At 57.2% G+C, this 137209-nt stretch overlaps 5 protein-coding genes across 9 annotated transcripts in view; 3 read left to right on the forward strand and 2 right to left on the reverse strand.

Annotated features, from left to right (window-relative positions):
* The first annotated feature begins 23457 nt into the window (after window positions 1–23457).
* Window positions 23458–85563, forward strand: DLGAP4 (DLG associated protein 4). 5 transcript variants are annotated; one of them, XM_059480706.1, is made up of 12 exons: window positions 23458–24422; window positions 24947–25000; window positions 30888–31105; window positions 34383–34497; window positions 37115–37165; window positions 38207–38453; window positions 76742–77103; window positions 78396–78487; window positions 78916–79322; window positions 81116–81207; window positions 82726–82878; window positions 83941–85563. In XM_059480706.1, the coding sequence occupies exons 1-12, from the start codon at window positions 23472–23474 to the stop codon at window positions 84154–84156; spliced, it is 2958 nt and encodes a 985-aa protein (XP_059336689.1). In that variant the 5' UTR covers window positions 23458–23471; the 3' UTR covers window positions 84157–85563. The 5 variants fall into 5 exon arrangements, with proteins under 5 accessions (XP_059336689.1, XP_059336690.1, XP_059336691.1 ...); XM_059480707.1 differs by lacking the exon at window positions 37115–37165; XM_059480708.1 differs by lacking the exon at window positions 24947–25000.
* A 4170-nt stretch (window positions 85564–89733) lies between these two features.
* TGIF2 (TGFB induced factor homeobox 2) lies at window positions 89734–93872 on the reverse strand. Its single transcript, XM_059480982.1, has 2 exons — window positions 93657–93872; window positions 89734–90267 (listed from the first exon to the last, which is right to left on the reverse strand). The coding sequence occupies exons 1-2, from the start codon at window positions 93855–93857 to the stop codon at window positions 89734–89736; spliced, it is 735 nt and encodes a 244-aa protein (XP_059336965.1). The 5' UTR covers window positions 93858–93872.
* Window positions 93873–99408: 5536 nt separating this feature from the next.
* Window positions 99409–108267, reverse strand: MYL9 (myosin light chain 9). Its single transcript, XM_059480943.1, has 5 exons — window positions 108094–108267; window positions 106841–106915; window positions 101756–101959; window positions 100555–100716; window positions 99409–100058 (listed from the first exon to the last, which is right to left on the reverse strand). The coding sequence occupies exons 3-5, from the start codon at window positions 101937–101939 to the stop codon at window positions 99886–99888; spliced, it is 519 nt and encodes a 172-aa protein (XP_059336926.1). The 5' UTR covers window positions 101940–101959; window positions 106841–106915; window positions 108094–108267; the 3' UTR covers window positions 99409–99885.
* Window positions 108268–111837: 3570 nt separating this feature from the next.
* RAB5IF (RAB5 interacting factor) lies at window positions 111838–117775 on the forward strand. The gene is made up of 4 exons (XM_059480897.1): window positions 111838–112049; window positions 113471–113574; window positions 115334–115463; window positions 116025–117775. The coding sequence occupies exons 1-4, from the start codon at window positions 111921–111923 to the stop codon at window positions 116064–116066; spliced, it is 405 nt and encodes a 134-aa protein (XP_059336880.1). The 5' UTR covers window positions 111838–111920; the 3' UTR covers window positions 116067–117775.
* Window positions 117776–121282: 3507 nt separating this feature from the next.
* The window catches only part of GGT7 (gamma-glutamyltransferase 7), a 21211-nt gene continuing 5284 nt past the window's right edge, over window positions 121283–137209 (forward strand). Inside the window, exons 1-14 of the mRNA XM_059481042.1 lie at window positions 121283–121523; window positions 123684–123773; window positions 124291–124517; window positions 125969–126120; window positions 127316–127430; window positions 127936–128003; window positions 128703–128776; window positions 129213–129406; window positions 131397–131484; window positions 132475–132602; window positions 134914–135002; window positions 135781–135924; window positions 136576–136693; window positions 137193–137209. The exon at window positions 137193–137209 is cut by the window's right edge and continues 121 nt beyond it. Coding sequence (XP_059337025.1) covers window positions 121346–121523; window positions 123684–123773; window positions 124291–124517; window positions 125969–126120; window positions 127316–127430; window positions 127936–128003; window positions 128703–128776; window positions 129213–129406; window positions 131397–131484; window positions 132475–132602; window positions 134914–135002; window positions 135781–135924; window positions 136576–136693; window positions 137193–137209 — 1682 coding nt within the window. The 5' untranslated portion in view covers window positions 121283–121345. The remainder of the gene's footprint in view (window positions 121524–123683; window positions 123774–124290; window positions 124518–125968; window positions 126121–127315; window positions 127431–127935; window positions 128004–128702; window positions 128777–129212; window positions 129407–131396; window positions 131485–132474; window positions 132603–134913; window positions 135003–135780; window positions 135925–136575; window positions 136694–137192) is intronic.

Below are 137209 nucleotides of genomic sequence, written 5' to 3' on the forward strand. Positions count from 1 at the left end.
CCTGGGCAGTGGGGCTGGCACAGGGCCTCTCCAGCCCTGCCTGCTGTCCTGGCTGGGGCACAGCAGTGCCAGCCCTGCAGGCAGGCGTTCATGCCAGGGGTTCATGCCAGGGGTTCATGCCAGCAGAGCCTCAGGACACTGCCCAGTGTTCAATGAGGGGACTCAGCAGAGCTCTGAGCCCCAGCACCAGGGAGGATCCACCTGAGCACAGGAGGTTGCACAGGGAGCTGGGCACGGCTGCAGGGTGCCCACAGAGGAGTGGGCAGTGCCAGGGAGCCCTCCTGCCACCCCAGCTGCACCCTGGGGCTCAGTCACTGTGCCAGGACTGTGCCAAGCACTGGGAGAGGAGAACCCCCCCCAGCTGCCGGGACAGGCTGGGGATGAGGGCTCACATGAATTCGCTGTGATTCCTGGAGCTGTGTGTGTGCTGAGACAGCTGCATCCCTCCTCATCCCACAGCCTGTCCTCCCACTGCACCTCAGCCCTGTCTGCCTCGCCCAGGGCTGCAGGAGAGTCCCTGTGCCTGTTCCCAGGCTGCTGGTGCCCACCAGTGGCTGCCACCAGCCTGCCCTGCCCACCAGGGCTGCATTCCCAGGCTCTGGCAGAGTGTGAGTCTGGGGGCTGGTTGAGGCTCAGGGGTAGCTGTGTCACCTGTGGGCCTGCTGGCACATCTGTGCCATCTGCAGTGGCATGGGAGCTCCTCTGGCTCCAGCTGTTTCCTGATCCCCAAACTGGAGCAGAGGCTGGAGCCACCTGGGCACCCCAGACCTCGGGCATGTGGGCTGCAAACCTGGGGATGGGGGCACTGATGCTCAACCCATGTTCCCAAAGCACTGAGGGGTCTGCAGAGGCTGCTGGTGTCCCCACAAATATTCTAGGACAGGAAGAAACGGCCTCAAATTGTGCCAGGGAAGGTTTAGGTTGGATATTATGGAAAGTTTCTTCATGGAAACGGTGGTCAGGCAGTGGAGGAGTCTGCCCAGGGCAGTGGAGTCACCATTGCTGGGTGTGGATGTGGCACTGGGGACATGGGTTAGTGGTGGGCTTGGAAAAATGGTTGGATTTGATGATCTTACAGAGCTTTCCCAACCCTAGTGCTTTTCTGATTCTGTGACTCCATCCCCTCCCCAGATCACTCTCCTGGAGTGGCAAACTCAGATCTTTTTCAGCTGCAGAACCCTGGGCTTTCCTCAGCCTCCCACCTCTGGCCTCAGCTGTGCTCCAGCCTGAGCTGCAGACACTGAGGGGCTGCACAGCTGCATTCCCCATTTCCTGCCACAGAAGGGACTGAAACTGAGACCTCTGCCATCCTGGGCTGGCAGGACAGAGGCACTGAGGGAGCTGGGGAGCTGCAGGCAGCACTGCACACCTGTCTGGGGGTGCTGCCTGCCTCAGTTTCCCCCTCTGTGGTGAGGGGACAGCTGTTCCCAGCTGTTTGCAGGAGGCACTGCAGGAACTGAGCTGAACAGAGATCACAGAGTGGTTTGGGTGGGGAAGGATCCTAAAACCATCCATGGGCAGGGCACCTTCCACTACCCAGGGTGCCCCAAGCCCTGTCCAACCCAGCCCTGGACAGGGATGCAGGGGCAGCCACAGCTTCTCTGGGAGATTGTGTAAGGGTAAAAGGGTGACTTTAGCACTCCAAGTCCTTGACAGAGGCCCATGGCCACACTGGGAAAGGCTCTTCTTTCCCTGTGTCCCCTCCCAGGTGGGACAGGGCTGTGTGGGAGCAGAGGGGAGCCCAGCACTGCCCTGCAGAGCCCTGCCCAGGTGGGCACAGAGGGGCTGCCCTGGCCCTGCCTGCTGGGGTGGCTGTGCTTTGGGTCAGGGCATGGTAAGAATGGGATCAGGCTGCTAAAAGATGTCCTGTGAGAGAGAAAAGAGAGCCCACAGCTCCCTCAGAAGGGCCTCAGGTCCCTGGAGCCTGTGTGCTGGCAGCCAGGGCACACATCCCTCCTGGCTGGGTTTTGCTTTGGAATCATCAGGGTTTGGGGTTTCATCCCTCTGTCTGGGGAGGATTTTGGAGGTCCAGCATCACCACCCTGGGCAGAGGGCTGTCCTGCCACCCTGCACATGTCACCCTCCCTTTCCCACTGGGGTTCTCCTGAGCTGCACCAGACCAGCAGCTCTTGGGGAAACACAGCAGAGCAAAGCCTCCTGTGCTTCTGGGGAGCAGTGAGGTGTCCCTGGGCACAGGCAGCTGGGCAGAAACCTTCATGGAGCTTTTCCCCTGGGGAAGGTTGGGGCAGGAGGGAGGAATTACCCCAGAATCTGCCTCTGTGTGCTGGGGAACCAGAGCAAAGCACATCCCCCTCTGCCAAGTGCCTGTGTCTGTGTGAGCTGGGGCTCCAGGACAGCCCAAAATCCAGCCAGTGCCATGGCAGGGCTCTGCCAGGGTTCTCCATCTCCAGGAAACCCCCCAAGGGACTGAGACCCAGGGCTGTGTCTCTGCAGAGCTGGGCAGGGACTGGGAGGAGCCCCTGGGCTCTGGTTTTGCCTTCCCGTGCTGCTGTGTTCAAAGACTCAGCAGCTCTGGTTTCAGGCACAGCAGGCAGAGCTCTCCTGGAAACAATTGGACTGGAGCAGTTGAACTCAGCTCCCAGGAAAGCAGCAGGACCTTGGCTGGGCTTTGGGGATCCCACTGGGCTGGGGACCCCTGGGACAGGCAGGGTGAGCCCCAGGAGCTCAGGGGGCTGTGGGACTCCATCCCTAAACCCTCCTGGAGCTGCATCCCTTGGCAGGGGATGTTCCTGCAGCCAGGGCCCTTCCCAAGGGCTGCCTGTGGGACCCCTGGGTGCAGGGCACACCTGGGGAGCACAGGGTGGGATCCTGGCACACAGGGAGCCCCAGGACGGTTTAGGGATGGAGGCAAGGAAGCACAAATGCAGGATTCCAGAGAGGCCAATCCCAGTGAGGGATCAGAGGCAGGCTGCAAATCCTGGGGATGCCTGGCTTGTGTGAAAGGAAGGGGCTGCAGCAGCTGCCTGCTGATGCATTCCTGGGTAAACACGGGGGTGGAGAAGAAAGAGCTCAGCTAAAGGACACAAGAACTGGTGCAGTGTTTGGGGATGTTCAGGCTGAAACCCACGGTTTGATTTTCCAGATCCTCTGGGGAGCTCACCTGCCAAACTGAGCAAGTCAAAATCCATTTTTTTTTAAAGTCAATGTGCTTCCTCTCAATACCTCCCTCCAGGATGCCTCAGCAGCAGTGTCAGGGCTTCCTTCCATTTCAGCTAATTTCATGATACTTACAAAATTCCATCAAAGCTGGAATTGGAAACAGAATGTCTGTCTGTCTGTCTGGACAACAGGGCTCATCTACTTCCTCCCATTCTCATCTAATTTTACTGTCTCTCATATTTCTGCCACGTTCCCTGCTCTGCCCTGCACCCCCCTCCATGGCAGTGCCCCTCCATGCCAGAGCACAGGATCATTCCTGGCACGTGCCCTGCCTGCCCAGCGCTGCCAGGAGCAGCAGGAGGAGCAGAGGAACCCCTGTGACCTGCAGGTTCTGCCTGTCTGGCATCCCCTTGGGCCTCCCTTTGTGTTTATCAGGTGTCTGGAGCAGAGCCCTGCGATGTCTCTCCCTCCCGAGGGTGTTGGAGGATTAATGAGTTGATGTTTGCATAGAGCTTGGAAGGGAGGAGCCAGGTGGGAGGGTGGCAGGAGCAGAACTGGATTCCTGCATCCCATCTCCTTCCTCCCCTCACTGAGGGTGGCAGCCCCTGTGCCCTCCCTGTGCCAGCTCACCTGGGGAACAGGGCTGCTGCAGGTGCAGGGGAGGGGACAGCCTGTGAGGGAAATCACTGATAGGAAAGAGAATCATGGAAAGCTTGGATTGAAAGGGACCTTAACACTCATCTCATTCCACCCCCTGCCATGGGCAGAGACACCTCCCACTGTCCCAGGGTGCTCCAAACCCCATCCAGCCTGGCCTTGGGCACTGCCAGGGATGCAGGGGCAGCCACAGCTGCTCTGGGCACCCTGTGCCAGGGCCCACCACTCTCACAGGGAAGAAATTTTTCCCTATCCCCTATTTCATCTATCCCTGCCCTCTGGCAGTGGGAAGCCATTCCCCTTGTCCTGTCCCTCCAGACTCTTGTCCAAAGTCCTTCTTCAGCTCTCCTGGAGCCCCTTTAGGCCCTGGAAGGGACTCAGGGCCCCCCCTGGATCCTCCTGCCCTCCAGGCTGAACATCCCCAGCTCTCCCAGCCTTTCCTCATGAGTGAGGTTCCATCCTTCTAATCTAATGTTTCACCCACAGGACTTTCTTTTCTTCTTTATTCCAATCTATGCAAAAGGAAAACAAACTCCAGTTGTTTCCCCAATTTCCTTTCAGTTGTCAGTGCCAGCTGCCCCCAGAGCAGCTGGTTCTGGGGAGATGCAGGAGTTCTCCCCCTCCTGGAGCAGAGCTTTCCTGTCTGAGCAGGGCAGGTCCAGCATGCTGGACAGCAGGGCTGGGATTTCCAGCTGGAGAATTCCCAGCAGCCCTGGCCAGCCCTGGCTCCATGTCACTGCACCTCAGCAGGGGCTGGGCTGGGCTGGGCAGTTCGTGTTGGAGCTGCTGATGTTAATTAAGAGGTAACAAGCATGATGGAGATTTATTTTCAGGCTGTGTACTTGCAACTGATTATGCACAACTGGGAAATGGAAAATTGACCTCCTGCTCATTTTCCTGTCCTCTTCACAGCAACAGTTAATTATTGTGGTGGGCAACACTGCCCTGGATAGGCCTGGCAAGGGAGCAGCTCTGCCTCACCTCCCTCCCTCCATCCCATACCCTCATCCAGGCAATCTTCCCCTTCCTTGTCTTCCTCACTCCCAGCCTGAGCAGCCTCAGGGAGAGGGAGGCTGATCGTGGCTGTTGGGATGTTGAAGCCTGGAAAAGCAGGGCTGTGATCAGCCTGGCAGGCAGGCTGGGCAGCTCTGGGCTCAGCTCTGGGCGCTGGGTGTGCAGTGCTGCCTGCCTGGCATCTCCTTCCCCAGCTGGAGCACAGGGCAGCTCCTGGCAGCGTTCAGCAGGCTGCAGCTCTCTCCCTGTCCCCATCCTATGCCTCAGTTTCTCCTCTGTCAGTGAGGGTGATATTTTGGGTGGGAGTGATAATTGAGTGAGGCTGGTGGGGTTTGCATTTGCCAGAGTTCATCCCTGTGCTGCAGCACTCCCTCCAGAACCAGTGGCTCCAGTGGGCACAGGGTGCTCTGGTTTCCCACATCTGTGCAACGTGAGGCAGTCCTTGTCATGTTTTCCTCCATCTGGCTTTGCACACAGCCTCGCTCCCCCTCTCCCTGCCCGGAGCCACTGGCTGCCTGCATGCAGCAAACTGGGCTGTGCTGGGAACTGCCCTGGGCTGGCCCTCTGCACCCCACACTGCTCTCTGCAGGGACACGGATGACGCCAGAGGGGTGCAGCAGCTGCCTGGACAGGCAGGGAAGGGCTCTCCAGCCTGGCTGGCAGTGCCTTCCAGCCCCATCTGTGCCCAGCCTCAGCCAGAGCAGACTGGGGGAGAAGGGGCAGCAGTGGGGGGCAGATTTAACCCTTGAGTTCCAGGTGGCCTGCAAACACAGCCCCACACAGCCCTCAGGTAGTGCCAGAGCCCAGCACAGCAGGCACCTCTAATGCTTTTGTAATCTGCTTTCTTGTCCGTGACTGTTCTCCCAGGAAAGGGAGGGGGAGGCATGATTAATTTTCATTAGCCTGGTAAATAATAAGCTTGTTTCCGCTAGTCTTGCCCTGTAATTAGGGCTCTGGTGCCAGGGCCCTGAGAAGGAAGCTGGGATTTGCTGGTGACTCATGGGAAGCTGGGCCAGTCTGGACATCCTGCCCTGGGCAGGAAAAGGGGAGAGGCTGGGACCCCTCGGAGAGACAGAGCTTCCAGAGGGCACAGGAGCAAGGGACAGGGTCCTCTGAGGGCAGGGGGGAAAGGCCACCTTGGGAGAGGGAAAAACCCACCCAGGGAAAGAGAAAAACCCACCCAAGGAGAGGGAAAACCTATCCAAAAGCAGGCTATTGTTCAAGGGAAAATGGAAGCAAATCTTTTGGCCCAGAGCTTGCCATGAATTTAGGATGAGCTCAGGAGGAGTTCAGTGATGTGGAGTTGAGGAGAGGAAGGAGCACTGGGGCGTTTGCTCTGACTCTGGGGCTGGGTGAGTCAGAGGCAGCAGTGCCCAGGGGTGCAGAGCAGCAGGGAAACCCCTGCACCATGAACAAACCCCTGCAGGTGAGGGCACCTCTGTGTCTGGCAGAGGGGCAGGGAAATAGAGCCTGGCCCACAGGGAGCGGCTGCTGGGGGGACTCTGTTCCCCAGCAGGGGACAAAGCATCCCAAGGAACCACAGTGGGATCCTCTTGCACAGGCAGCAACGTGGAACTTGCTGCCCTGAGATCCCAGAGTCACAGAGCTAAGGGAGTTCAAAGGAGAAATGGAAAAGGCTGGAAGGGGTGTGGATGAGGAGGATGGCCCTGCCTGCAGGGGAGCCTCAGGAACAAGCAATGTCCAGGATGCCACCAGCACAGGGCACCTCCAGGAATGGCTCCATCCCAGCAGCAAGGGGCTTCCCAAGGGCGAGCAGGAGCTGTGCCATGCTCTGCACGTGAGCCCAGCCCCAGAGCCTCCACGGGAGGAAGCTCCTGCCAAGGAATGAGCGCACAGCCCCATCAGGGAGCAGTGTTTTCCCAAGCCAGCAGATGCAGCGAAAACCCTCATTGAAAGAGCTGTTTGCTAAGGAAAAAACAACTGGCACGCTAATTAAAAGCGACTGATTAAAGGACTGAAAGGGAATTACTCATCGTAATCGTTAAAGGCAGCACCTGCAGAGCTCTCCCTGCTCTCAGAACATGAGCATCCTTCGCACTGCCGAGGGGACACGGCAGGGACACAGCAGGGACACGACAGGGACACGACAGGGACAGGCAGCTCTGCGGTGACGGAGCTGGCGCAGCCCCGATGGGCACAGCACGGCCCCTCCTCTGGCAGGCACCAGCACTGCCCTGTGGCCAGCAGCCCGACCCTGTGGCCGTCAGCCTGACCCTGTGGCCACCAACCCGACCCTATGGCCATCAGCCTGACCCTGTGGCCACCAACCTGACTCTGTGGCCACCAACCCAACCCTATGGCCATCAACCTGACCCTGTGGCCAGCAGCCTGACCCTATGGCCACCAACCTGACTCTGTGGCCATCAACCTGACCCTGTGGCCACCAACTCAACCCTATGGCCATCAACCTGACCCTGTGGCCACCAACCCGACCCTGTGGCCATCAGCCTGATGCTGTGGCCACCAGCCCAACCCTGTGACCACCAGTCCAACCCCACGGCCACCAACCCGACCCTGTGGCCACCAGCCCTGTGCCTTCTGCGCACTGCCATGACCTGATGGCCGGCAGGCGGTGACATCGCTGTGACAGCAGCCAGAGCAGAGAGCCCAGCCCAGCCCAGAGCCCGGCCCTGCCCCGCTCAGAGCCTGGCCCTGCCCTGCTCTCCTGGCTCCATCCCTTGTGCCCAAGGTGCTGCTGTGGCCTCAGCGTGGGGCTCGGGCCCAGCTCAGAGCAGGGACCTGCTCCAGGCCCGTGGGTGCTGCAGCCTCTCCCAGGAGTCACACAGGAGCTTCTTTGTCCCTTCTCTGCCAGAGGCTGAGCAGGAACAAAGCTGAGGCTCCTCAGCAGGACTGCATGAGCGTGGGGCTTTGTGGCACCTGTGTGGTGTGTCTGACCGGGTTTAGGAGTTTTTTGCTGAATTTGGTGCGGCCATGTCAGGTTGTGCCCAGCCTCAATGAGAGATGCTGCCCTTTGTCCCTGGCCAGAAGACAGGCAGTGTCAGGGACAGGGAGCAGGACAGATCCCTCAGGTGTTCCTGCACAGGAGAGCAGGGCAGCTCCCAGCAGGGCCAGGACATGGGGCATGGGCTGTGCTCTGTCCCCTGACCCCAGGCGGGAGCAGGACCCAGGGTTCCCTGGTGGGGACAGGCTGGGGACAGGCTGGGTGCCACAGGAGGTGGCTCTGAGCCAGCCCCTCTGGCCTTCTCCTCCCTCTGCAGCTCAGGCTGGCTGTCCCAGCCCGCTGTGCCCTGGCTGTGCTGCTCAGCCCAGGGCTGCAGAAGGAGTCAGCAGTGCCAGGGACAGTCCCTGGCTGGGTGTAGGGGCAGCTGTGGCACTGGAAATAAGCCTTCCTTTGGCTTTGGGGCAGTGTGCCTCCATTCTTTTCCACAGTCACTCAGACTGGATATTAGAGGAAGTTTCTTCACAGCGAGGCACTGGCACAGCTGCCCAGGGCACTGGTGGAGTGCCATCCCTGGAAGTGTTAAAAACTGTGTGGATGTGGCACCTGGGGACATGGGTTAGGGGTGGACCCGGTAGTGCTGGGTTAAGGGCTGCACTTGGGGATCTCAGAGGGATTTCCTGATTTTACTGACTCCCTGATTGTGTGACCATCCTCCCAGACACCCAGCTGCCATAAACTGAGTCCCTTTTCCAATAGGGCACTGTGGGTGCCACACAGGCCCTGCTCCTCTGCCTTCCCTGGCTGAGGCAGGGTCTCCCTTTAGCCAGGATTCTGTACAGATGTGTCCAGCTGTTGAGCCACCGTGCCCTGCACATCCTGGTGGCTGCAGTGCTCAGCACTGGTCTCTCCCACAGAAGGGAGCCTGTTTCCCCTGCAGATCACAGAGCTGCTGGCAGAGCAGCTGCCAGCCTGGGAAAGGCCCTGTGCATTCTTGCACTGTCTTCCTCTGCTGGAGCAGATCTGAGAGCTTTGCAGGTGGGTATGACTCAAAGTGCTGACCTTGCCTGCCGTGACATCTGATGTCCCCTGGCGCCCTCATTCCTCCCTGGAGTTGTTGATTTTAGCATTTGCTGGGTTTAACACTCCAATTATGTGACGCTCCCAGCCAGGATTCAGGAGCACAACTAGGTCAGATCCTTGTCCATGTGTGAGCAGAGTGTGTTATCAGGCTCCCTGGCATCGCTGGGAAGGCACTTAGGGAATTTCTTCTCTCCAAGTCCCTTGTCTGGACCAATTTTATTCTCCACATTGTTATGTCACTCAGGTGCAGGCTCCAGTCCCTCCTGTTTGTTCTTCCTCACTGTTTCCTGTCCTGTGGTCTGTCCCACACGCCATGCCCTCGGGAAGCCTGTCCCAGTCCCTGCAGCCCCAGCCCCAGGTGTGCCCTGCCCTCTCCTGGGAGCTCCTGTCCCTGAGCTGTAGCCCCAGTGCTGAATCCCTGCTCACAATTCCAGGCTGCCCAGCTTACAGACATCCCTGATGGCCCTGGGGAGGGGACATGCCACCCCTGGGTCCCTCAGCAGGAGCACTGTCCTCCCTGCTGGGGCACAGCTCTCTCAGTGCCTGGGGAGAGGCTCAGCTCTGCTCCTTCCAGCTCCTTCCAGCTCCTTCCCCCATTCCTGCCCTGGGATCTCAGGGCTGTTTGCTGCTGTTCCCATGGCAAGGACAGGTAACCCCCACCCTCAGTGCCCTCCCCTGCTCCCAGCCAGGGCTGCTGGCCTGGCCATGCTCCCTTCTCACAGAATCCTCAGCTTGGAAGAGACCTTCAAGGTCACCAAGTCCAGCCATCAACCTGGTCCCACCACAGGCACCCCTAAACCCCATCCCTGTGTGCCACATCCCAGTGGCTGCTGAACACTTCCACACCTCCTCCCTGGGCAGCCCATTCCTGTGCCTGGCCCTCTTTCAGTGAAACTGTTTTGTCTAACACCTAATCTGATCCAGTTGAGTAGAGCAGAGCTTATCTCAGTGTTTATTTAGTAAATTGGTGGCGGCAAATTTAATATAAGACCTTACCAGGAGGGAGGGTGATGTTTCTTTCAAATCAAACAGATTTCAGGCACTCAAAGTCACTCTCTGCAAAGTCTTCTTCCTTTAGGAGATGTCCCCAAGGTCTGGCAGGTCCCCCTGTGTATAAAGGAGTGCTACTGTCAGGTCCCCACTCTGTCCCCAAGGTTCCCCTCAGTTGACATTGATGTGGGGTTTGATCTCTAGGAGTTGTCAGGGTCGATCTTTTGCTCCAGCTTCTCACTGACTTCAACTTCCATCTCCAGCAGGATCAGTGTGTGTTGTGCTTGTGCTCAGGACAGCCTCCTGTCAGGAGAGCAGGGACAGGAGCAGGAACAGCCCACTCCATGTGCTGTAACCTCATTTCCCTGCTGCCCTGCCCCAACAGGACCCTGCTGACGAGGCATCTGCGTGGGAGCCTTGGCCTTGGGGAGGGGAGCACCTTCCTCACAGCTCAGCAGGACTTCCCACCTCCCACCTTTGCTCCATTGTTCCCTCTGCTGTTTTCACACACATATTTTCCTTCCATGCCTCCTCAGAAGGATCTTAATCCTGCCTACCAGTCTCCTGCCCTATGCTCAGCCCTACCTCACCTGTGCTCTCCCCTCTCTCCAAGCAGCCCCTTGTCCTTCCCTGGAGGTGCTGCCCCCAAACATCCTCCATGATGATTCTTTCTGGGATGCCCAAAGGAGCTCAATGCATTTGTTTTACCCAGAGAAATGGTGCAGAGATTACAAGAGCACACAAGTATTTATTTTCCTTACTTCTCTTGCTGGATTTGCACACAATGGCGTTATGGCCAGTTTCAGAAGGGTTGGCAATGTCTGTACCTGATCTTTGAGTCTATAAATGCAAGTGTTGGAGAGGGTTCAGTCTGGGGACAGCAGCAGGAGGGGTGGCAGCAGGAGGGGTGGCAGCAGCAGGAAGGGGTCCTTGCTCAGCCCCTTGCCATTGCTGGGCACCTGCCTGTGGGGCTGTGCCCTGCTCCTCACCCTTTCCCCCCAGCCCCTGTGCCAGGCCTGCTCATGCCCCATCCCTGCTGTGCTCGTGGGGTCCCTCAGGGACTCTCAGCCTTTGCACAGAGCTCTGGGTCCAGCTCTGGGCTGGCTGCCAGGTCCCTGTGCCTGTTCCCTGGAATGGAGGCTTCATCTCCTCTCAGGTTTACCCAAAGCAGCCGTGGGTGGTTTGCTGAGGCTCGTACAAATCTGGAGGAGAACAGGAAGGAGCAGGAGGTGACAGCCCAGCCTGGGAGGGTCCTCTCTTCTCAAAGGGACCATCCCAAGATGCTGCTGTTTGACTGTAACATTCCACAGGATTTTCCCTGGAATTAGATCCTAGCCCACCTGCACCTGCCCAGCTCTGGCCTTGCTGTGCCCTGGCTGTGAACACACCAGGGTGCCCTGGAGTTACAGAGGGGGAAGGATCACCCTGCCCTCCTCATCTGCTCACTGGGCTGAAACCCCACTGCCTTCCTCAGGAGGCCCCAGCAGACTCTGATGCTCCATATTTCATCACCAACCTGCAGCCACCTCTGGGGTGGGACCTGGAGCATCAGATCCATCCCTTCAAGGCCTTCTCCAGCCGCACAGAACCACCCAGGCTGCAGCAGGGCAGGCTGTGGCCTCCTCCCTCAGACCAAGAGGACAACAATCAACAGCTGATGCTCCAGTGAGGCTTGGCTGCAGAGCAGCTGAGACCCCATTCACCAAAATTGTCCTGAAGGGGCATCAGCTCATCAGCAAGGCACCCCTGAGCAGAGCAGGGTCCTGGATGGACCCTTGATGGCTTCCTCTGGCATCCTGTGCCCTCATTGCCTGGAAAACCAGGGCGCAGCTTGGCCCATGCTCCCCCACCCTTCCCTGAGCTTCCAGCCCCTCTCCTGTCCTTCCATCCCCTCTCCTGTCCTCCCATGCAGCAGCTTCCATCCCACCCCTCACACCCAGCCCTGAGCACCCTGCTGTGAGCAGGGCAGGGACAGAGGGACAATGGAGGCAGGGACAGGGGGACAATGGAGGCAGGAGAGGGGGACAGTGGAGGCAGGGACAGGGGGACAATGGCCATGTCTGGGTGGAGGGAGGAGGAAAGGGGCACTGGAGGTGTCTGCCTGGTTGGTAACATCGGGTGGTTGGGCTGCTGACACAATTGCTCATTTGCATTTCCTTGGGCGTTGATGCTGATATTAATTAAAAGCAATTATGGTGCCATTTTCTCTGTGCAAGAGCAGCATGCAAAGGGGAAAACAGTGCTCCACACCAAAATGCTTCTTGCTCCAGAGCTTCAATGACCTTTTTTAGTTGGAGGAACCTGCTGGGTGAGGGGAGGCCTGGCACCCAGGCCCTGCTTCTCCCACCCATTGGATGTGCCAGGGGTGCCAGGATTGGCTGTTCCTGGGGGCTTGAGGCACCCTGAGGGTGCTGGTGACACACACACAGACGTGATGGGTGCTGCCAGCTCTGGGCAGGCACTTCCACCCCAATGGCCACAGGGTGCTGGTGCTGGTGCCTGTGCAGCCAGGAGGGTGCTGGGCCATTCCCAGAAGGTGCTGCTGGCTCCATGGTGGCCATCAGTGGCTCTGGTGGTGCTGCCCTCCATGCCAGCACTGTGGCACTAGAGCAGGGCCCTGTCACACAGAGGGTGACAGAGACAGCTGGGTGCTGGCACTGGGGGCAGCACTGGCTGTGCTGGTGGCTCTGTGTCTGCACCATGGGCACAAACTCAACACAGCTCCCAGTGCTGGAATTCCCTTTCCATGGAGAGTTGTGAGAGGGCCAGGCAGTGCCAGTGCAGTGACTGTGCAGTGCAGTCCCTGGCACCTGGCCCTGCTACAGCCCATCCTGGCACACACAGAGTGGTGGCAGCCACCTCAGGGACACCCCTGAGCCCGGGAATGTCTGCCTCTGGCCTGGGAGGTGTCCCTTGGGCCACAGCAGAGGCCTGGGCTGGGTGAAGCCACCTGTGCCTCACTCAGCCTCAGGCTCTGACCTCACAGCCCAGCAGCAGCAAGAAAGTCAGGAGAGAGGGGATGTTTGCTGCAGGAGGCAGGGGAGCTGTGGGGACACAAGGGAATGCCCTGCCTGGCTGTCCCAGGACACATCCTTTTGCTGTGGCATTTCCCTCCCCAGTGCTGGGCCATAGTGGGAGGATGATGAGGGTTTGTACCCACTTTAGGAGGCCAGACTGCTGCTCTGTCCAGACTTTCCATCCTTCTGTCTGCTGGGATATCCCCCTGAGGGCCTTGGAGTGAACACAGCCCTCTGCTCTCTGCCTGCTCTGTGCCTCCCCATCTTCCTTGGCACAGGTTCTGGGAGGCTGCTGGCCTGTCTGAGAAGGGCACGGTGCCCAGCCAGGCACCCGGGCTGTGTGTGCCCCTCTGGCTGGGTGTGGCAGGGGCACAGCAGTGCCTCAGGAGCCCTGCAGTGCCCATGTCTCCATCCTGGGCACAAAGAGCTGCTGCTTCATCTCCGGCTTTGCTCATCCTCTGCATCACCAGGGGGGAGTCAAGCCCAGCACCTGGATCTGGCCTTCCTAAAAGAATTGCTGAGATTGTCATTGTCCCAGCCTTCCATCTGAGCCCAGAAACTGGGGTTCATCTATTTTCACCCCTCTTTGAGCTCTCACAGACTTTCTCAAAGCCAGATGGCCTCCTCCACTCAAGTGGGAATGAAAAAGCTGTCCTAGCAAGGCTAACTCCTGTTTTGGCTCCCATGGCTTTTCCAAGCCCCCCTTCCCTGCAGCAGGGGCTGCCCAGTTTGCCCCAGCAGCTCCCAGTGCAGGACAGAGAGGCTGTGGGTGCTCACAATCAATGCAAACCCCAACAGCACTGAGCAGATAACTCAGGCTGTGTTCTCTGTGGGGTTTTGGGGGCACTAACAAACCTGGGGGGTTTCCTCAAATTTATTCAGCTGTTTTTTCACAGAGGGAGCATTTCTGCCGTGGTTTGCAGCGTGGTGGGGTGGCAGGGAAGGAGGAAGCAGCAGCTTTAGCTGCAGCACAGTAGCACCCAGTGACCAGATGGGAGAAGCTGAGGGGGAGCTGCCGTGAGCAGCTGGAGGTGACAGTCAGAGCAGGTTCTGCTGTGCTGGGACACTGCAAGGGGAGCACCAGAGGAGCCATCTGCCACCCCAGGCAGGGGGATTGTCCCCAGGATTGTCCCTCCTGCCTCTCTGGGCTCGGCTCAAAGGGGACAGCCCAGAGGTGAGGCACAGAGGGTGACAGGTCCCCCTGCCCAGCTCAGTGGCTCCTGGCATGGTGAGTCCATGATAAACAAACAAGGGAAGGGAAGACAAAGAGCACTTTCCCACAAAGGGGCTGAGCCCCCAGCAAGGAGCATTTTGGATGTTCTCCTCCCCACCTGACTGATGCCAGCTCATCCTCTCAGTCCATGTGACACCAGAGTGACACAGGACCCACTGCCACATCTTTCCCTGTCCTGTGGACACTGCCTCTGCCTCCCCCTCTGCCATTTGCCCTTTGCTGGGCACAGCCGGGGATCAGGCAGAGCAGTTGAGTGTTTGCAGCTTTGGGCTGTGGGATGTTTGTCAGGGAGATGAACTCTGACCACAGGGATCACAGACACCTCTCTGACCCCTGGGAGGACATGGCCCCTTTGCTCTCTGCCCTGCAGGTCTTCATGAGGGACAGCCCTGGAGCCCAGAGGGACACACGGTGCTCAGGATGCTGAGTCTGGCCCAGTGCTGAGCCCAGCAAGCTGAGAGGTACGGGATGGACCCGGGTGGCTTTGGGGATGGACCTGGGGTGGCTTTGGGATGGTCCTGGAGAGGCTTTGGAATGGCCCAAGTGTGGCTTTGGGGTGGCCCCAGGGTGGCTTTGGGATGAACCTGGGGTGGCTTTGGGATGGTCCTGGCATGGCTTTGGGGATGGTCACAGGGTAGATTTGGGGATGGCCCTAGGGTGACTTTGGGGGTGGCCCCAAAGTGGCTGTGGAATGGCCCCAGAGTGGCTTTGGGGATGATCCTGGCGTGGCTTTGGGATGGCCCCAGGTTGGTTTTGAGGATTAGCCCCAGAGTGGCTCTGGGGTGGCCCCAGAGTGGCTTTGGAATGGCCCAAGTGTGGCTTTGGGGATGGCTTCAAAGTGGCCTTGGGGACAGCCCTGGGGTGCCTTTGGGATGGCCCCGGGGTGGCTTTGGGGATGATCCTGGGGTGCCTTTGGGATGGCCCTGGGGTGCCTTTGGGATGGCCCCAGGTGCCTTTGGCACTCCCAAGGGCCCGGGGGGCCCAGCCCCAGCTCTGTGCGTGCCCAAGGGCAGTGGAGCTCCTGCAGGGGCAGCCTGGGGCAGGGAAGCTGGAGGGTGATTCAATGACAGCCCTCCCTCCGTCTGCTGGCGGATCCTGCGCCACGCCCCACAAAATAAAGTTCTGAAATGTGCTGCCCATTGCCATGGTAACGGCACGCCTCCGCCTGACCCACTTTGAGACAAAGGAAATGTTCCGAGCTCCGAGCGCTGCGCACGGCCCAGCCCGGCCCCGCAGGGAGGGCACAGGGAGCTGCTGCCTCTTCCTCCTGCTCCTCTGCACCCCGGGACCCTCAGGCTACAAGAGCTGCTTTGTGGGAGGCACTGAGCAAAGCCGGTGCCAAGAGCATCTCCAGGCTGCATCCCAAACGCAGGCAGGGCCCCGCCTGGCTTCCTGTGCAGATTTAGGGAGCGGGAACCTCTTCCCTGGAGCACAGGAGGGCCCTTGCTCAGCTGGTGGTACAGCAGTGACAGCCACAGCCTTTCAGAGCATCCTGTAACAACTCTGCCACACACATTGAGGGCAAGGAGATGGAGAATCATGGAGTGAGCTGAGCTGGAAGGGACCCACAAGGATCATCGATCCAACTGTGACCCTGCACAGCCACCCCAACAGTCCCAGCCTGTGCCTGGCAGCGCTGGCCAAACACTCCTTGGGGAGCGGCCTGGGGCCGTGCCCATTCCCTGGGGAGCCTGGACAGTGCCAGCACCCTCTGGATGAGGAACCTTTCCCTGATCTCCAGCCTGAGCCTGCCCTGGCCCAGCTCCAGCCATTCCCTGTCCTGTCCCTGGTCACACAGAGCAGAGCTCAGCACCTTCCCCCAGTGGAGACTCCCATGAAGTTTGACCTCAGTCTCCTCCTCTCCAGGCTGAAGTTCCTCCTCCTCAGCGTGGTCTTCGTGCCCTGGGAGGGGCACTGGGGCCATGGCCCTGGGGATGCTGTTGGCTCTGGCAGCACAGAGGGCTCAGATGGGGCCTGGGCAGGCTGCCAGCACGGGAGGCCAAGCAGAGTCTCTGCCTTGCCTGGGCCCAAGTTCTCAGTGCAAGGTTGGACACCTCCACCCTGGGAGCCAGCACAGAGGCAGCTCAAGGGCAGCCCTGGACAGGGCTTTGCATTGAGGGCTCTGCATCCCACACTCGCTCCATGGGGGCTGTGCAGACACTCCCTCACCCCCTCCAGACCCCTTGAGCACCACTGGCCAGAACAGGTCAGCTTTGGGCCAGGATGTTCTCATTAGCTGCTCTTCCAGCCAAGCTGGAACATGCCCCATGTGGTCAGCAGCCTGTGCCCCGAGTGCTCTGCAAGGCAGCAGAGGCTGCACGTGGGGTTCAAAGGCAACAATCCAGCTCCTGCCCTGGTCCTTCCCCTCCAGCCACCTCATCAGCTGTCCTGCTCCCTTCCTGAAAATTCCCTTTCTTATCTGTCTCATTTGTCTCATTTGACCTACTTAATGCTTTGCATTTCCTGATTCAGAGCAAATCCCGTCTCACGGAGAACTTTGAGAAACTTCTATTTAGGGACAGACAAATAGGTTGCAGAATTTCTGGGGTTTTGTTCCCTGGAGAGTTGCTTATATTACCAGTGACATCTGCATGGAAATAAGTTCTCTGTCTCTCTCAGGAGTTCATCTGCTCCTCCAGCTTAGACAACACCTGAAGTCAAAAAATCTTTGGCATATCACAGCCTTTGACTTTCACAGCATTTGGTTTTGCTGGTAGATTAAAAAAAGCAAACAAACAACCAAAAAAAAAAAAAAGAGGTAGCAATTAGAGTTTTTAAGATAAATTACTCTTTGTCATTTTGGGATGGTGCCAGTCACATCATATCCTCTCATCACCCCAGCTGGCACCAGTGGGCAGAGACAACCTTGGCCTGAAGAACAAGCAGGAGACCACTGTTCAGCTGTCATGGGGCCTCAGGAGCTGTGTGTAGACGCCACATTCAAAGGGCACCAGCCATGTATTCCCACATGAGGAGGGATGCGGGGAAATCCTTCCCCAGGGAGGCAGCTGAGGGATCAGACAGCCAAGCCCAGGCTGGCAGGGTGAGGATGGGCAGGGTGAGCCCTGGACACCCTCAGGCACTGGGCAGCCCCACTGAGGACTCCCTGTCCCCTAAGCAGGACCCCAAAAGGTGGCACACTTGGCTCGCTGGAAGCCACTGTCCCCTCCATTGCTGTGCTTGGCCCCCTGGTGGCACTGTCACCGTGGGTGGCACTAACTCCTCTCAGGAGCCCCTGCCTCCATCAGGACGGGCAGTGCTCTCTGCTGCCCATCCCTGGGCACGGCTCTGCCCAGCATCCCGGCAGCGGCGTGGCGGGAGGGGGCTCTGTTGTGTAAGGAATTTTTCCAGCTATTTTTATCGGCCACGATCAGATTGTGAACTCTGAATCATCATTAATGCAGGGCTCTGGCAGGCAGCGGCCCCAGCAGCACACCCAGAGCTCCTGCTAATTCAGGGAACGCTGGGCTCGGCGTGGGCAGGCCCACGTCACCTGCAGCACAGCTCGCAGATCCTTGCAGCAGGAGAGGGAGGCATTTTCCCCCTGCAGGTGGCAAATCACCTCCCCGGATTGCATCCCTGTTTACCGTGCTGCTGGCTCCAGGTACAAAAGGCAGCCCTGTGTGTGCAGCCAGCCTGGATGGCTGGGCTGGGATGTGCAGCCCTGGGGGAGCTGATGGGCAGAGGGCAGGACAGGCTGACCCCAAAGGTGCCCTCAGCCCCATCAGCCCGGGCTGGCCTCCTCCTGGAGGTGTGTGCTCTGGGCAGACCCTTTCACAGGCTGCTGCATCTCCTGAGCATCACCCCAGTGGCTCCCAGCCCTTTCTGACCAGCCCTGCCTCAGCAGTACATGGAATCAGGGAATCAGAGAATTCTGGAATGGTTTGGGTAGGAAGGGACCTTGAAGCCATCCAGTCCCACCCCCTGCCATGGCAGGGACACCTCCCACTGTCCCAGGCTGCTCCAAGCCCCATCCAGCCTGGCCTTGGGCATTCCAGGGATCCAGGGGCAGCCCCAGCTGCTCTGGGCACCTGTGCCAGGGCCTCAGTTCCACCTGGAGAGCTCTGTAAGTGCCCTTTTCTGGTCCAAGGCATCACCCAGCCATGGCTGCATCAGCAGAGCAGGGTGGCCAGGGAGGGGACAGGGAGTCCTTGTGTGGCCTGTGTGTGCCAAGGGCAGGGGCAGAGGCAGCAGGGAGGCAGCACAGAGCTGCCCTGGAGAGTGAAATGAGCCCCCAGGCCAGCACTCCCTGGTTCTGCGGCAGCCCTGTAACACCCAGGGCACCCCAGTCACAGGTACACCCCCCCACAGCCCGTACACCTGGGCAGCCACCATGTGTCACACACAACACTGTCACACACAGCACTGTGTCACACACAGCACTGTCACACATGGCACTGTCACACATGGCACTGTCACACATGGCACTGTCACACACACCCCTGTGTCACACACAGCAGCGTCACACACAGCACTGTGTCACACACAGCATTGTCACACACAGCACTGTCACACACAGCACTGTCACACACAGCACTGTGTCACACACAGCATTGTCACACACCGCACAGTGTCACACACAGCACTGTCACACACAGCACTGTCACACATGGCACTCACACACGGCACTGTCACACACCCCTGTGTCACACACAGCAGTGTCACACACAGCACTGTCACAACAGCACTGTGCCACACACAGCAGTGTCACACACACCCCGCAGCCACACAGAGCTGGATGTGCCCCCATGGAACCAGTGAGGTTGGAAAAGGCCTCCATGGAGCCTGACCATTGACCCAGCACTGCCACCTTCACCACCACACCGTGTCCCCAAGTGCCACAGCCACACCCCTGTGGAACACTTCTGGCTACAACATGCACATAGAAGGAGCAGAAATGTGGGTGAGTGTGGTGTGCTCTCAGAGCTCCCTGGGGTCTGGCAGCCTTGGTGAGAAGGACTGAGCCCTGCCCAGGGCCTCTGCCATGGTTTGGGCTGGCAAACGCCAGCCAGCTGCAAAGAGAGATCCTGGGGCAGAGGGGAGCAGAGAGCAGTGGGGTGAGGCTGTGAGAGGGCAGGGAGTCTGCCCCATTCTCTGCCTTCTCTGTGCCCTCAGGTAAGCTGGTCTAAGGTGGATTTGCAACACTGAGGACAATAGAAATAGAGCAGCATCCCCTGAAAGCCATGTCCACCCCAGGAGCTGAGGAGAGGGCATGGTGGGCAGTGGCATTGCCCAATTCCCCCATGGTGCAGGGCCCCAGCTGATCACAGAAGCTGATCACAGCCTGTGGTGCCTGGAGACCCACCCCTGGTAGTGTCCAGGGCAGGTTGGTTGGGGCTTGGAGCAACCTTCCAGCTCTAGTGCAAAGTGTCCCTGCCCATGGCAGGGGGTGGCACTGGATGGACTTTAAGGTCCCTCCACCCCAAACCACTCAGGAATTCTGTTCTGTGGTTCCAGGCCCTGCTTGGTGTCTGGAGCTGCTGGAGGTGCTGGGGTTGGGTGCAGCCCACCCAAATGTGCAGGCTGTGAACCAGGCCCAAGCAGCTGCCTCTGGCTGGGCTCTGGTGCACACAAAAGTGCCATAAATCAGCTCAAGTCAGGTCAGTGCCTCCCCTCTGAGCATCAGCAAAGCCACTGGGAAGAGCAAGGGCAGTCCTGAGGAAACAGACTGAGGGGAACAGAGGTAATGGGGTGAAACCAGTCCCTTCCATGGGCTCAGGGGTCCTGTCCTGGCCCTGGCAGCCCCTGCTGGGACCCTCTGCTGGACAGATCTTCTCCTGCAGTGACCCTGGTGTCCCCTCTGCAGTGCAGGGCTGACCACCCCTGCTGGGGTGCCTGCCTCAGGGCAGGGTGACACAGCAGGGACACTGGAGACAGCCCCTGACAGTCTGTAAGCTGCAGGATCTTGGATTTGGGAGATGTAGTTTCAAGCTTTTTCCATTCTTCCAAATCTAAAAGATGGTGGGGAAGATCTTGCTGGACTTTTCCCTTCCCTGTCTCAACAAAGTGCCAAGGATTGCAGAGAGTGATTGAAATGTAGGAAAACAGTTTAATCCACCTTAGAGGGAGGCCAGCTGCCAGAGGAGGCAGCAAAGACACCATGGTGGGCACTGGGACGTGCCCCCAGCAGGGATGCACTTCACATCTCCCCTGCTGCCAAGGGAAGGGATCCTGGGGCAAGCAGGACAGGCTGCAGGATCACACCTGGAACAGGCAGGACAGGCTGCAGGATCACACCTGGAGCAGGCCAGGCTGCAGGATCACACCTGGAACAGGCAGGATAGGCTGCAGGATCACACCTGGAGCAGGCAGGGCAGGACAGGCTGCAGGGCAGGCAGGACAGGCTGCAGGATCACACCTGGGGCAGCCCCACAGCAGAAGGGAGCACTGAACTCTGCCAGACAGCAGTGAGTGCCCACCCCTGGCAGGGGTAAACAAGTCTGGGAGAGAGGGAGCTCCCTGCCCTCCCCTGCTCCCACCTTCCCACCCTTTCTGCTCCTGCCCCTCCAAAACCTTCTCTCCTTTCCCACTCATCCCCAGCCCCTCAGGGTTTCCTCCCTGCTCCTCTGCCTCTCCAGCACCTGGAGCCAGCCTGGCCCTGGCCCTTCTGCTCCTCCTGTGCACAGCAGACCTTCACTGCATGCATTGATCTGCATTGCTTTGTTCCATTTCATGTCCCCACTTCCTTTGATTCCTAAGGCAGTTTGGGTTTATCTGGAGCCCAGTGAACACAAGGCAGTCATGGGCTGCCTTAGGAGGAGATTCCTGCTTCAAATATCACCTGCTCTCAGAAGGCAAAGATCTATTTACTGTCAATACCCAGAGCCATCCCTTTGTAATCAAATCAGGTGTGGAGTCTCCTCAGGGTTCCTGTGGTGGTTCCTGTGAGCCTGGTTCCACAGCATCCCTCGGAGCAGGAGGGCCCTGGGCACAAGGGAAGGATTTCACTGGGATTTACTGGGGGAAAGAGGGGAGGGAGAGTGGCTGTGGCAGGCAGAGCCGGGCCTGGCTGGGGTTCAGGGAGGATTTGAGCTTCTGCCTCCTGCAGGGCTTCTCTCCAAGGTGTGCAGGTGGAGCTTGGCCATCCAAAGCCATCTGGAATTCAGATCAATAGCTCAGCCTGGAGCCTGTCCTACACCCCATCCTTCCCTTCTGCCTGGAGGGTTCCTCTGGGAACATCACCTGGGGCTCTCTGTGGGCACTGTGGGTGCCAGCTGGCACAGCCTGAGCCTCCCTGCTGGCACCCCCCAGCCAGCACCACCCCACATCCACCAGCCCAGTGGGTCCCATGGGCAGGAGACTCCAGGGAGCTGATGCTGCCGGAGAGCACAGCAGGAATTAGGATTGCACCCACAGGGGAATTAGGATCACACCCCCAGGGGAATTAGGATTGCACCCACAGGGGAATTAGGATCACACCCCCAGGGGAATTAGGATTGCACCCACAGGGTCCAGAAGCAGCTGGGCCCCAGTCAAGGCTAAGGTTGCATTTGGTGTTTGGGCAGACAGTTCAAGTTTGGTGTCAACTCTTCGCAGCTCAGGCCATGTCCCCATCCCCAAAATGCCAGGGCACTGTCTCTGTTGGGGAGAGGGGCCAATCTTCACTCCCAGAGCAGCACAGCCCAGCAGGGGCAGGGCACAGCTTGGAGCAGGAGGAAAGGAGCAGCCATGGGGCAGGGCCCAGGTCAGGAGCAGCCCCATGGCCCTGATGCCCAGGGAGCAGCGCTGGGAAGTTGCCAGGGGTGCAGGAGCAGTGGGCAGTGCCCAGGGCTCTGAGGTCAGCCTGGGCAGGACCCTCAGAGCAGGCTCAGGGGAGGGGGCTGGGGTCTCCATTGGAGCAGGGTGGGAAGCACAGGCTGTTCTCACTGCAGCTTTACAAAGCCCAGCTTGGCTCTGCCAACCCACTGGGAGTGACAGAGTTAAATGGAGACTGCAAAGCCCATCAAGCCGTGGAATAAATTCCACTTCTTTTTCTTTTTGTGCTTCCAAACAATTATTTAAAGCTCTGGCTGCTTTTCATTATTAATGCATTTTTCCCTGAGTGAGGAAGACAAGCCTGTGAATTCCTGCCACCCTGCAGTGGTCACTCCACTCCTTTGCTGGCCTCGCTGCACATGGGGGACAAGTTCCTGGAGACTGGAGACCCATTCATGGCTGAAAGGGAGAAGGCAGGAGCACAGACTGCCATCTGTGCTCCTCACAGGGACATACCCTCTGCATGCGTTAAAAGTCACTCTCTCTTTTTTAAGCAACACTCAAACTAAATCAAAAAGGAACTAAGAAACTAAACTAAAATGTAACAGGAAATAAGAGTTCATTTATACACTCTGTGATTTTAAGTTGGTTTTGAGTATGGAAAATCAACTTATTGATTGACAGCTCAATGCATATAAATGTTCATTGATTTTTCTTTTAAGCAAACCCAAATGGTTTGTCATTTTTCCCTGCATGACACAGTAAAGATGAGGATCCCTCTGAACCAAGCAGGATGGGGCAAGACCACTGGGGAGATGTTCAGTGAGGATCCCTCAGGGGATCCCTGTGTCCCAGCTGCCATTCCACCACCCACAGGGATTCTGTACCTGCTGAAAGGAAGGGACCAACCCCAGCCCCTCACTGTGGCAGAGGGGACAGAGGGGCTGGCTGGGAGAGTGGCACAGGTGACACAGCTCCCCAGGAGTGGAGCAGCCCAGCAGGAATAATTGTCTGAGCAGCCAACAGATTCTCAGGTCAGGCTCTGAGTGCTCAGAAACACCTCAGCTCTTATGGAGCTACTGACACACTGTGCTCCAGGGCAGAACCTGCCAGGAAGGCAGCACTGGCTGCAGAGGAGGTGTTTGCCATGGTGTCACATCAGCACAGCTGTGGGAGCTGTGCCAGCCCTGGGATCCATCCCCTGGGATCGCCTGGGAACACCAGGCACCCTGCAAAGCTGGGCTGCTGGGCTCCACACTGGCTGGGCTCAGCAGGACCTGCTGGGCTCTGACAGCAGGCTTTCCTCCCAGCTGAGCAGATGGACAGAACAGGGATCTGCTGGCAGTGCCTCTGTCACGCTGTCCAAACCCACATGCAGCAGCAGTGCAGCAGCAGCAGTGCTGTTGAGCAGCCTGTGGCTGGGCACTGAGGCACACGAGCTCTGCAGCTGCAGTGGGAATGTGAATCCTGCCCCTCCTCTGCTGGGCCTGCTCTCTCCAGCCCCTGGCCTCACATCCCTTCTCCTCCCCTCCTGCCTCTCCATCCTCTTCTCTCCCTTGTCCCTTAACCATGGTGGCATTTGCTTTCAGAGGGGGACAGAGATGTGCCCCCAGTGAGGAGTGGGCCGCCAGAGGGGTTCACAGTGCTCTCTCAACATCTGCTCTCTTCCTCCAGCTGCAGGGAGGTCTGCGAGGGCTCTGCCACACCGTCCCTGAGCCATGGTCTAGGAAGCACCGGGACCATGAAGGGCTTAGGAGACAACAGAAGTCGCCATCTCTCCGAAAACCTGGACTCCCCTCAAGACTCTCTTTATGCCCCCCAGGACAGGAACCCTTATCTCCTCAGCCCCACCGACTCCTTCACCATGGATCCCCGATTCCCAGCCCAGAACACCGTCCACGGCGACTGTCTCCTGCCACTCAACAACCAGATCTCCAACAGCAGCACCTTCCCCCGCATCCATTACAACTCCCACTTCGAGGTCCCGGATGAAAACCCTTTTCCGAGCCATGCCCAAGCCACAAAGATCAACCGCCTGCCTGCCAACCTCCTCGACCAGTTTGAAAAGCAGCTGCCCATCCACAGGGACGGCTTCAGCACGCTGCAGTTCCAGCGCAGCGACGCCAAGCACCGCAGCGAGAGCCCGGGCCGCATCCGGCACCTGGTGCACTCCGTGCAGAAGCTCTTCGCCAAGTCCCAGTCCCTGGAAGGCCCCGCCAAGGGCAACGTGAACGGGAAGAAGGGGGCAGATGACACCAAGCAAAACCGGAGGAGCAAGAGCAAGGACCGGGCCAAGACCTCCGAGCCCAAGCGCAGGACCAGGTCAAACATCTCGGGCTGGTGGAGCTCCGATGACAACCTGGACAGCGACACCTGCAGCTATCGCAACCCCATGGGGCTGATGACGCTGGGCCGGCAGCCTGACCACAGCCAGCCAAAGTACTTCATGCACGCCTACAACACCATCAGCGAGCACATGCTGAAATCCTCCAAGAGCAATAATGACCTCAAGGTCACCCCTTGCACCAATATCCCCATCAACAACGACTCCAACTACATCAAGCGGGGCTCCTGGTCCACGCTGACGCTCAGCCATGCCCGGGAGGTGTGCCAGAAGGCCTCCGCCACCATCGACAAAGCCTTGCTCAAATCCAAGTCCTGCCACCAGGACCTGGCCTACCACTACCTGCAGGTGGGTGACACGGGGGAATCCGGGGTGCTCCGTGCAGGGAGAGCACGGGAGCTCAGGGACATCCTCTCGGTGGGCACCCGTGTGACCTTATCCAACATCTCCACATGTTTCAGCTGCCACCTCAGGTCACACTGCCAGGAGAGGGCTGGGGCGGGCCCTGGGAACAGACCCCTACTCCTCCTGCAGGGACACTGATGCTAATGGGGTCCATCTCCCACAGCTGTCCCAGCATGTCCCTGTGAAGGGGTCATGCCAGCCCACCCACTCTGCCGGGTGTGACCCCATTCCCTGCAGGCCTCCCACCTGTCCCCACTGCCTGCCCAGGCCCTGCAGGTGCTAGGGGCACTCCTGGGCAGGTGGGGACATAGCTGCCCCATGTGGCTGTTTCCCCTGAGTGCCCACATGGCCGGGAACGCTGAGGAGCCACATCTCACCGGGCACAGCCCCCAGGCCCCACGGAGCCCCCTGTGCCCGAAGGTCAGCAGCCCTGACTAACGCTCCCCCCTTATCTCCGCGCATCCCAGGACGCGCCGGCGTGCCCGGCCAGCCCTGCCCTGCCCAGCTTCCCCGGAGCACTGGTAGGAGCCCAACGGGCAGGGTGGGCACAGGGCAGTGCCAGCCCCGCTTGCATGGCCTGCATGGCTGATGCTGCTTTGAAAACCTGGCACCTGCAGCTCCAGCTCTGCAGCAGCTCCGAAAGCGGCGCTGGAGCGGCGTGAACCTGGTTGTGCCCTAGAGAGGAATGAAGGCAAATAAGCCAGGCCTGGGTGGGGGAAGAAGGGGACCAGCCTGTGCATGTAAATCTCTAGCATCCTTTTAATGCAGAGGTGCCAGGGGCTTCCCTGGCTGTGCCCAGCCAGGTTAGAGGCTTTAAAAACTGATGAATTATTGAAGCACACTCAGCTTCCAATACCTCGCTGGCCATGGCTGGAAATCAAATTTCCAAGGGACTGAACTGACTGCATCAGGAACACCAGCAGGGAAAATTATCTTGGCCTGGTTTCTTTTTCTTTCCCCTGCTCCTTCCCGTTAAGCATTTGAGGTTCAAGAGCTGCAGACAAGCAGCTGTTCCCTCAGGCTGCGGCACCGAGCCCAGCAGGCCGCGCCACAGCCCTGGGCTCCGGGTGCAGGGCTGCCCCGCTCCTTCCCCCCGTGTAATGCCTCCGTTTCTCGACAGCCTGCCGCAGGGCTGTGGGCACAGCTGGGCGGCACGGGCCTGGCCAGCAGCTGGGCAGCGCCACCGCTCGGCTGGGAGGACACGGCCGCCCCGCAGGGCTGGGACCCGCGGCCCCTCAGCCCCGCGCCGACCGACGCAGGCAGCGCCCAGGTAGGGATCTGCTCGGAGCAGGAGCTTCTGCCCAGCTCCTCCTGCTCTGATCCTCCTGGCACCGCTGCCCAGGGGCTCAGCCTGCGCCACCGGACTCGGAGCGGGCAGGGAGCGGCCAACAGCCATGAGTGGCGTGGCAGGAGGGACGCAGGGGACACCAGGGTGTGACAACATCCCCAGTGCTGGGGCAGGCCCTGTGCTCCGTTCACCTCTGGTTCATCACCAGAGCAGGACCTCGGGCACCCAGTCCCAAAACCATGATGTCTGGTGTCCCCACAAGCTGACAGGGCACAGGTGCTTGGGCTCACCTTGTCCCCAGGTGTCCAATGCCAGCCCCAAAGATCAGGACACAGGGCTCTGGGACCTCACGGGAGGATGGGGCCGTTGTATCCCAGCCCCTCCTTGGCACAGGAGAGGCTATGGAGAGGTCACCTCTGGAGCCTGTGTGTGTGGGGAATGTCCTTTTGCAAGACCACATGTCCCCTGTCACACCTGGGGACAGGGTGAGGAACAGCAAGGATCTGCTTTCCCAGTGCCTGGGTGACACAGGGCCCTGCCCTGCTGCAGAGGGCACTGCTGCCAGGCAGAAATGCCCACTGGGTGCCAGAGGTGCAGGGACACAAGGGAGGGCAGGAATGGGATGGGGACAAACAGGGCAGCTCAGCCCCCAAGGGAATTCACCTCTCCTGCCCCATTTGAAAGGTCCTTTGGGGGTATTTTGGGGATTCATCAGCAACTGTTGGGGGTCCATGTGATGTTTCCAGGCCCTGGAAACATCCATAGCCAGATGTTGTAGCTGGTGATTGCCCAGCCCCAGGTCCAGCCCTGTCCCATCAGGGTAGGGAACTCTTGGATCAGTCCCTAGGATGACACAGTTCCATCCTCAGAGCACAGTCCCCAAGGAGGGAGGCTGTGCTCCACATCCCCAGTCCCCCTGTCCCCATGAGTCCCTTGGGCAGCTGAGAGTACAAGGAAAGAGGCTGAGGAGCTCCTTGGAGTGGGAGATGGCCCAGGCAGGAGTGAGCAGGACCTGTGGATCCACAGACAGCACTGAAGTGAGGCACTGTGGTGGCTCAGAGGGGACAGTCCCCATTGACCTGATGCATCATCCAGACCAGCCTCCCCAACCCCACCTACAGCCAGACCACCCCAGAGCTTCCTTAACCCTCAGGAGCCCTGAAAATAATTCATCATCCAGAGGGGGTGGCCTGAGCAGTGCCAGTGCTGAGTGCCTCACGCCAGCCCCACCGAGCTGCTGTGGAGCAGGAGCACAGCCCAGGCCCTTCCCGAGGGTGCCCTGCCAGAGGGACAGCCTGGCTGCAGCTTGCTTCTCGAGGGCATGGCTGAGCCTGTGGGACAGCATGAGGGACAGGGAGCAGCGCTGTGCCCGCAGCAGTGCAGCCTGTGCATGGCCCTGCAGCGCTCAGCAGGGCTTCTGTGCTGCATGTCCGTGTGTGCATGGCAGAGCTGGCACGTGTGTGATGGAAACCCTATTTGCTCCTGCAGTCTCTCCCCCTGCCCTGCCCCGAGAGGAGGGAGCGCTGCAGCTCCTGCCAGAGCCCAGCTGGGCAGCTCCCCTTCCCCTTCCCCCTGCCCCTGCTCTGTCAGGGCTCCAGGGACTGGGGGTGCCCCAGGGGAACCTCCCCCGTGGCCCTTCCCTCATGGCAGGAGAGCAGCACAGGCAGACGGTGCTGCTGAATGGGGACTGTGCAGCACCCGGTGACAGTGCAGGGTGGTGGCAGCACCAGTGACAGTGCAGGGTGGTGGCAGCACCAGTGACAGTGCAGGGTGGTGGCACACTCGGTGACAGTGCAGCGTGGTGACACACCTGGTGACAGTGCCGTGGTGGCAGCAGAGCCCAGCCCCAGGGGTGGACACGTGCCTGGATCCCACACCCCTGCACCACATGGACCACAACTGAGCCCAAGGAAGGACCCACATCCTGCAGCCCCATAAAGTCTCTGCACCTGGGCATCCTCTTGCTCCCCCTCCTTCCACAGCAGCCAAAGCACAACGGGCAGAGCCAAGGCTGCACCTGGCAGAGCAGCAGGAAGGGCAGCAGGACCCCACCAGCTGTGAGGAGCTGCTCTGTGCCCGGCCTGGGTGCCCTCACCCCACTTGGGCATGACACAGTCTGTGCCCAGAGCCCCGGGTGTCACCCGCCAGGAGCTCTGCTGCCACCGAGGGGCTGCACTGGCCACTGGCAGGTCTGTCCTTGATCACAGCAGCCACTCTGGCTGTCACCCCATGGCAGAGCTGCACACTGCAGGACAGGCTCCTCACATCCTCCTGCACAGAAGCACCCAGAGGACCCCAAACAGCACCCAAAGGACCCCAAACAGCACCCAAAGGACCTGCACTGCTTTGGCAGGGCCCCGAGGGCACCTGCTTGTCCCTGCAGGTGTGACACTCAGGAATCACTTGTTCCGCTCTCTGTCCCACGGGAGCTGTGGCACCTGTGGACATGCTCCAAAGTGGGGCAGTGGATTCAGGGCTGCCCTCCCAAGCACCTTCCTTCCTTTGAGTGCTGAGCTGGGATGCAGAGCACCTTGAGAGCAGCTCTGTGCCCTGCTGCCTTGCCAAGGCACAGAGCAGAGGAGAGGCAGGGAAAGCAGGATTAAGGCAGCTTGGTGAGGGCCAGGCACTGTTGAAATGCCCCAGGGAGGCTGTTCCTGGGAGAGGGAAGGTCCCAGTGGGACAGGCAGTGCTGGGGCTGCACCAGCAGAGAGAGAGGCACTGGAACTGCCTTTGTGCCCAGGGAGCCCGAGGCCAGGGGGCAAATGCAGCAGCCATGGCAGAACTGAGCAGCCCCAGCCTGTGCCCTCGAGCAGTGGCAGCAGAGCAGCTGTGGGACCCTGAGATCTGAGAGCCCCCACTGTCCTGGGCTCACTGCACCACACCATCCAGCACTGGCCCTGCCCAGGCTGGATGCCCTTACCAGCCCTGCCTGCCCTCACCAGCCCTTCCTGCCCCTCACCAGCCCTTCCTGCCCTCATCAGCCTTGCCTGCCCTCTCCAGCCCTTCCTGCCCCTCACCAGCCCTTCCTGCCCTCATCAGCCTTGCCTGCCCTCTCCAGCCCTTCCTGCCCTCACCAGCCCCGTGCTGGCCCAAACCCCAGAGGCAGGAGGTGCAGCTCAGCCTGAGGAGAAGGCAGGCAGTAAAATGCAGTCTGCAGTCAGAGCTGACACCAAGGTGATCAATATAAAAGTGATTCTCAGGGTCCTTGTCTCCTCTGTAAAGGGTCAGAGCCAGGCATCCCAGTGACCTGTGGGATCCTCCCAGTGACCTGTGGGATCCTCCCAGAGGCAGGACTCAGCTGGAGCCAGTGGGTCCTTCCTGGCCTCAAGGCCACCAGTACAGACAGAGGCAGCACTCCCACCCAGCAGGGAAAGGGTTCTCAGCTCCTGCATTTACCAGGACCTGAGATTTGACAGCCACAGCCCCTGTGCTGGACAGTGGTGTGGGCTTGGCCTGGGAGCCATGGCCACCATAAAGATGGCAGGAGCAGAGTGGAAAGAGCTGGGAGATTCCACTCCAGCAGCAGTGAGCTCAGGGAGGCCTGGCCAGTGTGTGTGCCTCACGTGGGAGACTGGCTGCACTCGGGTCCCAGCTGGATCCCACACACCTGGATCAACCCTGCCTCTGTTCCACGCCCCCAGGAACGTGGGTGCTGGGCCATGGATGCACTCCAGGCAGGGGCCTGTCCCCAGAGCAGCCCCAGGGGTGGTTTGGGGTCTGTTCCAGAGTGGGCACATGGAGAAGGCTGGCAGGACATGGGCTGAGTCCCTTTGGGCAGGAACAAGCCCTCAGCTGTGAGCTGTGCACTGAGCCTGCACCGGGACACAGCCTGCAGACCTGAGCCTCACCTGGAGGTGCTCCAACCCAGCAGCATCAGACACAGCCTCAGACTGGCTCTGGCTGCCAGGGAAGCCCTGCTGGGAGCAGGGATGGGAACAGGCACTGCAGGGCTGGCTCCTCACAGCTGCAGCACAGCCCTGCATCCCAGAGCACTGTGAGCTGTGGCTGCTCAGCCCCACAGCTCCCTGGGCAGCAGGGCACATCCAGCAGCTCCATCCAGCAGAGCCAAGCTGGAATCTCTTGTCAGCACAGGCTGTGCTCAGCACAAGGGCGGGCACTGCTCCCCTTGGCATCCCAGCTGCTGCCCCAGTCTGGGCTGCCCTGGCACTGGGGTGGCATGGGCATGGCTGCAGCCTCACCTCTGGCCTGGCTGCTCCTTGTCCTCGAGGGCAGGACAAAGGCCAGCAGCAATCCAAGTGAGCCACAAAGCCAAGGCTTGCTCCTGAAACCTGGGCTGACCCATTTCTCTCGTGACTTGTCCCACACCACGTGTGGCTCGTCATGCTCAGTCCTGGGCACCTGGCTCTGCTTCTGGTGCCCCCCACGGGATGGGCAGAGGGGTGGTGGCTGCTGTGGCTGCTCAGTGCTTCAGGCCTCCCGTGGCACCAACAGCTCACTCCTGGCTAGTGAGGGAACAAGAGACTGTGTCTGCCTTAAATTAATTGTGGAGTTGTCACCTTGCTGGGGTTAGAGTGCTTTTCATGCCCAAGGTGCCTCTCATCTCTCAGCAGAGAGGCCAGCACAAGGTCTGTGTGCCCAAGCTGCTCTAGAGGGACTTGTGAGAGCCTGACTTGGTTTCAGAAAGTAATTTCAGCCACTCAGAGCCACATTCAACTCAAAACCTTAAAGAGCCCATGAAGGCCTGGGCTCTGAGCCCCAAGCCCTGCTCCACAGCAGCACTTTTATGTTCAGTGACATGGTCTGTGTGATGAGCAGCCAGGTCCAGCCCTGTCCCAGTGCCCCACACAGCCCAGTGAGACCGTCCCCTCTCCCCCTATGACGCCTGGCATTGCGCAGCTTGTCCTGGCTGTGTGAGCATGTCTGGGATGGAGGTGTCCGGCGGCAGGGAATGGCTGTGATGTGCTGAAACAGAGGCCACCAAAGCAAGGGCTGCCTGGCATGAACTGCTAAGGGAGGGTTGTGAAGGATTTGTGTTGTTTATTCCCACTACACCACAGCAGAAGCACAACCATGTCCCCAGCTCCCCACGATCCTGCTGGTCCCAGGATGGTGGGCTGTGCCCTCCCTCACACCTGCTGATGCTGCCCTTCCTCCTGCAGGTGCCCCACGGGGAGTGGAACAGCACGCTGTCCCGGGACAAGGACAGCGAGATCCCGTGCCGGCGCATGCGCAGCGGGAGCTACATCAAAGCCATGGGGGATGATGACAGCGAGGACTCAGAAACCAGCCCCAAACCATCCCCGAAAACTGCAGCTCGGAGGCAGAGTTACCTCAAGGCCACCCAACAGTCCCTGAGTGAGCAGAGCACCACACAAAGGTAATGCTGGGGCTCCTCTGGGAGCTCTGCACAGGCCCTCAGGGCCAGCCCTGGAGCAGCCCTTGGGTTGCAGCACCCCACAGAGTGAGGCACCAGAGCCCAGCAGGGCTCCTGCACCCCACAGAGTGAGGCACCAGAGCCCAGCAGGGCTCCTGCACCCCAGCCCTAACAGAGACATGAGGAGACAGCAGGACAGGAGAAGATGTGGCACCCCATCCTGGTGATTCCCAGTAGCCCTGGTTAGGAGCTGCTTTAGGTACCTGTCCCTGTCTCCTCAGCCATGGGAGGAGCACTCCTCTGATGGAGCTGTGGGGATTTCCTCTCCAAGCATCCTCTGCTCTGCAGGAATGCAGAGATCCCAACCCCAGGAGGCCCCTTGGCCATGGAAGCTTCTCACCTGGCATGGCTGAAGACACAGCCTGCTGGGACTGTGCCTGGAGCTGCTCTGCTCCACAGGTGTGCAGGTGTTCCAGCTGTTCCACCTCTGGAACAGAAAGGTGGCACACTGGGCTGGAGGATATCCTGAAGGGCTGAGAGGTTTTTGAAGGAGGGAGACCCACAGTGGTTTGAGCCAAAGCCAGGGAAGCAGAGCAGGAGCTTTGCTGGGCCAGAGGCTGGTCCTGCAGGAGGGGCTCTGTGTGAGCTGGGCAGGGATGCTGTGCAGTGTCCTCAGCACCTGCTCCACATCCCGGGACAAGGCACCTGGGGGCTCTCAGTGCTCCGGGTGCTGCAGCTGGGGCAGCTGGGGCTGCTACAGAGGAGCTGCTGGGGATGAACTGCTGAGGCTCAGCAGGCAGAGGGAAGTGGGGTGCAGGCAGTGCGGGGGCACCCCACAGAGCATTCACATCAGGACCAGGTGCTGCTTTCTGCTGGGAGACAGTGGCAAAATCAGTTTTGGGGAGCCCTGGAAATGCCTGTTCTGATCCATCCCTGTTCCAAGCCCTCATGTTCGCCTCAGGGGAGCAGGGTGGGGTCCTGGAGTCGCTGGTGGAAAATTCCCACCTAGAGAGGCTGGGGCTCCTTGTGCCCATGCAGCCTGTCCCTCGGGATGTGGCTGCCCTGAGCGCTGGGCTCAGCCAGGGCCGGGCCAGGCTGGGGAAGCTCTGGGAGTGCGGCACATCGGGACAGAGGGATCGGCTGCGAGGGCTCCGAGCACGGCTCGGCCCTACAGGAGCTCTGCAGGGCAGGACCCGGCAGAGCCTGGCCGGGAATGGAGCCGGGAACAGAGCCGGAGCTGGAGCTGGGGATAGAGCCGGGACTGGAGCTGGAGCCGGAACCGGGGATAGAGCCGGGGCTGAGACCAGGGATAGAGCCGGGGCTGAGACCAGGGATAGAGCCGGGACTAGAGCCGGAACCGGGGATAGAGCCGGGGCTGAGACCAGGGACAGAGCCGGGGCTGAGCTGGAACCGGGGATAGAGCCGGGACTAGAGCCGGAGCCAGGAATAGAGCCGGGACGGAGCCGGGAGTAGAACTGGGGATGGGGATGGAGCTGGGGCCCGGCCGGAGCCGGGAATAGAACCGGGGATGGAGCCAGAACCAGGAATAAAAGCGGGGATGAGGCCAGAGCCAAGCATAGAACCTTGGATGGGGCCGAGGCCTGGCCGGAGCCGGGAATAGAACCGGGGATGGGGATGGGGATGGGGATGGGGATGGGGATGGGGATGGGGATGGGGATGGGGATGGGGATGGGGATGGGGATGGGGATGGGGATGGGGATGGGGATGGGGATGGGGATGGGGCCGGGGCCCGGCCGGAGCCGGAGCCGGAGCGGAGCGCGGCCGCCCCCTGGTGCCCGGCCCTCGCCGCCCAGCGCATCCCCGAGCCCCGGCAGCCGAGGGATCCCGGGCTGGGGCTGGGCCGGGGGGGCCGCAGGGCCAGCCAGAGCCAGGGTAAGGCACAGGGCCGTCCCTCTGCGAGGGTCTCCGCCCCTCCAAGGGCTTCTGTGACTCGGTTTCCCTGCGGGCAGGCAGGGGAAGGCCGGAGGGGTGGCACGGAGGGGAAGGCCGGAGGGACCTTGCCCATGCCAGGACGCGGCTGGCTCACAGCCTGAGCTCACAGATAAAAACCTCAGCATGAGGGAAACACGGCAGTCAGCAGAGAGCCCAGGGTTGGGGGTGTTGCATGGCCCGTGGTCCCCAAGACACCCCAAGGGGTGTCTCCTCCATCTCCCCTGGCAGAGGGGACAATGCCCCGCTCCCATCCCACCCCGGGATGGACACCTCAGAGTCCCTGTGGGATGCCCACAGGCTGCACAGGGCCTGCCGTGCCCCCAGCTCTGCTGTCCCCAGGCAGGTGACAATGGGAGCTCTGTACCCACGGCCCTGGCAGACGTGGGGGAGGCGGCCATGAGGGCCTGTGTTGGGATCACAGCCCATTCCAGAGGGAGAGGCCCCACAGCTGCCCTAGGCCACTGCGGCTGGCAATGTCCCCCTCTGTGTGCACCCAGCCTGTGCCCAGGACTCCTTCACACATAGTCTTGTGGTGGAACAGAGCCCCAGGGGAGCCCCATCCTTCCCCATCCCTCCCTGCCCCTATGTGCCTGGGTCTCAGCTGAGGTCTGGCTGGGTCAGGTTCAGTGAGAGCCCTGCTCTCCTCCTGTGCACAGCCTGCTGCTCTGCCCCAGGACGTAGTGGCAGTTTCTCCTAGCAAAATTGTACTGGAAATAATGATCCCCTGCTCGTGCAGCATTGTCATTCCAGCAAGGTTCCCACTGGACTTCTTCCAGATAATCTATACAAATGTAAATATATGTATCTTGCAGTTATTTCCAATTGCAAAGTCCACAAAATACAAATTAAAAGTCATTGCTCACCTTGCCTCTCCCCCCTTTTCCAGCAATCCAGGCAGTGCTGTGGCTGGAGGCTGTCACAGATCCCACATGCTCCCTAGGGCTCTGCTGGACTAAGTTGGCATCTGCAGTGCTTTCCTGGGGCAGCAGGACCTGAAATCTTGTCCCTGTCCTTCCACTGCATCCCACAACCCTTTCCCTGTGTGCCATGCCCAGCCAGGGGCCAGCAGGGTGAGGAAGAGCTGCCTTCTCCACAGCCGAGCAGTGGGCACGGTGCCCAGCATCACCTCAGTGCTGCCATGCGTGCCTGTGCCCGTGCCTGGCAGAGGGCCTGTAGGCAGGGGGGTCTGGCCATGGTCAGGGGGGTCTGGCTGTGGGCTGGGGGGTCTGGCCATGGACAGGGGGTCTGGCTGTGGGCAGGGGGTCCAGCTCTGCCCCAACGCTGCCCCTGCCATGGGGACACCCTGACACCCTCTCTCTGCCAGCAGGAGCCTGGACCGCCTGGACTCTGTCGAGATCCTGCTACCTCCGAAGTTCCCCACCTGGGAGGAAGAATACAACCAGATCTCTGACAGTGCCAACGAGTCCAGTTGCATCAACCAGGTGAGGTGCCGGAGTGCTGACCCACGGTGCTGGCACAGGCAGTGAGGGAGGAGGCCAGCTCAGGGGGGAAGGAGCATCTTCTTCCCTCTTCAAAGCAAGGCACTGGCTGTGCTCCAGGAGCTGCACAGGCTGTTCCCTGGCAGCTTTACCACTGTCATGCCAGCTCTTTAATCAGGATTCCTATTAGACCTCCTTCCTGCAGCTTTGCCTCCTCTCACACTGCTGGTGTAGCCAAAACCCCTCTGCCACAGATATGGTAACCCAGAGCATGCCCCACCGTGCTGGGGGAAGCTCATGGCTGATCTAGGTGCAGGGTCTCACTGTGTCACCTCCAGAACCATTTACAAGGCTGCTCAACCATGCTGCAAGCCCCTCATGCCCACTGGGTTGGTCCAGAGCCAGGGCCAAACTCACCTGGTGATGTCCAGCCTGGGATCCCCCAGGGTCACCAGGGACAGTCATCCTGCTCAGCTCAGGATCTCACCCCTTGTGCAGCAGACTGGACCCAGGAACAAGGAGCCCACAGCTGGGGAGGCTGTCCTGCCAGCCAGCTGGGCATGTCTCTTTTGGATATTCCTGGGCACCATGGCAAAGCCAAGGATGCCTGTGAGATGCTGGCAGAGGGTGGCAAACCCCTTGCCACAAGGTGAGCTCATGCCCCAACCACAACATTTGGGATGCAGTTGATGCAAAGTGGGTCTGACTTCCCACACTATGGTTGTGGGGTTGCTCTGGAGCTCCCTGGGGCTGGGATTGCTCTGGAACTGCCTCCCAGGCCAGAGATAACTGGTGCCAGGATGAGCAGAGGTCCCGTGTGCTCATCTCAGCCCTTGCACTGCAGGGCACAATTGCCCCACAGCTTTGCCCAGTGAGCCCTGTCACCCCAGGCCTCTGTCCCACCTGTTCCTGTGTGTCTGCATGGGCAGCACCCCCACACTGCTGTGTGTGTGTGCAGGGGGCCAGAGCAGCAGGGTGGGCATCAGGAGCCCTGGGGGAGGGGGACAAGGGCATGTCCTGCCTGTGTTCCCATCCAGGCGTGGGGGGCACTGAGCCCCTTGGCTGGAGTCTGCTGCTGTCCCAGAGCAGTCAGAGCCTTGGAGGGGAGCTGGGGGAGCAGGGGCATTGCTGGACATTCCTGTTGCCTGTGGCCAGTCCTGACCCTTGTGCAGCAGCAGCAGCAGCAGCAGCCTGTTCTGGGTGTCTCGGTGCACAGCGGGGTCAGCACCGCCGTGTCCTCGTCCTTTGCGTGTCAGTCCGTGCTGAATCCCTGCAGGAGACCATGGCTCTGTGCTCTGTCCATGTCCAGAGCTGCTTCCAGGAGCTGAGTGCAGCAGCCCCACAGGGACATCAGGAGGGGCTTGGAGCTGAAGGGTCTGAGCAGCCGTGATGTGCCAGGAGCTGCACAGGCAGCCAGCCCAGAGCCAGGCTGGTGGCACTGGGGTTGCTGGGGACACCCCAAATGCCACAGCGCCCGCCAACACAGGGGGCTGCTGCCAACACAGGCATTCTGCCACTGTCCCCTGAAAACCAGAGAGCTCAGCTGCAGCTGGTCAGGATTGAGAGGCCTCCCACAAACTGCGTGTCTGTTGATCCAGAATGGAGCTGGTTCATGGTCAGTGTGTGCTGGTCTCACCCATCCCAGTGCCAGAGGAGTTCCTGCCCTGCCCTCACTCAGTGTGACCTCCACCACCTTCCTTGTGTGTCCAGCCAGACCCCAGTGTCTCACCACATGGAAACACCCCTGACAGACAAGTCCCCTCTGCTCGGTCCCACTCAGCTCCACCTCTGGCAGTCCAGAGATCACCAGCTGCATGTCTCAGCACCTCCTGTCACACCAAGGGGGACAGAGCTGGTGACTCCAACACTGCCAAGCCCCACCATGAGCTGTGCCCTGTGCAAGAGGGCCAGGCCCTTTCCCAGAGCCAAGCCTCTTCCCTCAGGCACACTTTGAACCTAGATTCTCCCCGAGAGGGTCATCTAGGGCAGGTGGTGCCAGGCAGAGCCCCGAGAGTGGAGACGAGGAGGAGGAGGAGGCAGCCGTGCCCCCGGGCAGCGCAGTGTCTGTCAGGGCTCTGTATGCTCAGTGTGTGCCGTGGCTTTGCTCTGCTGGGGAGGCAGAACAGCTTCTGTGTGGCTTCTTCTGGCACAGGGGGACAGCAGTGAGGTGGCCAGGCCAGCCCTGCAGGCTGCAGGACAGCTCCCCCCACACGGAGTACTCGGGCTGCCCACGGCTCTGTGGGCTCTGGGGTGTGGCCAGTGCTGGGGGCTACCCAGAGGTGCCCAGTGCCACCTCATGCAGCTGCCCCTGTGTGCAGAGGGCTGTCCCAGCACGGTGTCCCCAGTGTCCCCTGTGGGTGCACACAGCAGGCTGAATGCTCAGCAGCTTCTCCCGTGGTTGAGGTGTCCTGTGGAGCTTTGCCATGTCTGTGCCACTGTCTGAGGGGCGTGTGGCCTTGCTTGGCATCTTCTGAGCTCTGCAGTTTGTACTGAAGTGTCAGCAGCAGTGGCCCCAGGGGACAGCCCCCTGCTTCCCTTGTGCTCAGTCCCTGTGCAGTCACTGTCTGTGTGAGGGGCTCCCTGTTCTTGGCCTTTAACCTTCTCCAACTCTTTCTTCCAGATCTTTGGACCCCCCTCACTTATCCCTCAGATATTTACCCATGGAGAGCAGGTATTGTCCCACTGGTGTTTCTCTCATCCTTCCTCATGGAGCTTTCTGGGGCCAGCCTGGACACCCGTGGCAGGGTGTGAGGTGGGCTCTGGGGTCAGCCCATGCCCAGGCCAGTGGCAGGAGAAGGAAAAGAGGAGGAGAAGGAGACAGCACTCCTTAGCCAGGCACTGCAAGGCAGCTGGAGAGCTTGAGTCCTGGGCCCAGCAGGGGCTTAGGGACCCTCAGTTTTAAGGGGAAAGCAGATGAACTTCTTAAGCCAAACTTCATGGAGCTCAGATGCCAGTGCTGGGCAGAAACAATGTCCTTGTGTGCCAGGAGAAAGAAAGGGCCAGGAGAGATGGATGTGGGCAACAGGGCCAGTCTCAGCATCTCTCACCCGTATTTCAGACCAGACTGCTCTGGGCTGGGTCTGGTTTGACCTGGCTGAGCCTCTCCCAAGACCGAGATTCCCCAGCAGCTGCCAGGGGACAGCAAGGCAGGGCTGTGGGCAGGAGGGAGAAGGGGAGAGCAGTGGGAGAGCCAAGCCCTCTCCTGGCCCTCACCAGGGATGGGGCTGGGGTGGATACCGAGACCCACCCTAGGCAAGTGTGGGGGCTGTTCCCCAGCCCACAGCTCTCCCCTGCTGTCTCCCCACGTTCCCTTCTGAGGAGCAAACATGCCCTGGTGGGCTACACTGAGGCTGAGGTATCCCAGCTGTGCTGGGACAGGGCCCTGGTAGTTTGCACAGGGATTTTGGCCACAGATGCTCTCAGCAGCAGGACTGGGGGTGTTTCAGGCACTGTGCTGGTAAGTGTCCCCTGCTCCACAAGCTGGGACCCTCTCCCCTCCAGGGAGGGGCCCTCTTCCCTCTCTCAGCAGAGAGCCCAGCAGCACTGACCACTGACCGCTGACCACTGGACCTGCCGTGAGCGGGACCTGCAGGAGCGGCCGGAGGGCGAGGAGCAGGACGGACGGACGGACGGACGGGAGGGGAGGGCAAGGGAAGGGAAAGGAAGGGCGGCCGCAGGCAGGGGCTGACCGGGCTGCCGTGTCCCCGTGCAGGCACCCGAGCCGGAGCTGGGGGAGCAGTACGAGCCCGTCTGCGACTCCACCTACAGCGAGGCCGAGTCGGCGGCCGCGGAGGTGCTGGACCTGCCCCTGCCCAGCTATTTCCGATCCCGGAGCCACAGCTACCTCCGCGCCATCCAGGCGGGCTGCTCCCAGGAGGACGACACGGGCTCCGTGCGCTCCATCTCCCCGCCGCCCACGGGCAGCCTCAGCGGCAGCAGGACCCTGCCCACCAACAGCAGTGAGTGCCGCGCCGTGCGGGGACAGGGACACGGCTGGCACTGCCTGGGGCATGCGAGGCGCTGGGCTCGGCTGCCTGCATCCCCAGCCGTGGCTGAGCGTGACTTTTGGGGCGTGTTGGGGCTTGCTGAGGATGGGCAGCAGCTGGATGTGGGTGCTGGAATGGCAGACGGGCTCTGGGTGCTGTGTCAAAGGAGGTGTGACCAGCAGGTCAAGGGAGGAGATTCCTCCTGCTCTACTCTGCTCTCATGAGACCCCTCCTGCAGAGCTGACTCCAGCTCTGGGGTCCTCAACACAAGAAAGATGTGGAGCAACTCCAGAGGATACCATGGAGATGATGCTCCATGGGCTGGAGCCCCTCTGACACCATGGAGATGATGCTCTCCATGGGCTGGAGCCCCTCTGATACCATGGAGATGATGCTCTCCATGGGCTGGAGCCCCTCTGACACCATGGAGATGATGCTCTATGGGCTGGAGCCCCTCTGACACCATGGAGATGATGCTCCAAGGGCTGGAGCCCCTCTGATACCATGGAGATGATGCTCCAAGGGCTGGAGCCCCTCTGCTCTGGAGATAGGCTGAGAGAGTTTGGAATGTTCAGCCTGGAAAAGAGAAGGCCCCAGGAAGATCTTAGAGGTTAGGGAGGTGCTTGCACAGGGTGCCCAGAGCAGCTGTGGCTGCCCCATCCCCAGAAGGGTCTGAGGCTGGACAGGGCTTGGATCACCCTGGTCTAGTGGAAGGTGTTCCTGCCCAGGACAGGGGTGGGACTGGATGAGCTTTAAGCTCCTTTCAACCCCAACCATTCTGTGACTCTGTGATGACACACAGAGAGAAACCAACATCCCTGGCTGTGGAGTACAAACAGATCTTGCACTGAGTTTTAAGGCACCAACAAGCCCCAGAGCCCAGCATCCCTGTGCTGAGCCATGGCAGCATTTCCATGAGGCTCCAAGTCACTTGATTTGCTTTACTTTGCATCAATTTCTCCAAGGCAGCCTGTGCCCTTCCCAGCTCTGGCCAGCCCCAGTGCTCCAGATGGGGCTCAGGTGTAGCACAAGGTGTGAGGAGCTGAGGTCCCATCCTGGGGATAATTTTGGGAACTGGTTAGCAAAGGTGATGCCTTGGTGTTCCTCAACATGGTGGTGCCTGTTCATGGTGCAAGGCAGATGGCAGAACAAGCTGGAGGAATGCAGAACCTCCCGAGGGCTGTCTGTGGAGGCAGCACATCCCATCCCATCCCATCCCATCCCATCCCATCCCATCCCATCCCATCCCATCCCATCCCATCCCATCCCATCCCATCCATCCCATCCCATCCCATCCCATCCCATCCCATCCCATCCCATCCCATCCCATCCCATCCCATGGGTCCCCAGCAGGATGGGGCCTCTCAGCACCAGCCCTGGCACCAAGGGGAGTTCAGAGCAGCCTCAGCTCATCTACTGTGGGCAAAGCTGACACAGCCCTGGAATGGGATGGGATGGGATGGGATGGGATGGGATGGGATGGGATGGGATGGGATGGGATGGGATGGGATGGGATGGGATGGGCTGTCAGTGGCAGACAGCACATCCCAGCTCTGGGTAGAGTGGGCAATGGGGAGGAGGCACTGCAGCCTTCCTGCCTGGCTGCAGGCCTTCCTCCCCAGGGACATGGGCATGGAACATCTCCCTTCAGTGGTGTGAGCTGCAGAGCCATCCCAGTCAAGGTCCCCAGGACGAGGCAGGAACTGGAGGACATCCCTGGGAGGGATGGGCTGTTTGCTCAGCCCTGTCCCTCCTTCCTGCCACCCTCTTTGCTCTGCTGTGTCCCACTGCTCTCACCTGGCTGCCCCTGTCCCCCAGCCCTGTCCTTGCTCTCAGTGCTGCCACAGGTCCAGGCTAGCACTGGGCAGCAGCAGCAGGCACAGCACAGAGGGGGCTTCCAGAATGCCTGGGTGCCACCTCTTTCTGACATGACCCAGCACAGTTCTGCTGCTTCCCAGAGCATCCCCCAGCCCTTCACATTGGCTGCTGAGCCTTGGGGAGAGAAAGGGTTTTGGTGGAGGATTGAGGAGCAGAGAGGAGCATCTGTGGTTGTGCATGCACAGGATGTGGGAGGCAGGAGACACATCTGGACAGCACTCACACCTCTAATCAGCCATCTGGGCTCAGTTCCCTTGCAAATCATGGAATTATTTTGATTGGAAAAGCCCTTTAGGATCATTGAGTCCAACTGTTAACCCTGCACTGCCAAGGCCACCACAAACCCATGTCCCCAAGTGCCACATCCACAAGATTTTTGAACGCTTCCATAGATGTGTTCCATCACTGCCCTGGGCAGCTGTGCCAGTGCCTGAGCACCCTTTCCATGAAGAGCTTTCCCTAATACCCAACCTAAACCTCCCCTGGTGCATCTTGAGGGCGTTTCCTTTCGTCCTGCCACTTGTTACTTGGGAGAGGAGCCTGATCCCCACATGGCTGCACCCTCCTCTCAGGGAGTTGTAGAGAGTGAGGTCCCCCCTGAGCCTCCTTTATTGCAGGGTGAGCCCCTCAGCTTCCTCAGCTGCTCCTGGGGGTCCAGCCCCTTCCCCAGCTCAGTTTCCTTCCCTGGATACATTCCAGCCCCTCAGTGTCTTTTTCTTGTCACCGGGACCCAAATGGACACAGCACATGAGGTGTCTCAGCAGTGCCCAGCACGGGGACAGTCACAGGGGACAGCCACCCCATGGCTGGTACAGGCCAGGTGTCATTGGCCTCTTGCCCACCTGGGCACGCCTGGCTCGTGTTCAGCTGCTGCCAGCCAGTACCCCCAGGGCCTTTCCTGTGCACCCCTGAGGCTCTGAGTGGCTGGTGGTGTAGGAGAGGGGCCTCCCAACAGCAGGTGGCAGCTTGGTGGCATCAGCCTGGGCACACGGGGAGGGGTAGTGGATGCACTGTCACCTGCAGCTGTAATGGTCACTCGTGGCCTCTGCTCCACGCAGGGCTCTGGGATGACACCATTAAGAGCCCTGAGCCAGACACATCCCAGGGACACCTTCCTTCATCCAGCATCTGTGCAGCAGCCCAGAGCAATGGGCACCACCCCGCTTTTGTCTGTGCAGGGACACATCCTAAAGCGGCCCCAGCAGCAGTTCTGGGGCCAACACAGGCTCCTTGTTCCTTAAGGGTCCTGTGGGGGCTGGATGCTGAAGCAGGGGGATTTGGGCACCGTCTGAGGCAGGAGGAGGGGCAGCAAGCTGCACGGGGGTGTGCAGGGAGCACGGGGGAGAGCTGACAGCTGTCACACCCCTGCCACGCCGGTTCCTCCCACTAATGCCTGTGTCACCGGCACATTACAAGGCAATTAGCTCCCGTTTGACAGCCAGCGAGACAGATGATGAGCTGCCCTTAATCAGCCTTAAACAAAGCTTTGTGCCTCGCACAGCCGGAGACTCAAAAGCCCCAGTGGAACCCATTCCTCTAATTGCCAGGCGTGCAGTGACAGCCGCGCCCCTCCCAGCACCACAAAGGGCTCCCCAGCCCCGGCTCCTGCTTATTAGAGGCAGCTCTGGGAATTACTTGTTTAATAGACTGCTTGCAATGCAGAGCAGAGTATTTGATGTCCAGGGGAAACAGGAAAGCAGAGGTGAACAAGGAAATACAGCAGGGAAAGCTCACACCAAGCCAGTCCTCCTTGTGCTATCTGGTAACACCACCCTTGCTCAGAGCATCCTGCCCTGGCATTCAGCAGCCTGCTCCCAAAAAGCTCAGGTGTCCAGCTCCTTATCCTGTGTCCAGATCTCCTGCAGGGAGGCCAGGGCTGCACACACCTTGTGCCCTCCATGTACCAGAACTTTTCCAAGCCCAGGCTGGGCAGGAGAGCACTGCCTGGGAGAGATACTCCCAAAGGTCAGGACAGAACAACTGCCCTCTGTCTCCCACCTGCTTCCTGTCTTCTTTTTATTGCTTTTGTTTCCCTGTTTGTGACTAAATTAGAGAGCTGGCTTCAGGGCCCATGGTTGTGCTGGGGGAAGGCACACAGTCCCCTGGCACTGATGCTCGTGCAGGGGCTGCAGGGCTGTGCTTAGGAGGAAGGACAAAGTGCCTGCCCCCTCCAAGGGCTGGCTCACTGTGGGATGAGTTTCCACGGCTCCTGGAAAGTCGTGTATCTTCCTCCTCCTCCTCCTCCTCCTCCTCCTCCTCCTCCTCGGTGTGCCGTGATCCCGGGCTCTGTGTGGGCAGGCAGTTTCTGTTGCACTCCTCTTGGCTGTCATGGCCTTCTCTGCTGTGTGGGGAAGCAGCACGGTGGGAAGGCACAGGGAGCTCACACCAGGCCAGGAGCCATGGCTGGGCTGGGGCTGAAGCACCACTGCTGCCCCTCACTAATCCCACTGGCCTGAGCTGACCCCACACAGCCTTTGGGAGGGACTGCTATCATTCCCTTCAGATTTTCTCCTTCTTTTTGACCTAGATTTCACGTTCCAGAAATAGCTTTCTCTGACATACAAGCAGGAAAGGGATTAGAGAGAGAGCGTGTGTGTGTGTATGTGTGTGTGCCAGGGAAAGATTTCTGTTGCATGCTCCATCAGTGTTTGCAGAGGAAAAAAGGGCACGCACACACGTTCTGGGATGTATTCCTGTGTCTGTAGGACAAAAAGAAATTCATGACAGCTGTTTCTGTCCACGTTTCCCAATTCATTTTTCACCTCTGATCTGTCCCTTGTTATGATGGAAACTCCAGCACCACCCTGTGCCCAGCCAAAGCTCCCTTTCCCCCGGAAGCCGTGCCCCGGCCACAGCCCTGCTCTCGGCTCCACCCCCGAGCCCAAACCATCCCTGCCTTTTATGTGTCCTCTTGGTGCTGCCAGGTTTCAGCACTCCCACGGGCAGCACCAAGGGCTGTGAGCTCGCTGCCTGCTGCAGGCACATGGCTGGCACCCAGAACCAGCTGCAGTGGGTTTGAGCCCACAGAAATGCCCAGGTCCCTGGGAAGGGGCGGCTGCAGCCACGCTGTGGGTGCTGTGCTGGCACAGACAGGAGGTGAGCACGGCTCCAAGGTCCTGGCCCAGCCTGCCTTCTCCCAGCAGGGATCATCTACAAAGGAGTAGAAACAAAGGCAGCTGCCAGCATTTCCCTTTGCTGACATGGTCAGAAAGACAAGTCCTTCTTGTTGCTTGCTTTTATCAGCTTTGATAGCAGGAAAGGGAGTTGGTGCTGTCCTCGTGGGAGAGGAGAAGCCAGAGCACCAAAGGGTGCCTCAGCTCGCTCAGAGCTCTGGGAGGGCAGCACCAGGAGTCCGTGCACAGTGCTGTGCTCTGCCCGTGAGCAGAGCTGGCTGGAGGGCAGTGTGTCAGGCACACAGACTCCTGAGGTCTCTCCTCAGGCCAAGGGGCCTGGTGGCATCCCCACGTGCTGGCCGTCCTTGTGACCCAGGTGAGCACAGAGCTACCCTGACACCGGTCAGTCACAGGTGCCCCTTTGTGTCCCCTCTGTTGGTGATGCTCAGCCCCTCTGTGGCTCCCCAGAGCCACAGGGCTTGTTCCATCTCTGGGGAAGTCCTCACAGCAGCTAAGGACAGCCTTAGCTGAGACAGACACACATGTGCCAGGAGAGCAGGGCTGGGTGGGGTTGAGCGAGGCTCTGCAAACAGCCTGGAGCATTTTCAGGATGTCAGACAGTGCAGGCAAATGAGGGTTTCTTTGTGTTTGGGTTGGGTTTGGGTTGCTTTTCTTCTCCTTCATGCCTTCCCATTATCTTTTCCATCTCCTGAGCCATGACCTGGCTATTTCTGAGGGTTCAGGAAGAGACTGGCAGTTCAGAGCTACCTGGGAGACCCTGAACTGAAAACACGTTTCCTTTTTTCTTTGGTAGGCAGCAGAGTGGGGAGGCCCTAGGCTGAGGGTCCCAAAGCTCAGGGCTGACTCTGTGACCAAATTCTCCCTCAGCCCCATTGTGCTGCTGCTTCCAAGAGCGGTACCAGCAAATCCGCAGCGATTCAGTTGCTGAACGCCGAGGGCGGCGGCGGCTCGGTCCAGCCTGTGGAGCCGGCAGCGCTTGAGCTCAGCGCTTTCCCACGGCGCTTTGATCGCTCCTTGCTCCACACCAGCCCTTCTCGGAGTGCTGGGAGCCCAGCGAGCCATCAATAAATCCCAGCACCGAGGAGTGATGGTGGCAGCGAGGGGCCGGGGCAGGACACGTCCTGCTGGCAGGGGCTCGCACGGCCCGGCCCTGCCCAGGGCCCAGCACCGCCAGTGCCCGCACCCACTGCCCATCTCGGTCACACAGAGCGACTACGGCCTCGCAGAGCTGTCCCGGGCCAGGGACAGCTTGTCCCTTGTGTGTCAGCGCAGGATGTGAGGGATAGAGCTGGATGCTCCTGCAGCACCCAGCGTGGCTGTGCCCGGGGCGCAGACCCGCGTGGCTCTGCCCAGCAGGTTCTTGCCGCAAGCCGCACGCTCTGCCAGCCCTGCTGCCCTCCACACCTGTATCCTCCATCAGCCCTGCTCTGGCAGCCCCAGGGGAGGCTCAAAGCACAGTCCCAACACACCGCCCACACCCGCTGAGTCTCCGATCCCTCTCCCCACGCCCAGCAGGGCAGAACTCCACCAGCAAATCTAGGACCAGGGGAAAACACCCACAAAGGAAACCTCCTCGTCCCACTTGTTCATTTTCCATGTGTTTCCCTCTGCACCGGAGGGTTCCTCTCGGCGATGATGCAGGAGGTGCGTGGGGCAGCGCTGCGCCCCTGCCCCGCCGCCCACGGGGGTCCCACCGCGCCCGCTCCGCGGCTGGAGCGGTGAAAGCGGGAGCGTTCCTTCAGCCAAACCCGCGTTCGCGCGTGGGTGGGACCGCGGCCGCGATGGGGAGATGTCACCGAGACAAGGAGACAAAGCTCCCGCGTGGGGTGGGAGCGGCGCCCGCTTTGTTCGGCAGCGCTCGGCTCCCCTCGCGACAGCGGCGCTGAGGCAGCGGCCGCCGCCGCCCGTGTCCCCTCTCGGTGCTGCCGGGGGTCCGGCCGCGTGTCCGGCGGGGCGGAGGGACCCGCGCGGCCGTGGGCGCACGGCGGGGCGGGCGCGGGGCGGTGCCGTGCCCGGCGCGGGGCGGTCCCGGGGCGGTCCCGGGGCGGGGCGGCCGTTTAATGCGCGGCCCCGCCCGGGCGCGCGGCCGGAGCGGCGGGCGGGCGCGGTGAGTGCGGCGGCGGCTCCGCGCGTCTCCTCCCTTCTCCAGCGGCGGCCGCACGAGCAGCCGGAGCGGCCCCGGACCGCGAGCGGCCCCGCCGGCGGCTCGTCCTCCTCTTCCTCCCCTCCGCGGGACCCAGGCCGGGCCGAGCGCCCTCGCCCCGCGCCCCCCCGTCTCTCCGGTCCCCTCCGCCCCTCTTTGTGTCTCTCATGGCTTTGTGTCTGGAGCTCCTCAGGCAATGTGAGTGACCGCGCGAGCGGGGGGCCGAGCCGGGCCCTGCATGGCTGCGGGCGGGAGTGCCGCCCCCTCCCTCCCTCCTTCCCTCGCTGCTGCCGCTGCTCCGCCGCTTGCCGGGCCCGCCGCCCCTTCCGCTTCCCACGCGCGTCCCGGGCCTCCGTGGGAGCGCCGGGGCCGCCCCGCTGGGCTCCGGGCCGGGCTCCGGGGACCGCTCCGTCCTCCTCCTCCTCCCCCGCATGCCGCCTGCGCCGCGGGAGCCGGGCCGGGCGGGGGTGGGCGCTGCCCGCTGCCAGCCCCGCTGGAGCCGTCCCCGGGGCCGCGCGGGGTCAGGCCGGTGCCCGGCCCGGGGCTTCGGGCCCTCACGGAGGCTCCGGGGACCGCGGGGAGGGAAGCGGCGCTTCACGAAATGGGTTCCCCGCCGGGGGACACGGGCCCTTTCTTTAGAGAGGCGTTCGGATTCTTCCTCGCCTGGAGAAGAAAAGGGAATTGTCTGGGCGAGGCACGGAGCTGAAGGCTGACATTTCGCAGCGCAGCGAGCTGGCACCTCCCGCCCAGAGCTGGCTCTGAAAAGTCTCTTTTTTTAGCCTGGGAGAACAGGTCCTGGCTGAAGGTACCTGGTGTGGCAGCCCAGGCTCGCCCTGTGCAGGCTGAACCCCTGGGGATTTAACTGCAGGTGCAGCCCGGCTTTAGTGTGCCTTGCAGGACGGTGAGGATGTTGTGGTTGGTTGTGAGCAGTCTGTAGATGTAGCCCTTAAGTTGTACTCCAGTGCTGATTAAGAGGCTCAAAAAGGAGGATTGTTTGCAGGATGCTGTTGGTAGTGTTAATATCACTTATTCTACAAAGACCTTGACCCCAGGGTGGGCAGGAAATGTCGTTGAGATGAGAATGGAATTAGGAGCTCTGAATCCTAGGCTGTAGCTTGTCACTTGGGAGAGGAAAAGAAGAAAAGGGAGGAAAAAAAAAAAAACCCACAGCATGTGGCATTGAATCCTAAAATAAATTCCAATCATGTGGGATGATAACAAGCCAGATTGCCAAGTCGTGTAAGTTGGCAGACTTGATTCCAGAGGGTCCAAATTACTTTGCTGGTAATTGCTCTTCCAACAGGCATTTGGTGCTATGAAGTTACATGTGCTTGAAGGCATGGAGAAAACTGAAACTATTGATCAAATTCAGTCTCTTTGGCTTTCAGATAAGTATTGATGTGTGTCTGCACCCAGATACTTGGAGGAGGGTTATCTGCAGAATTTTTTGTTGGCAGGTGTGGAAAACCTAAAACTTCATCTTTAAGGTGCAAACGCCAAACTGCCACATGCTAATTTTGCATCTAGCTTGCTACTTCATCCCACTTCTGTCATGGCAGTGTAACTTTGGGGTGCAGCTGAGGACCCCAGGCTCTGGGGAAGTGCTGGAGTGTAACTGCTGTGCACTGTGCCAGCCTGGAAAGGACAAGGAGACCCTGGGTAGCAAAGGTGATAAGGGAAGTGTGGGCTGTCTGTCTGTACGGTCCAGTGGGATCAGCAAAGCACAGTGTGCTGGGAGCCCCACAGGTCCTGTGTGGAGATGTAGCTGTGTCCCAGCACACGTTGTCAGCTTGTTTTGCTCACAGCTCTGTGTGTCAGTGGTTGGGTGCTTGATCTGTGTGTGCAGTTTGGGTTTGTGGACACTTCTGGCTACTCAGCTCAAGGTTATTCTGCTGCCCCAGCTGATGCACGGGAGACCTGCTGCTCTGTGAGCGCGTTCCTGGCCGTGCATGCTGCCAGAGCAAGAGAAATGTGAAAGCTTTCATGGGTAACTAATGACAGCCAGGCATTTAAAACAGCTGTGTGTCAGTTCTTGTCTCCTGTATGGATTTTCCTGTTGTTTGAGCCCAGACTGGGATGGTCTGGAGTGAGCTGGTCACTGGATTGTGTGAAAGTCACGGTGACACTTTTAATTTTTCTCATAACCCACTTTGTGCACACCTGCAGAGCCAGGGTACAGCAGGGCCTGGTTGTGCCTCTTCAGCTGATACTCTTGCTCTGTGCAACCTGCACAACAGCCTCAAATATTTTTTAATGGATTGAGGAGGCATAATTGGATTCAGAGCAGTGCAAGTTACAGGGACATATGTGAGTTGGAAGGATTAAGACTGTGCAGGCGGGTGGCCTTGTTCAAGAAAAATCCCCTGTAATTTCTGCAGTGAAAAGTTGTCAGTGTGTTTTCTATCAGAGCAGATTTAAAAGGGAGGGGAGCAGTGCTAAGTATGATTGCTGTTTGCTGTGAAAGGCGATTAGAGTTCAGGCCTTGGATAAAGTTCTGTGAGGGCTGGAATTGGGAATTTGGGTCTCTCCAGAAGCTCATGGAAAAATGAGTTTCTTTCCCTTCTCCCCTGGTCTCCCACCTGGTCAGAAGAAGTGGGGTGCAGAATGACACCAGGATTTAGCATAAGCTGCCTTTAAACAGGCAATAGTTAAACTATTTGCAGATGGGCCAGTTTAGGAGAGGAAAAAATATTCAGAAATTCTGTCCACTTCAATTTGTCTTGCAGAATTAATTAATTGCTGGCCCTTTGGTGCAGATCGGTGCATTAAGTATCAACCTTCTGTCCCCTGGAGAAGCAAGAGGAAACAACTTCTGCTCTGCTAGGGTCTGCCTGGTGAATGCAAAAGGCACCATTGCAAAAGTATTTGTGATTTTCACTGAAAACAGCCAGGTAAGTGCTCAGATCTGTCTGCCCACACAAGTCTGGTCTCTAATTAAATGGGCAGCATTAGGTAGGCCAGTCCCAGTGTTGCCATAGCTCAGTGAGGCTGCTGGTCTGCTGTCACAGAAGGTGACAAGCATTGCTGGGGGAGTTAATGGTCCCCCAGAACTGGAGACTGCTGCATTTCTGTAGAGGACAGGGCTGTGGGTTATGCACTGCCAGTCCTCTTCCCAAATTTCTGTACATCTACATCTCTCCTCCTTCGTTCCTCCTTAGCCTTGCAGTGTGAATTGCCAGTAAAGGCACCTGCTGGCACACAGGCAGGGTGCTTGATGCCTGCACACGTGCTGCAGCATACCCTGAGCAGACAGTGCATGCAGAACTGGGTTATCCCCTCTGCTCTGCAGGGTCTAGGGGGCTGAAGTTTCTCAGTTTCTCTGGGAACACCAAGAACATGAAACCAGTCTCTAAGGAGACTCACCCGAGCCAGGCTGTAGCTTGGTGCATCAGACATCAGTACTTGAAAAGGAATGTGCCTAAGTTTTAAACCTTAGCACTAGTATTTACATCAAGGGTGTGTTGACAGTCAGCCTTGTGTATCCCATTTAGTGCTCTTCATTAAGACATCCGGGTTTCACTGCAGTGAAAATCTTTTCACTGTGGTGGCATCTTTTCTGAACCTAGTTCCAAGAGATCAAAGCTTAAGCTGCTGTTTTGTCTCTCCAGTTTGAAGTTTGACCAAGAAACTTGAGTGGTGAATGTTTCAAAGGTAAATTCTTACCTGTGGTGCTGGTCTGTCAGAGCTGGAATTAAAGTAGAGATCAGAAGTTGCTTATGCCTTTCTGCTGATGCACTGTCATAGTGCAAGGTGATGTTTGATGAAAGCTGAAAGCTATTTAAGAGTTCATAAAAGGGAATTTTTATTACAAGTTCTTTTCATAAGATTAGTCAAACTTCTAAGTATTATTTGTCTTGTTTTGTTTCTATTCTGGGAGTGGTTAAGATCTACCTGAACAGGGCCCAGCCAGGCATCTGCTATGTGCAGGAGGGATCTGCAAGCCTAAACTTCATACCCAGAGTGGGCATATCTAGAGCTGCGTTGAATTAGAAGTTAATTCAGAGGTTAAAGTGTGAATGCTGCATCCCTCTTAGGCCTTACACATAAGTCAGGTACCTGTCTCTGAGGCCAGAGAAGGTGTCCCAAAGCTGCTGTAGGGCTGTCCCTGAAGGGAGTGCCTGGGCCCTGCTGCAGGCCCTCGTTAGGAGCCGTGTCCGTGCTTGGCTGCCAGCCTGGTCCATGCTGCCCTGTGGAGAACAATGTGTGCAGGACAGCTCATGGGCCCTGCCAGGGCTCTCAGGGCACTGCAGTGGCTGCTTTGTTGGGAGCCCTCCTTTCCCTTGTTTGAACCCTGAGGCTTTTCAGTCCCTCAGCGTGCCCCAAACATGGGGTTACAGCACTTCTGTGCAGGAGCTCTTGCAGGCTTTGGTGCGCTTCGTTGAGCAGCTGCCAGTGCTGCCAGTCCGAGCTGCCCCTCCAGCAGCAGGCCCAGACTGGGAATTCTGGCCTCTGAGCACAGCAAGCTCCATGGCAGTGCAGGACTGCTGTGATGCCCGGCCTTGTACTGCCTGGGCTGGTGCTTTCCTGGGGAGAAGGTGGCTTTGGGGAGATGGATACTGGTGGAATGGAGCTGGAAAACTTCTCCCAGTGCCTGAAACAGTGTTTAGTCTCATTCCTTGGAAGTACAAGTGCTTAGAAGGACAGTGCTTGCACTTCTGAGCTCCTGGTTCTGGACAAAGCAGCTACTTTATTTCCAAAGTATTGGGTTTCAGTGATGCTTAGGTTTGCAGCGTGCCAAGCACCAGGCCTTGAGCAGGGAATCCTGGATGCTGGGAAGCAGAGCCCTGCTCACCAGCAGCCTTGTTGCCTTGGCCACGGTGCTGCTGCTGTTGGCCTTTGTTCTTGGCACAGGTTCAGTGTCAGCGCTGCTGTCACCCTGCAATCTCCTCGCTGCTGCTCGACCAGCAGCGTGGTGCCACACATTAACTTTTATCGCTGCTCCTTTGAGGGCCCTGCTGGAGATGAGTGCTGCAGAGCACCCAGGTGCTGAGGGGACGCTGCCAGAGCAGCCCTCCGGGCCCTGCTCCCTCCCAGGAGCTGTTCTCACACGAGTCAAGCGCTGAACCAGGCTGGCTGGGGGATCAGGGCTTTGGGGAGGGCAGCCAGAAGGCCTGCTGGAGCTGTGGCTGCTGTCACCGTGCCCTGGTGGCTGTTGCTCGCTGTCCCAGCCATGTGAGGCTTTGCACAGCTCTGACAGTCACACGTTCCCTCTGACACACCGTGGCCCTGTGTGTGCCCAGCCAGGAGGGATCCCTGTCTTTTGGGTGTTCATCTGTGGGATGCTTTAATTCCTCTTTGTAGTGCATCGGGACTGATGAAATATGCAGGTTAAGAGAAGGGAGAACATCTTCAGTGATGTCCTCAGGGCAGCGACCAGCCTGGGCTCCCAGGCAGCCAGCAACAGGATGAGAGGACAGTATCCTTAAGCTGCTTAGGTTGGACATTAGGAGGAATTTCCTCACAGAAAGGGTGGTCAGGCAGGGAAGGACTGGCTGTTGCACTGGGTGCTCTGGGCCGGTGACAAAGTGAGGACAGGTCACAGAGGTGTTTTCCAGCCCGAGTGACTCAGTGACAGCAGGAGCCGCCTGGGCCCCGGGAGCCGGAGCTGGGAGATACCCAGTGCCTGCTGGCGAGACGGGCCCAGGGCGGATTTCGCACGGGGGCGGTGTGCTGCTCCGGGGGCCGCACCGAGAGCGGCCGGGGAGGGGTCCCGGGGCCGGGGGATCCCGCTCGTCCCCGGGCGCTGCCCTGCCCCGGCCGCCGCCGGGCGCGCTTTGCGGCCGCCGCGCTTTGCAGCAGGGCCGTAGGGCGAGCTGAGCGCCGGCCGGGCCGCGCCGCTGCTGAGGCGCTGCCCGCGGGGCCGGGTGAGCTCCGAGTGCCGCTCCGAGAGCGCTCTGTGCTGTGTCAGTGCGCAGGGACACGGCCCCAGGCTGTTACCCCGCTGTCCAGGGAAGGGAATGGGGCAGCCGGGAGAGGAAGGGCTCAGGGCTCGGTTTAGTTGACAGGATGATGTTCGGTCACAGGTTGGACTCAGTCTCAGGGGTCTTTTCCAGTCTCAGTGATTGTGTACCGGTGTGCTGTCCAAGGGGATGGAGGCGCTGTCCTTTCCCTCGGACAGCAATGCCCGGCTGGCACCGTGTGCAGTGCCCACTGTGGCACAGCAAAGCAGAGCCCAGGCTCAGGAGCCTGCCTGAATGGAGCAGAAGCAGGCCAGCCATCGCTGCTGGTGGCAGCAGTAACTTTGAAGCACTGTTTGCCTGCTCCTGGCAGTGCTATTTGTGCGCTTACCTTTGATTTATATTTTTTCTGAACGGCTCTGAATATCTTGGGTGTTGGGGGAGGCAGCTCTAAAAATAACTTTAGAGGCTGGTTATTTCCAAAGCCATTTTTTCTGCCTCTGCCTGTTTCTTTCCCTTCTTTAGCTGATGGCTTTTTCTACTGCTGCAAGGCCTGGTTCACAGAGAAAATCATGTTTTCTGCTCTGTGCTAGTTCTTGCTCTGTTAGCAAACATGCCCTGGGTGTGGGTGATGGTGTGTGCAGGCAGCAGGTGCATGTGATTGCAGATCTGGGTGAAGGAGCTGGTAAAGCAGGAACACGGGGTCCAGAATGTACTAAAACATGAACGCAAACCTTTTGAAGGGTTTCCGCCATTTGGAAATTGGAGTCACTCAGGTGCAGCTCTGCAGAAGCTGTGTGCCAAAAGCTGTGCTGGAACCAGCTGTGTTCAGAGGTGACAGTGGCTTGAGGAAGTCCCATTGTCCCATTTCTCAGGTGTGTGCCACAGGATGGCTCATTTTTAATGGTGAATCCCAGCAAGAGCTCCTGTCACTGTTAGTGCCTTACCACAGGTTCTGCTGCTGCATGTGAAATAACCTCACCTGACAGATGCAGGGGTACAAGGTTATGTACAAAGACTCACTTGAATGGATTAGGACCAAAAAATGCTTCTGCAGAAATTGTTGAGGGCACCTGTTAAATCTAATTTATCCTAATTCTTACGGTGCTTTTCAGCATCTTTTTTTTTTCTAAGTGACTCCGTTTTGGGCAGCTGTGCCTCTTATCACAGAGCAGCTGCCAAGCAGATTGCTGCCCTGCCTCCTCATGCCATGAGGGTGCCAGGACCAGGGACCTGTGTGCTCTGCCTGCCCTGGCAGCATTGCATGCTTCCCTTTCCCATGGAATTGCAGGAGAGGAGCACAACAGGGCTGCTCCCAGGAGCTGTGGGAGGCAGCGTTTCACGTTCAGGTTTACCTTCCAGTGTGTGCAGAGTTGCTGTGCTCCAGTGGCTTTGTTGGCTGCTCTCCTTGCTCCGGGTGCCCTGACTTTGTGTTGTTCCTCACACCTTCAAACTGCCTTTCTTGGGAACTTTGTGCTCAGCTTGTCCCCTCCTGCTGCAGCTTTTAGGCTTGGTTGAAAAAAGAAAAATCTGGTGAGTGTAGGGCATGTTGCTGGTGTTTAATGGGCTGCATGCATGGCCACAGTGGATGTGCCTCAGGCTGAGAGCCTGACTGTGGAACACTCCAAGCAGCTGCTCTCCGTGGGGAATTCCTAGAGCTGTGTGTTGGTTCTGGCCACTCTGGAGCAGTGGAGCAGCTGCCTGATCTGTGGGACTGCAGCGAGTGCTTCCTGACCAACCTGTGCTGTAGGATGGGAAGCACCGATCAGCTGGAGTCAGACTTGGCAGTCGTGGTGCTGCTGGCTCTGCCTGAGATGGCTCCTGTGTGTCTCTCATTTGGAGCTTGAAAATAAATCAGAATAGATATTTAGAGGGCCCAGATCTTGTTCATGTCATCCATTCCAAACCTGGAGTGTGCTTCATCCCTGAGGGTGGAGCCTTGGCTGGCTGAGTCACTGTGCATTGGCGGCCTGGGCTGGGATTCTTTTGTGTGTGCCCCCGCACACGTGTGTGTGCTAATTGTGGGAGCTGAAAGCACCTCAGCTTGGGTGCTCTGCTCGAGCTCAAGGGCTGAGCAGGCTCCAGTGGAGAGGAGAACTCAACAGAGGGGAGATGAAAAGTGATCTCTTGGATCCAGGCGTTCGGTGGACCTGGGGATGCAGCTAGTGGTACCCTAGTTTCCTGGTTTAGAAGGGATTTTACATATAGATATGATTTGGGGTTCACCTAGCAAGCTAAAAGCAAGCTTTTGATTGTTACAGCCATGTCTTTTTTATAAGCTTCTCTTATTTCTGCTCATTACTATGGTTCCAGCCACAAAAGAGCTTTCTTGTTCTAATTGGCCTCCTCCTGTTTCAATTCAGTTGTGTTGCTGTGTCACCATGGAGACAGTTGTGATGTCACGAGATGTGGCATCACTGAGAAGTGGCTGGGAGGCAGTGGCTCATGTTCTCCCTCACCCCATCCATCCCAGTAATCAATAGCTGGAGCAGAAAGCAGAACAGCTCAATAGACTTCAGGGAAGATATGGAGCTTTGAAATGAGCCTGAATTACAGCTGTGATTTCAAGGCTGTTACCAGAGTGGTGATGGCAGAAAAGACCTCATGCACTCTCCTTCTCAAAACGGGCTCCATCTCCTCGTGTGTTGTTGAGCTCGCTTAAGTTAATGCCAGGAAGCCCCAAATGTCCAGCAGTTGCTGTGCTGTGGGCCCTGCTGTCAAATGCTTGTGGTGCCCCAAACCCAGCCCCCCACTGGGTCACATCCTGGCCATGGTGCTGCTGGGCTGGGGACAGGTACACCGAGCTGTGTCAGCTCTGACAGCAGTCAGAAAAGCTGGTGTTCCACCAGGGTGTGACTTGGAAGAGCTTTTTTGGGGCCTCGTGCCTTTGCAGCACTCCTGAGGCAGCTGTGTCCTCTGTGGAAAGCACCCATGGGGTGAGCTGGGTGATGAGAGCAGGAGAGCCAGCACAGTCTGTGTGAGCTCAGCAGAGGCAGGGGTTAGCAGAGAACTGGGATTACTTCATGGCTTAATTCTACTCTGCAAAACCAGGGCAACTTCCTGTTTCCTGAAATACCCTGATTTGTCACCAAAACACTGTGAGGCTGTGTTCTGCCCTGTACAGTCTTTGCTGTGCATTTGTCTTCAGTTTTATCTTGTTTGAACTGTTTTGTAAGGAGTCTGGTTGAGAGCATGGCACAGTGTACTCGATCCTCTGCCTTGAGCTGTAATAGCCTACTCAAATATTAACTAGCTTCCTCCTGATTAATGGGAGGCAGGCTGGTGTCAGTGCTGGCCTGGCAAGCAGGGAGCTGATGCTTTCCAGTTATCTCTTGGTTTTGTTAGAGAGCTTTGTCATACAAAGAAGCACAACACACAGCAGCTTGTTACCTGTAACTGTTCTGTTTGTAATATCTGATATTGGGGGATGGACAAGCAGATTTCCCCTGTTTGTGGGGTGTCTCTGGGTGAGATTGGGGTGCTGTGTGCTGGTCCCACTGCTCAGCAGGGACCTGTGCATGGCACCTGCACAGTTTGGCTGGGGCTGCTCCAGGTTGTCATCTCTCAGGGTTGACACTTCCTTGGCAAGTCTATCAGCTCCCTTAGGCTTGGCTTGCTTTAAGCAACCTTGTATTCAGGCAAAAAGGACAAAACTTAGTGTAATGTGGAAGCTCAAACATGTTGACTTCTTCAGTGTGAGAGAAATTTTTGGCTGTTTTCCTGAAAAGATCAGAACTGTTTTCCAGCAGCTCTGCTGACAGACTCATCTTTTTTTTTCCTAATTTTTCTTCTGAGTTGCTGGGTCTTCAGGATGAAAGGCTACAGCAGCTCTTAGCATGAAGACAAAGGGTTTTTTTTTACCTTGTCTGTTCCCCTGGAACATTTGATATGTGTCCTGTTTAGGGGAAAAATGACTGAAATGCCAGTTGCATTTGAATAATATTAATTTATACTGCTGCTGTTTTTAGAGTAGCTGTTGTCTGGCTAAAGATGCTAAAATCTGCTTTTTAACCAGCACTGCTTAAAAAAACAGAGAGCAGGAGATGTTTTCATTCTCTCCTGACACTGGTCACATCTGTCCTGGTGGCTGCAAGGCCATTCCAAGGCTGCTTGACTCTGCCTTCCAGCACTCAGGTTCCTGTAGAGGAGAAAACAACTGCCTGAAGGTCTGGGATTGACATTGTTTATGGCTGCAATGGGCAGACAGAGGCTGTTCAGAAAAGGAGTTAAAAACTCACCTACAAACTGTGCATGCTTTGTAGCTTTAGCTATATTGTGGCATATTTAATATTTTCAGTGTGTGTAGTGAACTACAGCCACGGGAAGGGTGATGAAGTTTCCCTTAATGCAGCAAAACAAGAACTTCCCAAGTATTTGGAGATTTCCATGAAAGGCTATGAGTAGGTTGCTTCCTGGAAGAGTAGGTTGCTTCTGTCCTTACTCATGGGCTTGTTTAAACAGTTAACTCATCAAATTCCTGTATTACATGAGCAAGTCACTGTGAAATGGTTTGTTCTCTCAGAATAGGACTGTGTGGAGTTCCTCATCCCCCAGGTTTGAGCCCTAGAGGATTTGCTGTTATCTGCTTTTCCTTGCAGGGCTGCACAGAGCCCCCTGGGCTGCAGTGCAAGTGTTTTACCTTGCAAATGCATTGAGTGATGTCCCTGTGCCAAGCCCCTTCCCTCAGGACCTGCAGGTTCCTCAAACCCCTCAGCTGAGCTCAGTTGGCCTCTGAAAAAGGAAAAGAAGGAAAACCTGAGGTGCCAACTAAGGCAGGCTGAGTGCTTGAGGACAGGAACAGAATCATAAAACCTAATATTCTGTAAATTAATGTGGTGTTCTGCTGAGTTCTCTGAACTTCAGACCACTGTTCAAACCACTTTTAAAATATGTCTTTGTAGAAGAGGGTCACCTGCAGGGTGGTAAACAGTGTCCAGACTTAAAAGGGAAGAGTGAGTGGACACTGACAGTGTTTACAGAATAGCTGCAAAAATATCCAAGATAAAGGGAAATGGTGTTCCTGCCTGAAAGATAAATTAGTGAAAATTGCTACAAGTTTCCCTGGGCATCTTCCCAGCACTGAAGTTTCCTTCATTCCTGCAGCAGGAGCTGGTTCAGGGTTGTGATACTGAGTGCTTGTTCAGATTGCAAGTCAAGAGATTGCTTGTCTCCAGGTCCTGGCTTGTAGCAGGCATCAAATTGTTGTGTGTGATCTCTGATAAAGGCTGTGAAACCAGAGCTGCCTGATCCTGTTGCAGCCATGGCCTTGTGTACTCATATACTGGTGCTGGCTCCTGCAAGCATCACCCAGAGATGGAGGCTAACAAATATGGGTTTGTGCTCAAAGCAAACAGAAGCAGAGGCTGCAGAGCTGGCAGATGAGTAGAAAAGTGAAGTTACTGAATGTGTGGAAGCCTCAGGTTCCCATGTGGACAAGCTGCCACACAGAGCAGAGTTTTTCCCTTGGTGTATTTTTGCCTCTTGGTAACTGGTCTGTGAGTGGTAAAAGTAAAGAGAGTCCTTTCTGCTGCTCTGGGGAGAAATGCATTTGCTTTTTCATTGTCTGTGCTTCTCTAAGCCCTCAGCAGAAGAAAGATAGCTCAGTGAGCCAAGGTACCTGAGCCTGAGCTCTGTGTACTGGTGTGGGGTGAGCCCAGAGTGGGCAAGGGTGGCACTTGGCTGCTTTTCAGCCTTAAAGATCTCCTTGTCCAGCCAGTGACAAACTTCAGGCTGTGAATCACTTGTGTGTCAGTAATATTTGCATATTTTAGGCAGACTTGCTGCACTGTGTTGTGCAACACTGTGAGAAACTTTGGAGCTCGGAGGGAAGCACAGCTGGCAGTGCTGTCAGACACCTCTGTGCTCCTGGTGCTGAAAGCTGAGCTGACAGTTTAACTCTCTTTGGGCTGACTGGTGCTTAATCCTCTTGGCAGGATTGCCAGGAACTTGGGAAGCTGGGAAGCCTGCACACCTGGCCACAGGGACAGGGCAGCCTGGCTAGTGGAAGGTGTGTGGGATGGATGACCTGCAAGGTTCCTTCCAGCCAGATCTTCTGGGATTCTGAGTAAACTCCAGAAGCCATAACCCCATGCCCAGGTTTTCCAAGTCCTTTGAGGTTTTTCTGGAGAGGGGATGTATTCAGGGGGAGGCTGGTCTGTGCTGGTTTGGGGATACCTGTGTGTGCACACCTGAGCTCAGCTGTTCTGCACGTTCTCTCTGTGCACTGGGCTCCAGGTTTCCAGCAGATTTCTTTATTTGAAGGGGAGGTGGCTGCTGTTCAATTGGCCTCCTGTGCTGAGGTTCTCTGAGCCATCCATCTGATGTACCACAGCTGATTCCTGCCAGAGCTGGCCCTGCTCTTGGACCGTGGTACTTTTGGCTGCCTGGATTTGGAGCTGGCCTTGTGTAACACATTGAGGTCCAGTGCACAGGCTTGGAAGGCTGCCAGTGGAGTTCTCTTGCTGGGAAGCACTGACTGCAGTTCTGAACTCTTGGTTGCTGTTTTCCTCCATCTCTAAGTGGGGAAGGTCAGAGTTTTCAAGTAGCTACAGTCAGAATTGTGGGAAGGAAATAGTCCAGCGGAGAGCTGCTGAAGGGGGAACTCTGCATGTTCTGCAGTGGAGCTTGTGCATATGGGGACTCTGGTCTCTGCACACAGTTTCTGCATGTTCAGTAACTAAAAACTGAAGGTAGAACTCCTTTTTCCTCTTCAGGTGAGATTTATTAATAAAACTTAGCTGGCTTTATGGTGAACTCTCACTGATAGGACAAGCAGCTGAATTTCCTTAGTAAGGAGTTTCTGATTGGGAGGTCTGATTTGTCTAGTATTGATAAAGCACAGTACTTAACACTTCTGAACTGCTGCCTGATATCCTGTTAGGCACCAAGGCATGAAAATCTGGGCCCATGTTCTCATATGGGAAATGACTCTTCAAGTGCTGTGGTTCCAGCTCTGCAGCTGCTTTACAGGGTCTGCTGGTGCTGTGGTTGTTTCTGGTCTTGAGGGGCAGCAGGTGCTTGTTGCTCACCTTGGTGGGCTGCACAGAGATCCCCACAGTACTTACTGGCTGGAAGGGGAACAGGAATGGGGCATCTTAATGGAGGAAAGCCTACACTTAGTAGTGGTTTGGGAATTTTTGTGGTGTGCTCTCTCTCCAGAGTTTCAGGTTGAGCCTTCTTGTTTGCTCAGTTTGTCTTCTTGTTCCCTGGTACCCTCAGGGAGCCAGCAGGTCAACATCCCTCATGCAAGGGGATGCCAGTGGGACATGGCAGGACAAAGTCTGGCTGAAGCCTGCCACAGCCAGACTGAGAGCTTCCACACTGCAGGAGCAATTATTGTTCCTTGGCATTGCTCTTTGCACTTTATGGCTCTTACACCTAACAGTAACTGAGGATTGTCTGACCCTTGCAGAGAACATACGGTGTATGGGGAAATCTAAATAACTGGAGGCTTTTGAAACTCCTGGCATCTGGTGTGCAAGAACCAAAGCCTAAAGCACAGTGCTTCATTTTGGCAGGGGCTGCTGAATCAAACCATAAAGCTGTTCCCTGCTTAGATTCCTGAGAGCATTATTCTTCTGATAACAGCCTGGATGAGGAAGTGCAGGATCATTTGCTCACAAGAGCCCCTCTCTAGCTTGAGGAAGTGCTGTTGTGCCTGCCTCTGTGTTCAGAGTGCTCCCTGTATTGAGGAGACGGGGCACAGGTGTCCTGGGGTGCAGCTGAAGGAAGAAAAGGCAGCCTGCTAAGGCAAGGCTTCCAGCCATCATGTGAATTTATGCCCTGTTAAAATTTCCCCTAAATCATGTTTGTGCTACAAAATCACAGCAGAAGTGAGCAAAGAGAAAGCTCAGACTGAAGTCTGTAAGACAATTGCAGAGTGCTGTTAGTTTAGAAGGGGATACTCAGTGTCCCAGTCCATTCTTGGCCACTCCCTGAAATGCTGTGTGCATATCTGTGCCTGCAGAACTGGTGTGCACTGGGGCTCCTGTGGGAGATTGACCAGCTTGGCCAAAACTCCCAGCAGAGTTGTATTGAGATGTTTCCTTCAGCCCTGTCATAGCACTGAACTGTGTCCCTGAGTTCTGAACAGGGAGCTCTTCTGAGACACTCCAGCTGAACAGTCCTGGGGGAGACTCTGTTCTGCCAGGCACATGTGCTGCCAGACAGCAGCCTGAGAGGCTGTGCTGGGTTTGGGATGTCATCCTGGCTTCCAGGACAGCTGGTGCTTAACCTAGTACTGATATTTGTATTGTAAATTGGGGCGTGCTTGGTTGGGTTCCAGACCTAGAGAAACCAGAAGTTACCTGGATCCTCTGTCCCTCACAGTGGGATGTTAACAGAGCTCAGACCTGAGCCCCCATGGCCCCACAGTGGGGTGGGGCTGTGTGTCCCTGTGGCACCTGGGTGTGGGCAGGGGCTGCTCAGCACTGAGGGAGTCAGGTGCAGGTGGGAGCAGAAGGGCCCTGGCTCTGCTGTGCCACCTCTGCTGCTGTCCCTGTGGCTGTGACACTGTGCCAGTGCAGAGTGTAAGCACAGTTTTATGTTCTGTATTGTGCCACCCTAATCCTGGGCTATTTTTTCCATTTTTCCTTTGAGCTCAGCAGTTCTGGCTGCTGCCCTCTGTCCACGGATGCCATCACAGGAATGATGGCTGTGTTACCTTGTGCAGAACACCTGTGTTGGTGCTGGAGCCCTGCCAGCACTGCCTGCCTGCTGGGAGCTGCCAGGGCAGAGACATCCTCCTGCAGCCAGGGCAGACCCATCCTCCTGCAGCCATGACGCTGTGCTGGCACCAGCTGCGGTGGCCTGCTGTGGCTGAGGTGACTCACTGCTGTCACACCCTGTCCCCACGGATAAGGCATTCCTGCTACAGGGAGAAGGAGGCCCAGCTTCCACCAGGCTCTAGAGCAGCTGAGTCAGATGTCTTGCCAATTAATGTAATTAGCAATTAGCTGAGGAAATACCTCCTGTAACTGTCTCCTCAATTGTGTCTGTAAGTGGCCAGAGTAGGAGGGGACGGTCCTGTGGTACCCAAGGGAGGTGGCACCCCACAGATTCTCCCAGGCATGTTGCTGCAAAGCTGCTGACATTGCAGTCCATGGAAATTTCCTGGTGGAGATGATGCAAACTGCTGTGAGCTTGCAGTGAAATAACCCTGCAAGTGCTCTGCTGCTCCCTCCAAGCCTACTCACATCCATGTTCCCACAATTAGATAACTGGCCACGCATCTGTTTACAAAGCAATATCCAAAATAATGTGTTGCTGTTCTGTTTCCTCAGCTGGGCTCTGTGTCGTGGTTACAGCTAAAGACTAGTATTGAATCTCTTGCTAAAAGGGGGTTGTTAGGTTTTTTTTCCTGTGGCTGCTTTAATGCAGAGCTGTCTTCCCCATCTCAAGCCTTGGGCTCGTACGTATGAAGCCTGTCTGCTGTCATCTCACAGGCATCCTGTGTCTGCTGCATGTCTGGGACAGGAATAGAAACCCCTCTGAGGACAGGATTCATTGGGGTGATGGTGCTGCTGGGGCACCAGCCACAGCATCTGGAGAATGGCCACTGTGGGAAGGGCTGGCAGAGCTGCTGTGCCTCCCTGAAAGGCCACAAGAGGCTAATCCCAGAGCAGCTGGCACCTGCAGTGGGTTTGGGATGCTCCTGGAGCAGGTGGAGCCCCACCCAGCAGCAGGGAGGGGGCCCTGTGGGGCAGTGGCTGCTTTGGGCCCCACACGTTTCTGGGGTGCACCAGCCCCCTCTGACTGGGGTTCAGGATCTGCCAGCTCTTCACCAGTTCTGTGCCATTGGAAACAAGAGAAGTCAGATGTGAAAATTAGTGCTCTTATTTATTGGTGTCCCACTTCTTTGCCTGTTGTGGTGTGCTGTAATGTCCCATTTTGGCCTTCCAGGTCACTTCCCCAGGTGTGCCTATACCTCTCTCCCTTCCCCCTTGCCCCCTTGCTGAGTGAGTCCTGTCAATCAGGCTTAACATTCCAGCAAGGCGTCGTGTGGTTGGTCAAGTTCAAAGGATGCCCCTCAGGCCCAGGGGTCATTGGCCTTTCTGGGTGTCATCTTCCCCTGAGACCCTGCCCCTGTCACCTGGTTGGTGGCTCACCTGTACCTCCCCTCCCCCTGTCCCTGAGCTTAAAAAGGTGATCAGAGCATGCAGTCATGGATTCTGTTGGAGCAGTTGCTCACGTTCAGACCTCTGTAACCATGGAATAAACCTCTGGACATTAAACCCTCCAGCAGAATCCATCTCCTTTTTCTCTTCACCATCGCCTGAAGCTAGTCCTCCTGAGGTAAACGGAGTTCCTAACAAGCCTGGACTTGTTCAGTGCCCAGCTGCAATCTCCAGCAAGCCAAGGTATCTCTGGGTGATACACCGCAGTTGCTGCCTTTGGCCCAGCAGCAAGGGTCAGACTGGCCCAGGCACAATCCAACTGGTAATATTGGGAGCCTTTTTCCAATATTTGCCTCCTTCAGTTTACCCTTAATTTATCTCCAAAAGCATTTGTGGCTGGTTTTGGCCTTGGAAAGGCTGTTGGATAAAGGACTTTTTTTCACTTGCTATCACATAGTGACAGAGCTGAGAGCAGACTTGTTTAGGTGTATTGAGGAGGACAGTTATTCCTGCAGATGAGCTCCAGGTCTCCAGTAAGCTGGGCTGCAGTGGGAGTTTAAGCCCTCTCTCTTTCCAGCACTGGACTTCTCCCTGCTGGATCAGCCTCCTGCTGACGGCAAGTTCACAGTGCTGGTGCTGCCTGGCTGCCAGAGCCCTACAAAGGAATTGTCTGCTGGAGTCATCCTGTTCCACTGACCTTCATCTTCAGTCAGGATCTGCTGTGTCTGTCTCGAGCCTTCTGACAGGGCCCAGATCCAAGAAACTTGACTGGGCAGCTCTTCCTCCGAGACTGGGCCTCTGCTGCATAAACAACCCCGATGTTTCCTTGAAAGTGCTTTCCAGGAAAATGTAGCAGCAGGGGATACACTGGGTTTGTTTCCCAATGTGGTGTCCCAGACATTAGAAGTGACCCCAAGTCCCTGTACAGGTGACACTGGGGCCACTGTGTGTGCTGAGGGTCCTGCCTGGATGTGCTCTGTGCTCCCCCCTGCAGTGACAAGGACAGAGCAGTGTCCTTCTGTCCTTCCATGTGCCCCCACAGTGGCACCATGTTCTGGAGCATTTTGCCATAGTCTGATAGAGGATTCCTCCTGGCAAACAAACCCCTTGAGCAGGCAGTTTGTGACCTGCTCCTTGGTGCCACCCTCGTATCCCACAAGCTCAGAGCTGCTCTGGGGCTCTGCTGGTGCTCACTCTTGGGTTATTTTTGGCTGGTGACTCTTGTTTCACGAGGCCACTTCAGGTGAAAGCACTTGCTGGACTGCCCCCAAGTAGCTGACACAGTCAGTCTGTCCTGGGAGGCCACAGGAGCTGTTCTCAGCAATGCCTTGGAGCTGAGCACAGCAGAGGCTGGGCTGGTGGCTGCCCTGGAAAGCCCTGCATCCCAAGATTGGCATCTCACTGTTCCTAGGAATGTCATCCTCCAGCTGGTCTGGGGGTTGGACAACTGGCATGACAAGGAGTGGCTGCTTGAATGCAGTAATGCATTCCAAGTCTAAAATTGTTCCCAGGCCAAGTGTGGGGAGATGGCCAAGTGGAGGAATAACTGCAGCCTTGGGCAATCTTTGCAGTTTGGCTGGGATTTTCAGAGAAGTGTAGAGATGGGATTTTTCCTGGAGAACTGATGGCACCATCTTTTCCTTGGTGTGTCAGCTCTTGGTAATCAGATATTAGAAATCTTGAGCTGGTTCTTTCCAAAACCATGTTGGCCTTGGTTGGGTGAGGAGGTGTCTGCAAGGAGCAGTTTGATTTGTTGCTCCATCTGCCCTTGCAGGAGGAACTTGCCCTGTGTGCTTTGGAGCAGGAGCTGCCTGGGACCTGGCTGGGAGCAGGGGAAGGGATGGGCATGGACATGGTTAGAACATCACCAGCCTGCTGAACCTCTCTGTGCCTTCAAAGGCTGGCACACAGCTCTTGGGCAGGGTTGTACCTCTGCAGACCTGTAACCAGACCCCCATAAATTCCTATCTGGAATGTCCCTTACTGATGTTTTCTGTTAAACTGAGTCCAGTAGATCCCACATTTTTGCTGTGCTTCCTGGTTAGGTCACTTCAGACCTGACAGAGGGTTTGTTTGGAGCAGGGGCTTTGCACTCCTGAGAACCCCAGTGCTCCTTGTGGTGCCTGCTGTGGGTGCTGGTGCCTCAGAGCACCTGAACGTGCTGGGAGGGAGAGCTGAAGGAGAGCAGGAGGAGGGAGCATTGTGGATAGGCTTCTTTCAAGGCTGCCCTTGGTCTGTTCAGAGCTCCTTGGACTGTGGAATAGCTGGGCTGGTGTGTTTTCCAGCAGGCTCTGGGAGACCAAGGGAGCACAGTTTTGTGGGAAGGTCCCATTCCTGTGCTTGAGCAAGGAGTGGCTTCTTCCAAAGACACCTCTGGTGTTAGCTGTCTCTTTCAGGAGCACCTTCAAAACATGATCTGTCTGGATCATTCTCATCACCTTCCTTAAGCCACTCTAAATCACTTGTTACCTATCCTGCCATTCACCCTCTACCATCCAGTGCTGAGCACTGATCAGGAAAAGCCAAAATGCCTCTCTTCACCTGCTGGTTGGTACTTGGTGCTTAAGGGTGTAGGGGGGAAGGAGAAAAGCTTGCTGGGAGGAAGCTTTGTGGAATATCCTGCAGAACACCCTGAGATTTCTGAATTTGGTGTGGATGTTTTTTATTTTGTAGCTGGAGTTACACAACTGCTAAGTTGAAAGGAGTGGAGGGAGAGAAGATCACTCATTTGGAAACAGGAATAAATATAAGCAAGGTGGGAAATGAAGCCAAGAAGGCTTTTGGCACAAAGCTGCCAAGGCAGTAGAATGGTCTGTTCCCCAGTGAGCAGGTTCCTGAAAGCAGCAGGGAGTGCTCTGGTGATGTTTAGTGCTGTTGCTGGAGGCTGGGCTTTACTGATAACCCTCCTTGGAAGGCCAGGGAGTCATTGTCACATCCTGAATTCCAGACAGGGGACAGGAGGGAGTAGGTCCCAGTGCCATGGGAACAGCATGACTAACCAGTGCCTTCAGCTGTGTGGCCTAGAGCTGAGTCTGTTCCCTGGCTGTGCTGAGCAGAGCTGGGCTCTGGCCTCTCCCTTGTGTCCCTTTCCTGCAGAGTCTCAGATCCTCAGCATTCCTTCATGGCAGGTTCTGCAGGCTGGAGGGGCTGGGCTGTGGGCAAACAGGTCCTGCACCCCTGAATCCACACCTGCTACCCATACTTGTGGCTAAGTGGTGGTCTGGGCTCTGAACTTGCAAGCTTCTGGGGACTCTTGAGGCCTGTGAACCAGGAGTGTGGTGCTTTGGAGCCTGCAGGGAAAGCAGAGCAAGCTGTGAACATGAGGACCTGGTGGTGGCTGGGAGCTCTGTAGGTCACAGGTACTGGAGCCCCAGACAAGGCTCTGCATGCAGGCCTGGGGTCTGTTGTGCTCTCTGATTTCAGAGCTGGGGGTGCACAGTGGCTCTCTGGTCAGTCCTGCTCAATGCCTGAAATGAGGTGTTCAGAAAGTGCTGGCTTTGCTCCGGATACCACTCCCTTGGGGCACCCATTGTTCAGGGACTGCTTGTGATACTTGGAATTCTCAGGTACTCAGAGCTGTGCACTCTTGGCCTCTGGGAGAGCGGTGGCACTGGGGACACCTGGCTCTGCTCCTCTGTGTGCCTCTGTCACCAGGGAGGGCAGCTCTGTGCTCTGCAGGCTCCTTGGTTGGTTCAGGTGGGAGCCCTGGGCAATCCAGGCAATGAGCACAGCTTTCCAAAGCTTCCTAGCACCTACCCAAAGGGAATAAAAGGTTGGAATATTTGCTTAATTGCCTGCTCTGAGTCTGAGGACTTCCCTTCCTCTCCAGATCAGACCAGACTGTGCTGCAACAGCTGAACCACTGTCAAATTTAATGCTAATGAAGAGGGAGCAGCCTGCTACAGTCTTTTCTGTGCTTGTTCATGTGATTTTTTTTTAATCTTATGGATAATGCCCTGTTAAACAATGAAATAGAATATGGAGTAGCTTTCTCTAACATGCAAAGCTTGTCCTGTGCCTCAGCCAACAGAAGTTTCCCAGCAATTTTGACTTTGATTCTTCACTATTAGCATAATGTTGCCACATCTTGGTTTGTACATACTTAAGGGAGGAAATAGCTTCAACTGGATCTGGCTATTAAAGCCTCTTGAAGATTGTAGCTTTGAAGATGGAAATCTTGCGTGCTGGCTGCCTGACAGCCACTGTCCAAATGGAAAGAGTGTTGACTAAAGGCTGGAATTTTTCACTGTGAGATGAGTCCAGCCTGATGCCTTCCCATGTCCCAGGTGCAGAGTTTGCTCAGTGCTGTCTCCCCAGCTGCTGACACGTGTGCTTTCCCTGGCCCCATAGCTACAGGGTGGGGTTTGTTTTCAGCTTGCAAAGAATCTCTCGTCATCTGGGTGTGGGGAGGGAGGGTTTTTATAATGTCCTGGGAAAACCACCTCTGCTGCTCCTCTGGTAGCATCACTAAATGCTTGTCCTTGCCTAAAACAGTGGAATATCTTCCCGTGAGCAAGGGAGAGCAGCAGATTTCCTGCATCAGGTAAAATTTGGGATACAGTAACTGAAAACTGATAAAAATCCCGATGCTGAGCAAAGTGATGGAGAAATTAATTCTTACCTTGAGGGAGGTTTTGTTGGCAGTGATGGGGGCAGTTTCAGGATTTTAGGTGGGCTGCAGGATTGTTGGTTGTTTGTGTTCTTGAGGATGCAGCAATTCCCTGGGAGCCCCATTTGTGCTGGGGAGCTCAGTGATTGCTGCCATCAGCACAGGCCTGCTCCTGTTATCACACTCTGTGCTGACAAGCTGCTGGCTGCCATCAGTGTTTTCAGCACCCTCTTGGCCAGCTCTTCTGTGAACAGTGTTTAGTGGCACACTTCAGATGATGGTGACCCCTCCACCCTGCTTCCACGACTGTCCATGGGTGGGGATGTGCCAATAATGCCTCGGCAGCTGGGCAGTGTTTGCAAAACCTTCCATGGACCCCTCTGTGGGTTTGGTTGTCCCACAGCTTTGGGGGTGACTCTGCTGCAGGGGAGCAGCTCCTGGAGCTGTCACAAACTCCTGGGGTTGGTTCCTGGTGGGCTGGGGGAGGTGCCTGGGCTGAGAGGAGGCGCTGGGGAGTCTCAGTGCTGTTCAGCCATGCTGGGCTGGCACTCTCACCCTTCTGAGATGGCAGCACTTGGGATATTGCACCTGCTGTTGTGCTCAAGGTGCATCTCTGTGCCTGTGCATGGAGAGCTTGAGATGTCTCCTGTGACACGTGAGCAGATGCTTGGGAGTGACTGGGTTTGGGCTTCAGCAATCAGCATAACCTAAAATAGCTTGTTTCAACTGCTGAGCTCTGACACAGATAAGAAGGGATTCGGTTTGCCATGGTTTCCAGCCATTTCTGGCCATATGGATTTTGACTGGCTGTGACTTTGAGGAGGTGTGTTGAGATTCCCTGGACTTCTGCAGTGGCAGGGAAGTGAGTTAAAAGCATCCACATATGCCATCCTCCAAGTGATGTGGCAGTGCTTGAAGTGAAGAGATGTTGAAGGGAGAGGATATTTCATGCAGTGCATCATGAGCTGGTGGAACTTACTTCTGCAGGAGATTCTAGAAACTGCTAGCTTAGAGAAAAACTAACAAGGACTCCCTAATTGCACTAAACATGGATGATTAATGCTGATACCCTCAGTGCACTAGGAGTGGCTGCAGCGCTGGGTGCATGGAGGATTTGCCATCATTCCTTACGTGTCTCCTCCCAAAACATCCCCTCCTCCCTGCAGCTTGCTGCTTTGCAGAGCAGCTGGAAACCATCCCACGTGGAGGAGGGATAGGGGAGCAGCCTGTGACCTGGTGACACTGGCTAATTCCTGTCTGGTTCACATTTCTGCCCTAATTCCATGTCTGTGCTGGGTAAGCCTGGGCAAACCTTGCCGAAAGGGCAGCATTAAACAGGGAGAGGGACACAGGGGCTGCTCACTGCTGTGGGACAGGAATCCTGTGGCACCCAGTTCCCTTCTCTGCCTGCTTCCATGGTCTGGCATGTCCTAGAGACACTCAAGCCTGCAGAGCCCAAAGCAGCCCAGACCCAAAGCTCAGAGTGCAGCTGGCAGAGCAGACCCTGCTGCTCCAGAGTGACAGAATCAACATTTTGGGACTGCCACTCAATGTTTAAAAGTGTTTAACAGCAAGGAGGGATGGAGCCTGCCTGCAGTAAGTGCCACTCCTGGGAAATACTCTCTGGAATGCAATCTCTACATATCTCCAGCTTTGTTTGCCCTCTCCTGTTGTGCTGGCAGGTCCCTCTTGTCTCTGAGCTGCTGCTGTTAGAGCTGCCCTGGGCACTGTGTGCTTGTGCTGCTGCCCTGCCCACCTGTGTGTGTGCTTGAGTGCAGTGGACACCTCCTTGTGCTGCTGCTGAGCTTTATTTGCCACATCTGGATGAGATGCTTCAGTGCACCAGCAGAAAGGATTGCTCTTGTTGTGGCAGCACCTTGCAGCACAGCTTGTCTCACTGGCTGAGGAGCTTGTGGCACATGGTCAGTAAGCTGTGCTCCATGGAGGTCTGAAGTGGTCCTGGTATGTCCTGGGAGTGCTGGGTGCTGAGCTGCTGGGCAGGCTCTGTGAGGGGCTGTGTGCCCCAGTCTGTGCAGTCCTGCATTCTCTTACCTGCAGGAAGGTCCCTGTGCCCTGTTCAGTGCCAGGGGCTGATGGAAGTGCCTGTTCTCTCTGGAAATGCTCTGTGGCATGGATGGTTCAGAGCTGAGCCTGTGCAGATGTCTAGGCAGGGTGTCTGCAGGGCTTCCTTGCCCTCTGCAGAGGCAGGAAAAGCAGCAGGGTGGGTTCTCTCTGTTCCCCCATGTTCCACTTGTGTGCACAGAAAGGTTCCAACCCCTCCATCCTGGCGTCCCCACTGCTGCAGCCAGGGAGCTGCTCCCTCCCCTGTGCTGCCAGGGCTCAGGGCAGGGGCAGAGCCCCCTGGAGCTGGGAGTGAGGAGGAGGAGGAGTCTGTAGCAGATGTGGGTGAGGCAGCAAGTCCTGGGTCTCACAACTTGGTGCTCCTTAATACTGTGGGACCCCATTTCTGCATCCTGTGCACAAAGACCAGCAGGGAGGAATGGTGTGGCCTTAAAGCCCAGCTGGGCTCCTGTTTCTGGGGCTTTGTACTCCTACAAAACCTGCCATGAGATCAGAATTCCCCTGGCCCTGCCCCAGGGCCTCTGCCCACCCTGCCTTGCTGCAGGGTGCCCGTGTGCAGGAAGGGGAAGGGCTGTGCCTGGGCACCAGGACTGAGCTCCAGGCCTGCCTGGTGGGCTCCCAGCTCCTCTGGCAGCCCTGGCTGTGCTGGAGGAGTCACTGGTGACTCCCTTGTGCCCACCTGGCAGGACAGTGCAGGGTCCTGGCTGGGTACACAGCAGGAGTGTGGTGCTGGTCAGAGATGCCAGGGCTCCCACTGGCTGTGCTGCTTCACCCCTTCATTGTGAAAAGCCTCAGCCCTCATTAGTGAGGGTTTTGAGGGGATCAGCCCATCCTGAGGTCCAGCACAGAGCAGAGGAGCTGAACTGATGGAGCATCCCTTCAGCCCAGCCCCTCTGTGGGAGAAGTGTGTGCCAGCACTAAAGGGGCACTGAGCTGGCAAGGCAGCCACCCCTGGGGATCAGGGTTAGGGATCCCTGGGGATCAGGGACCCCTCCCTGGGGATCAGGCACCCCCACCCAGAGATGCAGGCTGCTCCTCCTGGCTCATGGCTTTTCTCCTCCCAGCTGGTGACTCCTTGAGGCAATGGTTGGGCCTTGCTGGTTGTTGATGGGTTCACCCCGAGGCAGGGAGAGGCAGGGAATGCTCCTTTGGGTGCTGCCCTGGGCTGGCTGGGCTGCAGACCTGTCTGAGCCCTCAGGACAGAGGGGACACTTGCTGGATGTGTGGTTGGAGCAGGGTGGAGCTGCTCACCATGGCTTCAGCTCACTCCAAACCCCCTGACATGGTCTTGGGGAGGGTGGGGAGCAATGCCAGTGTCTCCTGTGGCACACACAGCAGCCCCAGTGTCAGCTGCTGCAGCTGGCTGTGGGAGTGCCTGTGCCTGGTGTCCCTGCAGCATCTGCTGTGTCCCTGCTGACTCTGCAGCAGGCCCTGCTGCCCAGATCTGCCAGGAGCCAGCACTGTGACGTACCCTATTTTTAACCCCAGCATTCTTGGGGTGTGTCTTCTGTTGCTTCATGCTTCTTTTAAATTGGTGACCTTCTACAAGTGGCTTCTTTTGTAAAAAAGCAACCTGCTTTGCCTTCCCAGTGAGATAGTTCTCAGTGTATCAGTGCTTATTATCATTTCTGTGCTCAGGAATTCCAAATTGGAGCATCTCCGTGATGCTTAATCATTGAAAAATCCAAAGTCCCTCATGTAAAGAGTTCACAGCCCTCAGCCTTTCCTTCTCTGGTGAAAGTTCCCTCCAAAAGCACAGGGATGGGTCTGTGGTTGGATCTGTGATTGGAGCTGTGATTGGAGCTGGCTGCTGAGGCTCATGCAGCCCTGAGTGCCCCTGTGGCTGCCCCAGCACCCCTGGGCATGCTGTGGGTGGCTCTGAGGGGAGGAGGGCTGCAGCTCTCACTGAGGGCATCTCCGGCACGGCTGACCAGAGAGCACAAATGGCTGTACTGAGCATTTTGTGGTGCATTTCCGCATGAGAGCTCTACTGTTGGTCTACAGACGCAGCTGATGTTCAGAGAGAACTTTGCTTCTGACTGCAACATTTGAGAGCTGCTCCCTTGAGTTTGAAGTCCTTTCTGTGCAGATGTGTCCAGTTCTTTCATTGCAGTGATGCACAGGAACGTGCTGTACCCGGAGTGGTCAAGTGCAGGGCAGTTCCTTTTTCCTGACACAAGTACCAGAAGGACACATGGATGATAAAATACTGTCCTGCAGCAGAGCCTTTGGGGTGTGCAGGGGGACCTGAGCAGGAGCAGGGGGTAACAAACCTCTCCCAGCCATGGCTGTCTGCTCCTGCAGCAGCACTGGGGGTGTCACCCAGGGCAGCAGGGACCTTGGCACAGGGGTGACTGTGCTAGCCTCTGCCTGCTCAGGGGGGGCTTGCACGAGGCCCTTTGCTTAAAGCTAAGAACTTATTTCTCTGTGTGACAAATGCCAGATTGCTGAAAGGCAGTGTGCCAGGCTGGTGCCAGCTGTGCCAGGGGAGCTGCAGTGTGAGGTACTAGCTGTGCCAGGGCAGCTGCAGTGTGGGGTACCAGGGCAGCTGCAGTGTGGGGTGCCAGCTGTGCCAAGGAGCTGCAGTGCGGGGTACCAGCTGTGCAGGGTACCAGCTGTGCCAGGCAGCTGCAGTGAGGGGTACCAGCTGTGCAGGGTACCAGCTGTGCCAGGCAGCTGCAGTGAGGGGTACCAGCTGTGCAGGGTACCAGCTGTGCCAGGGAGCTGCAGCGAGGGGCTTGGGTGGAGGCTGCTCCCAGAGGAGCCCCTGTGGGAGCAGGGGTACTCAGCAATGGCTTTTACTCTTGCTTTTCCCACCAGTGAATTGATGCTGTTCAGGGGGAAATAGCCACTTCTCATGGGCCAGGCAAAGTGTCAGGGGTGTTGTTCTGAGTGAGGGCTGCTCATCTTCTGTAGCTGCTGGGAACAGCTGCAGTGGTTGGAGTGACACTCGTGCCTTGGAGGGGCAGGGTGTGACCCCAGCCTGCTGCCCCTCTGTCCCTGCTGCATCCTCCTGCCCTCTGCTGTGCTCCCTGGCCCTGCTGGGCTTCTGCTCCCTCTGCAGTCCCTGTGGGGTCAGGGTGTCCCGTGGCAGAGCCCAGGGCCTGGCTCTGTCCTGGGAACAGGAGGATTCCATGGTGGGAGAGGAGACCAGCCTGCAGAGGTGCCCTTGTCCCAGCTGCCATTCCAGCCATGCTGGGGCTGGGACCTGAGGATGGGGAGTGTTGAGTTTCTTCTCTGACCTCCTTCAGAAGTATTCAAAGTGTCTGGGCTGGGTTTATGCAGGGCTCTCCCAACAGGTGAGAGGGCTCTTCCCTGGTGCTGCTGCCTGGGAGGAGCTCCTGGGGAATTCTCTGTCCATTTTCTGTCCTCTGACTCACAAGCACAGCCTGGCTTGTGTGTGAGCTCTGTGACAAGCAGAAGCAGCTGGTGAAGTGTTCATAGTGCTCCTTGGGATCATCTGAGAGTTACAGGGCTCTGCTGGGCTGGTCACTCTGCAGGGCTCCATGGCACCACCACGGAGGTGGCACGTGGTGGCACATGCTCTGGGAGCTGCTTGTGCCAGGGTGCTGCTGCTGCTGCTGGGGTCACCCTGCAGCTGGGAGTGAGGGCCCAGAGCCCTTCCCTGGCTGCCACAGCCCACTCGTGTGTGTCTCTTACTCAGTGTAGTATCCAGGGGAGATTTGTAGTTTTTCAAAGATCACTGCTAGTGAGATTCACAAAGGGAAAGCACTGAGGTAGGAGGTATTTATAGCATTTCCATAAACTGCCTCTCTGAACAAATGCAGTCACTTGACTTTGTTTTCTGGGAGTTGTTTTGTTCACTATAAAACTTCTTTTAAATCTCCTCCAGCTCTCTAAAGACATTCATTCTGTCAGAGCAGGAGGTGGCACTTCACAGGTATTTCCCATGGAAATACATGGGAGCCATGTGACTTTTCACATGGGCAGATAGTGATAGAACAAGCAGAAATTGCTTTAAAGAGGTGAGATTTAGATTAAATATTAGGGGGGAAATGATCCTTGTGAGGGTGGTGAGGCCCTGGCACAGCGTGCCCAGAGCAGCTGTGGCTGCTCCATCCCTGGCAGTGCCCAAGGCCAGGCTGGACAGGGCTTGGAGCAGCCTGGGCAATGGAAGGTGTCCCTGCCATGGCAGGGGTAGGAAAAAGATGAGCTTTAAGGTCCCTCCAACCCAGGCCTCTATGATTTCTGACTTGGATGATTTTCCTCTTGACTAACAAAATGTGGTTAGGATTCTCAGCAGTGCCTCTAACTGGTGCAGGTATCTTGACCCTCAGTGTACAGAAGAACAATCAGTTCTGAAGTGATTCTTGTGACCCATAAAATCAATGTGTCCATGTTGTCTTGGGTATGAATTGTCACTGGGGCTCATTTTCACTTGGGCTCTCTACAAAGAAAACATCCTACGGTTCATTACAGCTCCAACCTTGAAGTCTTCCTGAAGCTGATGAAAATCAGAGGTCAGGTCACTTGGAATGCAGCTGTTCCAGTTCCCTTTGCTGTTGGAAAGTGCCTCCCAAAGCAGCTCCTTCCAGCCAGGACACCCTGAGGCAAAGGCCAGCCCAAAGCCCTGCAGCTGGGATCTCCAAGGGAATAATGCTACTGATGCCATTTGCTGCAAGATTATTCTATGCCTGTTTTATTTAAAAGGCAAATGAGCTTGCCTTGTAGGAGAGATTATTTCAGTGTTCTGCTTTCTGTGTGAGGAAATGAGGTCGTTCCTGCAGCCCTTCCCAAGGGGAAAGGGGGATGCATGGAGCAGGGCAGGGACAGCAGCCAGCCCTGATGGTTGAGGGCAGGGGAGCTCACCTCCTCAGCTGACTCTGGCTGGGCCCTTTGAGGTGATTTAACAAAAATAAGGATGGTTTGAGAAGGTCTTTGAAGTTCCTGGAAGGATTGGAAATGTCAGCAGGTTGTATTGAATCAGCAATAGCAGCAGAGCACTGGCACTTGAGGCCAGACACACTTGAGGGCAATGGTGGTGCTTAAATCTGAGCCCAAATCCCTTGGCTGTGATCCTGGTGGTGCTGCCAGGTACTGAGCAGGTACAGCCTGGTGGGGGAACTGGGGCTGGAGTTCACATCCTCTTGTGACTCTACTTTTAGTCTTCCAAGAAGCAAACACCTCTGGAAGGAGAGGGACAGGAGCCCAGCGTGCCCAGCTGGGTTTGAGGGTGCAGAGGACTCTCCAGTGTGAGGCTCTGCAAGCAGCTCCCCTGCCCAGGGCTGCATCTGTGGGCATTGCCCAGGCCCCTGAGGGCAGGTGCAGGGTGCTCATTTGGAAACATGCTGCTTTCTAAAAATAATTACAGGGGAAAGATTATAAACAAACATCCTCCTCCCCAAAATCAATCATCCACAGCATGCTGTGAATTCCAACTGCTTGCTGAAATAAGCCTCAGAAGATCCTGTGAGCAGGAAGAGCCTAATGCTGCAAAACTGGAAGCTTAAGCATGACTTCCATGTTCTCCTGTTGTTCCACACCTTTTTGGAGCAGGGATGATGTTCCCAAGCAAACTGAGCTGATGGCCCTGCTCCAGTGCCCACAGGAATTGTAGTTCTACATTGCAGCACAAGCTGTGACCTCAGCAAATCCAGAGCAGATCATGGCTGCTGAGCTGTAGCCCTTTGGAGGGGCAAGTCAGCAACTGGAATGTTCCTGACTGGTGGGATTGGCCTCAGAGCCAGGAGGGAATTCTGCCTGCTTCTCCTGTGGAAGCACTGGGATGTTCTTGTCTTCCTCAGGGTTTGTGTTCTCCCACAGATGCAGGAAGCACTGACCCTTGGTTCAGTGTTGTGCAGACTCTTCTGGAGGGGCTTGCTCTGACTTTGGGTTTTGAAGTCCATTCTAAGGTGTGGTTTCTGAGATTGCTGGGCACTCAGAAGTCCTGTTTTATATTTGCAGAGGGCTTCAGTGGGGTTAATTTGCAATTGCACTAACTAATGCATCCCCAGGTGTTCAAAGCTCCTGATCCTTTTGTGTTTGTCATTCGCGATATTTCTTAGAGCCTTAGACTTACTTTATTAGCTCAGGCAGTGAACCCTTTGAGCACAGATACATGAACAGGGCTGTGTTTTGTTGCTCCTGGGCCTTTCCCTTCCAGCAAAGCCTGTGCTGCCCTTCAGCCAAGGCAGGTGGCACAAAGGGATCCCAGGAACATGCCAAGGTTCCTGTGGTTTCCCCCTTTAGCAAAGCAGCACAAACAGTGTCTGTGCTGTCTCTTGGTAGGTGGACAATGACTTTGGGTCTGGCTTCCTGGCCTTGGACCCCACTGATCTGCCCCAGAAGCTCTGTGCTGCTGTGCCCTGTCCTTGTTCTGCCTGGCCAGGCTGTTCTGTGGCAAACAGCCACCAGTGTCCTGTCCCCAGCCCTGGCAGTGCCCACTGGGGAGCTGGGCTGGGCTCACGGTGGCTGTGCCAGCCGAGCCACCAAGGGCTGGCCAAGCAGGACGGTGGCACAGGGGCTGTGGGTAGCAGGGCACCCTGGGCACTGTCCCTGGAGAAGAACAGGGGCCATGTGGAGGGATTGAAGTGAAGGAATAAGTGACATGCTTTCAGCTCTGCCAGGTGGGGTGGCTCTGGCAGTGGCTGCTGTAGCCCTGGTGCAGTGACAGAGGAACCTTTTGAGTTGTTTTGGGATGTAGGCACAGCTGATCCAGGGGTGCCTCTGCCATGGCTCTGCTCAGGCTGCTCCTACACTGCTCCATTGAGATGGGCACTGTGAGTCAGGCCCTGAGACTGGGCCAGGGAATTGCTGCTGGAGGTGATGCTCCACATCAGGCAGGGGGACTGTGCTCTCCCCTCACTGTGTGAGGCAGAGGGTGATGTGTCCTGCCATCAGGACACTGCTCACTTTTGCTGGACTTGGTGGAGTAGCTTGAGGGAACTGGGATGCATTGGGTGCTCTCTGAGCTCCTGTGCAGATGCAGGCTGGAGGCAGCAGGGTTGGCAGCCCTGCACAGGCCTCTCACTTCTCCTCTGCCAGCAGCGCCATTATGGTGCTGCTCAGCATCTCTGGGCACAGAAACCCTGCTGGAAACACAGATCTCCTCCTCTGTAATTCCTCCCTTTTAGGTCCTTCTTTGAAGTGGAGCTTTAGCTCTTAATATGGTAAATAGTGGGATGTGTGAGTCCACAGAGTGTCAGTGTGGCTCCTGGGGCAGCTCTGACTGCCCCACAGGGAATGTGGCTCCCAGGGATGCTCAAAACTGCCTCTGGCTCTGCTGGCAGTGGTGTGGAGTGGGGAGTGACTGCAGAGCTCTGGGACTAAGGAGGCTGCTGGCAAGGGCTGGGATGTGTTATGGGGTGCAGGGAAAAGCAGTTTGGGATTGCACAGGACTTAATGGCAGGAGGGATGAGTCTAGTGGTAGGATAAGGATTGGAGGTAGGATAAGAAAGGGAGTCTGGTGACTTGGGGAGGACTGAGTGCAGGGGTAGGAGGGGAAAGGGGGTCAGGTGTGTGTTTGGCCATGCCCTGCCCTGCCCAGTGCAGCCTGTCCTGCATGCACAGCACCTGCAGTGGGACTGTGGCCTCTGGGGCCTGTATATCCTGGGCAGACTGAGAACCTAAACATGGCTGCTGCAGCATCCACATGGATTTTACTTGTATTTTACATGTATTTTCACTGGTGGGCTTCCATCCTGGCTAGCCAGACACAGGAGCAGGCTGGGGCTGTGGCTGCTGTCTGGGTTTGTGCAGCCAGCCATGTATCTATCCCTACAGGTGGGATATGTGTGTTCTGTATCTGCTGGGCACACGTCCCCAGCCTTGCTGCCACTTGGATCTGGGGCCATGGAGTAGCAGCCTCGCCACTCTTGGGCTGTTGCATCCAGATAATGCCTTTTCTTCTGGCATGGAGCATTTGGGCTTGTCAGGGGCTTCAAATGTGTGTTCCTGCCATCAACATCTAACAAATTTTATGGATTCTTTCCATTTTTATAGGAAAAACCATCACCCTGATCCAGACATTGAAACTCGTCAACTGATGGGACAAAGAGCTGAGACACTTGGCTGTACTAGGACACTAAAACATAGGGTTTAGCCAAAGAATATTTCCCTACTGTGGAGCCTTACACCTGCCAAGCCCTGTAGCATTCTTGGGAGGCTTTTCTATCCCTCTTCTCCATTTCCACACATCATGGTATTCCTTTTGACTTCTTTTGCAAGCTAGCTCTGGCTCTGCCTTGGCTTCCCCTATGCTTTGGTGTGGGTCCCCAGCGTGAGCTGCTGCCTGTGGGCTGGTTCTGCACCTCTGCCTCCAGCTGCTGCTCGGAGGCTCCTCTTGGATGTCGTGACTGACCTGCTTTTTCTCTCTCTTCCACTGTATCTCTTTCCCTCCAACCTGTCTCCTGCCTTCTCTGTTGTCCCCCTCCGTCCCTGCAGGTTCATCATGCCTAGTGGCATATAAAAAGACTCCACCTCCAGTCCCACCTCGGACCACGTCCAAGCCCTTCATCTCTGTCACTGTGCAGAGCAGCACTGAGTCAGCCCAGGACACCTACCTGGACAGCCAGGACCACAAGAGTGAGGTCACCAGCCAGTCGGGGCTCAGCAATTCCTCAGACAGCTTGGACAGCACCAGGACACCCAGCGTCACCAGGGGCAGCGTCGTGACTGCAGCCAGAGACACTCCAGAGTTACCTCAGAAAAATGCAACTTTGAAAAGTGACAAAGGGACTCTGACTAACGAAGAGCCTAAAGTGGAGAATATCCCCAAAAGAAAGCTATCATCTATAGGAATACAAGTATGGAATAGTTTGTTCTCCTTTGTCCCAAGGAATGTCCTTGCCCCATCCATTTAGCATGTGCCTTTGCTGTGACTGGGTGTGCATCTGAGCTCACTTAGAATAGCAAGGGACACTCCCTGCCTTGCCTGTGTTCCCAGGGTGAGAGACAGTAGCACTTTCCCTTAACAGCCCAGAAAGGACTAAGCTCTTTTAGTACAAATTTGAAATGTTTTCTAGAGCAGAGGGGCTGTGTTAACTGGGTGAGTCCCTCTGAAGAGGCCTTTTGCTGCTGGTCTGCCTGTGCCCTGTACTCTGTGTTGCTTCCAGTCATTCTGCTTCTTGTCCATCTGGTTGTAGGGACAGTTCTCCCCTGAGAGGTGGGCCCTTCTGCTTGGTGTCCATGTGGGAAGGGCTGCTGCAGTGCCAAATGGTCCCAGGGCTGCAGGAGGGTGCAATTCCTTGCTACCCCGTGTTCCCAGGAGGTTGATGTTTCCCTTGCTGGAAGCATTTAACTGTGGAAATAGATGGGAAAGAGCTGTGGATAAAGCAGTGAAATGAGAGCCCAGTGAGTAGTGTAAATTATTGCTTTAGTCAGCAGAATGCATCCTCTGGGCCTGTGCTCCCCTCTGGGACAGGTTTCTCAGTCACAGGTGGCTGTGAGCTCTGGTTCTCTCCCAGGTGCTGATTACCAGCAGAGGGGAACTTGGGCAGCTCCAAGTGCAGAATCTGAGCTTTGAGCTGTCCTGTGTGTGCTGAACAAGTTCTCCATCAGCTTTACAGCAAGGCCAGCTCAGTACAGGTGACAGGGAAGGGCTCTCAGCAAGGCTGCTGGAACAGAGCACCTGAAGGGCAGTGAGGGGAGGGAAACCCACTGGAGAGGCTGACTGCCTTCCACTGCTTTTCCTTTTCTGAGCTGGTTCTTAAGTCACCTGGATTTCTTTCCTAAAACCTTCTAACCCTCTTATCCAGAGCCATGGAGGGTGTCAATCCCTGGGAGAGAGGCTTTGCTGTCAGTCTCAATCACCTTGCTGTGCTCCCTTGGATGCCATGGTCCCTGACTGTGTGGAGTGGCACAGGGACACTGCCCCAGCCATGCAGAGCCCTGGGCTCCTGGCATAGCAGCCTGGCAGGATACAGCCCTGTGTCTGCTCCTGAGGTGGGAGCAGAGCTGGGCAGGTGCCTCATGCCCGTCCTTAGCCAGCCCTCCCATGTGGTGTCAGCATGCTCTGTGTGTGCACACTCCTGCTCTATTAACGTGGATTGCAGCCACAAGTTCTTCTGTCTTTGTCTGTATTTTTTTGTTCAATAAGGTTGACTGCCTTCAGCCAGTGGCAAAAGAGGAGCCTCCTCCACCAGCCACCAAATTCCAGTCCATCGGGGTACAGGTAGAGGACGAGTGGCGGTAAGTGAGACACACACAACTTGTGCGGTTTCCTTTTCTTTTAAATTGTGCCTCCCCCACTTGTGCTTAGACCTTCTGCCCTGCTTTGTGCCAGTGAGTGATGTTGAATGGGGCCCACGGAGAGCTCTTCCTCCACAGTGCACACCCGCTGCAAAAAGCATTTGTTCTCTAACAGCCAAATCAATGGGAGCTTGAAATTAAATCAAAAATTAAAAAATTCCAAGCTGTAATTATAGTCATGCGTCAGGCTCTCATCTGAAGGGCCGGCTGCAGTAAGCAGGCAACCTTGTAATTGTGTGTGAGTGTGTGGTGTGTCTGTGTGTGAGGAGGGGCAGGGGGGCTCTGCTGTGCCCATGGATTTTGGTGTCAGTGTGGAAGGCCAGCCAGGCTGAGCCCTGCTATTGAACGATGGCTTTTGATCCCTGCAGGAACAGCCACTCCCGCAGCATGTCCTCCAAACAGGACACAGACTCTGACACGCAGGAGCCCAATAACTCCAGCTGTAAATCATCTGAGAGAAGCCTCGCTGAGTGCCCCCAGCACAACTCCGTTGGTGTTGATGCCTCCACCAGGCAACCAGCCAAGCCCTCACAGATTAAGAGAAACCTCTCCTATGGAGAAAACAACGACCCGGCCCTGGAGCCTTCCTCTCTCCCTCCTCCTGACCCCTGGCTCGAGAGCTCCTCCACGTCGCCGTCGGAGCCGGCGCAGGCGGGGCCCTGCCGGCGGGACGGCTTCTGGTTCCTGAAGCTGCTGCAGGCAGAGACCGAGCGCCTGGAGGGCTGGTGCCGCCAGATGGACCAGGAGACCAAAGAGAACAATCTCTCTGAGGAAGGTGGGTGGGGGCACCCGCCCGGCAGCTCCTCCCTCAAGGAGGGGCTGGATTTGGGTATTGGGTCGGTTAAATTGTGGCTGCCCCATCCCTGGAAGTGTCCGAGGCCAGGTTGAACAGGGCTTGGAGCAGCCTGGTCTAGTGAAAGGTGTCCTTGCCCATGGAATGAGATGAGCTCGAAGGTCCCTTCCCTTCCAAACCATTCTGAAATTGCTGACAGCCCCCAGAGCCAAAGCATGAAGATGAGAATGAGATGAGGAATGCTTTTTCCTTGGAAAGGGTAATGTAGCTTCCTGTAGCAAATGGAGTACAACGTAATGCTGTGATGCAGCATGAAAGATGTACAGGGCATGGTGTGGCTTCTGACCACTCAAAACTGCTAAAAGCTTAAATGGATTTAATCTTAAAAAAGGTCAAATGGAAAAAGCTTTCAAGGAGACTGTGGGATATCTCCCTGCCTCACCCATTACTGTCAAACAGGTAGGGGGGAGACCTTAGCTGGCAGTGGGGCAGAAGGAACACAACTTTGGAGCCTGTTTGCTCAGTTCACTTGATGAACTGGTCGTTAAAGCAAAGAACAGCTTTCCTCACATGGGAAAGCCTCTGAATTTCTGCTGGGTACACCAAAAGCATGGGACAGGGAGCAAGAGGCCCGTTGATTTTATGGGGTTCAGTCCCAGCTAGGCTTGTTCCTCTATTTTCAAACGCCTTGGCAAAACCCCTGGGCTTTTTGCAGTGGGAATCATGCCTCTGGTGCATGCAGAGTGACAGGAGTGGGTGTCAAGGCTGCAAAAGGCAGGATCTTTGTGTGGAGCTTGGTTCTGATGTTTTTAAAACCTGAGAAAGGTGAAGCAAAGGTGAGGCTCAGTTTTAGCTCACTGTCACTGCTGAGCTAATCCCTAATCTGATTCCCTGAGGTGCTGCCTGGCAGGGAATCTCCCTGCCTTGGGGCTGGTCTGGCTTGACCTGTGGCAAGGAAAGGCAGTGAGACCTGCATGGCACTGTTCTGTGTGCCAGGAGCAGCTGCATGGCACTGTTCTGTGTGCCAGGAGCAGTTGCATGGCACTGTTATGTATGCCAGGAGCAGGCTGCTGGTTGTGTCACCACAGCCTTGGTGGGTTGGAGAGCCCAGGGTGTGCTCACCCAGGCAGGATCTGCTGGGCAGGCTCAGGGGCAGCAGCAGAGCAGGACTCAGTGGTCCCTGTTGGTGATGCAGCTTGCAGGCACGTGGGGCTCTGAACCTGCCTCTGGGAGGGAAAAGCCCACACTGTGTTTCCTCTCATGAGCAGAGGAACATGTCTATGCCCAGAGGCTGCTTGGAAAACCCATTAAGAGCAGCATAAAGTCCTGGGTGTTAAAAGCCCTGGCCTGTGTGTTAATCCCTGCTGGTACAGGGAGGCTGGAGAGTGGTCCCTGTGTCACCTTTGTCACCTTTCCCCTGGACAGGGCTGGGAGAGCAGCCTGGGATCTAAGCAGGTGCCAGCAGACTTGGCTGAGGTGGTGCTGGTGGTTCTCTGAAGGGCTGAGGGCAGTTTGAGGAGCTCCTGCCAGCTTGGATATTGTAATGTCCTCAGCCAGGTCTGTGTTTGGCCTGCCAGAAAGAGCAATGGCAGACAAATGTAGTTGCAAAACATCTTGTGAGAGCAGTTGGTGCCTTGAGGATATCTGAAATTCCTTTTCTGATGACTCCAGTGTTTGCTCCAGAAATGCTGGGGCTCATTGCTACAATTAACAGTCTGTTCAATTCAGGTCTTTTTATTTACTTTCTTTTTTTTTCTTTTTTTTGTCCCTCACAGTCTTAGGAAAAGTCCTGAGTGCAGTGGGCAGTGCACAGTTACTAATGTCACAGAAGTTCCAGCAATTCCACGGCCTCTGTGAGCAAAACTTGGTGAGTATGGATCTCTTTTTCCTGGTTTCTGAGAGGATGCCTCTCTCTGAACAGCACTACAAGGACTTGGTCAGTGTTAATAGGCTGCAGTCCCTGTGGAAACAAAGCCACAGCCTGCAGTGCCAGCTGGGGAAGGCTGGGTTAGCACAGAGGTGTTGCAGACATCTTTTGTGAAAAATCCTTTAAGATTTTTCCTTGTGAGAAGCTGCAGTTTTAGCAACCAAATGTAAACAATGGTTATCTGCTGCTGTGGAATGCAACAGGTGGATCCGTGATTGGTCTCGTGTGGATGTTTGGATTTACTGACCACTCATAGCAGAGCTGCTCTTGCTCTCTGTCTGAGACACAGATCTTTGTTATTCATTCTTTTTTATTCTTAGCTTAGCTAGCCTTCTGAGAACTTTTTCTTTCTATTCTTTTTAGTATAGTCATAATGTAATATATATATCATAAAATAACAAATCAAGCCTCTGATCATGGAATCAACATTTTCGTCTCTCTCTCATCCTGAAAACCCTTGTGACCACGGTCACACAGAGGTGCCTCCTGCTTCTGAAGGGCTTTTTGAGGAAAACCCCTGAGGCTGGGCTGGATAGGGGGGACTGTTTGAAAGGTCTGCTCTTGACCACACATGCTCCCTTTGCGTGTGTGGCTGGTGCCACTGTCCCCAGGCCACTGGAATTGATCTCTGAAAGGGAATGCAGGGCTTTGCCCTTGCTCAAAGCTGACCTGGCTAATGGGCATTGATGGAATCTGTGGTTTAGTTTTCCCCTCGAGCTTTATGGTAATAGGGATTTTGCAAACTTCCTCGGGGGTGAATTCCTCTTTACATGTAAAATAATCTTGGAGAGACTTGAGCAGGAGGGGGTAAAGTGCTGATCCCAGCTGAGCAGCAGCACCAGCAGAGCTTTGTATGAGCTGCTTGGATCTGATCCCATGCTTTCCAGGGTCTGTGGTGGTGGTTCAGCTGTCTGGGAACTGGGAAAATCCTATTCTTGGAAGAAACTTAAGCTCCTTAAAATTTTTCAACCCAGCCTGAGAAGTACTGATGCTTTCAGGTTGTTTTGGGCAGAAATGTAGCAAAGTAATTTTGCTCATGAAAGCTCAGTTTGGCTCCTTGGAGTGCTGCACATCCAAGCATCGGAGCTGGGTATCCATTTCCATTATTTCCCCCCTGAGATGGGGGTCTCAGTGTTGTCACTCTGATTGCCATGCTGGGCACCTCCTGTTGGAGGTTCCTGCTGAGGGGTTAGTGCCAGCACTGGGTGTCAGGTTCAGGATTACTCTGCTGTAAGGAGGAGTGCTTACAAGGAGTCAGGACTTGCTTCCTGAGCTTGGCAGAAGTTATTTGCGCTGTAAATGATGGCTTTGTGTGTCCATGGTCAGGGCTGGTGTCTCCTGTGGCTCCTCACTGAGTTTGGTTGCAGGCAGACATAGAAGAGGTGAAGGTGCTATTCATGCTGTTCTGCTGGGTGTGTTCGTTCTGAAATGGGGTTTTTAATGCTTCTCCCCTTGTAGAACCCTAATGCCAATCCCAGACCCACAGCCCAGGACTTGGCTGGATTTTGGGATCTCCTCCAGCTGTCCATTGAAGACATCAGCATGAAGTTTGACGAGCTGTACCACCTCAAAGCTAATAGCTGGCAATTGGCAGAGACACCGGAGAGAAAGGTGAGTGAGGGGCACTGGGGAGTGGCCACAGCACCTTGTTCTACACATTTGGGGTACCTGAGGTCTGCTTTTGTCTGCAAACAGATGCTCCCAAGGGCTTTTGCCATCCTGCACTTGTCTTCTCACAGCCTCATAAGGCACCAAGGCCATTCATTCCTCTTGAGTAATAGTGGGAACAGTTTTGTGCAAGGGGAAAAGGTGGTGAGAGAGCCCAGAGTGGTGGACAGTGGTGCAGGGGCCTCAACTATTCCTAGCACTGTGTAGATGGATTTAACTATCTTTGTGCCCAAGTAATGTGAAAAGCAAGTTGAACCTTTGAAAAATGCAGGAGAGGTGGGGTCCTGGCTCTGCCAGTAAGGGTAGGGAGGACTGTGACTCAGGGCACAGTGGCTTATTAAAATTTTGCAGTTCCACGTGAAGTTATGTCTTCTTGCTGCCTGTGCTGAGCTCTGAGCTGCAGCTGAACCAGACAATCTCTGAACTCCAGGCCACTCCAGAGGAACCCTGTACCATGGAAGCTGCATGGAGGGGAGGGTTAGGCTGGATAACAGGAAAAGATTCTCCCCCAGAGGGTGCTGGCACTGCCCAGGCTCCCTGGGGAATGGGCACAGCCCCAGGTTGCCAGAGCTCCAGGAGGGTTGGGACACTGCTCTCAGGCACAGGGTGTCCTGCAGGTGTCCGTGCAGGGGTTGGACTTGATGATCCTGGTTTTGGATCATCAGCCCCTGGGTTGTGGACTTCCATCCCAGGAAATGTCCAAGGCCAGGTTGGACACGGTCTAGAGGAGGGTGTCCCTGCCATGGCAGGGGGTGGCACTGGGTGATCTTCCAACCCAGACCATTCTGTGATTCCATGATTGTTGTGGGTGCCTTCCCATGCAGGACATTCTGTGATTCTGTGAAATGCAAAATGGCTCCTTGTAGAAACGGGGCAGTTGATCTGAGGGGTGTCTGGCTGCAGAGCTGCTCTGCCCAGCGCCATCCCCATCCCCCGGGGCTGAGCCGGCGCCCAGCCACGCACGTTTGTATCAGGTGTGGGTTTTTCCTTCCTGTCTCCCTAAAGGAAGAGAAAAAGCCACCGCCTCCAGTGCCAAAGAAGCCAGCCAAGTCCAAATCACAGCTGGGCCGGGACAAAGGCTCCGACTCGGACAAGCAGCGGCAGGAGGCGCGGAAGCGGCTGATGGCGGCCAAGCGCGCGGCCTCCGTGCGGCAGAACTCGGCCACCGAGAGCGCCGACAGCATCGAGATCTACGTCCCCGAGGCCCAGACCCGCCTCTGAGCCCAGCCACGGCCAGCCCGTGGCTTTTATAAGTCATTAAATGGGAAAAAAAGGTTCTCTTGAAACCTGTGTGATTTATTCAGTCTAGAGACAATGAGCCATCCTTGAAAAGGGCTCTTGAGTTGGCTTTTTTCTCTCTCAGCTTTAAGTAATGAAGATTTTAACAAAAAAAAATACAAACAAAAAAAAATTAAAAAAAAAAGAAAAAATGCCCCTCGTTTTCTCCCCAGCTGTGGTGTTGCTGAATGGACTGGACAGACTCCTGGGAACTCCAGCCCCTCGACTTGGAACTTCAGTCTTTTTACTTGTTCTATCTCATGAGAATTACTAGCTTGTTTACAAGAAGAGGACAAGAAAACACGAAGCCTCGAGCACTTGCCATGCTGTGTTCTTCCTCCTCCTCAGATCTGTTCTGCCCTTCTCATCCTTTATTTTTCCCTCCTCCTGCTCCCGTTCCCCACCCTTTGCATGGTTTCGGTTCCCGTGTCCGGACCCCCCTGTCCCCGCAGAGAGCACCTGTGGTGTGTCATCCCTGCTGCCCTCTCCAGCCAGCAGCCCGCTGGGCTTTGTGTTCCTGGGATGGGGGTGCTGGGCTGGGGGAGGACGGGCACAGGGGGCCCCATCTTCAGCTTGTTGGAGGGAGAGGACGCCGGGGCTGTGGAATGTGGGGTTGAAATGCAGCCCAGAGCAAAATGTGCAATAAACCTGGCGCAGGGGACCCCGAGAGCCGGAACCCGCTCCGGAGCGGAGCTGAAGGAGCACAGAGCACGAGCACAGCACTATGGTTTTCCTCCTCTTCCCCTTCCCACACCGCTGTCCTTGGCTGGCTGGTGGAGAGAGGAGCTGCTGCAGCGGGGGCTGTGGGGTCAGCGTGTCCAGGAGGAGACAGGAGGGTGTACATATGCACATATACACTTAGTAGTACCTGTATAGTAATTCCTACACACGGATCCTGCCCATGCCACCGCGGGGGTGGGCAGATGTATAGCATATATTTTTACATGTACTATATCTAGATGTGTGTCCAAGTGTGTGTAAAAATATATACCCTGTGTGTAAGCAGATGACTATTTTTTCCTTATCTCCCTGCTCTCTGGGTAGAGGAAGGATTGCTAAATATTTTTTAGCCCATTTTTTCTTCCCCTTTGTAGGTCTCCTTTCTGGTCTGGCTCCTCGGAGCCAGAGCTGCCACCCCCTGATTCTTTGCCACCCTCTCACACAGAAGGTTTTTGTCCCATCCTGAGGGATCTTGCTGGGGATTTTTTTTTTTTTTCCTCTTCACACGTTTGAACAAGTTGGGAGATTGTGTGCTACTGTCATGGGGGTGGAGGTGGAATCCCAGTGGTTTCAGTGAGAGTTTTGGTGATCCAGAAGGCAAAAAATAAATAAAAGTGAAATCCTGAACGATGCCTGCTGCCCATTGTGTGCTGTCTGGGGCTGTCCATGAACGCTGCTCTGAGGTCTCTGCCCTCAGCCATAGAATTCCCAAAGCTTGGCTGTGCTGGGATTCAGATTGGGCTGGAGGTGGGGGTCAGGCTCTGCTCTCAGGGGACAAGTGCAAGCAGCCTCAGGTTGCTCTGGGGGGGGGTTACATTGGATACTGGGGGAAAGTCCTTCATGGAAAATGTGGTCAGGGCTGCCCAGGGCAGGGGGACAGTCCCCAGCCCTGGAGGTGTTGGAAGGGTCTGTGCAGGTGGCACCTGGTGGTGCGTGGCCATGGCAGGGTTTGGCAGCAGCTGGGACTCCTCTTGGAGGCCTTTCTCAAACCTAAAGATTCTGTGGGAGCAGAGACTTTGTTGGGTTGCACTGTTGGGTTTTGGGGAGGATGCAGCTTTAGGAATCCCTGGCAGAGAAACAGGGAGCACCAAGTAGATGTAGGAGTTAATTTATTTATTTTATCATTTACTTTTCTCTGCTGCTGCTCATGGAGTGGTCAAGCTCTTCTTGCTGCCCTGGGCTGGGCTTGCTCATAATATTTATATTCTTATATAACATGGATTTGTATATATGCATAACATGCATTTGTATATATGCAATATATGTGCATATATTTTAACATGTAAGTGAATTTATAAAGATGAAAAAAATAATTTTAATATGGTTTTGTATCTTATAATTAATACAATATTTTAAATTCCCCTACATGTATTAAAATACATATACAAATACAGAGGTAGAGTTACATGCTTCTATATGCATATATATATAAATATGTGTAACACGTGCACAAAAACGTGTTATACGTATTTAGACACACCTTTTTTAAATCTGGGAATTATTTGTTGCAGATATTTAACACCCCTTTTGTAAATAATTTCATGCCCACTCCTTGAATCCACCTGTTTCGAGCCCAAAGGACAAGGGCAGCCAATCACGGGGCTGCCTGAGATCACGTGGGGATGGTGGTGTCACGAGATGGCTGCCTGCCAATCACAGCGCGGCGTGACGTTAACAAAATGGCTGCGCCCTGCCATAAGATGGCGGGTGAAACAAAATGGCCGCCCCCAGTGGATACAAGGGGAGAGGCCGTGTGTCACAGTACTTCCGGGCCTTATCAACCAATCACAGCACAGTACCTGCTGCGGCGGCGAATGACCGTGAGGCTGCTGGGAGAGGGCGGGGCTTGAGGGAGCGGTGGGCGTGGCCTCCTTATGTTCTGTGCTGTGCTCGGGCAGGAGGGCGCCGTGCCTGGCTGAGTCCCTGTCCCGTGTCCCCGTCCCGTGACTGTGTCCGTGTCCCTGTCCGGGGTCCCTGTCCCGTGTCCGTGTCCCCTGTCCGTGTCCGTGTCCCGTCTCGGCCCCGCGCTCCGGCGCGCCTGTAGCCGCTCCCCGCTCTTCCCGCGTCTTCCCCGGGCCCAGCCCGTACCGCGCGGGGCCCAATCCCCGGGAACCACCGGGAATGCCCCGCGGCACCGGCTCGGCCCGGCCCCGGCCCGGAGCGGGACCGCGCCTGTCCCGGGGCCACCTCAGGACGGCTCCCGGCTCCGTCCATGCGCGGGGGTCGCGCTGCCTCCGGCACAACCGCGGGGCTGGGGACCCTCGGCAGGCACAGCGGTCCCGGGACCCTTGGGGGTGCTCGGGGGTGCACAGCGGTGCCGGATCCTCGGGGATGCACAGGGGCCCCCGGACCCTCAGGGGTGCTCAGCGATCCCCGCTGCCTGCGCCGTTGTGGGCACAGCCCCGCCCCAGCCAGGGAGAGCACTGCGAGGGAGGGTTCCGGGGTCTCACCCACTCGTGTGGGGTTTTAGGCGGGGTTGGCAGTGGCGGAGTAGTTTGGGAAGTAGGAAAGGCTGGGAGAGCTGGGAGTGTTCAGCCTGGAGAAGGGAACACTCTGGGGGCAAGGGATGGGAATGGCTTCACATTGTCAGAGATCAAGGATATTGGGAAGAAATTCCTTGCTGTGAGGGTGGGCAGGCCCTGGCACAGGTTACCCAGAGAAGCTGTGGCTGCCCCATCCCTGGAGGGATCAAAGGCCAGGCTGGACAGGGCTTGGAGCACCCTGGGTAGTGGAACGTGTCCCTGCCCATGGCAGGGGGCTGTGCCTAAATGGTCTTCACGGTCTTTCCGGCCCAAACCATCCTGGGAAGTACGCAGGCCCTGCTCTGGCTCCAGCCCCCCACTCCCCATGGGAATGTGCCCCATCCCACATTCCCACATCCCTCACCCCAAGCACAAAGCCCATGGACAGTGGGGGACACCTGGGTGCTCTTCCAGGGTGGCCCAGGGGTTCCTCCCGGGAGTGGAGAACCAAGTGAGGCACCCACAAAGGACACATCTCATTCTGACACACAGCTCATATTTAAAAATAACAACCAAAACTAAAAAACTTTTATTTGACAATAGAAAAACAAACAAAAAGATATTTACAGTAGTTTGTTATAACTCCTGCCCTCCCAACTCTCTGGTCCCTCCCAGGGCAGCAGCACCAGCCCCTGGCACAGGCACAGGAAACCACTGGGGTTTGACTGGGGCAAGAGCAGGAGGCCAAAGAGCCTCTCCCTCCCCCAGGGCAAGGGACAGAGCTGCAGCGGGTGACAAGGTGAGAGTCCCAAAACTGAGGACTTTCCCTGGGAAGGAGACAAAGGGAAACAAAGGCTGGGTATAGAAATGGAGGTGGGAGTGAGAGGCACACGATGGGCACCCCCAGAACTGCACAGGGCACCTGCCCAAGGTGATACTTTTGGCAAACCTTCCCACAGCAGCCCCTCCCTAGCACCTTCCTCTGAAGAAATGATGGGTGGGAACACACCAGTCCCCCAAATCAGTCCTTTTCCCTTCCAGCCCCTTCCTCCCCCTCGGTGCTCTCCCCCTGCCCTGCAGAGCTCCCAATCCTGCGGCTTTACCCCCTCCAGTGATCCATCACCTCATCTGGCTCGGGAATTACCGAGGGGATCGGCGCTGCCCGGGCCGGGTACAGTCACTGAACAACCCAGCTCCCCCAGGGCCCGGGACAGCGCGGGGGACAGCAGCGACACCCGGCCAGGAGCTGCCCAAGAACTGCCCCGGAGCCCAGGAGCTGCCCCGGTCCCCGCAGGCCCGGCCGTCCCAGCTGACCCCAGTTTGTCACTAGAGGTCCCCAGCACCGCACAGCCGCGCTGCGAGGGGAGGGGACAGGGAGCGACATCTCCGGCCTCCGCCCGCCCCTGCCTGCAGCCCCGCGCTGCACTTGCAGGACGCACGTGGCCGTGCCCGCACCACGCCTCTTTCCAAAGGTTTTATGGAAGAAAAAATAGAATAAAATAAAATAAAAAAGGAAATGAAATCGGGTACAAAATTCACAGTCTCAGCTCTGCCCGGGCTTGCGCTCACGGCTCCGGGCACAGCGTGCACACATTCGGCATGAACGCGAGGGGAGCGCGGGGAAGGTGTGGAAATGCTTACAGATTAAAAAAAAATTTTAAAAAAGTAATAATCATGTAATAAATCACAATTAAAGGGAAAATGTTTCAACAAAAAACTTGCTAAACAGCATCATAGAGATTTCTACTGGCAGCATCCAGAACAACCTAAAAAGGAAGAGGAGAGTCCTATTTTTTCCATTATAAAATGCCACAGACTCCATGTTTCCAGTTCATCTGTCCTTTGCCCTTCCCTGGGCGAGGCAGGCCCCCTGGCCAGCACCAGGAAACAGAAAAGCCCCCAAAAACAAAAGGGGGGCCGGGGGGGAAGGGTGGCAGGGAGAAAGGATCGGAGATTTGGGAGACAAAGCTCTTCAGCCACAGTCCTTACACTGGCATTAAAAACCCAGGTTCTCTCTGTCTCCCTGACAAACGGCGCTGGCTGGACCCTTGTTGGCAGGAGAGGAGGAGGTCAGCAGGTTTTCCAGGGGAGCTCAGTGCCCGGCAGGGACAGGGCACGGCCAGCGCCGGGCTCGGGCACACACCGGGCACCGCGCTCGGCAGCCGGGGCATCTCCGGGGAGGATGGCGGGGTGGGACCGGCCTTCCTCTGCCGCCCCGGCTGCCGAGAGTCACCGGAGCCCCCGGGAGCAGGAGCCGCTCCTGGACGGGCCGTGGGGACGAGGCAGAGGCGGGAGGGTCGGAGCCCCGGACAGGGCACCCTGCGGGACCCGGCCCGGGTTATTTGGGGGCTCCGGGAGGCTCGGCGTGCGGAGCCAGGGGCAGCTGCGCCCCCTGCCGCTGCCGCTCCAGCTCGGCCGCCTTCTGCAGGGCCACCTCCACCAGCAGCTGGAAGCTGCTGAAGTCGTCCCCGAAGAGCTCGGGGGGCGTCGGGGGCGGCGTGTTGAAGAGTCCGGGTGTGGGGCTGCCCGCCTCGGCCCGCGCCAGCAGGGTCAGGGTGCTGCTGCTGCCGGGGCCCGCCCTGGCCTCGGGCCCGGGCGGCTTCTCCCACTCGGGGCTGTGGGCGCTCACCACGGCCAGCGCCCGCGCCGGCTGGCACAGCACCCGCGGGCACACCGACATGGACAGGACCTTGGAGGCGCCCGCGGGCGGCACCACGAGCAGCCCCGGGCCGGCGGCAGCGCCCCGCGGCACGGCCGCGTCCCCGGCCTTGCCCCCGCGGCGGGAGATGGTGAACTGGTTGGGGTCCTTGCCGTCCTTGCGCAGCATGTCGGGGAGCAGCCGCCGCCGCGCGTTGATGAACCAGTTACAGATCTGCGAGGAGAGAGGGCGGCGGGGTCAGCCAGGCCTGCAGAGCAGCAGCAGCGGCCCCCCCAGAGCAGCAGCGGCCCCCCCAGAGCAGCAGCAGCAGCAGCTCCCTCACAGCAGCAGCGGCCCCCCCCAGAGCAGCAGCAGCGGCTCCCGCACAGCCGGACTCCCCCAGGCCCCCTCAGCCCTGCACCCCTTCCCGAGCGGCTCCGGAGAGGCACAGCCGGCGCTGGCACCCACGGAAACCCCAGCACCGGCTGCTTCCTGCCCGGCACCGCCCGCCTGGGGCAGCCCCTTCCTCCCCGGCCCTGGCCCGGCTGCCCCGGCCCTGCCAGCCCCGCTCGGGGCCGTGCCCGCTCTCCATGGCAGCCGGGAACGGGCCCAGCCCGCGCTGCCCCGGCCGAGTCCCCCGGCACAGCAGCCGTGCCCGAGCCCCGGGGCTGGGCGGGCTCGGCAGTATCGCCCTAAGGCAGGAGGGGCTCGGTGCCGTGCCAGAGACCCCGGCTGCAGGTACAGCACAGCCCCAGCCAGAGCCCATGGCATTGCACAGAGCCAGCCCAGAGCCCACCCTGCAGGTCCCCAGCCTGGGGACAGGTTTTCCTTCTCCAGGTGCCCCATCCTGGAGCTCAGCCCTGTTTCCACACTGCTGCCAACCCGAACAGGAGCACTGAGGCTGCCAGAGCAGATGGATGGCAGGAGAGCAGCACAGATGGAAAACCCTAGAAGCCATCAGGTGATGGAGCTGCAGCCCCTCAGCCCCTGACAGGGACAGCAGACACCTTCCCGTGCCTCTGCCCACAAGCAGGGTCACAACTCATGCTAAAGGCTCTCCCAAACTGCACAGCATGAAGGCTGCACGTCTGGCAGCCCTTTGCCATTATTGAGCCTTGGCCATGAATTGTTTCAGCATCTTTATATAAAATGCTGCATTTAAATAACTGCCTTCTTCCTAGAAAACAATTAGATTAAATCAAGGGGGGAAAAAAGTCTGATCTTTCCTAAATCAACAGCTATGGAAAATATTTCCCCCAAGGAGAGAGAACTTGCCACAACTTCAACCACAGCAAGACCTCAGGTGTCGTTTTTTTTCTTTATGACAATATTTGGCATTAAAACTCTCAAACACACCAGTCTTACTCCCTCTTCTGTTCCAAACCCCCTCCCTTGCAGGCCTTAGCTGGGTCCCTTTGACACAATCCTGGCCAATCCACCACTGTGATCCCCAGCTAAAGAAGTGGACTCCCAAGAAAAAGCCCAACTCCTCAGTGCTGAGAATCCCCAAAATCCAGCCTGTCCCCACCACCATGCTGCTTCCAGCATTCACTTCCCATTGGGGAACAGGGCACGGAAATGGGGACACACAGCCACTGTGACAGCAGGCACTGTCACAGAGCTGGGACATGCTCTGGCTCTGAAGCAGCTCATTGGGTTCAGTCCCTCCCTTTTCCTCCCACCAGCACGCCCTGCTCTGTCCCTTTGGGCAGTATCAGTCCCCTGATGCCACAGCAGGGCACAGGCTGGGAAAGCTGCTGCTGTCCGGGAAGCCTCAGTGGGAGCAGGTGCCACTTTGCTAGTGCTGGAATTCCTGCAAGGGAGGCACAGGGCTTCCTGCTCCTCCTGATCCCTGGCTGCTGTGCACAGCTCCAGCTCCCCAGGCCACTGGAGCAGCCAGGGGGGCACAAAGAAACAACTGGGGGGGTTGGCCAGTGGCTGTGGCAGAGCCCTGGGCCAGAGGGGCCAGATCAGCATCACGGACTGAACCCCACAGCCAGACCATGGGGTGTCCCACGCCTCCCCCCAGCAGGCAGAGGGAACCCCAGGGGTTGCTGCTGCAGCCCCTCAGGCTGGCACTGGGGATGCCATGGGGCTGGGACCCCTGCATAGCGGGTACAGGGGGCACACGCTGGCTCTGGGGTCACCTGGGCCAAACAGCAGCTTGCACCCAGCAGGGCCACACCTCAACAGAGCCCACCCGTGTGCCAGCCCCTGCTGGGTCCCAGGGGCTCCGGGCACTGAGAGCCAGGCACCCCCGAGCCCTGGGGGGGGTGTGCCAGGCACTGCCAGTGCCCCCAAGCCCTGGGGGGGTGTGCCAGGCACTGCCAGGCCAACCCGGGCCAGCACCAGCCCAGCTGCCATGGGCCAGGCCTGTCCCTGACTGAGCCCCAAGCCCAGCCAGGGGCTCCAGGCTGTCCCCGAGCAGCTGCTGGACACGGCTCTGGGGCACAGCCAGCACCCACAGAAACACACAAAAGGGAAAGGGCAGGCTTGCCCTGCTGCCCAGGGACCGGGCAGGCAGACAGCCCTGCCCACACTCGCTGTCTGGGCTGGGACAGCTGGCCAGGACTGTGCTGAGCCACAGGGAGAGGAGCCAGAGGTACAGAGGAAGCTCCAGCAGAGGAGCAAACCCACCGGCCCTGCCTGCTGCCTGCACCCACTGCAGCCCAGAGAGCAGAGAGCACCCCACACCCTGTCAGGCTGGGAGAGGGGCACGGGCCCAGGGCACAGGGCCAGCAGCTGGGCAGGCCCCCCCAGACACCCCAAACACAGCAGGGACCACAGCAGAGTGGGAAGGACAAGCACTGCTCACCCCCACTGCTGCCCAGGGCTCCTGCCTGGGCACCCCCCCTGTGCCACATGGAGAACACCAGCCCACAGCTGGGAGCAGGACAGGGGGACTCCTGGACAGGGCTCCCCTTAATGCAGCTGGTGTAACTGGGACTGGCCTGCCAGCCCAGGGCACTCCAAGTGCAGCCCAGCCTCTCCCTTCTGGCTAAAATCACAGAATATCCTCAGCTGGAAGGGATCCACAGAGATCATCAAGTCCAACTCCTGGCCTTGCCCACCCCAGGGCTGTCCTCTGCACCCTCTGTGTGCAGGGGGTGCTCATCCTGCTGGGGGTGTCCAGGGGAACAGGATAAAGAGGCAGCCCCCAAAACCCTCCCACCTGTGCAGCTCTGACTGACAGCATCCAGCCTGTCCCCACTCCAGCCCCTCCACCTTCCAGCTCCAGCACAGCTGCTCCCAGGGCTCACTGTCCCAGGAAACACCCTCCCTTCACACAGGTGCCTTTCCTTCCCAAACATCCCTTCCCTGGCTTCCTTTCTGCCCTTCCCTGGCGAACGATCCCAGCCTGCCCAGACCTTTGGGATCCTCGGTGGGGTTCTGCTGTCCCACACCGCATGGCAGTGTCCCCATGGCAGTGTCCCCAGCGTGGCAGTGTCCCCACGGCAGTGTCCCCAGCATGGCAGTGTCCCCATGGCAGTGTCCCCATGGCAATGTCCCCAGCATGGCAGCGTCCCCAGTATGGCAGTGTCCCCAGCATGGCAGTGTCCCCACGGCAGTGTCCCCATGGCAGTGTCCCCAGCGGTGTCCCCGCGGGCGGGGCCGGCTCGTACCTGCAGCACGGAGAGGCTGGTCTGCCCCGAGAGGCTGAGCTTCTCCTGCTCCGAGGGGTAGGCGTTGAAGCGGTGCTCGTACAGCCAGTCCCGCAGGATCTTCACCGACTCCTTGGGGAGGTTGCCCCTTCTCTTCCTCTTGCACTGCGAGGGGTCAGGGGATGTGGCGCCGTCCTCGTCCCCCGGGTCACTGTCCGACATGGTGGAGCTGCCCGCGGGGCCGCCCTGGCTGGAGCCTGGCGAGGGAACCGGAGGGAGCTCCAGGCGGTGTCCGGCCGGGGGAGGGGAAGGGGCCTCCCACCGACCTCCCCCCGCCTCCAGCGGGGGTCTCACCCCCTCCGGGCCCGCCCGAGGGGGAATCCCGGGGCAGAGACCCCCGGGGGGGGGACACAAACGACGGGCACCGGCGGGACAACGGGGGCACCGAGCAGAGCCCCGGGGGTGCGGGGGATCGCAGCGCCCGCAGGGGCTCGGGGGCACTCGGGCTTCGGGGGGCACCGCAACGGGGGGGGGGGGGGGGGGGGGGAATCAAGCGTGGGGTAGGGTGGAGGAGGGGAAGTTAAAAACAAAAACAATCTCAGCAGGAGAAAGAGGCCGGAGCTGGAGAGTGGGAGAGGAACCACGCGGGGTCATTGTGCGGCGGGGATGGAGGCGGGGGCGGCTGTCACGGGCCGGGGCTCGGCGGAGCGGGGCTCTGGGGCCGGGCCCCGCCGCCCCTCCGGCCGCAACAGGCGGCGAGGGGCCGGGGCCGCCCACACAAAGCGGGGCAGCGGCGGCCGAACCCCCCGGGCGGCGGGGGCACAGAGCGGCCGGAGAGCGGCCGGAGAGCCGGAGAGCGGCCCCCGCGCTCCGCCGCCGGCCCCGAGCCGTCCCCGGGCGGGCAAACTCCGCCGTGACTCCGGCGGGGCCGGGCGGGACCCGCGGCCGCAGCTCCCGCAAACTTCGGGAAGCGCCGGCGCGGCCCGTCCCGCTCCGTCCCGCACAAAGGCTCCCCCCGCGCCCCCCGGGATCCATCTTTGCGCTCACCCCCGGGCCGCCGCCGCCGCCTGGGCGCTCGCATGAGCCGCGCCGGGGTCTCGGTGCCGGGGCCGGTGCGGGGCCGTCCCGCGGCGGCGGACGGGCAGCCGGGCGCGGCGGAAAGTTTTGGGTGGGCGGCGGTGACAGATGCCGAGACAGAGTTCCCTTTGTTCCCGAGGAGGCAGGAACTCGCCGGGCCCCCCGCCCCCGGCCCCGGCCCGCCCGCCCCCGGCTGTCACCGGGCACCGGGGCCCCCCGGCCCCGCCGAGCCCCCCCGCCCCGCCGAGCCCCGGCCCGTACCTGGCGCCGGCGCAGCCCTGGGCTCGGCCCCGCTGCCGGACACGGCCCCCGGCGGAGGGGGCAGGGACAGAGCGAGCCCCGGAGCCCCCGCGGCCGCCCGGCCCCGCGGAGCTGCACCCGCACGGGGGCCCAGCCACGCACGGCACCCACGTGGGGACAGCCAGCCCTGGGGACACCCAGCAGGGACACCCCCTTTGGAGCCCCCACCCTGGGACACCCCCTTTGGAACTCCCACCCTGGGACACCCACGCAGGGGTGCCCCACAAGGCTCGCACAAGTTCCTTCCCCTGGCTGAATGCTGCAGCTGGGCCCCAGGGGTTACCGGTGTCTGTGGGCAGGGGACAGGGACAAGGACAGGAGCTGCAGGGGCAGGTGTGGGTGACAACCCTGGGGACCTCAGAGCACCTTGAAGTTCCACTAGTGCCTCGTTTTGTCTTTACCAGATGGGAAATCAGAAGCCCAGCACATCACTGCTCCTGAGCCAGAGGAAGGTGTCTCCAAGCAAAGGTGGTGACTGAGAAGGAACCAGGTGGAGCCCTTGCTGGGCCATGGCCATCAGGCTGGCCAGGGTCTCTGGAAGCCTTTCTGCTCTCCCTGTGCCTCTCCCTGACCACAGCACAGCCCAAGGTCACCTTTGGGGTTTTGGAGACCAAATTGCTCCGTTTATGTGCTGCTGGTCCAGGGTGTGAGGAGCATGAGACTCCCCCAGCCCAGCTGTGTGCCCTGTGTGCTGTGGGGCTGGGTAGCATTGTCACCCTCTGCCAGGAGCTCCGTGGAGCCCAAGGGGATGGGTCCATCAGGGGTCCCCTGGAGCAGCGCCTTCATCAGTGGGAAGAAGAGAGAGGAGCTGCTCTGAGCGGTGGTGCCACATCCCAGTGCCCATGATGGACAAAGTGCCACCATGGGAGCCCTGCCCTGCAGCCAGCCCAGAGCCCCTGTCCTGGGGGGCATCTCCTGGGGATGTCCCTTTGGGGATGTCCCTCCCCTGTCTTGGGCACCGCCAGGGCCTGTGTGCTGCTGGGGCACAGCCCCCAAACCTCAGCGGGTCCTGCCCCACCTCTCCCCACCAGCCCTGGGCATAAGGGATAAAATGGCAAAAGAAAAAGGAGAACTCCTTAAATCACTTATTTTGTTGCTTCTAAACCTTCCATGACCCGGTCCCTGAGCTCAGCACCCCCCCGGGCTGGGCCGTGAGCCACCCCCGGGTCCCTCCACCTGTCTGTGCTCCCTGTGGAACAACTTTGGAAAAATCCCATCGGGTGCCTGATGGGAGGAGCCCGAATCCCTGGGCAAGCCCAGCCTGGCATCCCGGAGAGCCCCCGGCTGATGGGGACTGAGGAGCCTCGGGGATGAGGGGCCAGGGAAGGGGCTGAGGAGCATCTCCCTGCCCTTCCCACTCCGAGCTTGTCGTGCTGAGCCTGCCCGGGCCCATTGACATGATAATACTGCTAAACTTCAGCAATTTGAGCAACAATCGACCAACGAGAGCCTGAGGGGGAATGCTGGAAACCCAGAGGGATTCTGGGAGCCCCAGGGTAATGCTGGAAATCCCGGGGAAGCTGGAGCTCCCAGGGGAAGCTGGAACTCCCAGGGGAAGCTGGAACTCCCAGGGGAAGCTGGAATTCCCAGGGGGATGTTTGGCACCCCAGGGGGATGCTGGAATCCCCAGCCAGCCTCACAGGTATGGACACTTCCCGGACCGGACTCTCTCCATCCTCTGCCCACTCTCTGATCTTCAATCTGCATTTTCAGCAAGGCAAATTGGATTTGTGGTTGGCTGTGCTGGCTGTTTGCTGCCACCCTGCCCCTGGGGCCACTGCTCCAGCAGCAGGCCCTGCTCCCTGCTCAGGGCCACTGGACCTGCTGCAGGCTGGAATCCCCCAGCAGGAAAAACAACCCCTGGTCCTGGGAGCTGGGATGCAGCTGGAGCCCCTGTCCTGGGCACTGCAGCCCCTGCATCTCCTCTGCCCCTTCCCTTGGGAAGCTCTGCTCTGGTTCCTTCCTGGAGGCCGTAGGGCAGGACAGACCCTCTCAGCAGGCACTGCTGTACCCTCTCCCTCTCTGAGGTTCCTCTGATTCACATCTCTGGACATGGCACAAGGAGTGTGGGGACACCAGGAGCTCACAGCACTGCTGAGAGCACTGAGAAAAGCAAACACGGGGGTCAGGGGGTCCTGGGCTGCCCTGGGAGTGCCACAGAGCAGGCCCAGAGCTGGGCTGCCCAGGACGGGACACAGGGACAGACTGGACAGAGTCCAGCACAGGGCCATGAAGCTGATGGAGGGACTGCAGCGTCTCTGCCATGAGGAGAGGCTGAGAGAGCTGGCACTGCCCAGCCTGGAGCAGAGCAGGCTCAGGGCATCTCATCCCTGGGCATGAAAAGCCAGGGGGAGGCTGCAGAGGGGACGGGGCCAGGGACAGCCCCGGGGGCCTCGGGCACAGAGTGACCCAAAGGAGGGGCCCTCTGAGCTCAGGAGACGCTGCTGAACTGGGAACAGCTCTGCAGCTCTGCTAGACTGGCCAAAAGGTTCCCCTAACTTGGTGTCCCCCTGCCCCAAGTGAACATTTCTGAAATTAATGTCTTTATTTTGCTGCTATTTGATACCTTTGGAACGAGTCAGGTCAGGTCCTGCTGCTGCCTCTGCTGTTTCTGATGCAGCCCAAGGACAGGGGACTTCCTGGGCTGCCAGTGCCCATGGCCGGGTCACATCCAGTTTGTCACCAGCAGCACCCCCAAGTCCTTGTCCCAGGGCTGCTCCCCACACAGCCATTCCCAGCCTGTGCTCTGCTGGGGCTGACCCAGGTGCAGGACCTTGCCCTTGGCCTGGCTGAGCTCCATGAGGTTCACGTGAGCCCAGACAGTTTTGGAGTTTCACAGATTGATCAAATCCCAGAATGGTTTGGGTTGGAGGGGATGTTAAAGCCCATTTCATTCCTCCCCCTGCCATGGGCAGGGACACCTTCCCTATCCCACCCAGGCTGCTCCAAGCCCTGCCCAGCCTGGCCTTGGACACTTCCAGAGGTGGGGCAGCCACAGCTGCTCTGGGAAACCTGTGCCAGTGGAGTAAGTTTATTTACTCTTCCCATAAATACCTCAGTGTCCAATAACAAATTTGTTCTGCTTTGCTGCCTCAGGGTTGAAGTCCCACGGTGCCACCACAGCCCCAGCAGCGGAGAGGCAGCTCAGACCCAGCAATTTTGGCAGCTGCTTGGGGCAGCAGCTCTGACAGCCCCGGGCTGAGCTGTGGCACTCCCAGCTGGAGCAGCAGTGAGTCCCTGAGTCCATCCCTCTCTGGCACTGCCAGGACCTGGGCTCACCATGCCACATGCAGCTGCCCTGGGAGCCCCTCTGCCCCCAGCTCCAGCACCAGCTCCTCTGCCCCAGAGAGATGATGTTCACTCTGCTGGGTGTCACAGTGAAGGTTTTATAAAGCATCCAGGCCTCCAGAAGCCCTCAGGCCTGGGAATTCTCTCTGGCTGTGGGAGAACTGTAGTTTTTCCCTGGCACAGCAGTGAATTAAGGAACAAGCTTGGTACCCATGAGGCTGGAGGTGCTGGTTTGGGGCTGTTGCTGCAGAGCACAAGCCCTGACCCTGGGGAACTCCCTGGAGATCACAGGTCACCCTTTCACATCTGACAATTTACTTCCTTTTTCCTGGTGTTGGTAGTGCCTGCAAAATAGGAGCACTGAGACCAAGGAGAAGCTTCTCATCCATGGATCATCTCCCAGGTGAGAGAGTATCAGGGGCCTGGAGTGTCTCTGGTGCCTCTGAGCCCAGCAGATGCCCATGGAGCTCCCACAGACCCTACCCAAGCCTTCCCAGCACTGGTGGCATCTCTGCCATGCACTATGCCCTCACCAGGTTTGTAGGTCTGTCCCCCCATAATTTTAAATAAAGAATTGCTGAAAACTCGTGCCTCCCTCCAGGGCAGCCTTCAAGCAGCATTTTAAGACCACAGCTTCACAAGGTGGGAGCGCCCCATGCTCCCACAGCCCTGTCAGGGAGGTGACAAATAACCAAACCAACGGGACAAATAACCAAACCAAGGGGACAAATAACCAAACCAAGGGGACAAAGCTCCTCCCCATTTCTTTTCCTGTCTCTTGCTCCCCCACCCATGCAGGGTGACACAGAAGGGGGCCAAGCCCCTGGGACCCTGGGCCAGCTGATGTGGGCAGCGTGGCTGGCACTGCCCATCCTGACACAGGGGCTGAGCAGAACGACCTTCAGCCCACCAGCTAAGGCAGAAAATTATGTTCAAGCTGATTTTGCATAATTTGAGAGCAATTTGGCTTCAAAGCCAGGCTGCCCCATTGCCAGGGGCCCTGGGTGACAAGGGCAGCAGGCTGAGGAGCTGCAGTGCCCAAAGCCACCATCCCAAAGCCCCGGGCACAGCACGGGGGGCACGGGGCAGCACACACAGCACACGTCTGTCACACCCATCAGCCTTTATACACCCTCCAGCTTCCTGAATCCCCCAGACCTCAGGCTCTAAAGCCATAAAGCAGCCGGGGAGGAGGGACAAAGTGGGGGTTCTTTCCTGAGGGGGGAGTGTGGAAGGAGAGGGAGAGAGGCTTTTCCTCTGTGCTGTGGCCCTGAATGGGGCTCGCTCAGGCTGGCCCCAGACATATCCCTGCAGGGCAGCAGGGGATGCTCACCCCAGCCCCGGGACCAGTGGCACGGTGGCTCTGAGGCTGGGGTGCCCAGTGTGTGGCAGAGGTGATGGGAGGGGAAGGCTGGATGGGCACACGGCAGCACGGTGATGGGAGTGCGCCCCTCCAAGCGTGTCCTGGTGCAGGGTGATGGTCCTGGGAGGTGTTTCCGTGGTGGAATCTGCTGTGGGGCAGCAGGGGGGCCAGGGGGCGGGGGATGTGCAGGGCATGGGTACAAGGGGTCAGTGGCCGCGGGCTCTAATCGTCCTTGTCCTTGGCGCCGTGCTTCAGGATGCGAGTGAACTCCACGTAGTTGAAGTTGCCCTGCTTGTCGATGGGCGCCTCCCGGTACATCTCATCCACCTCCTCGTCGGTGAACCTGTCCCCCATGGTGGTCAGCAGCTCACGCAGGTGGTCCTCGTGGATGGAGCCTGCAAGGAGGGCGGGGGGTAGTGTTAGCAGGGGCACCAAGAGGGCTGGGCACAGCTCTGCAGCTGCTTGGGGACTGTCCCTGCAGTGCTGTGGCTCTGGAGCTGCCTGGGGACTGTCCCTGCAGTGTGTGGCTCTGGAGCTGCTTGGGGACTGTGGGACTGTCCCTGCAGTGCTGTGGCTCTGCAGCTGCTTGGGGACTGTCCCTGCAGTGTGTGGCTCTGGAGCTGCCTGGGGACTGTCCCTGCAGTGCTGTGGCTCTGGAGCTGCCTGGGGACTGTCCCTGCAGTGTGTGGCTCTGGAGCTGCCTGGGGACTGTCCCTGCAGTGTGTGGCTCTGGAGCTGCCTGGGGACTGTCCCTGCAGTGCTGTGGCTCTGGAGCTGCTTGGGGACTGTGGGACTGTCCCTGCAGTGTGTGGCTCTGGAGCTGCCTGGGGACTGTCCCCGTGGTTCTGTGACCCAGCCCCATGCTGCCTGGGCACAGGGGCCGGGCTCTACCTGAGGCCTCCTCGTCGAAGCAGGCGAAGGCGTTGCGGATCACGTCCTCGGGGTCGGTGCCATTCAGCTTCTCACCGAACATGGTGAGGAACATGGTGAAGTTGATGGGCCCCGGCGCCTCGCTCATCATCCCCTCCAGGTATTCGTCAGTGGGGTTCTTCCCTGAGGACACAGGCAGGGCTGGATGCAGGGCCCTGCTCCCCAGCTCCCATGCAAACAGCTGAAATGGCTTTCATCCACTGCAGATTGATCTGCTGGTTCCTGTTCCCCCACCCCACGAACAGGGGAAGGGAGATTCTGCCCAGTGCTGCCCCCTCAGCACCTCTCCTGGTGCTTTCATCTACACCTGGGAACAAGCTCTGCCTTGGGGGAAGTGCAGTAATAATTTGGGGTTACTGGGATGAAACCCGTGGCTATTCCCATCCCCTGGCAGCTCCGAGGAGAGGGGCAGCAGTGTCCTCACACCAGCCCCGTGCTGCTGATGTCCCCAGCACTGCTCCCACCGTGGGTGCAGCGGGGAGGGTTCAGCTGCTCTGCTGAGGTCCTGCCCCCAGCGCTGGCCCCTCTCTGCTCCCAGAGCTCCCTGGAGGAGGGAGATCCCTCCCGTGGTCAGGCAGGACCCCCAGAACAGGTTTGGCTGCCAGGTCAATCATTGACAGACCTCCCAAAGCGCACTGGGGGTACCACGGGGGTGGGAGGAGGGAGCCATGGTCTGCAGCAAAGGAGAATGGCTCGGGGCAGGGAGTGGGTACAGAGCTGCAAGTCCCAACCAGCCCAGGTGTCACACCAGCACGGGGACCTGCCTTTGTCACCCAGCTGAGAGCAACGGGAGGGCTTTGTTCCACATGGGACAGCCCCAGTGACATGCTGGGGTGAGACTACTCAAACACTCCATGGCTGCAGCTGGTCATTGCTCCCAGGGCAGAGCTTCTCCAGCTCCAAGGGTCCCTTCCCTTCTGGTGAGTGCACCTGTGAGCAGCACCCAGAGCTGCTGCCCTCAGACACCTCACAAACACCCCTTGTGTCAGCTGGTGGGGCAGAGAAATCCCACCCTGGGCTCTGAGGCATCCCAGCACAGGCAGTGTGGGCACGAGGTCACCCTGGGTGTGGGCACGAGGTCACCCTGCAGCTCTCCCTGCTCCTGAGCTGGTGCCAGGGGCAGAGGGACCTGCGGGAGCATGGGGCACAGTGTTGTCCTCACCCATGGAAGCCAGCATGTCGTGCAGATCCTCCTTGTCAATGAAGCCATCTCTGTTCTGGTCGATCATGTTGAAAGCCTCCTTGAACTCCTGGATCTGGGACTGGTCAAACATGGCGAAGACGTTGGAGGTGGCGCGCTGGGGGCGCTTCTTGGTGGTCTTGGCCTTGGCACGTTTGCTGGACATCTTGGTGGCTGGGGGAGTACCTGGGGGCAGGAGCATCAGGAGGGCTGGGGACAGGCTGAGCCAGGGGGCCAGAGCAGGGACACACCATCCCAGGCACCTCCAGTGCTGTGCCTCAGTTTCCCCAGCTGTCACAGACTTGGGCAACACAGGGAGATGAGACAGACACAGGGTCAGACGTGGGGATGGACAGGAATTGAGCTCTGATGAGTCACAGAGCAGGCAGAGCTCACTGCAGTTCCCCAGGACCATCCTCCAGGGCTGAGCCCCCAAACCCCCTCACTGCCTGTCCTCTCTCCATATCTGGGCACAGGAGAGACACCTGGCCCAGCGCCCGCCTGAGTGCCAGTCCTGGGGCCATGGGCATGGAGGTTTCAGCACTTCAGTCACCGTGGCCATGCCTCTCCACCTGCCCCTGCTCTGACAGCCTCTCCAGGCCCAGCACATTATCTGCTCCAGGCACATTCCTCACACACCACTGCTTCCCATGTCCCTCCCTCCGTCCATCCATCCATCCATCCATCCATCCATCCATCCATCCATCCATCCATCCATCCATCCATCCATCTATCCATCCATCATCCATCCATCATCCATCCATCATTCATCCATCCATCCATCCATCATTCATCCATCCATCCATCCATCCATCCATCCATCCATCCATCCATCATCCATCCATCATCCATCCATCATCCATCCATCCCTCCCACCTCTTGCTGCTGCCCTCCCTGTCCTGTGGGACACTGTGGGACAGGCTGGGATGGTCCTGTGGGACACTGTGGGACAGTCCTGTGGGACACTGGGACAGGCTGGGACAGTCCTGTGGGACACTGTGGGATGGTCCTGTGGGACACTTTGGGACAGTCCTGTGGGACACTGGGACAGTCCTGTGGGACAGACTGGCCCGAGGCCAGCCCAGGGAAGGGACAGTGCTCTGAGCCCTCGTGTTTGTGCTGCAGCCATTCCTCCCTCACACACATTCCTGCCTCTCCTCCTGGCCAGCGTCTGGCTTGGGCAGCAGCTGCTGGGGCCATAGCAAATGAATGGATCATGAAGGGGTTCCACGGTGGAAGAGCAGAGAATCACTCCTGTGCTCCATGTGCCCCATGCCTGGTGGGCAGCAGGACCTGGGCTCCCCATCAGTGCCCAGGGATGGAGCAGTTCAGGAGCCACATCCTCTCTCATGGGGACACAGCCCAGGGAGTGCAGCAGGGCTGTCCCTGCTGGGCTGGACACCCTGAGAGGGCTGCCCTGGGATCTGGTCTGGGAGCTGCTCTGGGAGCTGCTTCCCAGCTGGGTCCTTAGTGCTGACCCAGAGGGACCATGGGGACCTGGGGAACATCCCCTGGTGCTGGCATGGACCAGAGCAGAGCAAACAACTCCAGAGAGCCTCCCCCTGCCCTCCCCACACCACACCCACTCTCCAGGTCTCTCCTTCCCCTCCTGCTGTCACTCCCTCAAGGGGTAGCAGGGGTAAGGGCTGGGGCAGGGGACCACCAGCCAGGTCCTCAGCCTGCTGTGGTCTCCAGGTTCCCACAGCTGGGCTGTGCTGGAAGGACGTTCCAAGGGCATCAGGCAGCGCCAAATCACAGCCCAACACACCATGGTGACCAGCAAGCTCAGAGGGGGCTGGGCACTCTTCCCACATCCTGACAAGGCTCCCATCCCACTGTGGGTGCACCCACAGAACCCAGGCAGGGCCCTTCATCTGCAGGGAACATGCCTGATGTCCCCAGGAGCCCTCCCTCATCCCCCCTATGCCCCCCATTCCAGGATGGAATCCACACCTCCCTCAGCCCCTCCCTTGTGCTGACCACACACCTGACAGCAGCCACCAAACCCCCCCACATCCATGAACTCTCCCTCCTTCCCCAGTGCCCAGCAGGGAAGAAATGTTTGTCACCAGCCAGCCAAGGGGGCAGCAGGACTGGGAGCCCACCCTGGGTGAGCAGAGACCTCATCCCTCCAGCCCCACAGAGCTCTTTGCAGGAGGCCAGCCCCTCTCTGTGTGCCCTGCCAGGCACCACCAAGCACCAGGGACACCCCCAGGTGGCACCAGGGACACCCCCAGGTGGAAAGGGCCGGTGACATCCCACGGCAGCAGCATGAGAAGCTCAGCTCAACACCACAACACCACCAGGCAGAGTCAGAGCCAGAAATAAAAGCTCTGCTGCTGGCCCATGGCACTGGGCTCAGCTTTCAAAACACATCCAATTATTAGCAGAATTATTAGCAGAAGACTATAGAAATAAGCAGGAGTTTTTCTCTCACCACATGAATTAACATAATCCAAATATTTACCCTGCCCTGACTGTGACCAGCAGCAGCACAGCTTGGCACCATCTCCACAGAGACAGTGCTCTTCAGCAGGATGAAGTACAACTTTGACAGCACGTGGATCTGCAGTTTGATCCAAAATGTGCCTGGAAAGATGCTCAGTCCCAAGGTCCAGCTCAGTCATTCTATCTGTGCTGTTTGACAGCTGGCTGGGACTTGAGAAGAGATTTTTGGGTCAGTGTGGGGAGAGGTTCCTGTGCATGGATTCTGTGCAGGGATCTGCAGCCAGAGCTGATTCAGCTGGAGCAGTCCCTGCTCTGCACAAGGGCTTGATGGCCACACTCCCCTGGTAGCCACTCTTTGTGGGAATCCCAAAAACTCAGGAGCTCCAGGAGCACTGCAGGGAATGCTGGGCCATGATGCCCTGCAAGCTGGGCTGGCCTCAGCTCAGACTAATGGTGCAGCCCCCACAGCTTCAACGTCCCCTCAGCAGGAGGGACACACAGGGACACAGGTCCTGCTCCCACCCCAGCACTGCCCCAGCCCAGAACTGTGGATCCTGGGCAGCAGAGCAAGGAGGTCAGTGCTGGGTGACAGCCACACACTGATCTGGTCCCCAGCTCACCCTGTCACAGCTGCCCTTGTTCCCTTGTCCCTCTGCCACTGCTCCTGCCAAAACAATTTCCCAGCCTCCTGCAGTGGAGGCAAAATGATCTCCTGCCAGGCTTGTGTCTCCCCACATGAGAGCCAGGCCCAAGGGACCATGGGCTGACCTAAAGAGCTCATAAATTAGTAAATAGTTTAGTTTGAAAGAGGAAAGGACCCACAGTTATCAGAAATATAAACTGCCATGTGTTTCCTCCTTGGTAAAAACCAAGCAAGCAACCCCATTCTGGTGCTGCTTCCTGGCTGTGCTGGGGAGGGTGGGACAAGCCAAGGGGACACCAGAGGCAGTGCCACCAGGGCAGGCAGCCTGTCCCAGCCCCATCCTTCCCTCCTGCCTGCTCCCAGCCTCCCCTGCAGCTCCTGCCGTGCTGCCTGTCCCGGCCGGAGCTCAGGCTGGGCTGAGGGCGCTGTGACAGCCCGGGGGGCACAAAGGAGGAGCAGCAGGCAGGGGACAGGGCAGAGGTGGCAGCAGCCTGTGCCCAGTCCCGGGGGTGTTCACATGGATCCTGAAGCTGTGATCTCCCAGGATATGCTGCTAAGGGTTTCCCAGGGGGGCTGCTCAGAAGCTGCTGCAGCAGGAGCCACTCAGGATGCGCTGAGGGGGCTGCAGTGGGACTGCCCTGCTGTCTCTGTCACAGCCGGCAGGGACATCTGCTCCAGGGCCATCTGCTCCAGCAGCTCCTCCCCAGGATCCTGGCACCATGTGCCCAAAGCTGGGTGCTTTGGTTCAGGGAGGCAAAGAGCGATTCCAGCAGCCTGGGCTGTCCCTAGGGTCACTCCTGCAGGGCAGGAGACTGTGCTCCTCAGGGGAGACTGTGCTCAAACCTCTGCCAGGGCCACTCCCCAAGGAGAGCTGTGAGTACCAGCGAGCCTTGAGCAGCCACGTTCACCATGGGCAAGCGCTGGCCCCAGCACGGGCAGCCCCCGGCAGCCTGGGGTGGCACAGGGCTGGCAGGGTGAGCCGGTGCCCTGTGCGTGCCCCTGGCACAGGAGGGGGAACATCGGGGTGAGCTGGTGCCCTGTGCGTGCCCCTGGCACAGGAGTGGGAACATCCTGAACATCCTTCCACCCTAAAGCTTTGCCAGCCGCAGGCACCTCTCGCAGCCTCGGGGCTGCTCACCGGGGGAGGGAGCAGGGAGCAGCTCATCTTCCCTGCTTTTTCTGATATTAAACCAGCCCTTTCCTCCAGCACAGCCCTGCACAGGATGCCTGTGGGATGTGGCATTGCTCAGCTTCACCAAGAAGGGTTTCTGGTGCTGGGGGAGCCCCACTGCCAGCAGAGGCACCGGGAGCTGCAGGAGGACTCCTCAGCCCACTGGCCACTGCAGGAATGCAGGCAGCTGCCATTCTGCTCCTTTTATGGCCTTATCAGAGATGTGGGAAAGGGAGCCTGGAGGTGAGAGGAAAGCAGACCCTGAGCCCTGGGCTGTGTCTCCAGCCCAGCCACAGCCACCGGTGCTGGGCCAGGGCAGCAGCAGTCAGAGCAAAGTGTGCAGCGAGCCCCAGGGAGCCGAGCTCATCCCAGCCCTCCCCAGCTCCCACCGCACACTGGGGACATGGCCAGGCCCACGCACAGCTGTGGGGCTCAGCTGCAAGTTCAGCAGATGGTTCTGCACTCGTTGCTTCCCACCAAGGGCAGGAGACGAGGAGCTCACTGTGTGACACACGCACACACACACACACACACGCGCACACACACTCACACACACTCACTCACACACTCATACTCACACACATACTCACACACATACTCACACACTCACACACACACCTCCAAAGCTCAGGTCCTGCAGCCCCCAGGAGAAGCCCTGGCACGGACACCTCGGTGTGCAGAGCACCCAGCCCCTTCCCATGCCCGGGAAAGGCACCACAGGCACAAGGTCCCCGTGGCCTCGGGCAGCCAGCAGGACTGTCCTGGCCGGAGTTTGCTGTTTTCCCAGGGGAATTAAGGGGCTCACCTCGGCGGAGGAATGTGGCCGCAGCGCCTCGGAGGGGGGAGGTGGCCGCACACTCCTCCTACAACCGCACAGAGCCTGCCAGGGAGAGAGGAAAAAATTCCAGCGACTGAAGGAACCCAACCATCTTTGGTCAGCAGCAGCGGTTGTTAACACTTGGGGATGTTCCACTCCAAAGAATTCAGCTCCGGCCGCCCCCTTCTCCTACACATCCATGTTTTAGAGCTTGCCTGGCTTTTATCACAGTCGAAACATTTTGTACTAAAAGGGCATGCTGGGAGGGAAGCCAAGAGGGCTTCAAGTTTTCATGGGAAAGACTAAACAAAACACAACATCCCTCTGCGCTTAAGGCTGAAGGAAATGAGCTAAATAAAGCTTTTCTGCCTCAAAGAAGTTTATTGCCTGAAGTGGCTCCCAGGCCACTGGAAAGATATCTGGAGCATCATGCATGCATCCAGATCTTAGCCCTGGTCATCAGCAAAAGGACTTGGAGGAAAAGCAGATGTTCCAGACTGGAACAGTCTCAGAGATCAGGAGGTGGGTGAAGGCACGGGCAGCAGGATCTGCTCCTGCAGCTCTGCCACCCGGGGAAGCCGGGCTATCCCAGCTCCAAGGCACTGCAGACAGCCACCCTCAGCTTGGCTCGGGACCCATCCCCAGCTGCCCTTGCCGGGACAGTTCTGCCGGGCCAGAGGCTGCCCGGGCACAGGATGCCCGGCAGGGCACACCGGGGATCCTCCTGCAGCCCGAGCCGTGCCCAGGGCTGACCTCGGCACCAGCTCCAGCACCGCAGAGGTGGAGGAACGGCGGGGCTGCCTCTCTCTGCTCCCCGAGGCAGCGGGGCCAGCTGCCCCTGCTCTCCCGGGACGGCTGGGGCTGTTCCCCTGCTCCCCCAGCTCCGTCCTTCCCGCTGCACGCTCCAGCTCCGTCCCTACCGCTGCATCCCGCCTCTCTCTCTCCGCCGCGGCCGCTCGTTCCCGTCCCGGGACAGCTCGTTCCCATCCCGGACCGCTCGTTCCCGTCCCAGACAGCTCATTCCCATCCCGGACCGCTCGTTCCCATCCCGGACCTCTCGTTCCCGTCCCGTGGCCGCTCGTTCCCATCCCGGACCACTCGCTCCCATCCCAGGGCGGTCCCGTTCCCATCCCGGACCTCTCGTTCCCGTCCCGTGGCCGCTCGTTCCCATCCCGGACCGCTCGTTCCCATCCCGAACCCCTCGTTCCCGTCCCGGGGCGGTCCCGTTCCCGTGCCCTCACCTGTCCCTCCCGGGAGCTGCCGGAGCTGCGGCCGTGCGGGTTCTGCTCTGCGGCTCTGCGGACGCGGCTCGGCGGGGCGGGCGGGCCCAGGGTCCCGGCCCGGCCCGGCCCGGCCCATACAAGGCAGAAGAATGCGGCGGGGCCGGGGCGCGGGGCCGGGACGCCCTTATATAGACGAAAGCGGCGGCCACGCGTGCCCCGTGCCGCGGGGGATGCGCAGCGGCACCGGCACCGCCAAGCCCGGTGACACGGGGGACACGCCCCGAGGGTGGCACTGCCGGGGGCACACGGGCACCTGGAGCAGCTCCGGCTGTGGGGGGCAGGTCCCTGCTGGTGCGGCTGCTGCAGGACCGGAGCCCTGGGGTGTCTGGAAAGGCCAGAGAGTGTCCTCAGGCTGCACCGTGGGGGCCACACAGGGAACGGTGCCCAGAAGGGTCAGGCAGCCCCTCAAAGGTCTCTAACAAGTGGCCTGGGGCAGAGAGCAGCTGGGAACTGCCCCATTGCCAAGCAGGGATGCAGAGCCTGCAGAAACAGGGATGGGGAGCTCCTCCATCCGAGGCAGGAGTCACGCTGACCCTGGGACACCTCTCCAGGGCAGCAGCTCTTGCTCACTGCTGCCTTCCCACCAGCAACCCTGAGCCTCATCACAGTCCTGCAGCCACCAAGAGGAGCTCCTGGTCCTGTGGGATCCCCCTTGAGAGGGGGAGGCCCCTCCAGACATCATCCCAGAGGAGGTTTATCTCTGTTTTGTGGGGTGCCACAACAGCAGGGGCAGAATTGAACCTGCAGAGGAGCAGGAAGGTGCAAGAGGGAGACCCAAGGAGTACTTCTGAGAGGCACTGTTCTCCTGGGGACCCAGCCCTGAGTGGGCAGCTGTGGCAGTGCTCACAGGGGTCTGAGGATGAGGGAAGAGACAGGATCTGACTCCATGTTTCAGAAGCTTGATTTATTATTTTATGATATATATTATATTTAAACTATACTAAAAGAACAGAAGAAAAAACTTCATCAGAAGGCTAGCTAAGAATAGAAGGAAAAGAATGATAACAAAAGCTTGTGTCTCAGACTCTCTGTCTGAGCCAGCTGGGCTGTGATTGGCCATTAATTAGAAACAATTGCATGAGCTAATCAAAGATCTACCTGTTGCATTCCACAGCAGCAGATAACCATTGTTTAAATTTTGTTCTTGAAGCCTCTCGGCTTCTCAAGAGGAAAAATCCTAAGGAAAGGATTTTTCATAAAAGATGTCTGCGACAGAAGCAGGAGCAGGACTGCCCAGCTTCAGCATTCCCAGGAATTCCATCACTGCCCATGGAGATGTGGGAACCTGAGGCTGAGGACCAGACCCTGATCAGAGGGGACAGCAGGGAGCACACAGGCTGCACTTGCAGCAGCACAGATGAACAGAAATGAGCAGTGGCACAAATTAATCTTCAGCTGCCATTCTCCTGCAGGGCATCACTGCAAACAACAGCTAAAAAGCCAAAAAAAACCTGTTTCAGCCCTGATATAAAAGCAGTGGCTGTGCCCTCTGGCAGGCTGGCCAGACCCTGCCCCAGGCACGGAGCTGGCTCCCACTGGCTCAGAAGTGACCTGCTCTGCCTGACTTGGGGACATCCTCCCGTGTCCCTGTGCTGCTTGGATGAACTCTGCAGGGGCATTGCCTCCCCTGGGGAGCCACAGAGCTTCCTGACCCTTGGCTGGAAGCAGGGATGCTGTCTGCAGCCCCTCTGAAGGACAGGCTGTGGGCTCAGAAGCCAGCAGAATGCAGGAGTAGAGTTGGAAACGCTGCTGGATGCTATGCCAAGGTGGAGACAAGCCAGGGAAAGCACAGAACCTTTGCCATGCTCGTGAGCTGGACAGGGAGGCCACAGAAGGTTTGCCTTTTTAATAAAAAATATAAGAAAAGAGGGGGGGAAACACACACACAAAAAATAAAAATTAAAAAAAAAAAAGGAAGGAAAAAAAAAAAGAAGATAAGAACACCACAAAAACCCCAGTCGGGAGTCAGGCAGCCTGAGCTGCCACCCCGTGGCTGGTCCCAGAGTTTTCCCAGCCCCAGCAGGGCCCAGGTGTTCGCAGGAGCCCCGCAGGATCAGGGGGTGGCTGCAGTCCCTCACTGAGCTCTGCATTCCCTGGGCAGGTGTCCCGCCAGCCCTGCGGGGGGAGCTGCTGGAGGGGGCTGCAGGCACACGGCAGCTCCTGCAGCTTTGCAACCCCTGCAGCCCTTCCTGCCTTCCCTGCCTGTGCCCAGGGCTGCCCATGTCATCCTTTGTCTCTGCTTCCATGTACCTGCCACACACATCCCTTACCAGGGCCTGTTTGTGCCCTCTGGCACCTCTCCTGTCTCCCTCTGGCTCTTTCAAGCCCAAATTCAAATTGCTTCTCTCTCTCTCAGCATCAGGCAATGGAAATGGAGTAAAACAAGCCGGTTTTTTAAAGAGTGTGAATTTTAGGTCAGTTCCCTCACCCAGGTGTCATCATCACCAAGCAGGCATTTCCATCCCTGTGAAGTGGGGACAGGGATAGGGACAGGGACAGATTCCACTCTCCCCAAGCACCTGAGGTGTGTCTGGGGAGCAGGGCTGGAGCCAGGACACGTCTGGCCTGGCCCTGCCGTGGGGGTCAGAGACAAAGGAGCTGCCAAAGACACAGCCATGACCCCCCACTGGCCCCTCCCTGGCCATGCTGCCATGCTGCCCTGGTTTGGAGCAGCCCTGGCTTCTGGCAAATGCTCAAGGGGCTGGAGGTGATCAGGGCCTGATGGCCTTGCAGGAGCAGGGCAAGATACTTCTCCACAAGCCCATTAGAATATTGCATAATCTGTATTTAAATTGCACTCCCCAGCTGGAAGTGATCAGAGCTCTGGGACAAGGACCCCACACAGGGTCAGCCTGCACCCATGGCCTCCAGGTCCTGCTGGCAGCAAAGCAGCTGCTGCTGGAGCCTTTGGAGCTGCAGGCAGGCTCTGGAGATGCTCAGCACATCGAGTTTGCAGGCGGTGGGACAACAAGAAATGCAGCACCTCGAGCATGGGGCTTGTTACTGGGAGAAAGGAGCAGCAGGGCTCATGGTGTGCCTGTGCCAGGGGGATGGGCACAGCAGGGGAGGGAGGAATGGCTCCACACAGGGCTCAGTGAGGATCCCCACAGGATCCAGGGCTTCCAGCAGTGCCCACATGGCCCCAGCAGCACCATTCAGCTGCCAGGGACAGCTGGAATATGGAATATTGTCACTGAGGCCCCTCTCTACCCACACAATCCATGCTGAGGAGGTTACAGAGAGAGAGCCAAGCACACCCTGCCCACAGCATGCAGGAGTAATTCCTGTGTGCTTCCCCAGGAGTGCAACTGGCCTGATTGCCACTGCTCTTGCAAGGCAAGGACACGAAAAAGAGACAAATCTGTACAGCTGCACCGGTGATAACTCTCCCCACAGCCCCCACATGTTCAGCTGCTCTGAGGTCAGCTGAATAACCAGGTAAGGAGCTGCATGACCCTGTGCACCCTACAGATACACCCAAGCCCTGTGGAGCCCCACAGCCTGGCTGAGCACCGGGATCCCCATGGCGGCCTGTTTGAGGGCTCGGTGACCCTGCAGGGCTGCCAAGGGCTGCGCCCGTCCCAGCCAGGCCAAGACTTGACTTGGATTTCCCTTCCCTCCCCTCCCGGCCCCTCTCGGCCCCTCTCGGCCGCCGTAGGGGCAGCCCCGCCCGTGTCACGTGCGGCGGGGCCGCGCGGCGATTGGCGGCGCGCGCGGGCCGGGCCGGTTCCGGGCCGGGCGGGCGGATCCCGGCGCAGGATCCCGGCGGATCCCGGCGGAGCGGCATGAGCGGCGGGCGGCGCCGGGACGAGCCGCCGCACCCGCAGCACCACGCGGTGGCCAACGGCGGCGCGGCCGGGCGCGGCTCCGTGTGGGGCAAAGCGCTGCGCAGCGACTCCGCCTGGCACGACAAGGTGGGACCGGGGCGGCGGGACCGGAGGGGGCCCTGAGGGGGGGGCGGGACCCGCCCGGCGCGGCGGCTCCGTCCCGCGGGGTGCCGGAGGAGCCGCCGTTCCCGAGCACGGTTGAAGCCCGTGCGGGGACCGGCGGGCTGAGGCGGTGCCGGGGCCGGGGCCGGGGCCGTGCCCGCAGCCCGCAGCCCGGGGGCGGCTGTGCGGTGAGTGCTCGCGGAGCGCAGCCGTGTTCGCCGATCCCCCGTGCCGGCACATGGCTCTCTGCTCTTTGGGCGTGGAGCCAAGGGAAACACGGTGTTGAGACACCTCAGTTACTTTCGGGTTGTGGTTTAACCCTCTGCTCGGATACAATGAAAATGTCCCTTGTGTGGCTCAAGGGCAGCAGCCGGAGCTTTCCGGAGTTTCCCCGTGCCCGTGTGCCCCTGCGGTGCCTGTCCCGTGCCCGGAGCCGCCGCTGCAGCCCCGCCGTGCCCGGGCACACAGCGCGGGTTCGGCCTCTGCTCCCCGCTGCTGCCTTTGCTTTCGGCCTGGGGAAGGGGCTCGCTGTTTCCCTGGGGCTCAGACAGCAATCTGAGTCGCTTTTTCCTTACCTGGGGCTCGTGTGTCCCTGCCCCCTCGCCTCTGGCACATGGAGCTGGAATTTCAGAGTCAGCAGGGGAGCAGGGACGGCTGTGCCAATGTTTTGATTCAGTAGGAGGCGAACTGAAGGCTGAGCTGCCTGTCCAGTGCAGTGACCAGAAGAGATGTCTGTGTCTTACATGGATTCCTTTCTTCTATGAGGAGCTGAACAGCTGGCACATGCCACAGGCTTTGGGGGATCACAGAGGCTTTGGTGTTTGGGGGGATGCTGGGACAATCCCAGTTCTGGGGAGGCTGTAAAAAGAGATGTGAGCTGAAGTGACGCTTATTAAAGTGTGAGCCGTGCTGCTAGGCTACAGTAGCTACAGGAGTGTGGCCCTTGGACAGAGGGATGAGCAGAGCCCTGCTGCTCAGGAAGCACAGAGCTCTCATGGCACCAGTGAGGTACAGCTGTGCTTTGGAGCTGCCCTGAGCCCCAAAAGCTCTTGGGTGCAGGAGGGACTGGGCCAATGTGAGTAGAGCACTCTCCAAGCATAAACAGTTCTTTAAACTTTTATTCCAGAGGATTATTATTGCTCCTTTAGTAAATAAGGGGACTAGAGACTTGTTGGCCTCTGCAGTTGGCCCATTGGAGGACAGAGCTGTGTGTTTAATGTGGAAGCAGAGGAGTCCAGGGTGCACAATGCCTCAGGCTGCTTTATCTGTTCTGAGTGCAATATTTTATACTCTGAGTGGGGAACTAAGTGTTCTGTATGCTGAATTTTCACCTGTTAATTGTGTGGTGCTTTAAAAAAAAGAAATGGAATAAATGCCAACATTTTTCTTGTGCTTTGTCTCCTCAGGACGAGTTTTTAGATGTGATCTACTGGTTCCGGCAGATCATCGCGGTTATTCTGGGAATCATCTGGGGAGTGGTTCCACTGAAGGGATTCGTGGGAATAGCAGTGTGAGGTTCATTTCCTTTTCTGTCTGGTGTGTGTTTGCACGTTTGGGCTGGCCTGGGAGCCCGTTTTAAGCTGTGCTGTGAGCAGTGGGCTGGCTAAAGGCAGGCTCTGCCTGCTCTGGGTCTCACAGCCAGCCTGTGGTTAGCATGAAATTCACCCAAATCATAACATGGCCAGCAGTCTCTTTCTCCTCAGCCTGATTAATACTTCTAAACATGGTTATTGTTCTGCTATTAAAAGGGACAATGGCAGAAGAAGGGAGCTAGCATTTCAATTGCCTTGGAGTGTGTCCTGCACGTGTGGGAGGGGCTGGCAGTGTGGTGCCTGCTGTGGTCACCCAGGAAGGAGCATCCAGGGGGGAAGGTGTGCATGTCCTGGTCTTTGAGCCCTGCTCAGACAGGAGGTTCTGTCAACAGTCAGGGACAGCTGCTCTGAGAAGATGAAAAGATTTGCTCACAACATGAGAGGCTGGAGGTCCCAAGCAGGCACAGTGGCACCAGCAGAGCTCAGCAGCACTCCTGGCTTCCTGACACGGCCCTTTGAGCCATGGGGTGGGGAAGGCAGTGCCTGAAGGGGGTGTGTGTGCATGGAATCCCTGGGAGCCAGCTCACCTCCCCAGAGGTGTCTGAAGGCTGCAGTGAGTTATGAAGAGAAAATCTGTTTGGGCCTGACACGTGCCTGGAAGTGTTCAAGGGCCAGCAGAGGTGGGGACACAGTCCTGCTCTCTGCACATCTGCTCTGGGAAGATGCTGGATCTGCTCTGGGGAGCCTCTGTTTGCAAATATCTCTGCCTAGCCAAGGTCTCAGTGGTCAAGCTCCAGCCACACTGCTTTTCTTAGGCAAAATTCCGTTGTCATCTTGTCCCTCGTCCCAAGTGTTCTGGTTTTGGCAAGAAAGGGGAGGGGTGATGCTGCAGCAGGAACCAGGTTAGCTACAACAAACAGTTCAATCTGAAAGTGCCCCCAGGAACAGTTCATTATTCTTACTTAGTCACCATGAATTGACAAGGCACCTTCAGGCACCTGAGCCCATTCCTGTGCTAAATGAAATCAGGAAGGATTTGGTTACAGTGGAAAACTAAAAGTTTCTGGAAGTGTGTGTGTGGTTTCTCTGTGCTGTGCAGTGACACAGCTGCTCCAGCCTGCTGCTGGTCACCCACTTTGTGTGTGTGTGTGGTCATCCCACCCTTCCCACACAGCCTTCCTTGCAGGGCACGGACCTGTCCCAGCCCCAGGCAAACAGAAGGTTGTGTTTGTTCTCTCTGCTCAGCACAGACTGGAGAGCACTGAGGTGTCTCAGACTGAATCCTAGTGCTGGAGCCTGAATCTCTGTGGCGCTTGTTTCTTCCCTGTTTGGTGCTGGCATGCTCACAGAGATCATGGAGGTGAGAGTTTTCCCTCTCAGCTGCCTGAGAATCAAGAAGCACACTCAGGTTCTCTCTGGAGGCAGAGCTGCTGCCAATCTGCAGGACAGGAGAACCTGCAGGTTTGCACATCTGAGGATACTTCCAGCTTTTGACTTCTGCCTCTTGAGCCCTTCTAGGAGTAGGTTGTGCCTTGTCAAGTGAACTTCATCCCAACCTGGCAAGCTCACCTGGAGGGGCTCTTTGGAGGCAGTGTCTGAGCTGCCTGGGAAGCATTGCAGGAAAAGAATTCCTCTTTGCTTCCTCTCTGTTGTGGATGGAAGGTATTTCACTGTATGGCATGTGGGATCCCCACAGCCTGTAGCACTGCAATGATGGTTCCTGACCTCTCTCTGCAGATTCTGCCTGATCAATGCTGGTGTTCTGTACCTCTACTTCAGCAGCTTCCAGCAGATAGATGAGGAGGAGTATGGTGGGACATGGGAGCTAACGAAGGAGGGATTCATGACATCTTTTGCACTGTTTCTGGTAATGCCTCTTGCTGTCTTTAAGATGATTTGTGAATTGTGTTGGTGCACTTTCTGAAGAGCTGGGAGGAGAGCAGGGGAAGTGGTGAGAGAAGGCAGATGTGTTAGCACCAAGTGCCAGTGGTTGGGATTGCTGCCTGTGAAACACAGTGCTGACACCTGGGGTTTCTCTGTAGTAAAGGATGCATCAACCACTCCCTCCTCTGTCCCAGATTCCCTGGTGGAGTTCCTTCCATTCCATCTCGAACTAGTTACACCTGGACTGGTGCTTTGGGTGTCTTTGTTTTTCCTTTGCTCCCCTCCCCCAGGTATCTGATCACAGCCCTTGATTAGCTGGTGCCTCTAAATCCCTGGAGGGGCTGTGGTGGGATTTTCATGTGGGGAGGCTGGCAGACAAGTTGGATGCCACCATTTGGGGCAAGCGGTGATCCTAGGATCTCCCCAAGATCACCTCAAGCTGGAATTCAGTCCCCTGTTGAGAGCAGGGCCTGAGGCTTGTTTGCTGTGTCTGACACCTCTCCAGAGGCATCCAAATAACTTTCCCTTCCTTTCCTCCCCACAGGTGGTCTGGATAATCTTCTATACTGCCATCCACTATGATTGACACAGTCTGCAGCATTTGCCTGGTAAATCAGTTGTCAATAAATAAGAGAAGGTGTCAATAAATAAGAGAAGGTTTTAATAAATCCTAGTCTTTAGTGGACTGGTGGCAAAGTGGGGAAGTCAAACCAGCTCTTCTCTGTACCAGTGGTCTGGGTAGCCTGGAGGAGCCCCAACTCTTCTGCTGGAGAAGCCTTTGTCTGTTTTATATACCCGTGAATTATTGGAACTATTAAAAAGCCATTGGAATTTTTGGAAGTGGTTCAAGACTGTTCAAATTTGGAACTTTCTGTGACTCTAGCCAGTAACTCTTATCAAACTCTTGTGCCGAAGGTTGAATCTGTTAATTTAATGTATGTATGCCCTTCTGTTTGAAATCTGTCATTAAACTCTGACTTGTCTTCCATGGTTGTCCTTTAGACAAACAGTGTTTCAAAAGCAGTTGTAGGTACGTGGGCAGAAGGCGCAGCAGCACCCAGGACATGAGCTGGTGGCTGTCCTTAGCATGTTTTTGTAGTAACCAGATCTGACTTGATTAAACAGACTGTGTTGTTACCATTTCTAATTTTTTTTTTGTTTTATTTTACTTGCAAATCGGTTGTCGATCTGAATTTTTAAATGCTTTTTGCTGAAGACGAATTTTTAAGTGATTTTGCTAGGAAGAACTGATTCATTTGGTGAACCAAGATGTATTCAGGAGGCTCAGAAGCTCCACTGCACTCTGCCAGCCTGACTACCAAGTTGCCATCACATACCTCAGAGCTTCGTAGTCTCGAAGGAGTCATTCTGGAGATACCCTGTTAAATGTTAGTGTTTCAATTTGGTTTTCAGCTTTTGAATTCAACTGCTCTTTGTTCATAAATGCAGGGCACTAAAACACAATCGAGGCAGCTATTATCTTAAATGCAGAAGTACCAACTTGCAAACTGGGCAGAGTATGCAACCTGTGGTTTGGGAGGTGCTTGATCACTTCATAGCTCAGTCCCTCCCTAGTCACGCCCTTTTTGTGCATCAGTGGGGAGTCTCTGCTTTAAGGTATTTTTTAAGAATGTGTCTTTCAGAAATAGGTCTTGGGAAACACGCACAGTCCTTGTTCTTGTCACAGGACCTTGTAGTCTTGTTGCCATGTGGTTCTTGCTTCTCTAAACAGCTCAGGCACCCAAAAAGAGTCCTGACCTAACGCTGCCTTATAGTGAGGGGTTGGTAGTTTAGTGTGCTCTTGCTGCAAGCCTGCATTGCCTCCTCTCTGGTGGAAGTGCCACAGCCTGGCTCTCACTGGGAGTGCAAAGGCAGGGATCTCAATCTCCAAGTGCTGAGCCTGGGCGAGCCTCCATTCTTACCAGGGAAAATCTGTCTGTTCTTGGGGAAAAAACAGCCCTGGTTATTTTAGGTCCTTCGGATGCCAAGGGAAGAGTGCAATAGCAGACAGCTTCTGCTACTTGTGAGTGGCCAATTTAAGTAAATTATCTCAAAAAAACTTCTTTATTTTCTCCTCCCTATCCCCAGACTTGCCCAAACTTTTAGTCTGCTACTTTCTCTTCCTCTCCTATCAGCTGAAATCATTAACTTTCTATGAGAATTACATAATCTGCTAGTGCTAGGTCACCCTTTCCTGCTGGCATCTGTCTGCATCTTAGCTGCTTACAGCCATCAGTAAAACCATTGTATACTTGAAATGCTCCAATAAATGTTGCCTGAATAATCCACTGTGCAGCTTCTGTGTCCTCTGGTCTTTGATGTTTTGTAAAATGGTGGGAGTGTGGGATTCCTTTTAGGGTTTGATTTTTTGGTAAAGTTTTTGAGATTCTTAGATCTCTTGTGCTGCACTTTGAGAAGAGGCCAGAAGCATTTGCAGTGGCAGCTAATGCTTAGATCCATGCTTCAGCTAAGCAGGCTGAGCCATGTTGCCCGTTCAAGCTGTTCTTTTAGTGACTGTCCCTGCCCTGTGACACTGAGCCAGTGCTCCCTCCAGAGTGCTCAGGTGTGCTCTGGAGCAGGACCTGGAGCACTGCTGCAGTGTGCAGAGAGAGTGCAGAGCTGCTTCCCTGACCCTCTGCTCTAGTCCTTGCTTGCTGTGCTCCCCCCAGCTCAGCTCCTTGGACAGCTCAGTGCAGTTCCAGGGGCTGGAAGCTGAACCTGAGCCAAGGAGGATCATGACCATGAACAGACATTGGCCTCTGGTATCTCTAAGCCTCCTTGTAAAGAATTTACTGATTGCTGTTGCCCAGCTGCAGGCTTTTCTCTCTTCAGGTTCCTGTTTTAAGGGGTGCTTCAGGGGCTAGGAGCTGGTATCCCCTATGCTGGTCAGCAGGAGAACTAAATCTTTGGTGCCTGCTCATGAAGGAGGGAGTTCATTTTATGCTCAAGGCAATGTGGCAGCCAGCAGAAGGGAGCTGAGCATCTTGCAAACGATGAGAACTGTAAATACAGGGAGCACTTGCAGAGATTTGAGAGGCTGACACAGGAATGGTGTAGCAGAGAGCACGGTTTGGTGCTGGGAGGACAGGAGAGCCTTGGCTGATAGGAGCAGGGAATGCTGTGGGAGAGCAGGGCCTGGGCAGCACCCCTGCCCTCATTTCTGCACTGGCACAATGAGTTTACTCTGCACTCCTTGGTGTGAAAGAGCCAGTGGCTGGTGGGGCTCAGTGCTATCACAGAGCCTCAGCTCGGGGAGAACAATGTCCTTCCTGCTCTGCAGAGCTGGGCTGTGGGAGCCCCAGCTGCTGGGACACACTTCCAGCAGCAGCTATACCCTCATGGAGCTGACACAGAGGCTGCACTGCCCACAGTGCAGCTCCCTGCCAAGCTGCAGACCTGCAGAACATCACCTTGGCTTTCAGCAAAGAGCACCAGTCCCTGGCAGGAGAGAGAGATCCCCTGGCCTAACCTTGTTGAGAGGTGAACAGCAAGTGTTCTGTGTGGTGGAACTGGTAAAGGAGTTTCTGGTGTCCTTGGCCTCCAGGCACATAATGTGCTGAAATTAATGCAAGTTACTGTGGGTGTTAAAGGGAGAAAACCGGGGTGGGTGCCAAGGGGTGTTGGAGGGTGGCTGTGCCCCAGGCATCCCTAGTCCTGCCAATCCCAGCTGTCAGAGCCCAGCTAGACCTGCACTGAGCAGTGCCTGTTGGGGTGGCAGCACCCCCCCAAGCAGCCTCTGTCCTCTTCATGGGGTGTCACCATCTCTGCAGCTCCCCAGGTCAATTTCCAAGCTTGCAAAGATTGCTCACAGCTGTTGGCTTTCCCCTGCCCACAGGTGTCACAAAGCTTGTAACACTGAGACTATATTCAAATAAACTTCTTTTATAAACCAATTTAACTAGATAAACCAATTAAACCGTGCTGTGAAGTAGAATTGGAACCACCTGACTGAAGGAATTCTCAAGATTTCAGAAGGGTCCCCTGGAATGGCCAATCCCTATGCAATGAGCTGAGGGCTCTCAGCCTCGAGGAGCTTCGTGCTGACCCTTAGGGAGAGTCCCCAACTGCTGACCCACAGCTCTGAGGAGCAACTCCACTGTCCCCCAGCGTGGCTCCTTCCAGAGCCTGTGGGATCTGACCTGTGGTAGGACAGAGCCACATTAACCTTCCCTGACTGGGGCTCTGACCTTCTGCCCCACCACAGCCCCAGGGCCTGGTCAGGCTGGAGCCAGCCGTGACACAAGGGGTGGCAGAGGGGCTGAGGTGGCTGCTCCTGCCACAGCCAATTGCTTTGGGCTTGTCTTAAACACCAGAGAGGCAGAGGCTGGGCTGGTGGGTTGATCCTCTGCCAGGCAGTGGGTGGAAGAGGATGCAGTATGGACATAGCTCCTGGCCTTGTTGAAGATGTAGTGGTGGGGAAGAAACCCCTCCAGCTGCTGGGGATGGGGAGACTGGACAGATGCCTGAAAGTGGAGCAGACTGAGACTGGTTTGCAAAAGCCAAACTATCCTACTCCTGTCCCTATTCCTATTAATTTATTTACTATATCTGGCAATGGCCATGATGCCCTCAGGCTGTTGGAGGCACAACCAAAACCTTGCCAGTGCCTCAGCAAAGGAAGATTTACAAATCCCTGCATTGAGAAGCATCGAGCCAGTGGAGCTGCTCATGCAGGGGATTAGCTGGCTCATTGGAGGATGAGAAAGTAGGACACGTACCTGTCAGGTGACCTCCCCAGATCCAAACAGCACTTCACATGCCCAAAACAACAGATGTCCAGGATACATTGGGGCACTAGATGGATTTTTCAGATCTGGCAGCCAGAGACAAGTTTGTTGTGCCAAGTCGAGAGAGGCCAGTGTTGTTGCAGGGATAAGGAATTTACACAAACTTGGACCACAGAGAAAAACATCTTCCATCTTACAGTTATTTTACTGGTGGTTTTTAGGTCAATCTCTGGAAGAAGCGCAAGGGAAAATTTAAATGTTTCAGCCAATTTGATCTCAGAAACATCCATGTAATCCAGGTCCCTCAAGGCATATAAGTCCACCACAACTCTGCCAAATGGGAGAGCTGTTGGTAAGCACAGCTCAGGCCTGCCCCAGGCATAACTGGCCCTGTGCCCCCATTTGGGTTCCCCCTGGCTTTGTGCTGGCTCCCCGTGCTGCCCAGTAGCCTCAGCCCCTCCTGACACCTGTGCTGGTGCTGCTGGAGCCAGGAGCCGCCAGTGCCAGGTAAGCCTGGCCAGCTGCACCTGCAAAGGGCACCCAAACCCCTGTGCTGCAGCGGTGTCCCGCTCTCATCCCAGAGGGCCACAAGCCACAGAGCAGGCAGCGATGGAAGGCAGAGCAGAAACCCGCCCGCTCGGCGGCAATGTCACAGCATCTCCTGCTGAGGGTCCCACTGGGCGCTGGTGGCCCTTGCCCCGTGACAAGGGGTGACACGTGAGCCCCCTGCTACGGGCTGGCTGTGGCAGCGACATGTGGTCCATGCATATCCCTTGCAAAACGCTTCCAGCCTTCTGGAGGCGGACGGAGGAATCTCGGATCCAGCTCCCCGGAGGCCTGGCCCGGAACCCGCCCGGTGCGGCGCGGCCGGGACGGATCCCCCTGTGTGGGTCAGGGGAGCTCGGGCCATGGAGCAGCCCCGGCTGGAGCGGGGCCCGGCCCCTCCCCGCCTGCCCGTGCTGCCTGTCGGTGCCGGCTGCCGGAGCGGCCCCAGCCCCGGGAGGAGCCGCCCCTGAGCCCGGCCCCTTCCGGCGGCGCCGCCCGGCCGGCGCGGGGCGGCTCCGTTTGACCGGGAGCTGTGGGCCCGGTGCCGCTGCGGGTCCCGGCTCGGCGTGACCCGGTTCGGGGTGAGCCGGCGATGGCAGTGCCCGAGGCGGTACCGGGCCGGCAGCGGGCCCTGGCCGCCGGCTCGCCCGTGGACTACATGAGCATCACCAGCTTCCCGCGGCTGCCCGAGGAGGAGCCGAGCGGCGCGGCCGAGAGCGGCCTCCGCGCCCGCAAGGAGGAGGACGCGTTCCTGGGCGAGCAGGACACGGGTGAGGGGCGGCAGCAGAGCCCGCCCGCGGCCCCCGGCACCCCCGGCCCTCGGCCCCGCGCCCGGAGCGGCGCTCCCCGGCTCCCGCCGTCCCTGCGCCCCGACCCCGCCTTCACCCCGAGGGACGGAAGGCGGCCAGAGATGCGGGGACTCGGCACAGAGCTCCCAGGGCAGCCTGGAATGTGCTCTCCCACAGCCTGCTCGGCCTTCCGGCCTGGACCACTTGTGCATGGCCTTCTTGCATGCTCCTTGAGCGGCTCTCCACCTGGGATGCTCCTTGAGCATCTCCCCACCCTGGGGTGCTCCTTGCACATCCCTCAGCTCGGGATGCTTCATCCCTCCGGTGCTCAGCTGGAATAAAGTCAGGTGATCGTTTGATCTGTGAGAAAATCCTCTGCCTATTTTTAACTGATTGCTTCCTCCTCCATAGTTGAGAGAAATGCTGTTTCTCCCCCGTGTCGTGTTTCTTCTGGCGGTGTTGCCCTTCCCCCTGGGGCTGGTTCCCGGTCCCGGTGCCTGTCAGCCCCAAGCCCGTGTTTGCACAGCCCCAGGCTCCCCTTGTCCTGTGCCCTGTCCCACCATGCCCACGGGTGAAGCTCCCATTGCCCATTCCCACCCTGTGCTCTCCCGACCATCGAGGCAAAGCCGCTGCCTGCACAGTGTGGAAGCAGCTCTCTCCTGGCAGCACGAGGCCTTTTGTCACACAGACAGAATCTGGTGCAGTTTTGGCAGTGCCAATGCCTGCAGGTGGGGTGGCTGGAGAAGAGAGCTGCTGCTCTCCTGACACTTGTTGCAGGAGCACCTGCAGAGCTCACCAGCAGCTCCAGTCTCTGCTGTCTCCTCTGCAGCAGCTCCAGACCTGAGGTGGCCCTGGTTCTCCAGAGCATTGGCTCCCACATAAAGCCACGAGTCCTTCATGGCCCCACAGAAGCCAAGTGGGATTTGGTGGCTTCTTTTTCAAAGCGTGCACATTGGTGTTGGGATGGGCAGCTGTGCATTGGCTATGCAGGCTGCTTCTGATCCCAAGTAACCCCTTCCAGCTGCTCCCATCCCCACACCACAGCTCTGCTGTCCCTGTGCAACACCAGTGGTCACACAGACTAAAAATAGGATGTCTGTGGCAGAGAATGGAGGTGCTGCATGGTGGGAGGGCTGTGGTCTGCCCTCTTCTACAGTTGCTTTCTAGGTATTCGTGTCCCCCTCATGCTGGGCTGGCCTGTCACCAGAGCAGAGGGATGGTGTCCTGGAGTCCTGCTCACTCCTCACTGTTTCCCTGCAGGTAGGACTGGGGCCTCACTCGTGTGTGCCAGGGGCTGTATGTGACATTGTGACATCCCACCCCAATGGCAGCCCCTGCCAGGCCGGTTGTGGCCCCCACTGAGGCCACCAGCCAGTCCTGCTGCTCAGTCCAGCTCACTTGGACCAGAAAAGCCCATGAGGGGCTCAGTGTGTGCTCAGATGCTCAGGCTGCAAAAGCTGAGCCTTTCCCAGTCCCACTCCTAAACCACCACAGCACAAATGAGATTAAATTCCCTCTGAGGGGATTTCCTGGCTGTGGGAGTTTACTCCTGGTTGCAGCATCACTGAAATTAAAACTCCTTCCGTCCCTGGCCTCAGGAGAGCTGCAGCCAGGTCAGGTTAATGCCTGGCTGGGCTGGCAGTGCCCAGGGTGGTACCCAGCACCTGCCAGAGCAGACAGGCAGGCAGTTAATGGGGGATGTGGGCTTTCCTGCTCGCTCCCCTCTCCTTTTCCAAGCCCAGGAAACATCTGTATGGAGGGACAAGCTTCTCATCTTGTCTTTTCCACTTGGTGCCTCTTCTTCCACTATGGATGCACAGAGTACTGCAGCCCCTGAAAAAAATTCCTCCAGGAGCCCTGGATGATGCCCTGAGCTGCTTGGTCCCCTTCAGAGCCCATGGGGGATGGGCACAACCTCACAGCTGCCCCAGCAGCTCCATGTGCCTGGCAGCACCGGGACAGGCAGGGCATCCTCAGCCGGTGGCCTCCCAGCACAAGGGCAGCAGCTGACACTCACAAACATTCAAGGCATCTTTCAGAGCAAAAAAGAGACTTTTTCATCCTGCTGAGGCCCAGCAAACTCCTGCCCCACTGCTTTGCCATCTTGAAGCTGGGTGTCCAGTGTGTGGCTTCATTTCACAGTGGGCCTCATCTGCCAGAGGAAGCAAGGAATTAAAGCAGAGTCCTTCCTGCAGAGGAGTCAGTGGATGTTCCAGGGCCTCCGGTTTGCAGGTTTGCTCCTCCCTGCCCTCGCTTCCCTAGAGGGATTTTCTCTTCCCAGGCCAAATGTTTCGCTTTACCTCTGTTTTGCTCAGGTGCTTTAGCTCAATCACAGCTCCAAGTTAAGCTGCTGCATCTTTTCCCATATCTTTAATTTCCTCTTCTTCAGTCCTTCTGCATTTCAAAGACCTGTTTGCTGTGTTAAGAACCCCTCCAAATGGAGCATAAGAGTGGGCCTGTCACTAAAGGCTGATGAATAGACTGAAACGGAGTAAAAATTCAAGGGTTTCTTGTCTCTCTTAATCTCCAGGGAAGTCAGTTTGGAATAACCAGAGCTAAAGAAAGGGATCAGTAGAATGACTCAAAGCAGTATCTGAGCCAGAAAGGCTCCTTATGGCTGGGATCAATAGGGAAGGTGATAGCCGTGCTGGAAGGGGCTCAGTGTAATGTTAGCGCTGGATAAACACTGCAATAAGAGCCCCAAGTTGCTCAATAACTCACACCTGTTTTCTCCCTGTTGCCCACAAAGACCCAGACTCCTTCCTGAAGTCCGCGCGCCTGCAGCGCCTGCCCTCGTCCTCCTCGGAGATGGGGAGCCAGGACGTGTCCCCTCTGCAGGAGACCAGCAAGGACCCCTTCTCAGGAGACTGCAGCTGCCGCCAGGACGGGCTCACCGTCATCATCACCGCCTGCCTGACCTTTGCCACGGGCGTCACCGTGGCCCTCATCATGCAGATCTATTTTGGGGACCCCCAGGTAAGACAAAACTGTGGCTTTACGGTTGGGCTTTGGCTCCAAAGATGGGAGAGCTCTCTGACTTTCCTCCTGGTCACAAGTTCAGCAAGGGAAGTACTGGGGAGCCATGGCTGGTGTCAGTGAGGCCCCAGATGCTCAGTCTCCCCCTGTTTCCACCCCAAATTGGCTTGAAAGGCGTTTCCTGCACCTGGAGGTTGTGCTTGGAGAGCCGAGCCAGACTCAGAGCTTGCCCCATGGCCAGGTGTGGGGGGCTGTGTCAGGCAGGTTTGGGGGTCCTGCTGTGGGGGAACAGAAAACCCCACTGCTGTGACTGCAGCTGTGGTTTGAACCAGATGGGAGTGCTTTCAGAAAATAATCCTTAGTTAAACAGTAGGCATCTTGTCCACGTGGACAGAGTTTTATGGATTATGGGCATACATGCCCAGATTCACCTCTGGAAGATTCATCCAGGACTAAGCAGGGCAATAGCTGAAAACAGAGGTGAACCTCCTGCTAATCTGTCCCACGGCCCAGTGCTAGATTGCACAGCCAAGGCAGTATGGCCACAGGATTGGATCCTCCTGCAGAACCTCTGCCAGGGTCACAGTCAGCCAGGAGTCACCATCATCATCTCCACATGTAGCCATGGCCCTTCTTTCTTTTCATGTCCCCAGGCCAGCCTGGCTCTTGTTGAGATGCTGCAATTTGTGCCATAGGGACAAAATCAACTCTCTAAAATATGGCACTGTCGCTCGTGCACCATGGTTGGGGCAGGAACAGATGAGAGGCAGGATGGTAGCAAAGGCAAAGAAGGCTTTATTCAAAAGAACCGTGGGGTTTTTATAGAGTGGTATGATAGATTCTATTCTATTGGCTAACTGACAGAAACGTCTTTCTCATACACTATCCTTGAGAGGAAGAGAAAAATAAAGTAGAAAAACAGCACCTGCAAATTGTTTATAGTCAACAGGTTATAGCATCTTTCCAGCTCCCTAAAATTTCCAAGCTGCTGTGAGAAATGCTTGCCATTTCTCTCTCTCTGTCCCATGGCATCCACAATGGCACTGCATTAGCACAGCTCTGGCACAAGGATGAGAACACGCTGTGGTCCTGGGGCCCTGCTGCATTCTTTACAGCTGTATCCCCATTCCTGGTGACTGCCTGGCTGCAGCACAGGGACAGCTCTGGGCTGGTGAGGGGCAGAGGGAGACGTGGCCCCAGCCTGGCACACAAAGTGTGGAAAGCTGTCTGAACCGGTGGCCGTGGCTGCCAGGCATGTGCCAAGGGATGCACGGTGCCCAGTGGCATAGTTGGATCAGCCCCAGGCCTCAGGTGGCACACGGGTGGGTTTGCACAGAGGGGGGCAGGAGCAGCAGTGCCCGGCAGGAGCAGCAGTGCCCGGCAGCAGTGCCCAGCAGCAGCAGCAGTGCCCGGCAGCAGCAGCAGTGCCAGCTGTGCCCTCTGTCCCGCAGCTGTTCCACCGCGGTGCCGTGGTGACGGACGCGGCGCGCTGCACGGCGCTGGGCACACACGTGCTGGCCCGGCACGGCTCCTCGGTGGACGCCGCCATCGCCTCGGCCCTGTGCGCCGGCATCGTCAACCCCCACAGCTCGGGGCTGGGAGGGTAAGTGTGGGGCACTCCCCCTCTGCTCCTGGCTTTGGCTGTCCCCAAGGGAGGGGCTTCATGGAATCCCAGAATTGTTTGGGTTGGAGAGGCCTTAAAGCCAATCCAGTGCTGCCCCCTGCCATGGGCAGGGACACCTCCCACTCTCCCAGGGTGCTCCAAGCCCCGTCCAGCCTGGCCTTGGGCACTGCCCGGGATGAGGCAGCCTGCACCGGTGCCTGTTTCCCTACCTCCTCCTCAGACAGAGGAATATTTCTTCCAAATACCTGATGTAAACCTGCTCTCTGTCAGTGTAAAGCCATTCCCCCTTGTTATGTCACCATCTGCGCTTGTAAAAAGTCCCTCTGCAGCTGAGAAATGCCTCCATGGCAGTGCCAGGCTCAGGGTTTGGTGCCAGGGCTCTGACATCAGGCAGTGGATGTGTCCACGTCTGTCACGGTGACCCTTCTGTGCTCCATGCTGTCTGCACAGGACAGAAGCCCCAGGCAGGGAATTGTTTCTGCTGAAGTGGTTGCAGGGAGCACCCGAGCCCCAGGCTGGAGAGGGCTGGTGAGGGGCAGAGGGAGACATGGCCCCCAGGCAGGGGAGCTGTGCCAGCAGCTACAAACAGCCTGGGCTCAGCCCCAGTGCTTTCAGAGCCCGAGCTCTGCCTTCCCCAAGCTCTGCTCCTGGGGCCAAGGTCTGAGCCCAGCTCCAGGAGGCTGCCAGGGAGGGGTGTCCTTCTCCAGCCCTCATTCCCAGGGTGGCATCCAGGTGAGCCTGCTGCTCCTGGCTCTGCAGGAGGGCTCAGCAGCCTTGTATAAACCCAAGCCACCTGATCACTGCTCCAGCTGCACCACCCATTGCTGCTGTAAGCAAACACCGTCTTTTGTTGCAAAACCGCTCAGATTAGAAAGAAAATCCCAGATGGTCCCAGCCTGGCGGTGGAACAGAGCCATGGCTCCATGACCAGGCAGGCAGGGACTGCTCCAGCCTCACCAGGCTCAGCACAGGGCTGCCTGCGTCCCACACCAACCCCGCCTTGGCTGTCCTGGTGTGTGCCCTAGGCAAGGCCAGCAGCATTCGCTGCTGCCAGGCCACCTGGTGGCCCTGCTGGGGCGGGTGGCCTGGCACAGCGCCCCTTGTGTCACCGGCCGTGCCCTCGGTGCCCCCGAGCAGTGCGGCCGTGCCGCGCCCTGAGCCCGTCTCGCTGCAGGGGCGGGGTGATGCTGCTCCACGACATCCGCAAGAACAGGAGCTGGGTGATCGACTTCCGTGAGGTGGCTCCGCTGGGCATCCCGCTGGAACGGGACCTGCAGCAGGACACCAAGGTGAGAACCTGTCCCGCAGCCATTGTCTCCAATCCAACTCTCCTTCCTCCAACTTGCGGGCTGAGGGGCAGATGCCCAGCAAAGCTGCAAGAGGTCTCTCTCATCATGGGAGATCCTGGGCCCTGCAGACATAAGGAATCTAGGGAAAAACTTCTTTATCAGCCTCGGAATGCCTGCAGAGGTTGGGGAATAAAGAGGTGCATCTCTGTGGCACCAGGGTGCTGGGAGGACTAGAGCCCCAGGAAGGAGCATAAGCCCAGGTTGTTCTGCTGAGTTCTCTCTCCTGACCAAACTGGGTTGAGAACAAGATTGAATTTGCCTCTCTCCTTCCAAAACCTTTTATTCCATAGTAAAGTGTGTTGCTACAGACTCTTCCCGTCAACTAACTATGCAGATAATTCCAAAGTAAACATGATTTGCACCTCCCCCTGCAATTGGGGTTCATGTCCCATGTCCTCATGGAAAGGAGACTACTCTCTTCCTTTTTGTCCTTCCTGTTTTACAGCCAGGTCTGCTCGTAGGGGTGCCAGGCATGATCCTAGGAATGCACCAGGCACACCAGTTACATGGCAGGTAAGACATGAGGCTGGCACAGGCTGTGCCTTGGGGTCCCTGTGGGAAGCTGGGAGCACATGAGCCCTTGCCATCAGACCATGTTCTCTGCCACCAGTCAAAACCATCAGCAAAGAGGTACTTAGAGGCTTGTGTTGAAAGAGATGATTATTTTTTTGCTATTTCTTGTACAAAAGAAAAAATTCTGCAAAGTGAACTGTTGGCTAAGAAGATGTACAGTGAATGTTCTGTTAGAGCTGCAGCACATGGCCCTGAATGTCTGTGCATTTTCATTGTCTCTTGAGCTGCACCCTAAGAGGTGTGCCTGTCCTTGGTGCTCTGTTGGGATACAGAGGGATCTGAATTACTTGCTCACCACCAGAGCCTGGCTTGAGCTCTTGCTGCTGGCACAGCCCTTCCCCATTCATGCACTGCCATTCCTCTCTGGGGCACATCCTGGAGCACTGACATGATCCTGTTAAGGAGAAACACTGAAATCTCAGTGCTCCTTTTGGCCACTGCTAGTCCCACAGCCTGATGTCCCAGGAGCCCCTGAGTGCAGAGCCAAGCCCTGTGCCAGCTCCCCAGCACCCTGCCCCACTGCACCCCACAGCCTGGTGTCCCAGGAGCCCTGCCTGCAGAGCCAAGCCCTGTGCCAGCCCCCCTGCCCCACTGCAGCCCCCCAGGGCCCGTTTCTCCTTGTCCTCTCTCCCTTGGCAGGCTCCCCTGGTCCGAGCTGCTGGGCCTCACGGCCGATGTTGCCCAGAATGGCTTTAATGTCACACATGACCTGGGTGAGTACCTGATGGGCAGCTCAGGGCAGCGCACTGTGCAAGGCAGCTGGGCATGCAGGGGGTTAGTCATGGGAAATCAGGGCTTTGTGGATGTGGAGATTGGATGCTGTTGGGAGCTGAGCAATGTGTGATCCACAGTCTGCCAGGGACAGCGTGGTAGTGGCTAAACAGGAGCCCTTTGCCATGGCTGGGCAGAGCCAGGGCAGACAAACCACACTGGGCAGTGCCCAGGGCCAGGCAGGGAAGGGTTCTGGGGTTTCTTTGGGTTTCTTTCCCAGTTCCCAAGGACCAGTGGTCCAGCTCCCCTCTAGTTTTGCAATAGGGCCAGAGGCAGCAGCAGGTTTCCAACATCCCCATCAGGTGCACAGTGACTGCAGGTCCTTTGTGCCTTCCTGACCCCTGCTGTCTCTGGATGTCCTTCCCCTTCTCACTGCAGCCAGAGCCCTGAGTGAGCTGAAGGAGCTGAACCTCTCGGAGCGATTCCAGGAGCTGTTCCTGCCCGGGGGGCAGCCCCTGCTGCCCGGGATGTTCGTGCGGCGCCTGGACCTGGCGGCCGTGCTGCAGCTGCTGGGGGCACAAGGGGTGGCAACCTTCTACAGCGGGAACTTGACCCAGGAGATGGTCTCTGAGGTGAGCCAGGACTGCCCCTGGCACCTGCCAGCCTGGGGCTGCCACCTGCTTAAGGTGACAAACTAGAGACAAGCCAAGTGCCAGCACAATGATGGGGACAGATGCCTCCTTTTCCTTTCCTGTCCCTGCAGTGGTGGCAGTACTGACACACAGGCCATTCCCACAGTCTACAGAAGTGAAACCTCCATTTCCTCTATAACCAGGACAGTCTGGGAGGAAAACAAAAATAATTTTGGGCTCTGTTCACTTGGGTGACAAAGCCTTTTCCCCCAGGACAAGAAGCTGTTGAGAAATAAATTGCTGTGGTTAATGGGACTGTAGGATACAGACTTCAGGAAGATGGTTTAAAAAAAACCCTGAGTCTTGTGAGCAGAGGATTAGAAAGGTTTGGTCCCACTTGGAGTTGCCCTAGTTTAACTCCTGTTAGAGGTGCTCTGCAAAAAATATCAGAACAGACAAAGTAATTCTGGTGAAAAAAGTCCCCAACAAACCATAGCAACTTTTATATCTGTGTGGCTGCACTAGGGGTAGTTGGAGCACCATTTTATTGTGCCACCATGGCTCAAGTGGTGCTCCTTCAATAGCTCATCAAGAATCTGGAATGTGTTCATTCCACTCAAGCCTCAGACATCTGTGGGCTCTGTGTTTGGAAATCTACAGTTCACCTGAACTACAGCAGAGGTGAAGGATGAGAGCAGGAGGAGTCCCAGGCTTGTGAGCATCTCCACAGCTAAACCCTGCTTTGTCACTGTGTTTCCCTGACCTGGGGGCTGCCACAGGGAAGCACAAATTCCCTCTGGAGGAGCAAGGCCCAGGGTTGCCACATCAAAGATCCTGACAAGCTCTGGGATCCAGTGCACAATTCCAGCTTTGGCTGCAGAGCAAAGTGCTGCCTTCACAAAGTGGTTATTGTTCCAGCACAGGGGGGGCATCCATCTGGTGCAATCAACAGCTCCAAAACACCCACTCTTTGCTTCCAGGCACAGGTGCAAAACAGTGCTCTCTTGGGAATTTGGGATGTCTGCAGAGTGTGGCTGACTGGGGCTTCTTCCCCTTTCTCTGCTCCTGGTGCCCCATTCCCACTGGCTGGGTCTGGGGAGCCAGGTCCTGGCTCAGCACAGCCCTGGGCTCCAACCAGCCTTTTCTCTGGGAAGGAAACAGGGATCCCAAGTAGGAGAGACAGCTTTAGCAGCTTTGGGGTTGCTTGACATTCTGGCCCCACAGCATGCCCTGCATTAGCTGTCCTGCTCCAGTGATTCATTCAGTTTGGCCAGGGGAGTTTTCCTGCCAAGGGAGCCAGCTGGGTTAGAGATCAGAGCATGCAGGCATCCCAACAATCCCACCTTCTCCCTGAGAGCATTGTCCAGACACTCCTGGAGCTTTGGTAGCCTTGGGGCCATGCCCATCCCCTGATACCCTCTGATAGTCCTCCCTCATGTCCATCCTGACTCAGCCACAGAAGACCTGCAGTGGAGAGGATGGCCCATCTTTCCTGTGCCAGCCCTGGTACATTGGACCTCTGACAGGAATCTTACAGGAAGACCAAGGCTACAGCAGACCCACTGTCAGATGAAATAATTTCAGATAGGGTGAGAACAGTGATTTTTTTAGTTGATATTTCTAGTGATGGCCACCTGCTACACCCAGCTCTTTGTCTCCTGGCCCCACAATCCTGGCAGTATTCAGTGCCCTTTAACACACTCCTGTTTGCCAGCCAGGGCAGGGAGGCTGCAGGACAGGGCCAATCCCCACCCTCCTGGGCAGACAGAGTGCCCTGGGAGCACCCTTGGGGTGGGTGAGCTTTAGGAGGGGAGTGCAGGGCACCCTGCCACGCTGAACGGTGAGCCAGGTGCCAGGGCTGTGAGAGCACAGATTTCCAGGGTACCTGAGGAGCCTGGCCCCTGCTCAGGGATCTCAGTGGGGTGTTTGAGGCGAGGGTGTGATGCACACAGAGCCTTGGCCCAGGCTGCTCTGCTCTGCTCTCGTGCAGGTCCACAGCCACGGAGGAGTCCTGGTGGAGGAGGATTTCAGCAATTACAGTGTCACTGTGGAGGAGCCTGTGCACACAACCTATCGAGGTACACCCTCACCCTGCAGCCAGGCAGCTCCAGGGGAAGCTTTTCTTCACCTTGCAAGGGGTGGCAACAGCAATGAGCAAGAGTTGAAGTCAAAGCTGAAATGCTGAAGTGTCTGTAGAAAGGCTTCCAGACAGTTTCCTGCTATTTCCTGCTGGCACTGATGCATCATGGGTGGCTCAGGAGATTTTCAGTACTTTGAAATGTTTTTTCCCTTGGAAGTTTAAAGATGCAACATGGTAATATCTTCATGCAACATCTCAATAGAAGCTGGACCTACAGCTGAAGACAGTTCCCAAAGGGGAAAAAGCTAACTTTATGTAAGAAGTTTCTAAAATGTCAATATTTTCTAGCAGTCCCTGTATTTACCCTCCTTATAGCTGTAATGTTGCAAATTTTTTAGGTAGCCTTTCAGTATGTAAAAGAGGTTTATAAAAAAATGAGGGAAAGTGACTTTTAGCATGGGCAGGGAGTGACAGGACAAGGGGAATGATTTCAGACTGAAGAGATTTAGAATAGATGTTAGGAAGCAACCTCTCCCTGTGAGGGAGGTGAAGCCCTGGCACAGGGCCCAGAGAAGCTGTGGCTGCCCCTGGATCCCTGGCAGTGCCCAAGGCCAGGCTGGATGGGGCTTGGAGCAACCTGGGATAGTGAAAGGTGTCCCTGCCCAGGGCAGGGGGTGGCACTGGATGGGCTTTAAGGTCCCTTCCCACCCAAACCATTCTGGTTTTTTACAATTCCATCTCCATTCCTCCATACTGCAGTCTGGAAACCAATGGCCAACCAAGGAGAACTGAATTTCAGAAGTAAAAAAGCATCCCTGTTTGGGCTTCCTTCATGAAGAAAGAGAAAGATACAACAGGGATGTTCTGGGAAACCCTTCTCAAATCATGTTGCTCTCTATGATTTCCCCTTGAATCAGAAGGGTTTCCCTGTCCTCATGGATGAGTGTCTGACAAAAGCAGCTTCATTCCTCTTCTCTTCCCTCCACAGGGCACCTGGTTTTCACCCCCCCACCTCCACATGCAGGTCCTGCACTGATCTCAGCACTGAACATCCTCGAGGGCTTTAACATCACAAGGCAAGGATCCAGAGGGAATATCTTGCACTGGATGGTGGAGGTAAGAGGAGGTTCAACATTTGGCTGAATTGCTTGTGCTGCTAGCGAATGATTTATTTATTTTGTGGTTGTACAAAAATGTTTGTATGTTATTCCCAGAGGAGAGTGAGCAAATAGACTGCTAAGGTGTAAAACTGAGCAGTGCTGCTGTCTCAGAGGCTGAGCTGGAGGATCTTACCTGCTTAGGAAGAGCTTTTTCAGAACAAATGGTGGCTTTGTCCATTCTTGTATGCAGTCATGTCTGCAGAATGACCCCACAGCACCTGAGAGTGGTCCCATCAAGTTCCTCCACCTCTGAGCTCCAGTGGTCCTGGCCACTGCAGAGCACCTGAGGGCACTGCAAGGTGTGCTGCAGGAAAAGCCTCTGCACGGTGATGACAAGGAAAACCTACCCAACACTTCACATTTTAAAAAAAGTTTACATTTTTGCCCACCTCCTGATCGCTGAGGTCCAGAATTTTGCCAGTATTTAGGACTCTCCTGCCAAAACCTTGCAGCTTTCCAGGAGGCTGAGCAAGTGTTCTGTCTCCTGCTCTGTAAGCAGAGTTGTGATCTTAGATGTTCCACAGATGCACAGATGTGGTTTATGACTTGGGAATTTACAGATCCACAGCTGGGCTTTATCAGCTGGGAATTTTAGTTGAGGATTTAACTGCACCCTTGTAGCAGACAGGACAATGTGTGCTTGGAAGTGTCTCAGCAAAAATGCAGCAGCTGGAGATGTCACACACTGTGCAGAGGCACAGGAGGTTGACTCACCTGAGTCATTTTGAGCTCTCTTCAGGAAGCTTTGGGTGAGTCTATTTCCTCTGCCAAGAGTTTCACCTGCTGGTTATCCTGGAGCAGCAGCCTCCAGCTCCAAGGCCGTCACTTCAGGAGATGTGTCACCCTGATTGCCTGGGTCCCACAGCTCAGCATGGGGCTGAGGTTCAGTGCTAGGCCAGCTTCAGGCACCCAGCCCTGGGACAGCCAGGACCAGGGTTAAGAGCTCCTCAGGCTCTGGGGTGAAAGTGCTCTGCTGTTCCATGGGGCTCTGGCCTGGCCTCCAAGCCCTTGTCCCCCTGACACAGGGTGGTCAGGACCCTGCTCGATGGGAATGCTGCCTGCTCCAGAGCTCTGCCACCTTCTGCTCCCCACACAGCTGGTACCCAAGGAGAGGGTGTTGCTGTGTGGCATATTCCAGAGCAGCAGCCACATCTCTCTGCAGGGGAATGGGCTGTTCTGGACGCTGGAATGACCATGGCCCAACCTGCAAGCTGAATGCTGAGTGTGTTTCTGCTCAGCCTTTCTCTCTCAGGGCTGGCTTGGCTGAGGAGCAGCTCTTTCTCTCCTCCTGGCTCTGCCCTGGCTATGCAGTGGTCCCAGGGCTGGATAAATCCTGTCATTTGAAATTGCATCTTCCCATCTCCAATGAACTGGCTCAGGCAGGATTCTGAATGTCTGAGAAACCGGATCTTTTCCTCCTTTTGCACCATCATTCCCTGGTGTGTGCTGGGACTGATGCTTTCTTTGAAGCCCTTTGGATGGTTTACAGCCAGGAGCTGGGCAGCAGCTGGAGAGCAGAGCAGCTCATTTCTGCTCAGCACTGGTGCTGGGCCAGCAGAGCTGGGGTCCAGAGGCAGCACGAGCCCAGCACCTCTGTCCCATTGGGATTCAGTCTGGTCCCTGCTGTTGCGGTGGCCATTCAGGAATGGAAAGAGAAGGTAAATGGCATCCTGGAGACCCTGTGTGCCAGCTGGCAGTGAGGCTGAACCACTGAGCTGGACATCAGCTCCTGCCAGGGATGTTGCACTTGTGGCTTGTTATTGCCAGAGGGCAGGGTTAGAGGAGATATAGGGAAGAAATTCTTCCCTGTGAGAATGGTGAGCTGCTGGCAGAGGTTGCCCAGAGGAGCTGTGGCTACCACATCCCTCATAGCACTCAAGACCAGGCTGGAGAAACATGGGAAGGTGTCCCTGCCCATGGCAGGGGGATGGAATGTGGTGAGCTTTAAGGTCCTTTCCAACTCCAGCCATTCTGTGATTCTGTGGTTGTACAAATACTGCTGGATTCACTTGGCTCCTCCAGCACAGTTTGCCATGCTGGACTGAGGCTCCTTGGTTCCCATACCCACATGTGACAGCCCTTGCTCTGAGGTATTCCCAGAACCCAGACTTCTGGTTATTTTTCTTCATAAGCTTTAGCCAACACACCAGGACACCAGATACCTCTTCTGGTTTGGAGTATTAGAAGCTGTATTTCCAGGGTCACATAAATGTTTTTCCTTTCCTTTCCTCTCTTCCTTTTCTCCTTTCTTTCCTTTCTTTCTCTAGACACTAAAAATAGCCCTGAGTCTGGCAAGCAACCTGGGAGACCCATCTGGTGACGTGTCTGTCACTCACACAGCAGAAGGCATGGTGAGGTATGTCTGAGGAGGACAGGCAGGTGAAGTTGCAGGATGTGTGGGTTGGATATCGTTCCTGGCTGTGCTGTGCCCTGAGCTTTCTCTCCCTGTGTTTTATGAAGGAAAGGTCAGACCTGAGTGTCCTCCCAGGGCTCATTCTTTCACAAGGATCACAGCTGAGCACAGGCACGGGGCTCTGGGGATGGGTCACAGGATGTGCCCACTCAGAGGTTTCCTGGAGCCAGCTTGAGCTTGAGGGTTCCTCCCACTTTGCCACAACTCCGAACATTCCCTTTGAGTGGGTCAGACAGACAGACAGCCATCCCTGTGGACATGGCCACACGTGCCGCTGCTGCCTCTCCTGGCCCTCTGTGGGGCTGGGGGCCTTGCAGAACAGCCAGCTGTGCAGGAGAGGCCAGGCCTGGGCTTTGAGCACAGCTTCCACCTTTCCACCTCAGAGCCAGGCTGAGCCATGGCTGCTGTTTGGGCTGACTTGTCTTCCTGCTGGAGACTGCCATTCAGCTGGGGTTGTCACCTTGGCAATCGAGGATGGCTTTACTCCTGCTGAGGGCAAACAGGGGCAGACAGAGCCTTTGGGGACTCATGGCAGACTGAGTGCCTCTCTGTGCAGACTGAGCCACCCTGTCACCCCTTCCTACCTCAGGGTGATCCAAACCAGCCCCCTGTGCTTGTGCAGCCCCTCGGGACCCCCAGCCCCAGCTGTGTGAGACACCAGGACACATCCAGCTCCCCAGGCTCACAGCTTGCTTTCCTCTCTCCCTCCTCCTCGCTGAAGTAAATCAGAAGCCAATTCCCTGCGCCAGCTGATCAATGACTCCCAGTCCTTCCTGTCTATGCCTGCTTCCCCCCCGGAGAGCGAAACCGCTGCCAGCCAGGTCCTGGTCATGGGCCCTGATGATTTCATCGTCGCCGTGGTCAGGTAAAGGATGGGCCTCTTCCTGCTCTGCAGCTGGGGTGGGAGCAGACCTGCATCAGCCAGGTAAAGGATGGGCCTCTTCCCTCTCTACAGCTCAGGTGGGAGCAGGGAAGAGGGAGGGTGGGAGCAGACCTGCATCAGCCAGGTAAAGGATGGGCCTCTTCCTCCTCTGCAGCTCAGGTGAGAGCAGGGAGGAGGAGTAGGCTCAGCAGGACAGGGTGGGAGCAGGCCTGGATCAGCCAGGCTGCTCTGTCCCAGTCAGTCCTGCAGCAGAGCAATGGGAGAGTGGGGCTGAGATGTGCGGGCTGGTGCTGCTGCTCTGCCCTGGGCAGCCTTAGAGCCCTCTGGCAATGGAACTGCAGTGGCTGGACCTGCTCCCTGGGGAGAGGGGTGGCAAATGTGGGACTGATGGAGGCAGATCCATCTCAGCAGGGGGAATCCTCAAACACAGGGAGGGACAGACTGCTGTGGCATACATGTGTCCTGCTCCCAAGTGCATTGGTCTCTCCTCAATCTCAGCAGCCCTAGAGAGCCATCAAAGAATCTCTGTCAAGACAAGGTGGGACAGAAAATTGGAGCCCGGAAAACCTCGAGGTGGACAAAAATCTCTGGAGTGATTTTGATTTTGATGAAATTTCCCATGTTTCTTTTCAGTTCTTTGAATCGTCCCTTTGGCAGTGGAATAGTAACACCCTCTGGAATCCTCCTGAACAGCCAGATGTTGGACTTCTCCTGGCAAAATCAAACAATGAACCACTCCATTCCCAGGCCGGTAATGAATGGCATGACAAATTCTTTATTTACCTTTTCTTTTTCCAGTATTATTCTCATCTTCACAACAGGGGAACTATTTAATGCCTTATTAATAATAGAGATAACAGCCTGTGGAAAGCTGCTATTTGTCATTACATGAGCCACTGAAAGTGGAAAACAGAGGGCTCCATGTCCATAAGTTATTATTACAATGCAGAATTATCAAACTACACTGTTACCTACTTTCCCTGCAGCCCAGATGTACTTTAAGTAACAATGTGGACTTGTATTAAGCAGTTTCTTCATGAATTGTTGCCCTTCAGGTTAAAAAGTAACAAGTAGCAGAAAAAAAATATCTTCAGGTCTTGGAAAGAAACAAATGCAGACCTGTGCTGGTGGCTTCCAGGGCTGCCTTGTGCATTGTAAAACCCTTTTCTTTGGAGAGGGTGAGCTCCACGTCCCTTCTGTGGGAGAGTTGGCTTGTTGACATTTTTGGTGCAACTTTTCCTCACCTGCAGCCCAACGTGGCTCAGCC

The sequence above is a fragment of the Ammospiza nelsoni genome, chromosome 12, assembly GCF_027579445.1.
Source record: "Ammospiza nelsoni isolate bAmmNel1 chromosome 12, bAmmNel1.pri, whole genome shotgun sequence".
Taxonomy (NCBI): domain Eukaryota; kingdom Metazoa; phylum Chordata; class Aves; order Passeriformes; family Passerellidae; genus Ammospiza; species Ammospiza nelsoni.

Bases quoted from the DNA above. Each gene is read 5' to 3' on its own strand.
- MYL9 (XM_059480943.1), bottom strand. From the start codon at position 101,939: ATGTCCAGCAAACGTGCCAAGGCCAAGACCACCAAGAAGCGCCCCCAG. The intron at 100,717-101,755 runs GTGAGGACAACA...CTGTGTCCTCAG, and splicing joins CGACATGCTGGCTTCCATGG to GGAAGAACCCCACTGACGAA. The intron at 100,059-100,554 runs GTAGAGCCCGGC...CCCTCCTTGCAG, and splicing joins CTTCGACGAGGAGGCCTCAG to GCTCCATCCACGAGGACCAC.
- RAB5IF (XM_059480897.1), top strand. From the start codon at position 111,921: ATGAGCGGCGGGCGGCGCCGGGACGAGCCGCCGCACCCGCAGCACCAC. The intron at 113,575-115,333 runs GTGAGGTTCATT...CTCTCTCTGCAG, and splicing joins GGATTCGTGGGAATAGCAGT to ATTCTGCCTGATCAATGCTG. The intron at 115,464-116,024 runs GTAATGCCTCTT...TCCTCCCCACAG, and splicing joins CATCTTTTGCACTGTTTCTG to GTGGTCTGGATAATCTTCTA.
- DLGAP4 (XM_059480706.1), top strand. From the start codon at position 23,472: ATGAAGGGCTTAGGAGACAACAGAAGTCGCCATCTCTCCGAAAACCTG. The intron at 31,106-34,382 runs GTAATGCTGGGG...CTCTGCCAGCAG, and splicing joins GAGCAGAGCACCACACAAAG to GAGCCTGGACCGCCTGGACT. The intron at 78,488-78,915 runs GTAAGTGAGACA...TGATCCCTGCAG, and splicing joins CAGGTAGAGGACGAGTGGCG to GAACAGCCACTCCCGCAGCA.
- TGIF2 (XM_059480982.1), bottom strand. From the start codon at position 93,857: ATGTCGGACAGTGACCCGGGGGACGAGGACGGCGCCACATCCCCTGAC. The intron at 90,268-93,656 runs GTACGAGCCGGC...CTCTCCTCGCAG, and splicing joins CCAGCCTCTCCGTGCTGCAG to ATCTGTAACTGGTTCATCAA.